This window comes from Haliotis rufescens, unplaced genomic scaffold, assembly GCF_023055435.1.
Source record: "Haliotis rufescens isolate VD_foot unplaced genomic scaffold, xgHalRufe1.0.p SCAF_3, whole genome shotgun sequence".
NCBI lineage: Eukaryota > Metazoa > Mollusca > Gastropoda > Lepetellida > Haliotidae > Haliotis > Haliotis rufescens.
In genome coordinates, this window is record NW_025964001.1 from 62,726,180 (window position 1) to 62,850,743 (window position 124,564).

Consider the following 124,564-nt stretch of genomic DNA (forward strand, 5'->3'; position numbering starts at 1 on the left):
CGACTGCTAATAAACATTTGTGACCTGACACTTTCTTCGGTATATATTCAGCCTGTACGTTGAGGGGTCTAACACTTGCACGTGCATTTTGCTCTACAGTTTTCCCCCATGACTTTTTTGGACAAATGTGAAAACTATGCAGTTTAAGACATTGCAAATCGACAATGGCTGCGTTTTGACGCACCGTTTGTCGAATATCAGGCCACCAAAATTTTCCAATAACATATATCCAATTTATATACCGGATATTTTGTGTTGTCGGGTTTAATGAACTACATACTACCTGTGCGTTACTTTTTTTTAAGAGCGTTCGTACGAGCCGACGAAGAGGTTCGGGTGGTGTGATCGATGCTCTTGCTTTCATTCAATGTTCCATTCTGGGTTATTCCTGAATATGACATCTTCCCTGGTCTAATGGATCGAGAGTCTGCCAGGAGAGCGGAAGGTCGGGGTTCGATCCCCGGCCACGTCATACCAAAAGACATAAAAAGACTGTACTTGTTGTTACCCTGCCTAGCGCTTGGCATTAAGAGGCTAAAAAAAGGACTGTTCGGCTCGGATGCATGCACCTCGCTATATTAGTGCAATAATCTTGAACGCAACGTTAACCCCATTTCACCTGACCTCAGCCGACCTCACCTGACCTCACAGGGAACGTCCAGCATATTGACTTTCTCAGAATGGAGCCCACGTGACCATGGACAGTTGTAGTGTGTAACCCTTGTCCAGGAACCTTGGTGGTCTAAGTATAACTTAGGACATAATTACATTACACTGAAGTCACCGTTACTATCAAATGTACTTCAAGGTTTTGAGAATGAATATTCAATCAAATACATTTTAGCAAAATTATCAGTATGTTTCTTTAAGTTTTCACAATGCCATAGGGGCCGATAGTGTAATGGTTAAAGCGTTTGCCCATCGCGCCGACGACCCGATTCACTACTTGGGTACAATGTGTGAAGCCCATTGCTGTGGCCCCGCCTGATATTGCTGGAATATTGTTAAATCCATACTCACTCAGTGCAAGTATCATTGAAAACATTTTCCATTTCTGTTTTATTTTGTTGACTTTCGTTTTGATTGGCCAAACTAGTATCAGTGATTAAAGAATGTTTAAATTTTTTCTTCCAGTCATTCTTTTGTCGACCGCCTCAGTGGTCTACGTGTAGAGCGTCCGCCCGGAGAGCGCCGCGTCATACCAAAAAAAGTTTAAAGATGGTACTTATTGTTACCCTGTCTGGCGCTCGCCATTAAGGGGCGAAAACAAGGACTGGTCGTCTCGGAGTCCATATACTGTGTGTGAGTGGGGTATTCATATTAAACTGCGGCATGGTATCTCAGTGAGCTAGCACTATAAATCGGCATCAGTCCGGACAAGTACACCAGCCACACACGCGCGCGCACGTGCGTGCATGCACGTCGCTATATAAGTGCAATAATCTTGGACCCGACGTTAAACCCAATTTTACCTCACCTCACCATGTTCTTTTGTTATACAGATATGCCAACGATGATAGTGTAGTACATAGTGATTTTACATGTGCTTCCATGTATCATGAATTCCATTTCGGGTTATCCAGGGTTGCATCCTCCACATCTCCAGGGCTCGCATTTCGGTAAACCTACGAAAACCCCAGGATCCATTCTCTTGGTTCTTGCGATTGCAGGTTAGTGTAGAGCTCTGGAGGTATAGCGGATGCATGTAGTTGTTGCTGAAAGCAAGCTTTGGTCCCTTGAAGAATTCGACCTATGAATGAGGATAAGGATCTGTATTTCTAACACAAGTGTGACTGGTATAAATATACACAAAGAAATAAGATAAGCACACCCCTATTTCTGAGCCATGGCAAAAATCATGGCATGGGATGACTGACCACAGGAGCTGGGCGATACCAATGTCATCTGATAGAACAAACATTTGACAACAAATAAAGAAGATATCGGTGAGTTGTGGTTGTAATTTACTGACTAAAACATCCTGGTAACACAGGTACTGTTGTTGACCTTAGACAACACCTCAAAAACGTCTGGGGCTGTAGGATTAGGTAAACGAGTTACGTTTCATGTGAAAATGTTCCTTTAAGTCTCCACTTGACATGACACGTGAAACAGATCATCAGTGGGTATAACCGCCACGTTCCCGGATGACGCATTCAGTCAGACGTTGGATCTGTTGATGGGTCAACAACAACCACTCCTGATGCAATGCTGCTTCTCGAACAGGAGGATCTCGTGCCTGTACGCCCCGCCCGAGAATATCCCAAACATGTTTAAGGGGGGTCAAATCTGAGCTCATTGCTGGCCAGGGTAGAGTCGTTTTTGCATTGGCCCACATGTAATCCACGACTGCATGAGAACGATGAGGCCTGGCATTGTCATCCATGTATTGAGGTCGAGTAGCAAGAGGGTGGTTGTCAAAATGACGAACGACGACTGGCCTCAAAACGTCCCGGATGTACTGAGCCCCTGTTAAGTTGCCCCTTATGGTGACCAAACCCAACCTGCAATCATGAGAGATACACCCCAAACCATTACCGAGCCCCCGCCGTATGCAACAGTCGGTTTAATGTTCCTGGGGGTGTAGGCCGTTTTACGGTGTCTCCAAACACTCGTTCTTCGATCAGTGACGTGGAGAAAGAAAGCGACTTTCGTCTGACCAATGAATCCGTCTTCAAGTTCTCAGATTTCAGTTCTGTCGCGCAATACACCATGCTAAACGAGCAGCTTTGTGGTGATCTCTCAACAAGGGACACTTTATGGCTCGTCTAGCCCTCAGTCCTGCTGCTTTCACCCGGTTCCCGACGGTTCTGATGCTGAAACGACGATTGGGCAACCACAGCTGTTTCAGACGAGTACTTGTTAAAAAGGGTTCTCGGCGTATGAGACGAAGAAGGTCCCTGTCTTCGCGATGTGTCTTCACAGAAGGTCTTTCGGATCTGAGATGGTCCTGTACATCACCCGTCTGAGCATGTTTCTTGACTAAATGACTTACGACAGTGTGATGATGCCCCAAATTCCGACCAATGGCATTACAAGACATTCCTGCGTTATGCATGCCGATTATTTGCCATTTTGTGGCGTTTGATAATCGCCTTGGTGCCATGGTCACACAATGTCATGGAAAAACTGTTTAAGAGCTTAAGAAAGCAATTTTAACGTTTGCATATACTTATTTAAAGGATACTCGAGGGTAGCCTGCTGCACGTGAGCTTTTGTCACGCATGACTGATTACATCATCTCGAGAAAACAATGCTTCCCGTAATTATATCTTACATGACTGTTACAAATATTGGGACCAAACAATAATGAAATTTATTAGGGTGAGCTTAACTTTTTTCTTTGTGTATATTTGCTTCTGAAACGATAATTCTGATACATAGGGAGTGTTCCGTGTGTGAATGTAAGTAGTTATGTGACTGGTTATATTTAAAGATGAAAAAGTACAACTCCCGAAGCAAATTACAAATTGTCATAAACCTGCGATTTTCATCTTCCCGTGTCAAGAGAGTTAACTGACTTTAAAAGCCCAGTTTCCACCCTTGCCGAACAAGGCTGGAATTCCTGGGCTCCGTCGTAGCGCCACCAGTGGCTATGACGAGATATGTCCTTTCTATGCCTCTCCTATGGACCAATCAGAGTCAACCTCTCGTATCATTTGCATTTGCTTCAAACAAAACGGTGGCGCCCAGTCAAAACGATCTGATCGACAATCAAGATCTATATTGTGTTGAAACGAGTCTTACATCACGAATATCATCAAATCACGTGAGCACCTTGATTTAAAACATGAAAAGATTTAGAAAATTTCTGTTGACAAGGAGTTGGCGGTGCACATGCTTTGCAAATCCTGCAGTCGACCGAAATCTGCACGACAGTTTATGAACCGGATTTCGATTTCGGTGCGCGATTTTGATTGGACTATGCATAGACTCGTTACTCCAGCCAAAATGTAACTCCATAATACCAGCCTAGTTCGGCAAGGGTGGAAACTGGACTTTTTAAGTCAGTTAACTCTCTTGCCTCGGGAAGATGGCGATTTTGGAAAGCACAATTGTCACCCTGACGTTTGATACTTCAAAGGAAGAGTCACAGTTGAATCTGATTGTAATACGTTTAGCACAATCGCATGTTATACTTCGATGCACATAGAAAACATGTATGATTTTGATGAATTACTATACTTATTCAAACTGGCATGTCGAATTTGTCGTAGTGCACACAGAACAGTTGTGAAATGTAACACTGAAAACAGTAATGAAAATTATTTTTGAGATATTTCAAACCATTGACAACAAAAAAAAAACCAAAGCCATAGATTACACAACTATACCTCCAGAACTCCTTACATAGCTCTGTCTTAAGATCCCATGTGGTCATGCATTTCCTGTCGTGGCATTGGCAAATCAGGCAGTCTTTGCCGGCCATCGTTGAATTTCACACAAGATGGCCACACATCCCTGGGTGTACAGGTAAATAGTAATGTGTCGTTTTGAAATTACTGATTGTAGGCACATCCATTTTACGGTTCATGACAGATGAAACCTACGTTACATGTGGTAACATGTTACCTGGTAATGTAGACACAACATAAAGACAGGTGTTCTGGCTGTTGTCACTGGGGCATATTTGACATTTGTGTTTGCTTCCTCTATAGTGAAATCATTTTTTTTCAAGAATCAGAACATGGCATGTGCATATTGTTCGTTTGTTGTTTAACTCCGCACTCCGCAGTATTCCAGCGGCGTTGACGAGCAAATGACGGCGGTTCTGTGAATAACAATTACAATTACATGCATCAACCCAGTCAGCGAGCCTGACCACCCGATCCCGTTAGTCGCCTCCTACGGCAAGCATGCATGGTTTGCTTAACACCTACTCTACCCCCGGATCTTCACGGGGTCTGTAATGGTGCTCCGCGAAGTATGACTCTTTACCAAGTTAAGCATTATTTTAACACCAAAAGTCACCAACGTGGCCTTCAATATCTGTGTGGTTTCTTCTATTTTCTGTGATTTTTAAAAAGAATATAACATACATGACAACATCTTGGACATGAAGAGTTTGTTACTAGCAACATTTAATCAACATTGCCATTTGCTCAACATTGCCATGTCAGAAGGGTTTAAAATCATTACATACCAAACCCTTACTGTGCACAGTGTATTTTAAGAAGATATTGTGTACATGCACAGTTTTGTGCGGTTATTAACAGTATTTAAGCTAGCCAACTCTCTCGCTTATACGAGGCGGTCGAGGAGCCAAGTGGCTAAAGCGTTCGCTCGTCATGCCGAGGATCCAGGTTCGATTCCCGACATGGGTACAATGTGTGAAGCCCATTTCTGGTGTTCCCCGCCGTGATATTGCTGGAAAATTGCTAAAAGGGGCGTAAAACCATACTCACTCACTCTCGGTTATGCCTAAATTGGGTTTAACGTCGCATCAAAGATGATTGCACTTATATAGCGACGTGCATGCACGTGTGTGTGGCTGCTTGTACTACAGTCTGTAGTCCGGACTGATGCCGATTTATAGTGCTAGTACACTTAGATACTCTGCCGCAGTTTAACATGAATACCCCACTCAGACACAGTATACTGACTCCGAGCTAACCCGTCCTTGTTTTAGCCCCTTAATGCCGAGCGCCAGACAGGGTAACAACAAGTACCATCTTTTAACGTCTTTTGGTATGACGCGGCCGGGGATCGAACCCCGGACCTTTCGCTCTCCGGGCGAACGCTCAACCACTAGACCACGGAGGCGATCTCAATGAGTAAGTGAGTGAGTATGGTTTTACGCCGCTTTTAGCAATATTCCAGCAATATCACGACGGGGGACACCAGAAATGGGCTTCACACATTGTACCCATGTCGGGAATCGAACCCGGGTCTTCGACGTGGCGACCGAACGCTTTAACCACTAGGCTACCCGACCGCCCCGCGATCTAAATGAAGATAACAATGTTGTTGTTTTTTCTGTTCAATTGTTCTCCAATTGTATTTCTGTTCAAGTAAACTTGAAATCGTTTTAAAATAGTGTTATGTGAAAGGTTTGATTTTCGAACTTAAAACGGATTTTATCAGACGGACGAACGGACACGCGCGCACGCATGCTCAAACACACGCACCCACAAACACGTGCGCGAGAACTTATCTTTCAAAGTTATTTCATAAATCACAGGAATTCGCACACAAAATGTCCGTGCAAGACAACCTCCACCATGCAAATTTCAAAGCAATATTTCAAAAAGTCTATAGACAGAAAATCGTTGCAGCGCGAAAATAGTAGAAACATCAATAAATGTCGGAGCCGATGTTCATCTTGATTATAAAAATACCCGTTTCCTATAAACTCGACATGGTGAAGTGGTTAATTCCACGTCTGCTTAAAATTCCTTTGATGGAATCGGGACTTTAAGTTCACGCGCATGAAAAACTCGTGCAGCGGAAGTGAGGCACGATTGTTTAACTCGTCACGTGACAATACTGGCGAACACCTGCATTCATGAAATATACAACGTTTCAAACCAGATTTGACATTTGTTATGTCGAAAGGCTGAAGCGACGAGACTAACTTAAAGAGGGACTACATAGGGCAGTGGGGTAGCCTAGTGTCTATAACGTTAGCAAGTCGAGCCGAAGGCCCGGGTTTGATTCCTCAGGGGGTGTGAAGCACATTCTTGGCGATCCCCGTGACTTGGCTGCGATAATGACATTAAGCGACAAGTCGACGGTAAAGCCCATGCTAGGTTTGGACTTGGTACTAATGCCATAATAATTATTATTACCCACGTGGTGAAGATACAGGTGGTAAGATACTAAATCCGTACGTCACACGTGTGTCGTACAAGGTTGACCTTGTTTTATTCGTTTTGATTGGATAACCGTGACCTCTGTCACACCGGGACTACTTTTTTAATTCATAAAAAATCGCGAGACGTCATTCATTTTGCGATTACAAGGCAGAACTGAAGAAATTCATGAGAACGAGAGATATTTACAAACACTTTATTAAACCAAACAAGATGGTCACACGCATCAAATTCGGTTTGCATTCTATATAAGTTATGCATAGAGGTCCTTCAAATATATAATCGAGCTAGATCTATAAATCGATTTACAATGTACGACTGCCGATCGAGCGCGTCCCTTGAGCTTGACGCACCCGACCATTTTCGCAACTTTCAATTTGATTTAACGTAAAAGGATAGGCGTGGTGAATGAAGTCTGTTTAAACTATCTGGACAGATATCTAGACTTACTTGGGATGATCCGGTTGTGCCATCGATGTCCCCCTTGGAGCGTATTTTGTGGCGCTGTTTCGGGAGGTGTTGTTCATGAATGAACGAACACGACAGCACGACCAGATCACTTAAAGTTCATAGTTCCGATACAAATCATTCGAAAACTCCGTGAAGGTGTGCTTGACTTCTGATTTTGTGGCCCCAGACATCCCAAATGTGAACAGTTAGCGTAAAACGCTGTGAGTGGATCGCGGTTGTCTTTTCTTATTCTGGTGGCGACCTTGCCCTTCGATCGTTCGAAGCTGTCACTGACATGCAAGCAGATTTGAGTTTGTTGATTTTCACGTCTTCAGTATATAGGGTGGTACAGTTAACGTGAATGTCTTTGGCGAACAGTCTGATTTACCTCTTCCAAAATGGTACGGACATGATATAAATTCAGCTGATAGATCAAGGAAACCGAACCATTTTGATTGCACAGACGGGACCCCGGCAGTGTGATGCGTGTGACTGTTGGTCCGATATTCAAAGCGCGTACTAACAACATGGCGCTTGAATTACCATAAGTTGAAGACTTTCTTCCAAAAGGATCTTGAGCGTCGGTGCTGGTTTGTTTGCAAACAGAATAGCAGGCGCATGTTGTTAATGCGTATGCATAAACATGTCAACAATGCCCATATTTGGTCATATATCAATATTCATGCGCAACCAGATTTTGCAACCGGTTTCAGTTTGGTCTGTGAACGAACGAAAGTTGTTATGTATTTACACTTAAATATATTTTTAACGAGGGTAATAAATAAAATACCACACTCATTCTCGTTAGATACCCTTTTTACGAAACTCGTGAACTTTCTATGGTATCTGACCTCGCTTTCGCTCGGTCAGATACCATAGAAAGTCCACTCGTTTCGTAAAAAGGGTATCTAACGAGAATGAGTGTAGTATTCTCTATTTATCAATCGTTACATTGAAATGATATGTCGGTATGATCATGTGTAATTCTATTTAGCAGACAGTGTATTTGAACAAGTAGAGATTGCTGCAGAGCATCAATAGCTCCCCGCCATATAATGTTATGTGCAGAGGAAGGAAGTGTAAGCTATGGGAGGATAGAATTGGTGTAAAGTACAAATTGGTTGTTATTAATGTACTTATCTTTGGAAAGCACAATAAAAGAGTCTTTAATTGGTCTGCACAAAGAAAACCCAGGCAAGAAAACTGGGCCTGTCAGGCAAAACTTGATTGGATCCCATTATTAGTACCAATAAAAAAAGTCCTATAAAGATAACACAACAAATGTCATTCTAAAGCATGCTTTTGCAGCAAACATCAATATTTCTGGTAAAAATGTTGGTTGGGTTAAATAAAGCAAACTTTTAAAATAGTAAACACAAAAAATGTAATGAATCCACTCTATATATACTTCAGTTCAATTGTAAAATTTCACACAATCATTAATGGATTCCCATTCATCTAGCAGCAAGTTAGGAACATACAGTTTGGTCACGTTATCTATAAATATTGAGAATTATCTTACATATTGTAAAAACAAAGGCCATAGGTCACTTTTCTCAAAACTTCGTTTAAGTAATCACAAGCTGAAAACTGAAAAAATTGTACATATACAAAAATACAACCCCATTTGAACAACGTCTCTGTGAAACATGTGATGTCTCAGAAGATGAACAACATTACGCACTGTCTTACATAATACAACCAAGACAGAGAATCACAAATAATCCCCAATCATGATAAAGAATTTGGTACACTCTATTAAAAGGAGCAGATTCTTAATACGTTTACCAACAGTTGTCCAGAAACAACTTCCAAGATCTGTTAACATATCAACAATTATAAACAAATTCCTTGTACACGTATGTACAACATTACCATAGTTTTGCTCAATTCTCATATTGTTTCCATATCATTATAATACACTTGTTTTAGAAATTAAATTGTTATAATGTACCTCTTTTGAATGTTGAATGTTCCTGTGTTTTTTAATTGTCGTTTATTTTGCATGTATTTTGTAGTTTGTGATTGTGCAATATTGCCACTGTTTCTTCATGGAATGTTCCGCAATACACATCTCATCTAAAACATATTTGTTGTATAACAGTTTCTTACAGTTGTTTACGGGGATATGGTTGGCCCAGTCGCCGAAGGCGCTGCAATTCGCTATGCAGAGCTGTGTCCCTTGGGCACGCCAGAAACCTATGACAGACTGTTTGAATCTCGGTTCGCTCGGTGCTCAACTATGCACAGCAAGCGCCATACATGTGATTATGAAGACAACCAATAAAACATTTCTCATATCAAACCCGTTGTTTTACATGTGTTGTTTATTGAACAAAGTCATACTTTATAGAAGCCTGTTATTTAATCGTGTTGAACAATATGTTGCAAAAGCAGTGTTAAAATTGAGTGCGCGTGACAGGCTTGGCCTAAATTCCTTCCTGGTACGTTTCTCGATGGCTGCCTGAATAACATACGATACATTGTAAAGGTAGTGCGCAATTGAGCTGTTTGGGTAAGGGAGATAATCACTCACTCTCAGTGATACAGCTTGAATAAGATACGATCTACAGCAATGCAAGGTCAGTGCGTGAATTAATCACTTCTATACTACGCCTATAGCTAAAGGAGATAATCGCTCAATGCGCAATAGTTTATTCTTACAAAATATAGACCGGTTAACTTTAGCGAAAAAGGATAATTTTTAGCTCTTTTAAAAACAAAATGAACAAATTTCATGGGTTATCAGCATTACGAAAAGTGTCAAAGCCTCAGAAAAGCAAGACGATTTTGAAGTATCTCTTATTGCTGGAAAAGATAAACATCAACATTTCACGCACATTTCACATGATTTGTATGTTTCGTTTCGGTGACTGTGTGGCTTGAAATTTCAAAGAAACCAACATGTCGACTTACATGCTACAAAATTAACGTCTCCCGTATACTTCCCCGCCTTAAGGGCGGGGAAGAATGAGTCAGTCACACTTGTTGGTTGACCGAAACCCTATAAACCGCAAATTTAATATTAAACATATTTTTTTCTTTATGCTTGTAAATAGTTACGTCCTATTAGAGAAACGGGTGGGATTTTTTTAAATTGTAAACCAATAGTTAGTGTAACCACTTTTTGTTTGTTTACGTTAAAGAATTAATGTAGAATCTACTTGCAAACTGACTGTCTGTTATGGCTTTAGTTGTTTGTTTGTTGTTTGCACACAGCAATATTCCAGCTATATGATGGCGGTCTGTAAATAATCAGTAAACAACCAGACAATCAGCAACTCATGCTTGTCACAAAAGGCGACTTCGCTTGTCGTAAGAGGCGGCTATGCTTGTCGTAAGAGGCGACGAACGGGATCGGGTGGTCAGGCTATCTGACTTGGTTGGTGCATATCATCGTATCCCAGTTGCGTAGATCGATGCTCATGATGTCAGTCACCTGATTGTCTAATCCATACTCGATTATTTACAGACCGCCGTCATATAGCTGGAATATTGCTGAGTGCGGCTTTAAACAACAAACAAACAGACAACGCAGCCTTTTTTTTTGTTTAGGTTGAAGAATTATTCTAGACTCTACTTGCAAACATTGGCTGTCTGTTATGACATGAAAATCGTTTAGAAAATACCCTTTAATGTGGGTTATCCTTTGTGTTGTTTCAAGGCTAAAGTCCATATCATGTTATACAAGAACACGATTCCCAGCTCCGCTGGAAGCACCCAAGACTAATACCTTGAAACGCCTTAGAGTTTATCCATAGAAGAGACGGAGTAAGGCTAGAACATTGAAAGCTCCCTGCAGCGATTGCTGTCATTAACGTGAATCACACTTCCGCAAAGGTTAAGTTTGAAGTTGATACGATGCATCAAACTATCAAAGCAGAACTGGGACAATCTGGCGATGAAAGAACCTCAGTCATGGATTTGTGGAAAGACAAATGAATGGCACTTCAGGCTACATGCATTCTGTTGCTTTGAGGAACTGTTATTCACGGAAGCACCAATTTCGATCAAGGTCGTTGAGCTGAGTCGTTGAGTGGACCGTGCGTGCTGATGCGATTGTGAAGCCAGCGGGTCAGAGAAGCTTATCGAGTTTGGATCAACATGACATTCGATAGTAGAAGGTATGTGTGTAGTCACACCTTCACTTACAACACCGTGTCTTAGTTTCAAGACCGCCTCCGTGGTCTAGTGGTTGAGCGTTCGCCCGGAGAGCGAAAGGTCCGGGGTTCGATCCCCGGCCGCGTCATACCAAAAGACGTTAAAAGATGGTACTTGTTGTTACGCTGTCTGGCGCTCGGCATTAAGGGGCTAAAACAAGGACTGGTAGGCTCGGAGTCAGTATACTGTGTCTGAGTGGGGTATTCATGTTAAACTGCGGCGTGGTATCTCAGTGAGCTAGCACTATAAATCGGCATCAGTCCAGACTAGAACAAGCAGCCACACAAACACATACTCGTACATGCACGTCGCTATATAAGTGCAATAATCTTGGACGCGACGTTAAACCCAATTTCACCTCACCTCACATCTTAGTTTCAATAGGGCCCGTAAGTCTCGCGAAGCGCTACTTCCGTTGCCAGCATTTCCGGTGACATGCCTATCCGCGTGAACTAGTGCTGCTTTCGAAATGCGCGGCCGCCAAAGCTAACTCTGTAGACGGTACCAAGTGAACTACCACGCTTGGTTGTCACCGCTGTTGACAGTCGTAAAAATTTACTTATTTCAGAATAATATGATCGGTTATTTGTCAATACTGTCAGATTTATCGGTTCCTGACTGACAACTGACAACCATGGGACAGTTCGTAAAGGTATGTGTTCTTTTCTTTACCTTTAAAATAATTTTGACAACCAGTGGTACTATCGTTCAGACGTGTATTTATAGTCTCAGTGGACAGTATTTTATGATTACGGAGGATGTGTCACATGTTTCTGTGATGTAATATTATTTATGAAGATGTAACTACTAATAGGTAGGCCACTTTCCCCAACTTACCACGTTATTCTGGTATCTGACGGCATGAGCAGTGTCATGGAAGCCGTGCCTTTGACAGTTTGAATAGGCATTAAATTAGGCAAGGTTTGGAGGATGAAATTTGGAAAATCTATGCTATGAATATATTTTTAAACGTGAAATTTATTTTAGTATATTGTATTTTTGTATTTTTTTAGTAATTATAGTACTTAATAACCCCGTTACATGTTTGGAACTTAAAATTTAATAGGCACTATATTTGGTCATAAATACCATGTTTACTCTGTCACACACCTTAAATTAAGTAAATAATATTCCATTAAGAAATTTGTTTGGAGAAGAAACTTACTTATAAATATTTTTTTATGAAGGAGACAAGAGGGTTTTTATGCAATGTAGAAAGCCTGTGCATAAATTGTTGTGTAATTATGAAAATTAGTTTGTATATTAAATGTGAATAGATATAATAATGCAGATGTACTATTTCTTGCACCTTGGTAGTTTGCACCATAAGTTTACTCTCACCTACATGTACTTAATGACTGTATGGAAGTGCGTATGTCAGAAATTAACAAGAAAGACTCAAAAGACCCCCACCCCACCCCATAAAAATTAAAATTAAAATAAATAAATAATAACAAAATAATGTTTTTGTGAAATAATTAAAAGTTTAGAGAAAATGAATAAGTTCCTCTACTTTGGATGAATGACAGTCATTACTGCATACCAAATAGATTTTCTTAGCCCTGCCTGTAAATATATTTATCCCAAAAATAATTATCCACATTGAATAAAATAAAGCTCTTCTCATCAACATGCACCTAAAAAGAATATATGGGAGAATAAACATAATAACTTCTAGTGTCACAAATCACTCAACAGTTAATCAAATAACCATGAAGGCAAGTCAATACATTATATTGATTACTATAATCTAGTATTTGAAAGAAATATATCAAACCTATCCTGTAAAACACACATACCCCTTTATTTCGAACTACATTTGAATATTATTATCATAGTTATATTAAAGTATGTAAGTCAAATTGTTTTATTTTACTCGCATATTTCAATGAAAGACCTCTTAGTCTCAGGTGGTTTCAGGTTTGTGCAACAAGTAACTGCTGTTAGTATTCCATATGAATATTCACAGTGATATACTTATTCATCAAATTGTGTAAACATTATTTGTTAAGTCCGGTGATGAATAAAACTGGTGTTGGACAATGGTAATTTTACACTGTGTATGTACTTGATGTCTAGTTCTATGTTGTTGCAGAACATGAATGGGTTTTTTCTTGGTCATACAGGAGTGAATTTCTGCTGTACAGCAACCAAAAGATGAAGTATCATCCAGCACGCAGCAACTTCAAGTCAGAAGTGGCCAAAATGCAAGACAAATACACTGAATTATGGAGGCGATCACCAATGACATGTCCTACATTAAGAAATATACTTTCTAATAAATGAAGTGTAATGTTATTCTGAGGGAAGAAATAAAAGTGTTAAACCTCGTAAGCAATATAATTGTTATAACACTGCAGACTGTGATTGATAGCAGGGGCAAGATTAAAAGAATAATTGTGATAAAGGTAGGGGTTTTTAAATTAATATTTCTGGTTGTGAGGCTCAATTGAACCAAGTAAAAAAATTGCCACAAGTCCAAAACATTAATAGATTCAACTTATCACTCAGTCAACACTGATGAACACAATGTGGTGCAACCATATTGACTTGATGAAGAGATAGAAACAATTGCACCTATTTTTCATATATTTGTGTATTTTAAATATTCTGCTAATAAATCCAAGTCAAACAAATAAGGTAACTGTCATTTCACATTTTCCGCTATCCATTTGGACCAATCTGTTTTAAGATTACTGGTCAAGAAATGTTAATGTTTATTGGCTATTGTTCTATGAATCCATGTAATTTGTATGCTGGACCCTAAAACAGCAATGCAAAAACAAGACATGTTGATATTTCAACAAAGAATTCATTTCACAAAGCAACAACTGCTATGCCATTGGTCATTGGTAAGCATCTGTTGTATTTTCTTGGAAAATTCTGACCCATAAACATGGAAATCTATTCCATGTGCATTGTTATGATATTATATTCAATATCAATTCAGTATCATGGCTGATACCAGAAATTAAGCATTATCCCAGACAAAAAACAATAAATAAGCTTCAGATCTATTCAGTAATTTTATTTCAAGGTATTGAGTATTAAACATTCATGGCAAATATTCCCAAATGCCAAGCCTGAACAAATAAATGTGCCAGCATGCACTGTTACTGGTGTCAGTATCTAGATTCACACTGGACTTTATGAGAGAGTAAATTGTTCATTTTCATTATGCAATATTATGTATAAATGTTGCCCTTTGTCTTTTTGGACAATAAAATATGTTTAATAATATTTCATCTTGTGATCTGACAAAGTTAATATAAAAGGTTTATAAAAAAGGTTATTGAAGTAGGAATATTATTACAATATAATAGAATTATTCATTTCAGGCCAGCGAGTCAACACAATGAAGTACTAGTATCCGGTGACGGATGTCTGGAGGAGCTTTCTGCTGACAGTAACACAATGGTTACAATGTGCGTCCTGTCAAAGGACGAGGAAGTGAAAAGCCTTATTCACTCACAAATCAACATGGCCAATATTTATCGGACACTGAAAAAGCACATTGTACCATTTGTTTACAAGCAAGAAAATTATTTTCTCCTGGAATTTAATTAGGTGCTTTTGACTGAAAAAGACACCCAGTCCATGCTAAGTTTTGAAAACTTATATTGTGAGAAATAAAGATATGAAAATTTTGGGTTGTTTTTCTTTGTCAAATATGAGAAATCCAGATTGTTCCATCAACATAATTTGTACCGATACATATATTTTATCTTGGCTTGATTACCAATTGAAGTTGATTCTTTTTATCTTTTGTTATTTTATCTGTACTCATATCTGAGCAAGACATTTTCAAACTATTCAGGATAAATGTATTAGTAGCTTCCTTTTGATAGACAATTACCTTTCATCATACAGGATTAGGTGAGGGTGTTCAAGAAGTTGGTAGTTGTATCAATTCTTATATTTCTTCAATTTCATGCATTATTTATATTTATCAATTTTTAGTTTCCTTTTAACTTATTTTAAACAGTTCACACATTATTACTTTTGTAGTGCACGGTGCAATCTCAATCGGCAATAATCAGTTAAGTAAGTGATGTTTGAATAACAAGTAAAGTATCATATGTCATTGTACACTTCTGAATATTTATTTTGACACACGAATTATTTTCATAATTAACATTTTAATATAGCAGAAAAAGTGTCTTTTGTCAACTGGACTCATGGCAAAACGATAGTGCGTTGTGCAGCAAACACCACTATGAAACGTGAAATAAACATGATCTCAATCTTGATCTAGAGTTCGCCAAGCCACGCATTGACTGAGCAATTTTGCAAAAGTACACTGACGTGTTTCATGTTATGTGGTTTATTTACGATAGAAAACTTCTGTCATTGAATGTACTGTCACATTGTACCTATATGCCGATGAGGTTATGATAAAACAATCTATTTCTGAAATACGTATCTCGAAATGCACCTTTCGATTCACTTCCGGGATCCTGACAGCAAAATGCTAATTCCAGTGTATAACAGGCATATTATAGTTGGACCTCATGATTTAATGTGAAATATCTTCTGTATTATATACAGAGGATACCATTTTTTGTTTGTTTCAAATGTCCATCAGTGAAATGCACAACATGCTGTCTATTCCCAATGAGCTGATGCGACTCTCACTGCATGGAGCTAGGCTCTCCAAGCCTCGTTTTCGATCCAAGATGGCGAAAGTGTGAAAAAGGTCAATATGCCGAAACAAGTAGAGATTGCTGCAGAGCATAAATAGCTCCCCGCCATATAATGTTATGTGCAGAGGAAGGAAGTGTAAGCTATGGGAGGAGAGAATTGGTGTAAAGTACAAATTGGTTGTTATTAATGTACTTATCTTTGGAAAGCACAATAAACGAAACAGTGTCTTTACAGTGGTCTGCACAAAGAAAACCCAGGCAAGAAAACTGGGCCTGTCAGGCAAAACTTGAAATATACCAATTATTAGTACCAATAAAAAAAGTCCTATAAAGATAACACAACAAATGTCATTCTAAAGCATGCTTTTGCAGCAAATATCAATATTTCTGGTCAAAATGTTGGTTGGGTTAAATAAAGCAAACTTTTAAAATAGTAAACACCAAAAAATGTAATGAATCCACTCTAAATATACTTCAGTTCAATTGTAAAATTTCACGCAATCATTAATGGATTCCCATTCATCTAGCAGCAAGTTAGGAACATACAGTTTGGTCACGTTATCTATAAATATTGAGAATTATCTTACATATTGTAAAAACAAAGGCCATAGGTCACTTTTCTCAAAACTTCGTTTAAGTAATCACAAACTAAAAACTGAAAAAATTGTACATATACAAAAATACAACCCCATTTGATCAACGTCTCTGTGAAACATGTGATGTCTCAGAAGATGAACAACATTACGCACTGTCTTACATAATACAACCAAGACAGAGAGTCACAAATTATCCCCAATCATGATAAAGAATTTGGTACACTCTGTTAAAAGGAGCAGATTCTTAATACGTTTACCAACAGTTGTCCAGAAACAACTTCCAAGATCTGTTAACATATCAACAATTATAAACAAATTCCTTGTACACGTATGTACAACATTACCATAGTTTTGCTCAATTCTCATATTGTTTCCATATCATTATAATACACTTGTTTTAGAAATTAAATTGTTATAATGTACGTCATTTGAATGTTGAATGTTCCTGGGGTTTTTTAATTGTCGTTTATTGTGCATGTATTTTGTAGTTTGTGATTGTGTAATATTGTCACTGTTTCTTCATGGAATGTTCCGCAATACACATCTCATCTAAAACATCTTTGTTGTATAACAGTTTCTTACAGTTGTTTACGGGGACATGGTTGGCCCAGTCGCCGAAGGCGCTGCAATTCGCTATGCAGAGCTGTGTCCCTTGGGCACGCCAGAAACCTATGACAGACTGTTTGAATCTCGGTTTGCTCGGTGCTCAACTATGCACAGCAAGCGCCATACATGTGATTATGAAGACAACCAATAAAACATTTCTCATATCAAACCCGTTGTTTTACATGTGTTGTTTATTGAACCAAGTCATACTTTATAGAAGCCTGTTATTTAATCGTGTTGAACAATATGTTGCAAAAGCAGTGTTAAAATTGAGTGCGCGTGACAGGCTTGGCCTAAATTCCTTCCTGGTACGTTTCTCGATGGCTGCCTGAATAACATACGATACATTGTAAAGGTAGTGCGCAATTGAGCTGTTTGGGTAAGGGAGATAATCACTCACTCTCAGTGATACAGCTTGAATAAGATACGATCTACAGCAATGCAAGGTCAGTGCGTGAATTAATCACTTCTATACTACGCCTATAGCTAAAGGAGATGATCGCTCAATGCGCAATAGTTTATTCTTACAAAATATAGACCGGTTAACTTTAGCGAAAAAGGATAATTTTTAGCTCTTTTAAAAACAAAATGAACAAATTTCATGGGTTATCAGCATTACGAAAAGTGTCAAAGTCTCAGAAAAGCAAGACGATTTTGAAGTATCTCTTATTGCTGGAAAAGATAAACATCAACATTTCACGCACATTTCACATGATTTGTATGTTTCGTTTCGGTAACTGTGTGGCTTGAAATTTCAAAGAAACCAACATGTCGACTTACATGCTACAAAATTAACGTCTCCCGTATACTTCCCCGCCTTAAGGGCGGGGAAGAATAACGGAATAATTACATCTAAATCTAGACTGGACATAGGCTCCATACCTCGTAGCTTTATGGCCTCTCAGACCAACACTTGTAAAGTTGTATTTTTTTACTTTCCAAAAGCCGCTGTCGATTTATGTATAGTGACTATATTGAACAAATATTAGGTTTTAATGAAAAATGCTGAATCTAAATTCCTTAGTGTATATTAACCATGCTTCCCATGCTACTATTGTAATCATTTAGTCCTAAAAGTGATGGTCCACTCAATAATTCAAATGGCAGGCATATGATATCATGTTCACAGAAAATAAATTTATTAACTTCTCTGTGTCTAACGTACGTTATGATGAATAATGTGAATAATATGAATCTACCAAAAAAATTCTAATAATTAATTATACTGTTTTATTTTAGATATGTAACATACCGTATGCAACGTAATAAGCACCCCGCTCTAATAAGCGCCAACGGCGATATTTGCTGATATATTGGCTAGTGAACAACCCCAATTAGCACCCCTTCCAATTGATCAATGCTCACAAGACTTATTTATTCGCGTAAAATACGCACTCGTGTGTTGTATGCACCCTTTATGATGGGCAATTAAATTCTAGAAAAATATTTCTGTCGTACATAAACATTTCAGGCTGTCAGCATAAACCACAAACTTTATCTTTCAACTCTAATTTTGAGAGCGCCCTTGGCGCTTATTACGTTGAAAACGGTATGTGTAAATGTACACTTTATTTTTTTTTAAAAAATCAAACACAGTTTTGTGATTGTTTATTGATGTTTCCAATCCGAGGGGATTGGAGAAGATGTGTAGAAACTCTGTGTTAAGATCTGTGACAGTTACCTGCTTGGACTACGTCAGTAAACGACCATCATCCTGATAGAAAACGTTCTGGTGAGGGGCTTAATACGACATGATATTAGGTCTGAGAAGATGTCGACGGATGTCTGTGAAACCTCTACCCTTGCCTGTGCCAATGTTCTGAATGACATGATTCAGGAATATGTTTACTTTATTTCCCTGACCATATTTGTGAAATCTCATCACTGCTTGCAAATGTGACGTTTCAGGGTTCAGTTCCTGAATAATGACGTAGTTTGGAGCTCTGATGATGACGATGATGATGAAGCACATGCAAATGACCTTGGAGACCTGGTATCGGATGGCATCAGAAGCAAGTCAGGGTCGAGAAGTTTATCCGAGTCAAAGACTACTGACTGGAGCACTGTAAGTCCGACAGTCGTATTATTCTTACCTTGCAGGGAGTGACCCTGCTTGATGGTCGAGCTGCCTAATATAATTGAATGATTTCAATATGTCTCATGGTGGATTGTATGTCATCGTGCATTAGTCATTCTTTTGCTGTTAGCCACTCGTTTGTCTGGTCAAGACTCAATTATATATAGATCGCTGTGATATACATTCAAACCAAATTGTCTTAGACTTGGTTGTGTGAGTGAGTGAGTCTGGATTTACGCCACTTTTAGCAATATTCCAGCAATATCACAGTGGGGGACACCAGAAATAGGCTTCACACATTGTACCCATGTCGGGAATCGAACCCAGGTTTTTGGTGGACGAGCGAACGCTTTAGCCACTAGGCTACCCGACAGCCCCTTGTCTTGGTTGTGTTGCCTCCCCGGGTTGTGTTGAATTCACAATCCAATCTCTTACTATATCTACCACTATTTTAACCTGGATGTGTCAAAGTCCTGCTTGTCTCAAACTCAATTGTCCCAATATTTGAAAATAAGTTAAAACTTACCCTGATATGTCGGATTACATTTTGTTTCAAACACAACCTAGAATTGTATTGAGCATGTGCATTAAAGAACCATTGTTTGGACCAGTGAAGATCCAGAATAGAGTACGTATTCAGCAAACCACGCTTGTCGTAAGAGGCGACTAATGGGATCGGGTGGTCAGGCTTGGTGACTTGGTTGATGCATGTCATTGTGTCCCAATTGAGTGGATCGATGCTCATGATGTCATTCACTGGATTGTCGGGTCCAGACTCGATTATTTACAGACCGCCATCATATAGCTGGAATATTGCCGAGTGCTGCGTTAAACAACAAACAAATAAACACACAACCCACTTGGACTCTTGAACACTGCACAGTGTATTAGTCAAGTCAAGCAGTATGTTGTGTTCGAGGACACTGACCCTTATATTTGAGTGCACCCATCAAGACCAGGGCCCTGTTCCTCAAAGCGATCTTAGCGCTAAGGTGATCGTAAGTCCCATACTTTAACATAGGCTTACGATCATCGTAGCGCTAAGATTGCTTTGAGGAACGGGGCCCTGGGCCCACTTGCGCAAAGCAATCTTAGCGCTACGACTATTGTAAGCCTATATTAAAGTATGGGAGTTACGATCATCTTAGCGCTAAGATTGCTTTGTGCAAGTAGGCCCTGTGTTAGAATTGGCCTTCAGCATACCATGCTTGTTGTAAGAGGTGCCTATACTTTTCATAAGAGGCTGACTTGGTTGATGCATGTCAACGTATCCCAATTGCATAGAATGATGCTCATGATGTCAATCATTGGATTGTCTGGTCCAGACTCAATTTTTCACAGACTGACGTCATACAGTGCGAATATTGCCTAGTGTGGCAAACCAACTAAGACAGGCACTTAATGGCAGACCTTGGTTTCTGAAAATGATAATAATTGGATAAATAGTGTTATAGTGATTATTTACAGTGTCCCTTTGCTTTAGTCATTTTGGATGGCATATTTTCCAGACCATAGCAGCAGGTTCCACGGACGAGGTTTGGCTGCAGCAGCTGGATAAGTGCGAGTGTGTCGGGTTTTCGGCAAGTCCAGATAACGACAGGTAAACCAAGTACTTTACAGATAATGTTTTTCAGATATTAATGATAAAGACTTCTCTTTTACCAGAATAAGGCTAAATTATGAGGCGATGTTCACTGTCCATTTGTTTATTAGAACCCACCAGGTCATTGGTTTATATTGAACATTAAAACTGGTCGATTATTTTAGGGTAGGTCGACAGATTGGTCTTGGGACTATATACATTTTTGCTGCCACACACACACATATTTTATGTAACATTTTTACGTGCATGATATGCAAATAAGTAAGAAAAGCCTCCAAACATGTAAACCGACCCCCCTGTACAAATGTGTACGAGACTTCAGATTCGATCCTAATTTATATACTGTATATCGCCATCTATAAAGTGACCCCCACTTACAAGGCGACGCCCCTGTACAAGACTTCAGATTCGATCCTAATTTATATACTGTATATCGCCATCTATAAAGTGACCCCCACTTACAAGGCGACGCCCCTGTAAAAGCCTTGTATCTTGTATACCCCATCTATAAAGTGAATCGGAATGAATCAAGTCACCAGTGCATACACAATCCCTACATTTGCAATAAAAACATGTTTGTCTTCCACAGAAAAGAATATGTCGCATCCCTTCAGCGAATTCAGGGAAACCAACAGATCATAACAATTAAACTTGGTCAATTCCTATTTGAAATTTTAGATAAAACATAGACATAATGACACTAGACATAATGATTTACAGATTAAATTGTATTTCCTGTCCTGGTAGGCATTGTTTTATATGAAGAGATTTAGATTACCGTGTGTATTGTCTCGTAAACTAAGCTAGAGGCAACATTCAGCAATAATATCACTTTAAGGAAGTTTAATTTATATACCCCGTCTATAAAGTGAATCGGACTGAAGCACATCACCAGCCCATACATAATCCCTACATTTGCAATAAAAACGTGTTTGTCTGCTGCAGGAAGAAAATACATGGTATAACTTAGCTGTACATTGGTAAGACAGTGTGTAAATGTCTCATTAACTGACTGCTTCAGCCTGTGCTGCATGGTATAACTTAGCTGTACATTGGTAAGACAGTGTGTAAATGTCCTAATAAACTGACTGCTTCAGCCTGTGCTACTGTGGTCTAGAAAAGAGGGATCATGCTGTGAGTCTTGATGAGAAAGACAGCAAACCTCAGTGGAACAGAAACACCAACATCAGGCGGTCGAAAACAGATGCTGTCGGCAGGATACAGTTCCAAGATGATGCTCTCGAGTCCTGGGTGAGATGGCATTTGAAGCTCCACGCAAAAAAGGCAGTTTCTTGTTCATTCCATTATGATTTAAGGTAGAAATGACTTATGCTTCTTCCCAGAGCATCTTCCTGCGTTAGGTTTTATACCACAAGTTGGAGGTGAGTGATATAAAATTTATCACCCCAAACTGGCTTTCACAGGAAATATCGCTTGGGTGAGATCAAGCGATATCTGCACTGTAGATATCGCTGCAATGAAATTGCATTACAATGCTTTGCAGACCATTGTGACGTCATTGGTTACCATGTCGTCACAATCAAATGACATCACTAATGGCTCTGCTACTGAAGCTGTTAGCAGTACTTTTTACACTGAAGACACTGCTTATTACTGCCTACAAACTGAAAAAGTTGGAAGCATGATGTGGGGTGATAAATATAATCTCAACCTTGTGTCTTTTGATATCAAATATATCAACACTCGTTGATAAAAGTGGAAAAATCCTTGGCAAGCCTTGGAGTTTTCCTACTTTTATCAACTCGTGTTGATAAATTTGATATCAAAAGACACAAGGTTGAGATTCTCTATCTAACTTGGGACACATAAAACCCAATGTACCCCGAGTGATCCTGCAACAACAAATTTATCTCACTGACATGTTTTAATGTGACCCTGCAAAAGAAGGAACACAAATTCAACATTGATCAAAAACAGCTGTTCGTTTGAGCTGAGCTTAGCTTGCGTAATGTCACATGACTTCCATTGACACGAAAAAATTGTGCTGGTTTTTTTAGCTTTGAAGCGGGGTGGGTATAAGGGATTTATTCTGTCTCTTAGAAATCGATGTGCAGTCTGGTAAAAGATGGTACTTGTTGTTACCCTGTCTGGCGCTCGGCATTAAGCGGCTAAAACAAGGACTGGTCGGATCGGAGTCGGTATACTGTGTCTGAGTGGGGTATTCATGTTAAACTGTGTCATGGTATCTCAGTTGGCTAGCACTATAAAATCAACATTACTCCAGACGAGTACAAGCAGCCACGTACCCACATGTGCATACCCGTCGCTATATAAGTGCAATAATCTTGACAGTGACGTTAAACCCCATTTCACCTCACCTTATTAAATTGAGTGCAAAGTTAAAATATGCTTGTCTTAAAAGGCGACTAACGGGATCGGGTGGTCAGGCTCACTGACTTGGTTGATGCGTGTCATCGATCCCAATTGTGTGGATCGATGCTCATGATATTATTCACTGGATTGTCTGGTCCAGACACGATTATTTACAGACCGCGGTCATATAGCTGGAATATTGCCGAGTGCGGCGTTAAACAACAAACCAACCAACCAACCAACCAATCATGGGCATATTGACCTAAAGTTTTAAGGTGAGCTACAGACTATGCTAATTTCTTTTTAAAGTTTTTCCGCCTAGACTTTGAAACGAAGGAGGAGAAGCTACATTACCTCCTTGACAACATCCTGCATCTCTCCCACTACAACCTCTACATCCACTTCCTTGACTTCCAACAAGGTCACGATGACCTGACAGACAGCCAGGAGACACAGCTGCAGGAGAGACTCAAGCGTGGACTCAAAACTCTCGCACTGAGTACCAGTAAGGGTCAAATAGTTTATGTTCTGGTGGTGGGATTGGGGTTAGGTTGGGGTTGAGGTGGGACTGGGATTAGGGTGGAGGTGGGGTAGGGGTTACGATGGGTTTGGGTTGGGGATGGGTTGAGGTTAGGGTAGGGGTGAGGTTACGATGGACTTGGGTTGGATAGTTGTTTTAGATGAAATATATTTTGGTCACTGTCTCAAGACGTTTCATATTTTGGAAAAACAGTGACCACTATTTTTTGGTTATAAAGTAACTTTAAGGATGCCCGACCTTGCAGAACAAGTCCAACAATGACTGTCAAGAAATGAGACATGATGGAGGCCTTGGGTACAGTGACCAGTTCTAAAAGAATTCCTTGAATGTGTAGGTGGTCAAATAATCAAATGAAAAAATGTAAAAAAAATGTAAAAGTCCAGTTTACACCCTTTGAATTTCCAGGCTCAATCATAGCACCACCAGTGGCTATTACAAGCTACGTCCTTTCTATGTCCCTCCTCCTGACCAATCACTTGCATTTACTTCATACAAAATGGTGGCGCCGAGTCAAAAGGATCTGATCAATAACAATGATCTTTATCGTAATGAAACATGTCTTACCTTGCAAAGTGCATCAAATCACTCGAGCACCTTTATTAAAAATATGAAAAGATTTGGAAAAAATCTGTCGACGCCCAGTTGCCATGCCAAGTTGCCCAGTGCACGCGCTCGGCAAATCCTGCAGTCGACCCAAATCTGCATTGAAGTTTACGAACCGGATGTTGATTTGGTTACGTGATTTTGATTGGACTATGCATAGACTCGTTAGTCCAGCCAAAATGTAACTCCATAATTCAAGCTGAGTTCGGCAAGGGTGGAAACTAGACTTTTATGATCAGTAACTCTCTTGCCTCGGGAAGATGAGAAGAACCAAGAAGATTTTCTGCATCTGAACATTTTGCAAAACTTGATTGATCTTCATGTTGGGTTTCAGAGTTGTTTATCAGTTCAACGGGCCTGAAGACGGGCGTGTCACGCCACGTCCACAATGTCCTGAAGAAACTGTGCAGCAACCCGGTGTTCCACGCTGAGGTGTTCCGTCTAGCGTGTGCACCTTGGGGACATCTGCCTGATTCAGAGAGGTCAAAGTTCATTGGACCAGCATCGGCAAGGCCATAATTCTTACATGACTTATTTTGTTTTCTCAAAGTGTAAAATATTTTATTAAAATTGGATGAAATGAATTTTCTCAAAATATTTAACTTGTAAGGTGAGATGGTTATGTGAATGCTGCACTTCCAAGGCATAGTGACAGGTAGGGTATATACTCCCCAGGGAGCTGAGATTGTAGATTTGCTACACATTGATCATATGACCCAGGTACTGGTGCCATGATTTGTTAACATTCCGTCATCTATTTGTGGTATGGAGTGTTGCACTTTATAAGAAAGACATTGTCATTATGAGACCTTACTAAAAGAGTGATGTTGGGGATAAGTTGAATATTTATTTCTTTAACTTAGGAGCAGGTTCAAGTGATAAAACCAGGTCCCAGGGATGATGATAACGTGATTGGTGAAGAGTTATCTCCCTTGTTCAGTCATTATCTGTTGTTTGACGATGGAGTCGTCAGTCAGACAGGAACTTCATCCAGCATAAAACATGCAAGCTCTTTCAGGAAGAGGATAAAAAACACTCTTGATCACCTGAGTAAGTCTTATTTAAAAAGTAGTATCAGAGATGATGTCACCAATTTATACCTAATAAGAGACGCATAAAACCTACATCTACCTGAAGTGATTTTTCTTACATTTCTCAATGTGTTCTCAATGCTGTGAAAGAATTTAAACAAAGTCAAAATTGACAGAAAACAGCTGTTCGATTGAGCTGAGGTTAACTTGTACTATGTCACATGACTTTCATTGACTCGGAAGTAGCGTGCAACTTTTGGTTTCGAAGCTGGGTATAAGGGATTTATTCTCCCGCTGAGAAATCCATGTGCAACCTGTTTTCTTCATGGCGGGGTATAAGGGATGTATTCTTCCTCTCAGAAATTTATTTACCTTGCAGGCGGGATACATTGTATTTTACCAAAATCACATAAACGCTGTTTAACGCTGCACTCAGCAATATTCCAGCTATATGACGGCGGTCTGTAAATGATCAAGTCTGGACCAGACAATCCAGTGATTAATATCATGAGCATCGGTCCACGCAATTGGAACCGATGACATGCATCAACCAAGTCAGCGAGCCTGACCACCCGATCCCGTTAGTCGCCTTTTACAACAAGCATTGGGCTTTTTGGAAATTATCCAACATCTTTAGGGATTATTTATGCAATGGTTCATGAATATATGTATGAAAAATGAACTTGTTTTGCATATGAAAGTAACGTAAAAAAACCTGAAATTCATTTGAACCCCAAACACGAAAACATAACGGTGAAACAAAGCAACGGTGATTGCACTGATGACTTATTGTTCAAATTTTTGAAAACCAGTAGAATAGGAAATGCGTGCAGTAAAAGAAAACTTTGCAACATTGTTTTGAAAGGAGACCTTTTTTGCGTGTGAGCTACAGACCCTATGTTCTGCTGCAGGTGAAGATGCAGTGAGCGTCTATGTCCTGATCAATGGAGGATCAGAAACACTGACCCATGTGTACAAGGCCATCAGGAAAGGACATCCCGTCATTATCATACAGGTTAGGTTTTATGTGTAGGATAAAGCAAGTCTGAGGTTTTGGTTGAAAATGTAAAACCACGAGACCACCAAGCTCAAGATTTTACATTTTCAACCAAAACCGAGGAGCAGCATGGACTAGCTGGAGTCATGACATGTAAAATTGAACAACTTCCTAACTCCTGCCCCGGTAGCTCAGTGGTAAAACAGTGGGTTACAAAATTTAACACCATATGTGAGGGTGCAGGTTGATTCACGATATGGAATTTTTATGTTAAGAAATGTGACTTTTAACCAATCATCAAACACGATTGCTAACTGTTAATTGTAAAACCTAGGTATTACAATTGAAATGTATTCATCAGGTCCCGGGCATTCCACCAGAACACCCCAGGCAATGTTGATGTTGCCTGCCTCGGACGTTTACCAAGATTCTGAAGAACCTTCTGTTACTGTAGTGTGACATCATCAGAGGTTTATAGTGTACGATAAAGCAGTTGTTGTATTAGTGCCATGACACAGTTGTTGTATTGGTGCCATGACAGTTGTTGTATTGGTGTGATGACACAGCTGCTGTATTGGTGCCATGACACAGTTGTTGTATTGGTGCCATGACAGTTGTTGTATTGGTGCCATGACAGTTGTTGTTTTGGTTCCATGACAGTTGTTGTATTGGTGCCATGACACAGTTGTTGTATTGGTGCCATGACATTTTTTGCAGTCTTGACTCCTTGACATTTTAGTAGTATTGATCATGTTGATGTCATGACACACCTGTAACCTCTTTAAGTGCCATTTAGAATTTGGCATGATGAACAAGAACAAGTGCCATCACCAGTTTGATAATGGTGTTTGTCTCTACACTGAATCGTCACATTCATCATGTTCATTGTAATAAAGAAGTTGTAGATCCATAGAACTATCTCCCTCTTGTTTGATACAGCTGAAATATTGACGCCATGACATTTTTGTGGGATTGATGTCAAGACCTTGTGCTTTGAACCATGAGGTAGACTCACTTGCCCAGTAATTTCCTTCTATTCACCAGCATCAGAATGTGCACAGCTTAGTTCCATGTTGTGTCCACCATGTCCACCATTTTGTATTTATATTTTATCTGTTTTCTAGAGAACTGGTGGCTATGCAGACAAACTTGCCAGGAACTATTTTTCAGCTCAATTATCTGTCCAGAAGTTTCTGGATGAGACCGGCAAGATAGCTGTAAGGTATGAATACACAATCTGTCACTGCTTACACTGAAACATCATGAGCGGATACAGAGGGGGGATGCGGGGGTGCGCACCCCCCCCCCCCCCCCCCCCCCTTTTTATTTAAAAAAAACCCTTTATTTCTGTATAAATTACCACCAAAGACAATAAATAGATCTTAATTGTGCACCCCCCCTTTTAAAAAAAAGCTGTATCCGCCCATGAACATCTTCTAGCCCAAATAGTGATGACACATCAGGACACCCCACGAGAGCCTCAAAGTAAGAGTTGACATTATTGAAACTGCACTCTGCCTAAACAGTGGAAGACCAGGGAGGACCAATTTCAACTTTCACAATTTCAAAGGGTCATGAAACATTAGATGTTTTTGTATTTTGTTGTTTGTATTGGGGGTGGGGGGGTGGGGGGTGGGGGTGGTCTTGATAACAAATGTACAAGGACATGGGGGGAAAGTGAGTGAGTGAGTATGGTTTTACGCTGCTTTTTACAATATTCCAGCAATATCACAGCGGGGGACACCAGAAATAGGCTTCACACATTGTTCACATGTCGGGAATCGAACCCTGGTCTTCGGCGTGACGAGTGAACGCTTTAACCACAAGGCTACCTGACCACCCCTAAACAACAGGAGAAAAGGAGATATAAAAAAAAATCTTAAAAGCATTAGAGGAGGGTAATTATTTTCAGTATGTTAATGCATAAAAAACTCTTTTCCCCCACCTTCATGGCCTTGTGGTGTGGCCTAGGTATGTGTTACAAGTGTCCCCCTGCCATGTGGGGGCCATGACTCCCTACAGTATACACTCAACTATTCCCAGGTCCAAGTTGAAGCCAGCCAAACAGTTGGAGGATATTGAGGAGGAAGATGAGGAGAAAGTTCGCCATATTCTGGAACACAACAATCTTCTGACTGTGTTCGATCCTGTCCATCAGACACAGGGCCTTGACATGGTCATCTGCCAGGCACTGTTGAAAGGTGGGTTGCCGAGCAGGTGTTGCACATTGCAGAGCAGGTCTTGGACATTGCAGAGCGGGTGTTGCACATTGCAAAGCAGTTGCTGCACATGTTGCACATAGCAGAGTAGTTGTTGCCCATGGCAGAGCAGTTGTTGCACATTGCAGAGCAGGTTGTGCACATTGCAGAGCAGGTGTTGCACATTGCAGAGCAGGTTGTTGTATATGGCAGAGCAGGTTGTGCAAATTGCAGAGCAGGTGTTGCACATTGCAGAGCAGGTTGTTGTATATGGCAGAGCGGGTGTTGCACATTGCAGAGCAGGTGTTGCGTATGGCAGAGCAGTTGTTGCACATTGCAGAGCAGGTGTTGCATATTGTACTTTTCAGACTTCTATGTTATATTGTGGCATTACTGAAGAAACACAAACCAATCACTCATTAACTCATGCTGCAATATGTGGTTTTAACACTCTTGTGTTCATGGCCAAAAATATTGAGTGCAGTGATCATTTAAGTTGACAATGTTTCATACTCCATTTTCTTGTGTATACCTTCAATAACTTTGACTGTCAACTCTCTGCCATTCAGATGTACAGTTTACTGTTACATTCTTCTCCTTATTTCAGGCAAACAAGAGACTCAGTTGAACAAGTTACTGGAATCATTTCAGAACAAATCGTCCACCAAGACTGCGGCCACCACTCAGATAAGCTCAGTGTCCAGCCAGCAGGAGTGTTTTCTGGGTGAGTCCCATGATGCACTTGTTGTTGTTCAGTCAGATGACAAAGTTTGGATGACCTTGTGGTTTGCTGTGCAGAGTTGCCATTCTTGGGCCACCCATCGTATTACTGTATTCGACGTAATAAGCACCCAGGGCGCTCTCAAAATTAGAAATAGGGGGGTATTATTAGAATGTAACTTCGGTAAAAAAAAAACAGATTTGAAAGATCGTAAATTTCGTGGTTTAACGCTGACAGTCTGAAATGATACGAAAGAAAAGTCTGTGCGTATTATACACGACAGATGTATTTTTCCAGAATTTAATTGCCCATAATACGGTATTTTAGCTTATTCAAAAGTTATTTACTTGTATTTTTCATTACCCATGCAAAAGTCAAATACAACCAATTCTTGTCGTAAGAGGTGACTAACGGTCAGGCTCGCTGACTTTGTTGATGCATGTCATCGTATCCCAAATGCAATGATCGATGCTCATGATGTCAATCACTGGATTAACTCGATTATTTACATACAGCCATCATATAACTGGTACATTGCTGAGTGCGGCGTTAAACAACAAACAAACATAATGTTTGTTGTTCCTTGGACATGGATCTTGACAGGACCATTTCTCACAACATCAACTGCAAAATAATGAAGTCTGTCCGACTATATTACCCGGAATGGCATCACTCTGGATTGTCTGGTCCAGTCTCGAATTGTTACTGACCGCCGTCATATAGCTGGAAAATTGCCAAGTGCGGGGTTAAACAACAGATAAACAAACAAACTAATGTCAAATATCCTCAATAAACACATAAGATTCCAACAATGACAGTAGTATTTAGTCTTGAAACGTTCACAAATGTTTCGTACATTTAAACAAGACCAATATATCCCAATTCATTCCCAGGTTCAGAGAGAATGCAGATGGACTTCCTGGTCGAGGCCATGTTGAATGACAGCTCAGATGTGGTGAATGTCATCTTGAAGGGCAATCTGTGTCTGGTGAAATACTTCACCCTGTGCAGGTTCTGTCAGCTGTACAATAGGGTAGGTACAGCGTGTAGTGGGAGGGCAATCTGTGTCTGGTGAAACACTTCACCCTGTGCAGGTTCTGTCAGCTGTACAACAGGGTAGGTACAGCGTGTAGTGGGAGGGCAATCTGTGTCTGGTGAAACACTTCACCCTGTGCAGGTTCTGTCAGCTGTACAATAGGGTAGGTGTCGTTTGTAGTGGGAGGGCAATCTGTGTCTGGTGAAACACTTCGCTCTGTGCAGATTCTGTCAGCTGTACAACAGGGTAGGTACAGTGTGTGTCAAACACTTCCCCCTGTGCAGGTTCTGTCAGCTGTACAACAGAGTAGGTACAGTGTGTAGTGGGAGGGCAATCTGTGTCAAACACTTCATCCTGTGCAGGTTCTGTCAGCTGTACAACAGGGTAGGTACAGCGTGTACATGGTGTAGTGGGAGGGCAATCTGTGTCTGGTGAAACACTTCACCCTGTGCAGGTTCTGTCAGCTGTACAACAGGGTAGGTACAGTGTGTAGTGGGAGGGCAATCTGTGTCTGGTGAAACACTTCACCCTGTGCAGGTTCTGTCAGCTGTATAACAGGGTAGGTACAGCGTGTAGTGAGAGGGCAATCTGTGTCTGGTGAAACACTTCACTCTGTGCAGGTTCTGTCAGCTGTACAACAGGGTAGGTACAGTGTGTAGTGGGAGGGCAATCTGTGTCTGGTGAAACACTTCACCCTGTGCAGGTTCTGTCAGCTGTACAACAGGGTAGGTACAGTGTGTAGTGGGAGGGCAATCTGTGTCTGGTGAAACACTTCACCCTGTGCAGGTTCTGTCAGCTGTACAACAGGGTAGGTACAGTGTGTAGTGGGAGGGCAATCTGTGTCTGGTGAATCACTTCACTCTGTGCAGGTTCTGTCAGCTGTACAACAGGGTAGGTACAGTGTGTAGTGGGAGGGCAATCTGTGTCAAACACTTCACCCTGTGCAGGTTCTGTCAGCTGTACAACAGGGTAGGTACAGCGTGTAGTGGGAGGGCAATCTGTGTCTGGTGAATCACTTCACTCTGTGCAGGTTCTGTCAGCTGTACAACAGGGTAGGTACAGTGTGTAGTGGGAGGGCAATCTGTGTCAAACACTTCACCCTGTGCAGGTTCTGTCAGCTTTACAACAGGGTAGGTACAGTGTGTAGTGTCAGCTGTGTCAGCTGTACAACAGGGTAGGTACAGCGTGTAGTGGGAGGGCAATCTGTGTCAAACACTTCACCCTGTGCAGGTTCTGTCAGCTTTACAACAGGGTAGGTACAGTGTGTAGTGTCAGCTGTGTCAGCTGTACAACAGGGTAGGTACAGCGTGTAGTGGGAGGGCAATCTGTGTCTGGTGAAACACTTCACTCTGTGCAGGTTCTGTCAGCTGTACAACAGGGTAGGTACAGCGTGTAGTGGGAGGGCAATCTGTGTCTGGTGAAACACTTCACCCTGTGCAGGTTCTGTCAGCTGTACAACAGGGTAGGTACAGTGTGTAGTGGGAGGGCAATCTGTGTCTGGTGAAACACTTCCCCCTGTGCAGGTTCTGTCAGCTGTACAACAGAGTAGGTACAGTGTGTAGTGGGAGGGCAATCTGTGTCAAACACTTCATCCTGTGCAGGTTCTGTCAGCTGTACAACAGGGTAGGTACAGCGTGTACATGGTGTAGTGGGAGGGCAATCTGTGTCTGGTGAAACACTTCACCCTGTGCAGGTTCTGTCAGCTGTACAACAGGGTAGGTACAGTGTGTAGTGGGAGGGCAATCTGTGTCTGGTGAAACACTTCACCCTGTGCAGGTTCTGTCAGCTGTATAACAGGGTAGGTACAGCGTGTAGTGAGAGGGCAATCTGTGTCTGGTGAAACACTTCACTCTGTGCAGGTTCTGTCAGCTGTACAACAGGGTAGGTACAGTGTGTAGTGGGAGGGCAATCTGTGTCTGGTGAAACACTTCACCCTGTGCAGGTTCTGTCAGCTGTACAACAGGGTAGGTACAGTGTGTAGTGGGAGGGCAATCTGTGTCTGGTGAAACACTTCACCCTGTGCAGGTTCTGTCAGCTGTACAACAGGGTAGGTACAGTGTGTAGTGGGAGGGCAATCTGTGTCTGGTGAAACACTTCACCCTGTGCAGGTTCTGTCAGCTGTATAACAGGGTAGGTACAGCGTGTAGTGAGAGGGCAATCTGTGTCTGGTGAAACACTTCACTCTGTGCAGGTTCTGTCAGCTGTACAACAGGGTAGGTACAGTGTGTAGTGGGAGGGCAATCTGTGTCTGGTGAAACACTTCACCCTGTGCAGGTTCTGTCAGCTGTACAACAGGGTAGGTACAGTGTGTAGTGGGAGGGCAATCTGTGTCTGGTGAAACACTTCACCCTGTGCAGGTTCTGTCAGCTGTACAACAGGGTAGGTACAGTGTGTAGTGGGAGGGCAATCTGTGTCTGGTGAATCACTTCACTCTGTGCAGGTTCTGTCAGCTGTACAACAGGGTAGGTGTCGTTTGTAGTGGGAGGGCAATCTGTGTCTGGTGAAACACTTCGCTCTGTGCAGATTCTGTCAGCTGTACAACAGGGTAGGTACAGTGTGTGTCAAACACTTCCCCCTGTGCAGGTTCTGTCAGCTGTACAACAGAGTAGGTACAGTGTGTAGTGGGAGGGCAATCTGTGTCAAACACTTCATCCTGTGCAGGTTCTGTCAGCTGTACAACAGGGTAGGTACAGCGTGTACATGGTGTAGTGGGAGGGCAATCTGTGTCTGGTGAAACACTTCACCCTGTGCAGGTTCTGTCAGCTGTACAACAGGGTAGGTACAGTGTGTAGTGGGAGGGCAATCTGTGTCTGGTGAAACACTTCACCCTGTGCAGGTTCTGTCAGCTGTATAACAGGGTAGGTACAGCGTGTAGTGAGAGGGCAATCTGTGTCTGGTGAAACACTTCACTCTGTGCAGGTTCTGTCAGCTGTACAACAGGGTAGGTACAGTGTGTAGTGGGAGGGCAATCTGTGTCTGGTGAAACACTTCACCCTGTGCAGGTTCTGTCAGCTGTACAACAGGGTAGGTACAGTGTGTAGTGGGAGGGCAATCTGTGTCTGGTGAAACACTTCACCCTGTGCAGGTTCTGTCAGCTGTACAACAGGGTAGGTACAGTGTGTAGTGGGAGGGCAATCTGTGTCTGGTGAATCACTTCACTCTGTGCAGGTTCTGTCAGCTGTACAACAGGGTAGGTACAGTGTGTAGTGGGAGGGCAATCTGTGTCAAACACTTCACCCTGTGCAGGTTCTGTCAGCTGTACAACAGGGTAGGTACAGCGTGTAGTGGGAGGGCAATCTGTGTCTGGTGAATCACTTCACTCTGTGCAGGTTCTGTCAGCTGTAAAACAGGGTAGGTACAGTGTGTAGTGGGAGGGCAATCTGTGTCAAACACTTCACCCTGTGCAGGTTCTGTCAGCTTTACAACAGGGTAGGTACAGTGTGTAGTGTCAGCTGTGTCAGCTGTACAACAGGGTAGGTACAGCGTGTAGTGGGAGGGCAATCTGTGTCAAACACTTCACCCTGTGCAGGTTCTGTCAGCTTTACAACAGGGTAGGTACAGTGTGTAGTGTCAGCTGTGTCAGCTGTACAACAGGGTAGGTACAGCGTGTAGTGGGAGGGCAATCTGTGTCTGGTGAAACACTTCACTCTGTGCAGGTTCTGTCAGCTGTACAACAGGGTAGGTACAGCGTGTAGTGGGAGGGCAATCTGTGTCTGGTGAAACACTTCACCCTGTGCAGGTTCTGTCAGCTGTACAACAGGGTAGGTACAGTGTGTAGTGGGAGGGCAATCTGTGTCTGGTGAAACACTTCCCCCTGTGCAGGTTCTGTCAGCTGTACAACAGAGTAGGTACAGTGTGTAGTGGGAGGGCAATCTGTGTCAAACACTTCATCCTGTGCAGGTTCTGTCAGCTGTACAACAGGGTAGGTACAGCGTGTACATGGTGTAGTGGGAGGGCAATCTGTGTCTGGTGAAACACTTCACCCTGTGCAGGTTCTGTCAGCTGTACAACAGGGTAGGTACAGTGTGTAGTGGGAGGGCAATCTGTGTCTGGTGAAACACTTCACCCTGTGCAGGTTCTGTCAGCTGTATAACAGGGTAGGTACAGCGTGTAGTGAGAGGGCAATCTGTGTCTGGTGAAACACTTCACTCTGTGCAGGTTCTGTCAGCTGTACAACAGGGTAGGTACAGTGTGTAGTGGGAGGGCAATCTGTGTCTGGTGAAACACTTCACCCTGTGCAGGTTCTGTCAGCTGTACAACAGGGTAGGTACAGTGTGTAGTGGGAGGGCAATCTGTGTCTGGTGAAACACTTCACCCTGTGCAGGTTCTGTCAGCTGTACAACAGGGTAGGTACAGTGTGTAGTGGGAGGGCAATCTGTGTCTGGTGAATCACTTCACTCTGTGCAGGTTCTGTCAGCTGTACAACAGGGTAGGTACAGTGTGTAGTGGGAGGGCAATCTGTGTCAAACACTTCACCCTGTGCAGGTTCTGTCAGCTGTACAACAGGGTAGGTACAGCGTGTAGTGGGAGGGCAATCTGTGTCTGGTGAATCACTTCACTCTGTGCAGGTTCTGTCAGCTGTACAACAGGGTAGGTACAGTGTGTAGTGGGAGGGCAATCTGTGTCAAACACTTCACCCTGTGCAGGTTCTGTCAGCTTTACAACAGGGTAGGTACAGTGTGTAGTGTCAGCTGTGTCAGCTGTACAACAGGGTAGGTACAGCGTGTAGTGGGAGGGCAATCTGTGTCAAACACTTCACCCTGTGCAGGTTCTGTCAGCTTTACAACAGGGTAGGTACAGTGTGTAGTGTCAGCTGTGTCAGCTGTACAACAGGGTAGGTACAGCGTGTAGTGGGAGGGCAATCTGTGTCTGGTGAAACACTTCACTCTGTGCAGGTTCTGTCAGCTGTACAACAGGGTAGGTACAGCGTGTAGTGGGAGGGCAATCTGTGTCTGGTGAAACACTTCACCCTGTGCAGGTTCTGTCAGCTGTACAACAGGGTAGGTACAGTGTGTAGTGGGAGGGCAATCTGTGTCTGGTGAAACACTTCCCCCTGTGCAGGTTCTGTCAGCTGTACAACAGGGTAGGTACAGTGTGTAGTGGGAGGGAAATCTGTGTCTGGTGAAATACTTCCCCCTGTGCAGGTTCTGTCAGCTGTACAACAGGGTAGGTACAGCGTGTAGTGGGAGGGCAATCTGTGTCTGGTGAAACACTTCCCCCTGTGCAGGTTCTGTCAGCTGTACAACAGGGTAGGTACAGCGTGTAGTGGGAGGGCAATCTGTGTCTGGTGAAACACTTCCCCCTGTGCAGGTTCTGTCAGCTGAACAACAGGGTAGGTACAGTGTGTAGTGGGAGGGCAATCTGTGTCTGGTGAAACACTTCCCCCTGTGCAGGTTCTGTCAGCTGTACAACAGGGTAGGTACAGTGTGTAGTGGGAGGGAAATCTGTGTCTGGTGAAATACTTCACCCTGTGCAGGTTCTGTCAGCTGTACAACAGGGTAGGTACAGTGTGTAGTGGGAGGGCAATCTGTGTCTGGTGAATCACTTCACTCTGTGCAGGTTCTGTCAGCTGTACAACAGGGTAGGTACAGTGTGTAGTGGGAGGGCAATCTGTGTCTGGTGAATCACTTCACTCTGTGCAGGTTCTGTCAGCTGTATAACAGGGTAGGTACAGTGTGTAGTGGGAGGGCAATCTGTGTCTGGTGAAACACTTCACTCTGTGCAGGTTCTGTCAGCTGTACAACAGGGTAGTTACAGTGTGTAGTGGGGGGGGCAATCTGTGTCTGGTCAAACACTTCCCCCTGTGCAGGTTCTGTCAGCTGTATAACAGGGTAGGTACAGTGTGTAGTTGGAGGGCAATCTGTGTCTGGTGAAACACTTCACCCTGTGCGGGTTCTGTCAGCTGTACAATAGGGTAGGTGTTGTGTGTAGACAATCTATGTCAAACACTTTACCTTGTTTTCATTTCAGGAAGAGTGTTTAGGATCCTGTCTTCCACTCCTCCTGTCTGCCAATGCAAGAAATGTTAAGGTCAGTTGACAATCATATAACCGCCATCTGTGCAAGCTGGATTGGGGCAAGAAACAGTGAAGAAACATGTAAAGATACAACACATGTAACAGACACGACTTCACCTCATTATTTCAAAAGTAATATTCTCATCTGGCATTTCTTGATAAAAACGTAATACAGGATTTGATGATTTAATTAAGATAAAAATTGGTAAAAATAAGTCCCAGCACTGTGACTTAGAGCTTGTTGCATTGTGAAGGGCTATGTGACTGTTTCAGACTCTGGGTGTGAAGACGGCAATGTTCGGCCCGTCTGACGTGCGGCTGGTGCTGCGTGACCTTCTGGGTGGGTCCTACCCTCTGACATGTAAAGGCAAGAACTGTCCTTGTGAGCTGCAGGAGGCGGATGTCCCCAGCATGAAGTACTACGGTAGATCGCTCGTCTCACATGCTGTCATGCCATTTCACAGTCACTGTCACATACTGCTACCCTCTCCCCACACTCTCTCACTCTCTGTCACATACTTTCAAACTCTTCTCACATGCTTTCACACACTCCGTCACACACTCTCTTACTCTGTCACACGCTTTCACACTCTTGTCACATGCTTTCACACACACTTTCACACTCTTGTCACATGCTTTCACACTCTTGTCACATGCTTTCACACTCTTGTCACATGGTTTCACACTCTTATCACATGCTTTCACACACACTTTCACACTCTTGTCACATGCTTTCACACTCTTGTCACATGGTTTCACACTCTTGTCACATGCTTTCACACTCTTGTCACATGGTTTCACACTCTTATCCCATGCTTTCAGACTCTTGTCACATGCTTTCACACTCTTGTCACATGCTTTCACACACTGTTGTCACACACTTACACACTCTGTCACATGCTTTCACACACTCCGTCACACACTCTCTTACTCTGTCACAAGCTTTCACACTCTTGTCACATGCTTTCACACACACTTTCACACTCTTGTCACATGCTTTCATGCTCTTGTCACATGCTTTCACACACTGTTGTCACACACTTACACACTCTTGTCACATGCTTTCACACACTCCGTCACACACTCTCTTACTCTGTCACACGCTTTCACACTCTTGTCACATGCTTTCACACACACTTTCACACTCTTGTCACATGCTTTCACACTCTTGTCACATGCTTTCACACACTGTTGTCACACACTTACACACTCTTGTCACATGCTTTCACACACTCCGTCACACACTCTCTTACTCTGTCACACGCTTTCACACTCTTGTCACATGCTTTCACACACACTTTCACACTCTTGTCACATGCTTTCATGCTCTTGTCACATGCTTTCACACTCTTGTCACATGCTATCACACTATTGTCACATGCTTTCACACTCTTGTCACATGCTTTCACCCTGGTCACATGCTTTCACACTCTTGTCACATGGTTTCACGCTCTTGTCACATGCTTTCACACTCCTGTCACATGCTTTCACACTCTTGTCACATGGAGTCACACTCTTGTCACATGCTTTCACACTCTTGTCACATAGTTTCACACTCTTGTCACGTGCTTCCACACACTCCGTCATACACTCTCTTACACTGTCACACCCTTACACACTCTCTTGTCACATGGTTTCACACACTCTGTCACATTGTTTCACGATCTTGTCACATGCTTTCACACTCTTGTCACATGGTTTCACACTCTTGCCACATGGTTTCAACCTCTTGCCACATGCTTTCACATTCTTGTCACATGCTTTCACACTCTTGTCACATGCTTTCACACTCTTGTCACATGGTTTCACACTCTTATCACATGCTTTCAGACTCTTGTCACATGCTTTCACACTCTTGTCACATGCTTTCACACACTGTTGTCACACACTTACACACTCTTGTCACATGCTTTCACACACTCTGTCACATGGTTTCACACTCTTATCACATGCTTTCACACACTCTGTCACACGCTTTAACACTCTTGTCACATGGTTTCACATTCTTGTCACATGCTTTCACACTCTTGTCACATGGTTTCACACACTGTCAATCACTCTCTTACTCTCTTGTCACATGGTTTCACACTTTTGTCACATGGTTTCAAACTCTTGTCACATGCTTTCACACACTGTCACACACTCTCTTACTCTCTTGTCACATGGTTTGACACTCTTGTCACATGCTTTCACACTCTTGTCACATGCTTTCACATTCTTGTCACATGCTTTCACTCTCTTGTCACATGGTTTCACACTCTTGTCACATGCTTTCACACACTCTGTACAAATTGTACCCTGCGAATTTAGTACCCGATTCAGTTTAGAGCAGTTAAATCTACAGTTAATCTGGACGTACATTGAAGATAGTGTATGTATCTCCTAGATGATATATTTCCCCTTCAGAACCCAAAATGTATCGGACCTGCCTTCCACCGATCCAGGAGTTGTTCCTGTGGGCCCTGCTGACGAACCATCAGAACCTGGCCAAGGTCTTCTGGAAACACAGTCAGGTGGGGGCAGTTTACCTTGAAAACCTTGTCTTAATCATAACTCAATATGTTATCATGTCAGGAGTCATTGAATTGGGTTCAACACTGCTTTGAACAGTATTTCAGTTATATCAGCATATATTGATTTGGGCGCTGTGACGTGGCATGCCTCCCAGGGTAGTCTCGTCTGACTAGATCAAGAGCTACAATCTGACACCAGTGTAGATCAAGATCTAGTCAGTCAGAGCTACAATGGTGTCAGATTGTAGCTCTTGATCTTGTCAGGCAGAGCTAACATTGTGTTACTGTGGCAGCACAAGCTGTTCTCTGTCTTATATAACATTGTGTTTCTGTTGCAGGACAAGCTGTTCTCTGTCCTATTATAACATTGTGTTACTGTGACAGGACAAGCTGTTCTCTGTCCTATATAACATTGTGTTTCTGTGGCAGGACAAGCTGTTCTCTGTCCTATATAACATTGTGTTACTGTGGCAGGACAAGCTGTTCTCTGTCCTATATAACATTATGTTTCTGTGGCAAGACAAGCTGTTCTCCGTCCTATATAACATTGTGTTACTGTGGCAGGACAAGCTGTTCTCTGTCCTATATAACATTATGTTTCTGTAACAGGACAAGCTGTTCTCTGCCCTATATAACATTATGTTTCTGTAACAGGACAAGCTGTTCTCTGTCCTATATAACATTATGTTTCTGTGACAGGACAAGCTGTTCTCTGCCCTATATAACATTATGTTTCTGTAACAGGACAAGCTGGCCTCTGTCCTATATAACATTGTGTTACTGTGGCAGGACAAGCTGTTCTCCGTCCTATATAACATTATGTTTCTGTGGCAGGACAAGCTGTTCTCTGTCCTATATAACATTATGTTTCTGTGGCAGGACAAGCCGTTCTCTGTCCTATATAACATTATATTTCTGTGGCAAGACAAGCTGGCCTCTGTCCTATATAACATTGTGTTTCTGTGGCAGGACAAGCTGTTCTCTGTCCTATATAACATTGTGTTTCTGTGGCAAGACAAGCTATTATCTATCCTATATAACATTGTGTTACTATGGCAGGACAAGCTGTTCTCTGTCCTATATAACATTGTCTTTCTGTGGCAAGACAATCTGGCCTCTGTCCTATATAACATTGTGTTACTGTGGCAGGACAAGATGTTCTCTGTCCTATGTAACATTGTGTTACTGTGGCAGGACAATCTGTTCTCTGTCCTACATAATATTGTGTTTCTGTGGAAGGACAAGCTGGCCTCTGTCCTATATAACATTGTGTTTCTGTGGAAGGACACGCTGTTCTCTGTCCTATATAACATTGTGTTACTGTTGCAGGACAAGCTGGTCTCTATCCTTTATAACATTATGTTTCTGTGGCAGGACAATCTGTTCTCTGTCCTACATAACATTGTGTTTCTGTCGCAGGACAAGCTGGCCTCTGTCCTATATAACATTGTGTTTCTGTGGAAGGACACGCTGTTCTCTGTCCTATATAACATTGTGTTACTGTTGCAGGACAAGCTGGTCTCTATCCTTTATAACATTATGTTTCTGTGGCAGGACAATCTGTTCTCTGTCCTACATAACATTGTGTTTCTGTGGCAGGACAATCTGTTCTCCGTCCTATATAACATTATGTTTCTGTAACAGGACAAGCTGGCATCTGTCCTATATAACATTATGTTTCTGTGGCAGGACAAGCTGGCCTCTGCCCTATATAACATTGTGTTACTGTGGCAGGACAAGCTGTTCTCTGTTCTACATAACATTGTATTTCTGTGGAAGGACAAGCTGTTCTCTGTCCTATATAACATTATGTTTCTGTAACAGGACAAGCTGTTCTCTGTCCTATATAACATTATGTTTCTGTGGCAGGACAAGCTGTTCTCTGTCCTATATAACATTGTGTTACTGTGGCAGGACAAGCTGTTCTCTGTCCTATATAACATTATGTTTCTGTGGCAGGACAAGCTGGCCTCTGTCCTATATAACATTGTGTTTCTGTGGAAGGACAGGCTGGTCTCTATCCTTTATAAAATTATGTTTCTGTGGCAGGACAAGCTGTTCTCTGTCCTATATAACATTGTGTTACTGTGGCAGGACAGGCTGGTCTCTATCCTTTATAACATTGTGTTACTGTGGCAGGACAAGCTGTTCTCTGTCCTACATAACATTGTGTTCTGTGGCAGGACAAGCTGGCCTCTGTCCTATATAACATTGTGTTTCTGTGGAAGGACACGCTGTTCTCTGTCCTATATAACATTGTGTTACTGTTGCAGGACAAGCTGGTCTCTATCCCTCATAACATTAAGTTTCTGTGGCAGGACAATCTGTTCTCTGTCCTATATAACATTGTGTTTCTGTGGCAGGACAAGCTGGCCTCTGTCCTATATAACATTGTGTTTCTGTGGAAGGACAAGCTGTTCTCTGTCCTATATAACATTGTGTTACTGTGGCAGGACAGGCTGGTCTCTATCCTTTATAACATTGTGTTACTGTGGCAGGACAAGCTGTTCTCTGTCCTACATAACATTGTGTTTCTGTGGCAGGACAAGCTGTTCTCTGTCCTATATAGCATTATGTTTCTGTAACAGGACAAGCTGGCCCCTGTCCTATATAACATTATGTTTCTGTGGCAGGACAAGCTGGCCTCTGTCCTATATAACATGGTGTTTCTGTGGCAGGACAAGCTGGCCTCTGTCCTATATAACATTGTGTTTCTGTGGAAGGACAAGATGTTCTCTGTCCTACATAACATTGTGTTTCTGTGGCAGGACAAGCTGGCCTCTGTCCTATATAACATTGTGTTTCTGTGGCAGGACAAGCCGTTCTCTGTCCTATATAACATTATATTTCTGTGGCAAGACAAGCTGGCCTCTGTCCTATATAACATTGTGTTTCTGTGGCAGGACAAGCTGTTCTCTGTCCTATATAACATTGTGTTTCTGTGGCAAGACAAGCTATTATCTATCCTATATAACATTATGTTACTATGGCAGGACAAGCTGTTCTCTGTCCTATATAACATTGTCTTTCTGTGGCAAGACAAGCTGGCCTCTGTCCTATATAACATTGTGTTACTGTGGCAGGACAAGATGTTCTCTGTCCTATGTAACATTGTGTTACTGTGGCAGGACAAGCTGTTCTCTGTCCTGCATAATATTGTGTTTCTGTGGAAGGACAAGCTGGCCTCTGTCCTATATAACATTGTGTTTCTGTGGAAGGACACGCTGTTCTCTGTCCTATATAACATTGTGTTACTGTTGCAGGACAAGCTGGTCTCTATCCTTTATAACATTATGTTTCTGTGGCAGGACAATCTGTTCTCTGTCCTACATAACATTGTGTTTCTGTGGCAGGACAAGCTGGCCTCTGTCCTATATAACATTGTGTTTCTGTGGAAGGACACGCTGTTCTCTGTCCTATATAACATTGTGTTACTGTTGCAGGACAAGCTGGTCTCTATCCTTTATAACATTATGTTTCTGTGGCAGGACAAGCTGGCCTCTGTCCTACATAACATTGTGTTTCTGTGGCAGGACAAGCTGGCCTCTGCCCTATATAACATTGTGTTTCTGTGGCAGGACAATCTGTTCTCCGTCCTATATAACATTATGTTTCTGTAACAGGACAAGCTAGCATCTGTCCTATATAACATTATGTTTCTGTGGCAGGACAAGCTGGCCTCTGCCCTATATAACATTGTGTTACTGTGGCAGGACAAGCTGTTCTCTGTTCTACATAACATTGTGTTTCTGTGGAAGGACAAGCTGTTCTCTGTCCTATATAACATTATGTTTCTGTAACAGGACAAGATGTTCTCTGTCCTACATAACATTGTGTTTCTGTGGCAGGACAAGCTGGCCTCTGTCCTATATAACATTGTGTTTCTGTGGCAGGACAAGCTGTTCTCTGTCCTATATAACATTGTGTTACTGTGGCAGGACAAGCTGTTCTCTGTCCTATATAACATTATGTTTCTGTGGCAGGACAAGCTGGCCTCTGTCCTATATAACATTGTGTTTCTGTGGAAGGACAAGATGTTCTCTGTCCTACATAACATTGTGTTTCTGTGGCAGGACAGGCTGGTCTCTATCCTTTATAAAATTATGTTTCTGTGGCAGGACAAGCTGTTCTCTGTCCTATATAACATTGTGTTACTGTGGCAGGACAGGCTGGTCTCTATCCTTTATAACATTGTGTTACTGTGGCAGGACAAGCTGTTCTCTGTCCTACATAACATTGTGTTCTGTGGCAGGACAAGCTGGCCTCTGTCCTATATAACATTGTGTTTCTGTGGAAGGACACGCTGTTCTCTGTCCTATATAACATTGTGTTACTGTTGCAGGACAAGCTGGTCTCTATCCCTCATAACATTAAGTTTCTGTGGCAGGACAATCTGTTCTCTGTCCTATATAACATTGTGTTTCTGTGGCAGGACAAGCTGGCCTCTGTCCTATATAACATTGTGTTTCTGTGGAAGGACAAGCTGTTCTCTGTCCTATATAACATTGTGTTACTGTGGCAGGACAGGCTGGTCTCTATCCTTTATAACATTGTGTTACTGTGGCAGGACAAGCTGTTCTCTGTCCTACATAACATTGTGTTTCTGTGGCAGGACAAGCTGTTCTCTGTCCTATATAGCATTATGTTTCTGTAACAGGACAAGCTGGCCCCTGTCCTATATAACATTATGTTTCTGTGGCAGGACAAGCTGGCCTCTGTCCTATATAACATGGTGTTTCTGTGGCAGGACAAGCTGGCCTCTGTCCTATATAACATTGTGTTTCTGTGGAAGGACAAGATGTTCTCTGTCCTACATAACATTGTGTTTCTGTGGCAGGACAAGCTGGCCTCTGTCCTATATAACATTGTGTTTCTGTGGCAGGACAAGCCGTTCTCTGTCCTATATAACATTATATTTCTGTGGCAAGACAAGCTGGCCTCTGTCCTATATAACATTGTGTTTCTGTGGCAGGACAAGCTGTTCTCTGTCCTATATAACATTGTGTTTCTGTGGCAAGACAAGCTATTATCTATCCTATATAACATTGTGTTACTATGGCAGGACAAGCTGTTCTCTGTCCTATATAACATTGTCTTTCTGTGGCAAGACAAGCTGGCCTCTGTCCTATATAACATTGTGTTACTGTGGCAGGACAAGATGTTCTCTGTCCTATGTAACATTGTGTTACTGTGGCAGGACAAGCTGTTCTCTGTCCTGCATAATATTGTGTTTCTGTGGAAGGACAAGCTGGCCTCTGTCCTATATAACATTGTGTTTCTGTGGAAGGACACGCTGTTCTCTGTCCTATATAACATTGTGTTACTGTTGCAGGACAAGCTGGTCTCTATCCTTTATAACATTATGTTTCTGTGGCAGGACAATCTGTTCTCTGTCCTACATAACATTGTGTGTCTGTGGTAGGACAAGCTGGCCTCTGCCTTATATAACATTGTGTTTCTGTGGCAGGACAAGCTGTTCTCTGTCCTACATAACATTGTGTTTCTGTGGCAGGACAAGCTGGCCTCTGCCCTATATAACATTGTGTTTCTCTGGCAAGACAAGCTGGCCTCTGCCCTATATAACATTGTGTTTCTGTGGCAGGACAAGCTGGCCTCTGCCCTATATAACATTGTGTTTCTGTGGCAAGACAAGCTGGCCTCTGCCCTATATAACATTGTGTTTCTGTGGCAGGACAAGCTGGATTCCGCCCTATATAACATTGTGTTTCTGTGGCAGGACAATCTGTTCTCCGTCCTATATAACATTATGTTTCTGTAACAGGACAAGCTGGCATCTGTCCTATATAACATTATGTTTCTGTGGCAGGACAAGCTGGCCTCTGCCCTATATAACATTGTGTTACTGTGGCAGGACAAGCTGTTCTCTGTTCTACATAACATTGTGTTTCTGTGGCAGGACAAGCTGTTCTCTGTCCTATATAACATTATGTTTCTGTAACAGGACAAGCTGTTCTCTGTCCTATATAACATTGTGTTTCTGTGGAAGGACAAGCTGTTCTCTGTCCTATATCACATTGTGTTACTGTTGCAGGACAAGCTGGTCTCTATCCTTTATAACATTATGTTTCTGTGGCAGGACAATCTCTTCTCTGTCCTACATAACATTGTGTTTCTGTGGCAGGGCAAGCTGGCCTCTGCCCTATATAACATTGTGTTTCTGTTGCAGGACAAGCTGGCCTCTGTCCTACATAACATTGTGTTTCTGTGGCAGGACAAGCTGTTCTCCGTCCTATATAACATTATGTTTCTGTGGCAGGACAAGCTGTTCTCTGTCCTATATAACATTATGTTTCTGTGGCAGGACAAGCCGTTCTCTGTCCTATATAACATTATATTTCTGTGGCAAGACAAGCTGGCCTCTGTCCTATATAACATTGTGTTTCTGTGGCAGGACAAGCTGTTCTCTGTCCTATATAACATTGTGTTTCTGTGGCAAGACAAGCTATTATCTATCCTATATAACATTGTGTTACTATCGCAGGACAAGCTGTTCTCTGTCCTATATAACATTGTGTTTCTGTGGCAGGACAAGCTGCCCTCTGTCCTATATAACATTGTGTTTCTGTGGAAGGACACGCTGTTCTCTGTCCTATATAACATTGTGTTACTGTTGCAGGACAAGCTGGTCTCTATCCTTTATAACATTATGTTTCTGTGGCAGGACAATCTGTTCTCTGTCCTACATAACATTGTGTTTCTGTGGCAGGACAAGCTGGCCTCTGTCCTATATAACATTGTGTTTCTGTGGAAGGACACGCTGTTCTCTGTCCTATATAACATTGTGTTACTGTTGCAGGACAAGCTGGTCTCTATCCTTTATAACATTATGTTTCTGTGGCAGGACAATCTGTTCTCTGTCCTACATAACATTGTGTGTCTGTGGCAGGACAAGCTGGCCTCTGCCTTATATAACATTGTGTTTCTGTGGCAGGACAAGCTGTTCTCTGTCCTACATAACATTGTGTTTCTGTGGCAGGACAAGCTGGCCTCTGCCCTATATAACATTGTGTTTCTGTGGCAAGACAAGCTGGCCTCTGCCCTATATAACATTGTGTTTCTGTGGCAGGACAAGCTGGCCTCTGCCCTATATAACATTGTGTTTCTGTGGCAAGACAAGCTGGCCTCTGCCCTATATAACATTGTGTTTCTGTGGCAGGACAAGCTGGATTCCGCCCTATATAACATTGTGTTTCTGTGGCAGGACAATCTGTTCTCCGTCCTATATAACATTATGTTTCTGTAACAGGACAAGCTGGCATCTGTCCTATATAACATTATGTTTCTGTGGAAGGACAAGCTGGCCTCTGCCCTATATAACATTGTGTTACTGTGGCAGGACAAGCTGTTCTCTGTTCTACATAACATTGTGTTTCTGTGGCAGGACAAGCTGTTCTCTGTCCTATATAACATTATGTTTCTGTAACAGGACAAGCTGTTCTCTGTCCTATATAACATTGTGTTTCTGTGGAAGGACACGCTGTTCTCTGTCCTATATCACATTGTGTTACTGTTGCAGGACAAGCTGGTCTCTATCCTTTATAACATTATGTTTCTGTGGCAGGACAATCTCTTCTCTGTCCTACATAACATTGTGTTTCTGTGGCAGGGCAAGCTGGCCTCTGCCCTATATAACATTGTGTTTCTGTTGCAGGACAAGCTGGCCTCTGTCCTACATAACATTGTGTTTCTGTGGCAGGACAAGCTGTTCTCCGTCCTATATAACATTATGTTTCTGTGGCAGGACAAGCTGTTCTCTGTCCTATATAACATTATGTTTCTGTGGCAGGACAAGCCGTTCTCTGTCCTATATAACATTATATTTCTGTGGCAAGACAAGCTGGCCTCTGTCCTATATAACATTGTGTTTCTGTGGCAGGACAAGCTGTTCTCTGTCCTATATAACATTGTGTTTCTGTGGCAAGACAAGCTATTATCTATCCTATATAACATTGTGTTACTATCGCAGGACAAGCTGTTCTCTGTCCTATATAACATTGTCTTTCTGTGGCAAGACAAGCTGCCCTCTGTCCTATATAACATTGTGTTACTGTGGCAGGACAAGATGTTCTCTGTCCTAAGTAACATTGTGTTACTGTGGCAGGACAAGCTGTTCTCTGTCCTACATAATATTGTGTTTCTGTGGAAGGAAAAGCTGGCCTCTGTCCTATATAACATTGTGTTTCTGTGGAAGGACACGCTGTTCTCTGTCCTATATAACATTGTGTTACTGTTGCAGGACAAGCTGGTCTCTATCCTTTATAACATTATGTTTCTGTGGCAGGACAATCTGTTCTCTGTCCTACATAACATTGTGTTTCTGTGGCAGGACAAGCTGGCCTCTGTCCTATATAACATTGTGTTTCTGTGGAAGGACACGCTGTTCTCTGTCCTATATAACATTGTGTTACTGTTGCAGGACAAGCTGGTCTCTATCCTTTATAACATTATGTTTCTGTGGCAGGACAATCTGTTCTCTGTCCTACATAACATTGTGTTTCTGTGGCAGGACAAGCTGGCCTCTGCCCTATATAACATTGTGTTTCTGTGAAAGGACACGCTGTTCTCTGTCCTACATAACATTGTGTTTCTGTGGCAGGACAAGCTGGCCTCTGCCCTATATAACATTGTGTTTCTGTGGCAGGACAAGCTGGCCTCTGTCCTACATAACATTGTGTTTCTGTGGCAGGACAAGCTGGCCTCTGCCCTATATAACATTGTGTTTCTGTGGCAGGACAATCTGTTCTCCGTCCTATATAACATTATGTTTCTGTAACAGGACAAGCTGGCATCTGTCCTATATAACATTATGTTTCTGTGGCAGGACAAGCTGGCCTCTGCCCTATAAAACATTGTGTTACTGTGGCAGGACAAGCTGTTCTCTGTTCTACATAACATTGTGTTTCTGTGGAAGGAGAAGCTGTTCTCTGTCCTATATAACATTATGTTTCTGTAACAGGACAAGCTGTTCTCTGTCCTATATAACATTATGTTTCTGTGGCAGGACAAGCTGTTCTCTGTCCTATATAACATTGTGTTACTGTGGCAGGACAATCTGTTCTCTGTCCTACATAACATTGTGTTTCTGTGGCAGGACAAGCTGGCCTCTGTCCTATATAACATTGTGTTTCTGTGGAAGGACACGCTGTTCTCTGTCCTATATAACATTGTGTTACTGTTGCAGGACAAGCTGGTCTCTATCCTTTATAACATTATGTTTCTGTGGCAGGACAATCTGTTCTCTGTCCTACATAACATTGTGTGTCTGTGGCAGGACAAGCTGGCCTCTGCCTTATATAACATTGTGTTTCTGTGGCAGGACAAGCTGGCCTCTGTCCTACATAACATTGTGTTTCTGTGCCAGGACAAGCTGGATTCTGCCCTCTTTAACATTGTGTTTCTGTGGCAGGACAATCTGTTCTCCGTCCTATATAACATTATGTTTCTGTAACAGGACAAGCTGGCATCTGTCCTATATAACATTATGTTTCTGTGGCAGGACAAGCTGGCCTCTGCCCTATATAACATTGTGTTACTGTGGCAGGACAAGCTGTTCTCTGTACTATATAACATTGTGTTACTGTGGCAGGACAAGCTGTTCTCTGTCCTATATAACATTATGTTTCTGTGGCAGGACAAGCTGGCCTCTGCCCTATATAACATTGTGTTACTGTGGCAGGACAAGCTGTTCTCTGTTCTACATAACATTGTGTTTCTGTGGAAGGACAAGCTGTTCTCTGTCCTATATAACATTATCTTTCTGTAACAGGACAAGCTGTTCCCTGTCCTATATAACATTATGTTTCTGTGGCAGGACAAGCTGTTCTCTGTACTATATAACATTGTGTTACTGTGGCAGGACAAGCTGTTCTCTGTCCTATATAACATTATGTTTCTGTAACAGGACAAGCTGTTCTCTGTCCTATATAACATTGTGTTTCTGTGGAAGGACACGCTGTTCTCTGTCCTATATCACATTATGTTTCTGTGGCAGGACAATCTCTTCTCTGTCCTACATAACATTGTGTTTCTGTGGCAGGACAAGCTGGCCTCTGTCCTACATAACATTGTGTTTCTGTGGCAGGACAAACTGTTCTCTGTCCTATATAACATTGTGTTACTGTTGCAGGACAAGCTGTTCTCTGTCCTACATAACATTGTGTTTCTGTGGCAGGACAAGCTGTTCTCTGTCCTATATAACATTGTGTTTCTGTGGCAGGACAAGCCGTTCTCTGTCCTGTATAACATTATATTTCTGTGGCAAGACAAGCTGGCCTCTGTCCTGTATAACATTGTGTTTCTGTGGCAGGACAAGCTGTTCTCTGTCCTATATAACATTGTGTTTCTGTGGCAAGACAAGCTATTATCTATCCTATATAACATTGTGTTACTATGGCAGGACAAGCTGTTCTCTGTCCTATATAACATTGTCTTTCAGTGGCAAGACAAGCTGGCCTCTGTCCTATATAACATTGTGTTACTGTGGCAGGACAAGATGTTCTCTGTCCTATATAACATTGTGTTACTGTGGCAGGACAAGCTGTTCTCTGTCCTATATAATATTGTGTTTCTGTGGAAGGACAAGCTGGCCTCTGTCCTATATAACATTGTGTTTCTGTGGAAGGACACGCTGTTCTCTGTCCTATATAACATTGTGTTACTGTTGCAGGACAAGCTGGTCTCTATCCTTTATAACATTATGTTTCTGTGGCAGGACAATCTGTTCTCTGTCCTACATAACATTGTGTTTCTGTGGCAGGACAAGCTGGCCTCTGTCCTATATAACATTGTGTTTCTGTGGAAGGACACGCTGTTCTCTGTCCTATATAACATTGTGTTACTGTTGCAGGACAAGCTGGTCTCTATCCTTTATAACATTATGTTTCTGTGGCAGGACAATCTGTTCTCTGTCCTACATAACATTGTGTTTCTGTGGCAGGACAAGCTGGCCTCTGCCCTATATAACATTGTGTTTCTGTGGCAGGACAAGCTGGCCTCTGCCCTATATAACATTGTGTTTCTGTGGGAGGACAATCTGTTCTCCGTCCTATATAACATTATGTTTCTGTAACAGGACAAGCTGGCATCTGTCCTATATAACATTATGTTTCTGTGGCAGGACAAGCTGGCCTCTGCCCTATATAACATTGTGTTCCTGTGGCAAGACAAGCTGGCCTCTGCCCTATATAACATTGTGTTTCTGTGGCAGGACAATCTGTTCTCCGTCCTATATAACATTATGTTTCTGTAACAGGACAAGCTGGCATCTGTCCTATATAACATTATGTTTCTGTGGCAGGACAAGCTGGCCTCTGCCCTATATAACATTGTGTTACTGTGGCAGGACAAGCTGTTCTCTGTTCTACATAACATTGTGTTTCTGTGGAAGGACAAGCTGTTCTCTGTCCTATATAACATTATGTTTCTGTAACAGGACAAGCTGTTCCCTGTCCTATATAACATTATGTTTCTGTGGCAGGACAAGCTGTTCTCTGTACTATATAACATTGTGTTACTGTGGCAGGACAAGCTGTTCTCTGTCCTATATAACATTATGTTTCTGTGGCAGGACAAGCTGGCCTCTGTCCTATATAACATTGTGTTTCTATGGAAGGACAAGATGTTCTCTGTCCTACATAACATTGTGTTTCTGTTGCAGGACAGGCTGGTCTCTATCCTTTATAAAATTATGTTTCTGTGGCAGGACAAGCTGTTCTCTGTCCTATATAACATTGTGTTACTGTGGCAGGACAGGCTGGTCTCTATCCTTTATAACATTGTGTTACTGTGGCAGGACAAGCTGTTCTCTGTCCTACATAACATTGTGTTTCTGTGGCAGGACAAGCTGGCCTCTGTCCTATATAACATTGTGTTTCTGTGGAAGGACACGCTGTTCTCTGTCCTATATAACATTGTGTTACTGTTGCAGGACAAGCTGGTCTCTATCCCTCATAACATTATGTTTCTGTGGCAGGACAATCTGTTCTCTGTCCTATATAACATTGTGTATCTGTGGCAGGACAAGCTGGCCTCTGTCCTATATAACATTGTGTTTCTGTGGAAGGACAAGCTGTTCTCTGTCCTATATAACATTGTGTTACTGTTGCAGGACAGGCTGGTCTCTATCCTTTATAACATTGTGTTACTGTGGCAGGACAAGCTGTTCTCTGTCCTACATAACATTGTATTACTGTGGCAGGACAAGCTGTTCTCTGTCCTACATAACATTGTGTTTCTGTGGCAGGACAAGCTGTTCTCTGTCCTATATAGCATTATGTTTCTGTAACAGGACAAGCTGGCCCCTGTCCTATATAACATTATGTTTCTGTGGCAGGACAAGCTGGCCTCTGTCCTATATAACATGGTGTTTCTGTGGCAGGACAAGCTGGCCTATGTCCTATATAACATTGTGTTACTGTGGCAGGACAAGCTGTTCTCTGTCCTATATAACATTATATTTCTGTGGCAGGACAAGCTGGCCTCTGCCCTATATAACATTGTGTTTCTGTGGCAGGACAAGCTGTTCTCTGTCCTATATAACATTGTGTTACTGTGGCAGGACAAGCTGTTCTCTGTCCTATATAACATTATGTTTCTGTGGCAGGACAAGCTGGCCTCTGTCCTATATAACATTGTGTTTCTGTGGAAGGACAAGATGTTCTCTGTCCTACATAACATTGTGTTTCTGTGGCAGGACAGGCTGGTCTCTATCCTTTATAACATTATGTTTCTGTGGCAGGACAAGCTGTTCTCTGTCCTATATAACATTGTGTTTCTGTGGCAGGACAAGCTGGCCTCTGTCCTATATAACATTGTGTTTCTGTGGAAGGACAAGCTGTTCTCTGTCCTATATAACATTGTGTTACTGTGGCAGGACAGGCTGGTCTTTATCCTTTATAACATTATGTTTCTGTGGCAGGACAAGCTGTTCTCTGTCCTATATAACATTATGTTTCTGTGGCAGGACAAGCTGGCCTCTGTCCTATATAACATTGTGTTTCTGTGGAAGGACAAGATGTTCTCTGTCCTACATAACATTGTGTTTCTGTGGCAGGACAAGCTGGCCTCTGTCCTATATAACATTGTGTTTCTGTGGCAGGACAAGCTGTTCTCTGTCCTATATAACATTGTGTTACTGTGGCAGGACAAGCTGGCCTCTGTCCTATATAACATTGTGTTACTGTGGCAGGACAAGCTGTTCTCTGTCCTATATAACATTATGTTTCTGTGGCAGGACAAGCTGGCCTCTGCCCTATATAACATTGTGTTTCTGTGGCAGGACAAGCTGTTCTCTGTCCTATATAACATTGTGTTACTGTGGCAGGACAAGCTGTTCTCTGTCCTATATAACATTATGTTTCTGTGGCAGGACAAGCTGGCCTCTGTCCTATATAACATTGTGTTTCTGTGGAAGGACAAGATGTTCTCTGTCCTACATAACATTGTGTTTCTGTGGCAGGACAGGCTGGTCTCTATCCTTTATAACATTATGTTTCTGTGGCAGGACAAGCTGTTCTCTGTCTTATAAAACATTGTCTACCTGTGGCAGGACAAGCTGGTCTCTATCCTTTATAACATTGTGTTACTGTGGCAGGACAAGCTGTTCTCTGTCCTATATAACATTGTGTTTCTGTGGCAGGACAAGCTGTTCTCTGTCCTATATGACATTGTGTTTCTGTGGCAGGACAAGCTGGCCTCTGTCCTATATAACATTGTGTTTCTGTGGCAGGACAAGCTGGCCTCTGTCCTATATAACATTGTGTTTATGTGGCAGGACAAGCTGGCCTCTGTCCTATATAACATTATGTTTCTGTGGCAGGACAAGCTGTTCTCTGTCCTATATAACATTGTGTTTCTGTGGCAGGACAACCTGTCCTTTGTCCTATATAACATTGTGTTACTGTGGCAGGACAACCTGTTATCTGTCCTATATAACATTATGTTTCTGTGGCAGGACAAGCTGTTCTCTGTCCTATATAACATTATGTTTCTGTGGCAGGACAAGCTGTTCTCTGTCCTATATAACATTGTGTTACTGTGGCAGGACAAGCTGGCCTCTGTCCTATATAACATTGTGTTTCTGTGGCAGGACAAGCTGTTCTCTGTCCTATATAACATTATGTTTCTGTGGCAGGACAAGCTGGCCTCTGTCCCATATAACATGGTGTTTCTGTGGCAGGACAAGCTGGCCTCTGTCCTATATAACATTGTGTTTCTGTGGAAGGACAAGATGTTCTCTGTCCTACATAACATTGTGTTTCTGTGGCAGGACAAGCTGGCCTCTGTCCTATATAACATTGTGTTTCTGTGGCAGGACAAGCTGTTCTCTGTCCTATATAACATTGTGTTACTGTGGAAGGAAAAGCTGTTCTCTGTCCTATATAACATTATGTTTCTGTGGCAGGACAAGCTGGCCTCTGTCCTATATAACATTGTGTTTCTTTGGAAGGACAAGATGTTCTCTGTCCTACATAACATTGTGTTTCTGTGGCAGGACAGGCTGGTCTCTATCCTTTATAACATTATGTTTCTGTGGCAGGACAAGCTGTTCTCTGTCCTATTTAACATTATGTTTCTGTGGCAGGACAAGCTGGCCTCTGTCCTATATAACATTGTGTTTCTGTGGCAGGACAAGCTGGCCTCTGCCCTATATAACATTATATTACTGTGGCAGGACAAGCTGGCCTCTGTCCTATATAACATTGTGTTTCTGTGGCAGGACAAGCTGGCCTCTGCCCTATATAACATTGTGTTTCTGTGGCAGGACAATCTATTCTCTGTCCTATATAACATTATGTTTCTGTGGCAGGACAAGCTGGCCTCTGTCCCATATAACATTGTGTTTCTGTGGCAGGACAAGCTGTTCTCTGTCCTATATAACATTGTGTTTCTGTGGCAGGACAATCTGGCCTCTGTCCTATATAACATTGTGTTTCTGTGGCAGGACAAGCTGGCCTCTGTCCTATATAACATTGTGTTTCTGTGGCAGGACAAGCTGGCCTCTGTCCTATATAACATTGTGTTTCTGTGGCACCACAATCTGTTCTCTGTCCTATATAACATTATGTTTCTGTGGCAGGACAAGCTGTTCTCTGTCCTTTATAACATTGTGTTTCTGTGGCACGACAATCTGTTCTCTGTCCTATATAACATTATGTTTCTGTGGCAGGACAAGCTGTTCTCTGTCCTATATAACATTGTGTTTCTGTGGCAGGACAAGCTGTTCTCTGTCCTATATAACATTGTGTTTCTGTGGCAGGACAAGCTGGCCTCTGTCCTACATAACATTGTGTTTCTGTGGCAGGACAAGCTGTTCTCTGTCCTATATAACATTGTGTTTCTGTGGCAGGACAAGCTGTCCTTTGTCCTATATAACATTGTGTTACTGTGGCAGGACAACCTGTTCTCTGTCCTATATAACATTGTGTTTCTGTGGCAGGACAAGCTAGTCTCTGTCCTATATAACATTATGTTTCTGTGGCAGGACAAGCTGTTCTCTGTCCTATATAACATTGTGTTTCTGTGGCAGGACAAGCTGGCATCTGTCCTATATAACATTGTGTTTCTGTGGAAGGACAGGCTGTTCTCTGTCCTATATAACATTGTGTTACTGTTGCAGGACAAGCTGGTCTCTATCCTTTATAACATTATGTTTCTGTGGCAGGACAATCTGTTCTCTGTCCTATATAACATTGTGTTTCTGTGGCAGGACAAGCTGGCCTCTGTCCTATATAACATTGTGTTTCTGTGGAAGGACACGCTGTTCTCTGTCCTATATAACATTGTGTTACTGTTGCAGGACAAGCTGGTCTCTATCCTTTATAACATTATGTTTCTGTGGCAGGACAATCTGTTCTCTGTCCTACATAACATTGTGTTTCTGTTGCAGGACAAGCTGTTCTCTGTACTATATAACATTGTGTTACTGTGGCAGGACAAGCTGGCCTCTGTCCTACATAACATTGTGTTACTGTGGCAGGACAAGCTGGCCTCTGCCCTATATAACATTGTGTTTCTGTGGCAGGACAATCTGTTCTCCGTCTTATATAACATTATATTTCTGTAACAGGACAAGCTGGCCCCTGTCCTATATAACATTATGTTTATGTGGCAGGACAAGCTGGCCTCTGCCCTATATAACATTGTGTTACTGTGGCAGGACAAGCTGTTCTCTGTCCTACATAACATTGTGTTTCTGTGGCAGGACAAGCTGTTCTCTGTCCTATATAACATTATGTTTCTGTAACAGGACAAGCTGTTCTCTGTCCTATATAACATTATGTTTCTGTGGCAGGACAAGCTGGCCTCTGTCCTATATAACATGGTGTTTCTGTGGAAGGACAAGATGTTCTCTGTCCTACATAACATTGTGTTTCTGTGGCAGGACAGGCTGGTCTCTATCCTTTATAACATTATGTTTCTGTGGCAGGACAAGCTGTTCTCTGTCCTATATAACATTGTGTTACTGTGGCAGGACAGGCTGGTCTCTATCCTTTATAACATTATGTTTCTGTGGCAGGACAAGCTGTTCTCTGTCCTATATAACATTATGTTTCTGTGGCAGGACAAGCTGTTCTCTGTCCTATATAACATTGTCTTTCTGTGGCAGGACAAGCTGTTCTCTGTCCTATATAACATTGTGTTTCTGTGGCAGGACAAGCTGGCCTCTGTCCTATATAACATTGTGTTTCTGTGGCAGGACAAGCTGGCCTCTGTCCTATATAACATTGTGTTTCTGTGGCAGGACAAGCTGGCCTCTGTCCTATATAACATTATGTTTCTGTGGCAGGACAAGCTGTTCTCTGTCCTATATAACATTGTGTTTCTGTGGCAGGACAAGCTGTCCTTTGTCCTATATAACATTGTGTTACTGTGGCAGGACAACCTGTTCTCTGTGCTATATAACATTGTGTTTCTGTGGCAGGACAAGCTAGTCTCTGTCCTATATAACATTATGTTTCTGTGGCAGGACAAGCTGTTCTCTGTCCTATATAACATTGTGTTACTGTGGCAGGACAAGCTGGCCTCTGTCCTATATAACATTGTTTTTCTGTGGCAGGACAAGCTGTTCTCTGTCCTATATAACATTATGTTTCTGTGGCAGGACAAGCTGGCCTCTGTCCTATATAACATGGTGTTTCTGTGGCAGGACAAGCTGGCCTCTGTCCTATATAACATTGTGTTTCTGTGGAAGGACAAGATGTTCTCTGTCCTACATAACATTGTGTTTCTGTGGCAGGACAAGCTGGCCTCTGTCCTATATAACATTGTGTTTCTGTGGCAGGACAAGCTGTTCTCTGTCCTATATAACATTGTGTTACTGTGGCAGGACAAGCTGTTCTCTGTCCTATATAACATTATGTTTCTGTGGCAGGACAAGCTGGCCTCTGTCCTATATAACATTGTGTTTCTGTGGAAGGACAAGATGTTCTCTGTCCTACATAACATTGTGTTTCTGTGGCAGGACAGGCTGGTCTCTATCCTTTATAACATTATGTTTCTGTGGCAGGACAAGCTGTTCTCTGTCCTATTTAACATTATGTTTCTGTGGCAGGACAAGCTGGCCTCTGTCCTATATAACATTGTGTTTCTGTGGCAGGACAAGCTGGCCTCTGCCCTATATAACATTATATTACTGTGGCAGGACAAGCTGGCCTCTGTCCTATATAACATTGTGTTTCTGTGGCAGGACAAGCTGGCCTCTGCCCTATATAACATTGTGTTTCTGTGGCAGGACAATCTGTTCTCTGTCCTATATAACATTATGTTTCTGTGGCAGGACAAGCTGTTCTCTGTCCTATATAACATTGTGTTTCTGTGGCAGGACAAGCTGTTCTCTGTCCTATATAACATTGTGTTTCTGTGGCAGGACAAGCTGGCCTCTGTCCTATATAACATTGTGTTTCTGTGGCAGGACAAGCTGGCCTCTGTCCTATATAACATTGTGTTTCTGTGGCACGACAATCTGTTCTCTGTCCTATATAACATTATGTTTCTGTGGCAGGACAAGCTGTTCTCTGTCCTATATAACATTGTGTTTCTGTGGCACGACAATCTGTTCTCTGTCCTATATAACATTATGTTTCTGTGGCAGGACAAGCTGTTCTCTGTCCTATATAACATTGTGTTTCTTTGGCAGGACAAGCTGTTCTCTGTCCTATATAACATTGTGTTTATGTGGCAGGACAAGCTGGCCTCTGTCCTATATAACATTGTGTTTCTGTGGCAGGACAAGCTGTTCTCTGTCCTATATAACATTGTGTTTCTGTGGCAGGACAAGCTGTCCTTTGTCCTATATAACATTGTGTTACTGTGGCAGGACAACCTGTTCTCTGTCCTATATAACATTGTGTTTCTGTGGCAGGACAAGCTAGTCTCTGTCCTATATAACATTATGTTTCTGTGGCAGGACAAGCTGTTCTCTGTCCTATATAACATTGTGTTACTGTGGCAGGACAAGCTGTTCTCTGTCCTATATAACATTGTGTTTCTGTGGCAGGACAAGCTGTTCTCTGTCCTATATAACATTGTGTTTCTGTGGCAGGACAAGCTGTTCTCTGTCCTATATAACATTGTGTTTCTGTTGCAGGACAAGCTGGCCTCTGTCCTATATAACATTGTGTTACTGTGGCAGGACAAGCTGTTCTCTGTCCTATATAACATTGTGTTACTGTGGCAGGACAAGCTGTTCTCTGTCCTATATAACATTGTGTTACTGTGGCAGGACAAGCTGGCCTCTGTCCTATATAACATTATGTTTCTGTGGCAGGACAAGCTGGCCTCTGTCCTATATAACATTATGTTTCTGTGGCAGGACAAGCTGGCCTCTGTCCTATATAACATTATGTTTCTGTGGCAGGACAAGCTGTTCTCTGTCCTATATAACATTGTGTTACTGTGGCAGGACAAGCTGGCCTCTGTCCTATATAACATTGTGTTTCTGTGGCAGGACAAGCTGGCCTCTGTCCTATATAACATTGTGTTTCTGTGGCAGGACAAGCTGTTCTCTGTCCTATATAACATTGTGTTACTGTGGCAGGACAAGCTGGTCTTTGTCCTATATAACATTATGTTTCTGTGGCAGGACAAGCTGACCTCTGTCCTATATAACATTATGTTTCTGTGGCAGGACAAGCTGGCCTCTGTCCTATATAACATTGTGTTACTGTGGCAGGACAAGCTGTTCTCTGTCCTATATAACATTGTGTTTCTGTGGCAGGACAAGCTGGCCTCTGTCCTATATAACATTATGTTTCTGTGGCAGGACAAGCTGGCCTCTGGCCTATATAACATTGTGTTACTGTGGCAGGACAAGCTGTTCTCTGTCCTATATAACATTGTGTTTCTGTGGCAGGACAAGCTGGCCTCTGTCCTATATAACATTGTGTTTCTGTGGCAGGACAAGCTGGCCTCTGCCCTATATAACATTGTGTTTCTGTGGCAGGACAAGCTGTTCTCTGTCCTATATAACATTGTGTTTCTGTGGCAGGACAAGCTGGCCTCTGCAGTGGTGGCTGAGTTGCTGCTGACAAGACTCGCTGGCCAGGAGAGCAACACAGACAGAGCATTCAAACTCAGGGAGAATGCAAAGTAAGTGCTCTGAAACATGTTCAGGATGAACGCTGGAGAGATTTTACCCAGCCTGCACTATTGTTCAGGTCAGAATAGGTTCCCATAAGGATGGGGGATGAGGTGATACAGTTGTTAAACATGTTAAACTCTAGGAACATCCTATACTGAAATGATATTTGCAAACTTTCATCTCGCAGAGGAAAGAGTTCACTTCCCATGAAGAAACATTTCCTGCCGTACACAATCACAGGGGATGTTTTCATAATTTAAAAAACAAAAGAAACGTCATGATGTGTAAGTCATGTATTTTGTCTCATCATATCAAACATTGAAACATTTGACACATCAAACATTGAAGAATACGAAAGGAATCAGATAGAATCTTCTTCAGCCTCATACAAAAGACATTTTGACCAATATATTATAGTTTCACCAAAAATCTACATTTCATCTCGTAGTTCTAAGCATGTTTGACAAAGGAATCTGTACAGTTATTATGAAATATCTTTTCTATTTTGTGAATATTTACAAGGGAATTTGGCGATCTGGCAGAGGAGGTTCTATGGGTTTGCTATGAGCTGGACGAAGGATTGACTCAAAAGCTACTGACCCAGAAGTCGACCTGGTGGGGAGACAAGTCTGTCATTGAACTTGTGTACAGCTTCCGGAGTCGAAGCTTCGTCAGCAAACCTGCGTGCAAGTCGCTGTTGGATAAAGTGTGGAAGGGGAACCTGCAGTCCGACAGGTTCCTGCTGGTGGTAGGTTTCTGCATATATTCACCTCCCTTCATATCCCCTGTTGGTACATGATACATATATTCACTTCCCTTCATATCCCCTGTTGGTACATGATACATACATTCACCTCCCTTCATATCCCCTGTTGGTACATGATACATATATTCACTTCCCTTCATATCCCCTGTTGGTACATGATACATACATTCACCTCCCTCCCTATCCCATGTTGGTACATGATACATACATTCACTTTCCTCCCTATCCCATGTTGGTACATGATACATACATTCACTTTCCTCCCTATCCCATGTTGGTACATGATACATATATTCGCTTTCCACCATATCCCATGTTGGTACATGATACATACATTCACTTTCCTCCCTATCCCATTTTGGTACATGATACATACATTCGCTTTCCTCCCTATCCCATGTTGGTACATGATACATACATTCACTTCTGTTGGTACAGTCAAACACCATTGGGTCAAACTTTCAGCTGTCCCGAAGTAGAAGCTTTGTCCCTGCATATTCCTACTTAATTCATCATTAGTTAACCTCTGATGTGACGAATTGGACATGTCGAAGTTACGGTTGTCTCAAACATGTACTTCCAACACGAATTTACTCAGTCTCGACAATCTCGGCACAACTCATTGTCATCATGGTTCAATAATAAGGCTTGACAAACCGGAAATCTCAACACCAAGCACAGAAGTGAATGGGAGTGAGTGAGTGAATATGGTTTTAAGCCGCTTTTTGGCAATATTCCAGGAATATCACGGCGGGGGACACCAGAAATGGGCTTCACACACTGTATCAATGTCGGGAATCAAACCCGGGTCTTCAGCGTGACGAGCGAACGCTTTAAACACTGGGCTACCCGACCGCCCCAGAAGTGAATGGAGTCATGTGATTGTCACATGTTTATCTTGTGATTACAAATTGTGGAATGGATCAAGGAATAGGATTTGCATTGATAGTCTTTTTGTTCCACTGGTGTGATCAAATAACGGATAGATACCGAAATGAATGAGTACGGTAAGCAACATAACTGAGCAATTTAGTGCAGGGCGTGGTATTACCGGGAAGATAACTGGATCAGCTGTTCCTACATCTGAAAAAAAGATAAATCGATTGATTTGTAAGAATCAGTGACGGCTGTCACTGTTTCGGAGGCATTCCTTCAATCTTCATTTTCTCCAGCTCGTAAGACAATGCGTACTGCTAAATTAGATGATGTGGACGAGGCAGTTCTAAATGGTTCAAGATGGTTTAGGAACAGCAGAGTCAATATCTCTGAGTGTATGATCAGGGCCAAAGTAGAAGCGTTAGCCAAAATGTTAGGCAGGTCAGAATTAACTTGTACCACTGACTGGTTAGTTCGGTTTAAGACTAGATTCAATTATTATGCCATTATTGCCAATTATTGCTAATAGTGATCAATAATAAAAGTAATTTTGGTCTTCTTTTTTTTCTTGTTGTTTGTTTTTTGTCGCATGTGCGTTGTGTTATTCATTCTTTGTGTCAATCAGTTATTTTCGTTTGTGTAGAGCCTTGGATGGTACACTATGTTATCTTGGTAGTTATTTTATAATGGATCGTAGTGGCGCACTCTTACTAACCTATTAAATATGTCATACGCAAAATGTTTCTAATTCTTTGTTCAACTTTGATGACACATCAATTAGGATTGATCGATGCTTTCTTTACCGCGTTCGATAAACAAAGTACCTGTCATTAGCGACTCAAGGGTGGGCAACTCTATTATCGCGGTATCACTATTTTGTGGTGTGATACGTGTGGAGTATGTGGCTTACATCACATCCTGTTTTGGATTATGCATAATCAGTATGCATACGACCCAGGTTGGGTCAAGGACATCGTCCAAACAAATGGATTCTTTTCTAATCAATTTTGAATGGTGGTAGGCGTAATTCCACTTTAAAAACATTCCAGAAACTATCATTAAAACATTAATGTGTATACTTACGAGTAGCCGTGACATACCGCAACGAGTCCTGTATTCGATCAAGCGAGAGGGCATGGGTATCCCAGTTGCTGAAGGCGCCACGATTTGCTATGCAGAGTTGCGTCCCTTTGGCATGCCAGAAACCTATGATGATGGGTTCGAATCCCAGTTTAACCCAATTATAGTTCTTGGTTTGTCAGTTCAATACCCGTGCTCATGGGTTTCACCGAAGTGGTAAATGCCTGAGACATGCATCACTTCGGGCTTCCTACCACATTAAGCTGACACGCCGCGATATAACACGAATACTGTTAAAAGCGGCGTTAAACCCAACTCACTCACTTGATCAACCGATGAAATATCGTGCTTAGATTTGCTTAAGTAAAATGCCAAGGTGTGGATTATGAGATTTATTGATACCGCAATAATATAGAGCCCACGATAATATACACTCTTATTATACATGATACATATTTCCTCTTCCCCAGGTTCCTGTGATTCTCAGCATGGTTCCAGCTATTTTCCTGGTGCCGTTTCTCCGTGTCAACTCCCTGGAACCGAGGGGGTATGTATATGGTGAGGTGAGGTGAAATGGGGTTTAACGTCGTATCCAAGATTATTGCACTTATATAGCGACGTGCATGTACGTGTGTGTGTGTGGCTGCTTGTACTAGTCCGGACTGATGCCGATTTATAGTGCTAGCCCACTGAGATACCATGCCGCAGTTTAACATGAATACCCCACTCAGACACGGTATACTGACTCCGAACCGACCAGTCCTTGTTTTAGCCCCTTAATGCCGAGCGCCAGACAGGGTAACAACAAGTACCATTCTTTTAATGTCTTTTGGTATGACGCGGCCGGGGATCGAATCCCGGACCTTCTGCTCTCCGGGCGGACACTCTACCACTAGACCACGGAGGCGGTCGGTATGTATATGGAAGCAGATAATGGGTGGGAGTTGTTTCCTTGTTTGTTGTTAAAGCCACACTCAGCAATATTCCAGCTATATGGCAGCAGTCTTTAAACAATCAAATTTGGACAGACAATCAAGTGATTGACATCATGAGCATCAGTCTACGCAATTGGGATACGATGACATGCATCAACCAAATCAGCGAACCTGACCACGCCATCCCGTCAACTGCCTCTTATGACAAGCATGGGTTGCTGAAGATGGTGGGTTAACCCAAATACTGGGGAGGATGCAGCTCAAGCCTTAGGATCATGAATCATTTTGATGGTTTATGTTATTTCTGATTTTCATAACAACTTTGCATTTTGCATCCTTAGATGAGGGTCAAGAAAATATTATTTATAGGTACATCTTTATGCAATCAAACACCTCTGACAGCGATATACAACAATTTACATATGCTATACTTGGCATCCATCATCTTTAAGTAACTGACCAGTGCCCCATTATAACCATCGCCGGTCAATATTTTCTCAGGATGATCCCCGTAGTTTCCTTCTTTTATTTTATACTTCAGTGTGAAAGACTCAGTTTTCCGAAGCTGAGAAAAGTGATATTTTCATTGCAGTGAAGATAACACTTGATATTTCACTGCTGTGAAAATAACACTTTGACGGAACGATTGTCATACAAGAGTGACCTCCCCTCAAAATGTCTCCCTTTATCATGTGTCTGGCCTGTACACAGACTGTTGACTTCCTATTAACGTTAGATCCACATTGACAAGGCAAAATAATGACAGATAGTCATTTATGGAGTTAATATCGCTTCAGGCTGTTTGTTATTCTCTTGAAAATGTCTCACTGTAAATTTCTCACTTAACTCGTCAATCGTGACTGTTTGTTCTGCAAAGCATCATTTTTGTTACTTGACCAGCTTATATTCTTTCGATTCGAACATCTTCCAACAGTGGTTTGGTAGTTTTCAAGAATATTTATTTTTAAGGTGGAATTTGTATATAAGCATATCTATATGTATGATACAGAATTTTCGTGCCCCGAAATACTTGATATTTTTTAAAGATTTTGCAAACACGAAGCTACTTTTTTAGTTGCAAATACAAGGGGTGGTGAACCGTCCCTGTGGGTTAGGTAGGAAGAATTTACGTTTCAAGGTTTTAAAATAATTAAATTCCCGTTAGACAACTACACACAAAGTATAATAGATAGGATACTCATACGCTACTCATGAAAATATCTCCTTTCCCCCGTCACTCGATAACAGAAACATGATATTTCACGAGACACATCGAATATCCTCTATATGATGGCTGGAACTGGAACCTGTCTGCCTGGAGTGAAGACGACAGTATCAGGTTCAGCTGATGTATGTTCCAGGATTTCGGTTCCGGACAACAGACAAGGCAAGTGCTGTCAGGGCATCAGGGACTTCTACTCAGCCCCCGTGGTCAAGTACCAGATGAACGTGGTAGGTACATTAATCTGTCGTAGAGAGTTATATTGGAATGAATTAATGAAATAATGTCCAACGTATCTCCTGCATCCCATGTAGACCAGGTGTGTGTCTATCCTGTATATCCCTTCGTCCCAGGTATTTCTTGTTTTCCCGCTATCCCTTGTTTTCCCACTATCCCTTGTTTTCCCACTATCCCTTGTTTTCCCATTATCTCCTAATTTCCCACTATCCCTTATTTTCCCACTGTACCTTATTTTCCCACTGTACCTTGTTTTCCCATTATCTCTTATTTTCCCACTATCCCTTGTATTCCCACTATCCCTTGTTTTCCCATTATCCCTTATTTTCCCACTATCCCTTATTTTTCCACTGTACCTTGTTTTCCCACTGTACCTTATTTTCCCACTTTCCCTTGTTTTCCCACTGTACCTTGTTTTCCCACTATCCCTTGTATTCCCACTATCACTTGTTTTCCCACTATCCCTTGTATCCCAAATATCCAATGTGTGCCATATGTATATAGAATACTGCACTCATTCTCGTTAGATACCATTTTTACAAGAAATGTGTGTGGTATTTTGTTTATTACCGGTGTTAAATATGTAAATAAAGTTAAATATGGTGCAAATACATATATATGTTTTTAAAGAATTTCTTCAACTTATGGTTATTAAAGCACATTGTTGTTAGTACGCAGGACGACTGTAAGAAAACTTTAAATGTTAATTAGCGCTGTGTTCACTTTGACTGATCTGGTCGTGCAGTCGTGTATATTCATTCATGAACAAAAATCTTCAATGTCACAAAATACGCTTCGAAGGGGAAACTAAAGGCACAACGGGAGCATCTAACGTGAGTCACTGTCCAGACAGTTTAAACGGACTTCATTTCACCACACCTAACCTTTTACGTTAAACCAAATTGAGAGTTGCGAAAGTGGTAGGGTGCATCACGCTCATTGGGTCCCTCGATCTATCGGTAGTCGTATTGCAAATGGATATAGCTTGATTATATAATGTCTGTAGCAGCTCTACGCATAACTTATATCGAATGCAAAGCGAATTTGAGGCGTGTGACTATCTTGTTTGGTTTATTAAAGTGTTTGTAAATGTCTCTCGCTTTCATGAGATCCTTTAGTTCTGTCTTGTATTTGCGAAAGTGATTTATGTCTCGTGATTTTTTTATGAGTGCAAAAAGTAGTTCCAGTGTAACAGAGGTCATCCAATCAAAAGGAATAAAATTAGGTCAAACTTGTGCGACACACATGTGGCGTACAGAGTTAGTATCTCACCACCTGTATCTTCACTACATGGGTAATAAATCCCTGTATCTCATTCTCAGGAAACATGCCATTAAGTAAATTTTGTAAAGTTAGATTCCCATCCACAACATCTGGCTGACACTCTGTCATAACTCACTCACTCACTCACTCACTCACTTCAGGTGGCGTTCCTGATGCTCCTGCTTCTGTTCAGCTATGTGTTGCTGGTCGACCTGCGTCCAGAGTTCACTGTGTGTCAGGGTGTGCTGTGTGGCTGGGTGTTCCTCTACACAGTGGAGGAAGTTAGACAGGTACGTGTTGCTGGTCGACCTGCGTCCAGAGTTCACCGTGTGTCAGGGCGTGCTGTGTGGCTGGGTGTTCCTCTATGCTGTAGAGGAAGTAAGACAGGTATGTGTTGCTGGTCGACCTCCGTCCGGAGTTCACCGTGTGTCAGGGCGTCCTGTGTGGCTTGGTGTTCCTCTACACAGTGGAGGAAGTCAGACAGGTACGTGTTGCTGGTCGACCTCCGTCCGGAGTTCACCGTGTGTCAGGGCGTGCTGTGTGGCTTGGTGTTCCTCTATGCTGTGGAGGAAGTCAGACAGGTACGTGTTGCTGGTCGACCTCCGTCCGGAGTTCACCGTGTGTCAGGGCGTGCTGTGTGGCTTGGTGTTCCTCTATGCTGTGGAGGAAGTCAGACAGGTACGTACACGTTTTGCTGGTCGACCTGCGTCCGGAGTTCACCGTGTGTCATGGCGTCCTGTGTGGCTGGGTGTTCCTCTATGCTGTAGAGGAAGTCAGACAGGTATGTGTTGCTGGTCGATCTGGGTCCAGAGTTCACCATGTTTCAGGGCGTCCTGTGTGGCTGGGTGTTCCTCTACACAGTGGAGGAAGTTAGACAGGTACGTGTTGCTGGTCGACCTGCGTCCAGAGTTCACCGTGTGTCAGGGCGTGCTGTGTGGCTGGGTGTTCCTCTATGCTGTAGAGGAAGTAAGACAGGTATGTGTTGCTGGTCGACCTCCGTCCGGAGTTCACCGTGTGTCAGGGCGTGCTGTGTGGCTTGGTGTTCCTCTATGCTGTGGAGGAAGTCAGACAGGTACGTACACGTTTTGCTGGTCGACCTGCGTCCGGAGTTCACCGTGTGTCATGGCGTCCTGTGTGGCTGGGTGTTCCTCTATGCTGTAGAGGAAGTCAGACAGGTATGTGTTGCTGGTCGATCTGGGTCCAGAGTTCACCATGTTTCAGGGCGTCCTGTGTGGCTGGGTGTTCCTCTACACAGTGGAGGAAGTTAGACAGGTACGTGTTGCTGGTCGACCTGCGTCCAGAGTTCACCGTGTGTCAGGGCGTGCTGTGTGGCTGGGTGTTCCTCTATGCTGTAGAGGAAGTAAGACAGGTATGTGTTGCTGGTCGACCTCCGTCCGGAGTTCACCGTGTGTCAGGGCGTCCTGTGTGGCTTGGTGTTCCTCTACACAGTGGAGGAAGTCAGACAGGTACGTGTTGCTGGTCGACCTCCGTCCGGAGTTCACCGTGTGTCAGGGCGTGCTGTGTGGCTTGGTGTTCCTCTATGCTGTGGAGGAAGTCAGACAGGTACGTGTTGCTGGTCGACCTCCGTCCGGAGTTCACCGTGTGTCAGGGCGTGCTGTGTGGCTTGGTGTTCCTCTATGCTGTGGAGGAAGTCAGACAGGTACGTACACGTTTTGCTGGTCGACCTGCGTCCGGAGTTCACCGTGTGTCATGGCGTCCTGTGTGGCTGGGTGTTCCTCTATGCTGTAGAGGAAGTCAGACAGGTATGTGTTGCTGGTCGATCTGGGTCCAGAGTTCACCATGTTTCAGGGCGTCCTGTGTGGCTGGGTGTTCCTCTACACAGTGGAGGAAGTCAGACAGGTACGTGTTGCTGGTCGACCTCCGTCCGGAGTTCACCGTGTGTCAGGGCGTCCTGTGTGGCTTGGTGGTCCTCTACACTGTGGAGGAAGTCAGACAGGTATGTGTTGCTGGTCGACCTTGGCACAGAGTTCACCAAGTGTCAGGGCGTCCTGTGTGGCTGGGTGTTCCTCTACACTGTGGAGGAAGTCAGACAGGTACGTGTTGCTGGTCGACCTGCGTCCGGAGTTCACCGTGTGTCAGGGCGTGCTGTGTGCCTGGGTGTTCCTCTATGCTGTAGAGGAAGTCAGACAGGTATGTGTTGCTGGTCGATCTGGGTCCAGAGTTCACCATGTTTCAGGGCGTCCTGTGTGGCTGGGTGTTCCTCTACGCTGTGGAGGAAGTCAGACAGGTGCCTGTCAGCCAACATATTCAGGCCAACCATAGAAAATGCACATTTGGATCAAATTTGAGCTATATATCTGTAATAAATGACAATTTTAATACTTAAGTGGACTTTGTTTGTAGACTTTGCACATATATTCTATTATTTACAGTCAACAGAGATTGGTGGATGTGTTCCATTTTTTGAAAATTAGGTACTTTGGAAAGGATGAAGTTTTCTGACTGTGATGTTTCTCCACACATGCCTGTCCCATTTCAGATCCTGACTGGCAGGGAACAGGACCTCAAGGGTCGGTGGCATCTCTACTGGAAGGAGGGATGGAACCGCCTGGATGTCTGCACCATCCTCATCTTCATCCTGGGGATGGTGCTGGTGGTCATCCCATACCCCGACTCCCACCGAGGCGGGCGTATCATACTCAGCATAGACTTTGTCCTGTTCTGTATGCGGCTACTTCAGGCTTTTGCCGTTGGTGCTGACATCGGACCCATGTTCACAATGATACTCAAAATGGTAAGAAAATGTAAATTGGGTATAATGAAACAGTAACCACCTTCGATCTTCATTTGATGGACCATATATCTTTAAAAGGACTCTAAGGGACTCAAGGCCTCCAATAGCCACTAGGCCTGTAATAGACACTGGACTTGTAATAGACAGAGCCTCCAGTAGACACTGGTTCTGTAATAGACCCTGGACCTCCAATAGACACAAGTAGACAGGGCCTCCAGTAGACACTGGTTCTGTAATAGACGCTGGACCTCCAATAGACACGAGTAGACAGGGCCTCCAGTAGAAAGTGGTTCTGTAATAGACCCTGGACCTCCAATAGACACTAGTAGACAGGGCCTCCAGTAGACACTGGTTCTGTAATAGACGCTGGACCTCCAATAGACACAAGTAGACAGGGCCTCCAGTAGACACTGGTTCTGTAATAGACCCTGGACCTCCAATAGACACAAGTAGACAGGGCCTCCAGTAGACACTGGTTCTGTAATAGACGCTGGACCTCCAATAGACTTGAGTAGACAGGGCCTCCAGTAGAAAGTGGTTCTGTAATAGACCCTGGACCTCCAATAGACACAAGTAGACAGGGGCTCCAGTAGACACTGGTTCTGTAATAGACCCTGGACCTCAAATAGACACAAGTAGACTGGCCCTTGTATAGACATACACCTACAGACCCTACAATGACGCCAGTATTAATGTCATGCACTGTAATACTGGATACTGTCTCAGTGATCAAGTCAATCTGCCTTCAGATCAGGGACACGGTGACCTTCGTCATCATCCTCATGGTGTTCATCCTGTCCTATGCTGTGGCCTCTGAGGCCATCCTCTTCCCCCGGTCCCGGCCGGATATCCGCATGCTGTACTACGTGCCACGGAAGGCCTACTGGCAGATCTATGGGGATTTCTTTCTGGATGAAATAGAGGGATCGGACTCGGGTAAGTTTTCATGACATCCTGGAGGACAACGGTGGCCATCTTCCTGAGGCAAGGGATTTAACTGACTCTAAACGTCCAGTTTCCACCCTTCCCGAACGAGGCTGAAATTTCTGGGCTCGATCATAGCGCCACCAGTGGCTATTACGACTTATGTCCCTTTAATGCCCTTCCTATTGACCAATCAGATTCCACCTCTCATATCACTTGCATTTGCTTCAAAGAAAATGGTGGCACCCAGTCAAGACGATCTGATCGATGATCTAGATATATATTGTAATATAACAGGTCTTTCCTCGCGAAGTGTATCAATTAATGTGAGCACCTTGATTATAAACATGAAAAGATTTCGAAGTATCCTTCGACGCCTAGTTGATGGTACGCATCATTTAAATGGACTAACTCCATAACTGCAGTCTAGTTCGGCAAGGGTGGAAACTGGACTTTTACAGTCAGTTAACTCCCTTGCCTCGGTCAAGAAGATGAATGGTGGTATATTTCTTAAATTCTTCATCTTGAAAATTTGAATACTGTTAGTTCAACTGTGCTGTCTTCAAATAGTCATGTGGCCTCATCCTGTATGTTTGATGCAACACTGTTGCATATGTTCCCTTGCTCTCGAGAACATGTGCCATTGTCCAAGAGACTGGTATTTTGCTTGTGTGTTTCACACAAAGCAGTCTTAGTGCTACTACTATTGTAAGTATAGCACTTAGTATAGACTTACAGCTAAAGCCACTTTGTGCAGGAGGGACGGTAGTCTTTTAAGGTATGTCAGTTAAAATAGTCTTACTGCTAAAACTGCTTTGTGCAAGCAGGTCGATGTCCTTTGGTGCTTTTCGCCTTGACCTCAAGAACATGGGACATTGTTCATGAGACCAGGGCCCATTTGCAAAAAGCGATCTTACTGCTAAATCGATCGTAACTCTCATACTTTAACATAGGCTTACAATAATCTTAGCGCTAAGATGGCTTTGTGCAAGTGGGCCCTGTAAATAATTTGTATGTTCACTACATATTTGTCTTCAGCGTCCTGCACCAATGATGTGCGTCTGTACGGTAACCGTACCATGGACCGCTGCCCCAGTAAGGAGGGGCAGTACATCGTGCCGATACTACTGGGGGTCTACTCCATCATCACCAATGTCCTGCTGCTCAATCTCCTCATCGCAAAGTTCAAGTGAGTTGTGAGATGAATACCACCGCTTCCGTGGTCCTGCGTAGAGTGCCTGCCTCCGTGGTCTACTGGTAGAGTGCCTGCCTCCATGGTCTCGTTGTAGAGTGCCTGCCTCTGTGGTCTACTGGTAGAGTGCCTGCCTCCATGGTCTAGTGGTAGAGTGCCTGCCTCCGTGGTCTAGTGGTAGAGCGCCTGCCTCCATGGTCTCGTTGTAGAGTGCCTGCCTCTGTGGTCTACTGGTAGAGTGCCTGCCTCCATGGTCTAGTGGTAGAGTGCCTGCCTCCATGGTCTAGTGGTAGAGTGCCTGCCTCGGTGGTCTAGTGGTAGAGTGCCTGCCTCCATGGTCTAGTGGTAGAGTGCCTGTTTCCGTGGTTTAGTGGTAGAGTGCCTTTCTTCGTGGTCTAGTGGTAGAGTGCCTGCCTCCGTGGTCTAGTGGTAGAGTGCCTGCCTCCGTGGTCTAGTGGTAGAGTGCCTGCCTCCGTGGTCTATTGGTAGAGCGCCTGCCTCCGTGGTCTTGTGGTAGAGCGCCTGCCTCCATGGTCTAGTGGTAGAGTGCCTGCCTCCATGGTCTAGTGGTAGAGTGCCTGCCTCGGTGGTCTAGTGGTAGAGTGCCTGCATTTCAGCATTAGTCTGGACTAGTACAAGCAGACACACACACGCACATACACACACACACCTACATGCATGTAACTATGTAAGTGTAGTAACCTTGAACGGGACGTTAAACCCCGTTTCACATCACCACCTGATGAAAACATTGAGGCCTTGGCCAGAAGACTATCATATTGCAGTTTGCTGTGCAGAGTTGCATCCCTTACTGCTAGGATCTATTGTTTATGATTTATTTTTTTTAAGCCTGAATTGTCTTCAGTTAACATCTTTGGGTTGTCAACTAGGGGAGAAAGATACAGTAAGGTCACGATATGATATGTGTCGCAATACATATGACGATACGATACCCATCGCAATACCCATATTTGTGTCAAATCGCGTGGAAACTTTTGACTTTTAATAAATGTAGATCAGAGCAGGTTCAAAAGGAAAAGATAGCTGTAGACAGGTGTCTGCAGCTGTTTTTTGTATTAGTAAACTTGAAACTCTAATTACAACACATTTTGCAAAATTTGCCTGACAAACATGCTGAGGTGGGGGTCATTAACTAACAGTAAGTAAGTTGTTTTAGCAAGTGTATCATCTTGTATCGATACAGAAAAATTATGTTTTTTGCATCGTATTGTCGCATGAAAAGTCACAATGCACCGATGTATCGTTGCATCCCCATTGTCAACACAGTTCCATAAATCCGACATGCTTCAACTGCTCTATTCACAGCGACACATACGCCAATGTCCAAGGTGAGGCGAAGATCCACTGGGCGTGGTACAGGTACCAGATTATCTACGAGTACGCCCAGCGACCTTGTCTCCCTCCGCCCCTGAATGCAATAGAGTGTGTGCTGTTCCTCCTCCGACACCTGTTCAAGATGGTGAGGAGAGTTGTGTGCTGTTACTGCTGTCCACGGTGTAAGACAAGCACAGGCGGAATACTCACCCAGCCAGGTGAGTCATACCTTCATTTAGCTGTGACCCATGAAGATCCCCCCGTGAAGATTCCGGGGTAGAATAGGTCCGGGGTAGGTGGATCGATGCTCAAGATGCTCAAGATGTCACTCACTGGATTGTCTAGTCCAGACTCGATTATTTTCAGACCGTATCATACAGCTGGAATATTGCTGAGTCTGGTGTTAAACAACAAACAAACAAATAATTAAGCTGCTGTTTCTTTATTGTAGCTAACAAATCTATGAAAGTAAACTTAATTCCACATGCCCTATGGCTCAAAGTATGAATTAATATCCCCGGGCCATAGAAACCATGACGATAGGTTCACCAGGGAATCAATCTCATTAAAATCAGATCTTAGTTTTCGCTACCACTAACCAAAGATCTGAGGACATCCCATAATGGGTCATGTCGGAACGACCTTTCGCAAACACTGACCGACCAATGAAATGACTGACAAGAAATGGACATTTGCCAATCAGAAGGCAGCTATCTCGAGCTTTATGGCACTAGTTTCAAACTGGCGACTACGCTTCGAAACATATTTTGACGTATTCTCGATTAAAAACAATTAAAACTGACAAAAACAACATTCTGGAATGGCTTATAGATGGCCTCGATTGTATGGATATAATCATAAAACCCATAACTGTCGTTCGGAATACCCTCTGTTAAATATTTCGAGGATGCATGATTAGAAAACACATTTTGACTGTCACTTTCAGGATCTGGTAAGCGACGCTCTGATTGGTTGGATGAAAGGTCGTGCTGACGTGACCCGTAATGGGATGTCCTCAGATCTTTGTTTAGCGGTAGAGAGAACTAAGATCTGTTTTTAATGAGATTTCCAGGGAATCAGAACCACTATGAATAACATGAAAACAAACTTTGAGTTGGAAAAGTGGTTTCTTAAAAAGATAGTGGGTGCAAGGGCAGTTTAAGAGGCTGCCAGTTCATGAGACACAAGAAATTTGTATTAAAAAGCCTCTGTCATGAGATTATAATTATTTGCAAATTCAAATGATGTAAAAGTAAAAAATAAAAACTTCACTCTCCTGCTGTTAACTTGATGTCTTGGTCTGAAGGGTGGGCTCTACTTCAAGTAGTTTGTTTCAAATTTTCTTTGGCAAACATCAGGAAAAACATCAAATGGCAGAAACATTTAAGGTGTTTGGCATATGACCTTTGGAATATATGGTGTTTTCAACATTTTCTTATTAGAATGATGTCAATATGTTGATAATGTTGACAGGATTTGCAATGCCCAGACATGCAATGCATTTGATCAATTATTTAAAAAAATTAGTTTTTGTCAGATTGTTGTTGCTTTATCTGGGGTTTGTGGGGGGGCTCTTCAGGAAGCATTTTTATTTTCTGTTTTTAACTTTTGAGTCCAGTTGGCCAAATCTGTAAACCGAAATTTAAGAAAAGTGTGCGCAACTATTCACTGGTCTAATATTGGAATTGCAATTAAATACTGTGTTTTTTTTGGTGTTTGGTTGTTTTTACAGTACAAGCTGAAAAAATTGGTCCTACAAGTATTCAGATCCATTGGCGGCGCCATGAAGACAAAGTTGCTACTCGGTACAGGATACGGTGCTATAGAATAGTCGACACTGTACAAGGTATGAACTTCTTATGATGAGGGGCGGTCGGATAGCCTAGTGGTTAGAGCGTTCGCTCGTCACGCCGAAGACCCAGGTTCGATTCCCGACATGGGTACAATGTGTGAAGCCCATTTCTGGTGTCCCCCGCCTTGATATTGCTGGAATATTGCTAAAAGCGGCGTAAAACCATACTCACTCACTCTTATGATGATGATGATGAAGGACTCCACTCTACTCCTGAATGGCATTGATACCCTTGTCAGCGGATGTAAGAGACAACCAAGTTTGATGAGGTGGTCCAACTCGCTGACTTGTTTGTCTCTTACCCCAGTTGTGTAGATCGATGCTCCTGATGTCAATCACTTGATTGTATGGTCTACTCTATTATTTACAGCCCGCCCTCACATAGCTAGAATATTACTCTGTGCAACGTTAAACAAACAAGGATGTGTTATCATGGTATTGCACATACTTGATTAGCTGAGTTATTACATTGCCATTCTGTTTTGAGAAATACCCTGGACTGATTCACTTCAGTGGCTTCACTTTAAACTAAAAATAACTGACCAATCAAATTACACCCATGAGTTACAGCAATTCTGGTGCTACATTAGTAATAAGTGACATTGACATGGTGTCGTCTCTTTCGATTCAATCACTTCTGACACACGAGTGCAGAGTATTTTTAATAATCTACTCATCGCCAAAAGAAACACAATCTGTAGAAACATATCGAGAAGTATGTACGTTAAGAAGAGATGTTTCCAATGTATACCACTTAATAACAATACTAACAATCAGTCAAGTGTTACCACAGTGTCTTCATTCTTATCGCGATATGCTGCATGTGATTTTCAAACTTTACACGCTCTAATCCTGCACGAGACAAATGGTGCATCACGAGTCATGGATCTATGACGTCACATGTGATGCGTTCATGAGAGTCGGTTCCCACAACATACCAGTATGTTGGTTGGTGCATCGAACCAATCTGATATCTCGTCAATATGAGTAATTCTTCATATATTAACCAACATGTATAGTATTCACGTTTATCATATAATGGGTAGGTTTCTCGGATGGATAAAGCAAACGGATAAAAACGATATCCGTTGGGGTCACATGCTGATAGAGATGCAATTATCAAAGGTCAAGTAGGGACTTTCACTGTTTATAAACAAACATGGCGTCGCCTTTTCATTCGGCGATCGAGTCAGAATTAACCATCAGGAATCTGGATAAACTACAGGGATAATTGCTATCATTATCAAAAGAACAGTCTAATATACTGAAAATCAGTGTCTATCTGTGACGTAGCTAAGGCATTTTATAAGTTTTGGCAACTTTGGAGATATAAATTTCGAAACAATTTTGTGAGGGCACGAGGCCTAGCCAAGCGGGATCAGTAGCCATATCTGTGCTTGTAGACCTCTGCGGCTTGAAACCTTCTCCACAAATTAAAATAGTTGGATTTGGCTGAAGTATGTTTGAATTGTTACCTTGTTTCGTTTTGTCGCTGTGTGTACATCTGACTACACTTAACGTTATGACAGGACAGACCGACTGTCAACAACGTCTGACCGTGGCCGTGACGTCTCATAGACTAGGGTTAGAGTAGTTTCCCTTTGACAAATAGGGCAGTTATTCTAGCGGACAGACTGATGGATTGCCGCGAAAGGCAAGTAAAAACAATTGTTGTTTTGCGTATATGTTGCTTCGCCACTGTATAAGAAACCGATTTCAGTTGGAACTATATTAGCTACTGTCACTGTCCGACTGACACATCACTTACCCTGTGACGTAATAAATATTAATGCAGGCATTCCAGGAAAACTCGCAATGTTTCGGTAATGTTAGTGAGAGAGGGAAAGCAATTTTGAAGCACAGAATTAAAGAATGACATAAAATGATAAAGAGGTTATCACGCTTGTGTATTTGGGGATGGTAAATATCCTGTATTGGGAATAAACACTATGTACATATTCCTAATGCAGTATATATTCCTAATGCAGGATATTTACCATCCCCAAACACACTCACATGATAACCTCTATTTCTTTTGGTTGTGAGTATAGAAAGAAAATATGATACTCTGGATAATTGAAGATATGTTTCGTGTAGCTATTTCCCCAGATGGTACCGTTTCCCTGATCCCCAGGTATCCCGAACATCGACCAGCCTGACCTGGCGCTGACTCTATACTCGGATGTTTGCACTGTGAGGAACCTACAGCCACAAACCACCTACAGGTTCAAGGTCAGCTACAGGACGACATCTGCGTGGATTGACTGGGCGAAGGCTGACTTCAGAACAGAGCCTAAAGGTGAGATCTGGGGTAGGAATCAACCTGGGTTTCGTTGCACAAAGCCATCGTAGCGCTGCGGTAAGTCTATGTTAGTGTATGGAGTTACGATCGTCTTGCACAACGATCATTTTGTGGAACAAGGCCCAGGTCCCCCGTCCTCAAAGCGATCTTTGCGCTATGATGATCGTAAGTCTATGTCAAAGTGTGGGACTTATGATCACTTTAGTGCTAAGATCGCTTTGAGGAACGGCGCCCTGGACCTTTTGAGCTTTAACATAAATATTTTTTGCGTTTATTGAGTCAAATCAAGTCAAATCGGTGTGGGCATAGCGAGATATAAGAATATGTAGTTTTTGTGTTTGAGATTGTTGGTATATTGGCTGACTTGACTGAGTGTAATACACAGCTTATCAAGTTGGATTATAATGGTAAAACATTTTTAAGGAGCAATGTTTGTATTGATTGATGTATTTGAACAACTATTTATTATAGAGAGTAAATGAAGATACCTAACCTTTGCCCTCTTTCTACTATTTTCGAGCATCTTATCATCCAAAGCATGGTTTAAAGCAACACCTGTATTCTTGATTTATTAAGTACTCTATTTTAACCTGCACCTCTCTAATCCATAACCCTGTCTAATCAGTCATTTTTGTACTCCCCCAAAAATCATTGAACGAGCATCTCCATATCTGTATAATCCAGCACATTGTCTTAACCAGCATCTGTATAATCCAACATATTGCCTTAACCAGCATCTGTATAATCCAGCACATTGTCTTAACCAGCATCTGTATAATCCAACATATTGTCTTAACCAGCACCTGTATAATCCAGCATATTTTCTTAACCAGCACCTGTATAATCCAGCACATTGTCTTAACCAGCACCTGTATAATCCTGCACATTGTCTTAACCAGCATCTGTATAATCCAGCACATTGTCTTAACCAGCATCTGTATGATCCAACATATTGTCTTAACCAGCACCTGTATAATCCAGCAAATTGTCTTAACCAGCACCTGTATTATCCAGCACATTGTCTTAACCAGCATCTGAAAATCCAACACATTGTCTTAACCGGCATCTGTATTATCCAGCACATTGTCTTAACTAACATCGTCTCTGAAGCACTCCCTTTAAACTAGCATCATGAATTGACACTACTCTTTCAAGTCCATTGTCTCACAATATGAAACATTTTTCCTCCTTCATCATGTGACATAACTGAAATTCATTCATAGGGCTGTTAAACCTCATGTGAGTGTCTGTTGTATTCATGCAGAGAGTGACATGGCAAGTTGCCATGAGAAGGACTGCGTTGAGCAGCTGGAGGGTCGGCAGCTGAAGGACGACGTGACAACACAGTGAGTACACCTCTCGAGGCCTTCATCTGGATAGTTGGTGAAAAAGCTTGGGTATGATGTTATGTGGAATTAATTATCTCCCACCACAAAGTGGAAGGGGGATATAGGAATGGGCGCTGTCTGTCTGTCTGTCATGTTTCGTTTCCGGAGATGAACTCAAAAACCATGAGAGTTATCTTAACCAAACTTGGCACATAGATAGGCCTAGTGCTGAACTGGTGCCTTTTGATAGTTTGGGATTTTAAAAAAAATAATTAATTTTCTAGTTTCCATTTGACTTTGACTTTGACTGAAAATGGAGGTAGTGCTCCTTTCCGTAGCTGATCTTAAAAACCTTAAATATTTCTTCAATAAATTTGGCTAATAGATAGGTCTAGTGGTAAACTGGTGCCTTTTGATAGTTTGGTGTTTTTTTTTTATTTGGTTTTTTTGTGTTTCAAAAGCTATGACTTTGCATTGACTGGATCTTGAAAACCGTACAATATTTCTTGCCTGGTACTCAACTGGACATGTCATATTGGTGGGGGAAATGAGTATTTCATGCTTGTCTTAGTGGTGATAGAACTGTTGTAAATATAGCTGTAGTAGTTGGCTGTGGCAGCATTTGATTTAGCGACGAGTGAAAAATATGAAGTGCTGTCATGGCTGAGTACGAACAGCGGTCAACAACAGCGAGTGGTGCTTTCCAGCATGTCATTGTGATGGAATTACGAGTTGTTTGCCCTTGTTTCGTACTTTCCGCACTGTTCTGGTCATGTTTTTGTAAGTTATGCTCTGTTCTGGATGTTTCTGTGAGTTATGCTCTGTTCTGGAAGTTTCTGTAAGTTATGCTCTGTTCTGGATGTTTCTGTGAATTATGCTCTGTTCTGGATGTTTCTGTGAATTATGCTCTGTTCTGGATGTTTCTGTGAATTATGCTCTGTGCTGGATGTTTTTGTGAACTATGCTCTGTTCTGGATGTTTCTGTAAAGTATGCTCTGTTCTGGATGTTTTTGTGAACTATGCTCTGTTCTGGATGTTTCTGTGAACTATGCTTTGTTCTGGAAGTTTCTGTAAGTTATGCTCTGTTCTGGACGTTTCTGTGAATTATGCTCTGTTCTGGATGTTTCTGTAAAGTATGCTCTGTTCTGGATGTTTCTGTGAATTATGCTCTGTTCTGGATGTTTCTGTGAATTATGCTTTGTTCTGGAAGTTTCTGGAAGTTAGGCTCTGTTCTGGATGTTTCTGTGAATTATGCTCTGTTCTGGATGTTTCTGTGAATTATGCTCTGTTCTGGATGTTTCTGTGAATTATGCTTTGTTCTGGATGCTTCTGTGAATTATGCTCTGTTCTGGATGTTTCTGTGAGTTATGCTCTGTTCTGGAAGTTTCTGGAAGGTATGCTCTGTTCTTGATGTTTCTGTGAATTATGCTCTGTTGTGGATGTTTCTGTTAGTTATGCTCTGTTGTGGATGTTTCTGTGAATTATGCTCTGTTCGGATGTTTCTGTGAATTATGCTCTGTTCTGGATGTTTCTGTGAATTATGCTCTGTTCTGGATGTTTCTGTAAAGTATGCTCTGTTCTGAATGTTTCTGTGAATTATGCTCTGTTCCGGATGTTTCTGTGAGATATGCTTTGTTCTTGATGTTTCTGTAAAGTATGGTATGTTCTGGATGTTTCTGTAAAGTATGGTATGTTCTGGATGTTTCTGTAAAGTATGCTCTGTTCTGGATGTTTCTGTGAATTATGCTCTGTTATGGATGTTTCTGTGAATTATACTCTGTTCTGGATGTTTCTGTGAGTAATGCTCTGTTCTGGATGTTTCTGTAAAGTATGGCATGTTCTGGATGTTTCTGTAAAGTATGCTCTGTTATGGATGTTTCTGTGAATTATACTCTGTTCTGGATGTTTCTGTAAAGTATGGTATGTTCTGGATGTTTCTGTAAAGTATGGCATGTTCTGGATGTTTCTGTGAATTATGCTCTGTTCTGGATGTTTCTGTGAATTATACTCTGTTCTGGATGTTTCTGTGAGTAATGCTTTGTTCTGGATGTTTCTGTAAAGAATGCTCTGTTCTGGATTGTTCTTTGAATTATGCTCTGTTCTGGATGTTTCTGTGAGTTATGCTCTGTTCTGGATGTTTCTATAAAGTATTGTATGTTCTGGATGTTTCTGTAAAGAATGCTCTGTTCTGGATTGTTCTTTGAATTATGCTCTGTTCTGGATGTTTCTGTGAGTTATGCTCTGTTCTGGATGTTTCTGTAAAGTATGGCATGTTCTGGATGTTTCTGTGATTTATGCTCTGTTCTGGATCCAGAACAGAGCATAGTTTACAGAAACATCCAGAACAGAGCATAACTCACAGAAACATCCAGAACAGAGCATACTTTACAGAAACATCCAGAACAGAGCATAACTGTTCATAAATGCTCTGTTCTGGATGTTCCTGTGAGTTATGCTCTGTTCTGGATGTTTCTGTGAGTTATGCTCTGTTCTGGATGTTTCTGTGAATTATGCTCTGTTCTTGATGTTTCTGTAAAGTATGCTCTGTTCAGGATGTTTCTGTGAGTTATGCTTTGTTCTTGGTGTTTCTGTAAAATATGGTATGTTCTGGATGTTTCTGTAAAGAATGCTCTGTTCTGGATGTTTCTGTGAGTTATGCTCTGTTCTGGATGTTTCTGTAAAGAATGCTCTGTTCTGGCATTTTTTTGTAAGTTATGCTTTGTTCTGCATGTTTCTGTAAAGTATGGTATGTTCTGGATGTTTCTGTAAAGAATGCTCTGTTCTCGATGTTTCTGTAAAGTATTTTATGTTCTGGATGTTTCTGTAAGTTATGCTTTGTTCTGGATGTTTCTGTGAGTTATGCTCTGTTCTGGATATTTCTGTGAGTTATGCTCTGTTCTGGAAGTTTCTATAAGTTGTGCTCTGTTCTGGATGTTTCTGTAAGTTATGCTTTGTTCTGGATGTTTCTGTAAAGAATGCTCTGTTCTGGATGTTTCTGTAAAGAATGCTCTGTTATGGATGTTTCTGTAAAGTATGGTATGTTCTGGATGTTTCTGTAAGTTATGCTTTGTTCTGGATGTTTCTGTAAAGTATGGTATGTTCTGGATGTTTCTGTAAAGAATGCTCTGTTCTGGATGTTTCTGTAAAGAATGCTCTGTTCTGGATGTTTCTGTAAATTATGCTCTGTTCTGGATGTTTCTGTAAGTTATGCTCTGTTCTGGATGTTTCCGTAAACTATGGTATGTTCTGGATGTTTCTGTAAAGAATGCTCTGTTCTGGATGTTTCTGTAAATTATGCTCTGTACTGGATGTTTCGGTGAATTACGCTCTGTTCTGGATGTTTCTGTGAGTTATGCTCTGTACTGGATGTTTCGGTGAATTACGCTCTGTTCTGGATGTTTCTGTGAGTTATGCTCTGTTCTGGATGTTTCTGTGAGTTATGCTCTGTTCTGGATGTTTCTGTGAATTATGCTCCGTTCTGGATGTTTCTGTAGGTTATGCTCTGTTCTGGATGTTTCTGTTAAGTATGCTCTGTTCTGTTCTAGACTTGAAGATATATCTAAGTCAGTGAATACCAACAAGCAACAGGTCTCCCAGTCTCTACAACAGGTCACAGGTCACATAACTCAGTAAGTAGAGCAACATGGGATTTTTTAAAGGTGAAGGTCAGTCACATGGTTATACAAACTAAAAGTTGGCTTTTTCATCTTTTTGATACTATAATAAAGCATTATAATATAACAAATGCTTATCCCAACATTACACACAGAGTCACATCCACACTATTAAGAAATTGGAGTTAGTTTCTTGGTTTTTTTCCCCAGGCTGAAAGACAAGGTGAAGGAACTGCACGAATCTACCACATGTATAATGACAGCTGAGACTGAGAATATTGCCCAGCTAGCCAGGCACCAAGGAGACTCCAAAGTCACCATGGAAACAGAGATGGCCAGCTTGAAGCAGTCAGAGGCGGCCATGTTGGCAGAGATCAGGTCACTGAAGACAGAACTGTCAGAGATGAAAGAGAGGTCAGCAATGAGGTCGGAGGACCTGCACGCCCTGATGACCCAGCAGACCTCAATGATGCAGCAGGTCCTGCAGGCAGTGGGCAGTTCAAGGCAGCCTGTGACATGAAGACTTGTTAGTTTTTCAGAACCCTCAGAAATGAGGCATTGTAAATTCTGTGAAATTAACATGATGAAGATGAATTTGTTATTTGAGAATAGGATGTCTTGAAGATCTGCTGTAATGAATAGATTGTTTTGATCATTTTGAAGGTCACGATTATATCCAGAACAATTATTGAATCTATGTACAGTGAAACCTCATTAGTCCAGACTCTGTGAGAAGCATCACTTAGGTCAATATATACCCGAAGCAATATTGCTCCAAACCATGATGTTTTAATCTGGATTTCACTGGGTCTTTGGGGAGTTGGGCCAGCCTTGTGGTTAAAGCGGTTGCTCGTCACCCCGAAGACCCGGGTTCAATTCCTGACATGTGTACAATGTGTGAAGCCCATTTCTGGTGTCCCCCACGTGATATTGCTGGAATATTGCTTAAAGCGGCGTAAAATCATGCTCACTCACTGGGTCTGGATTATCAGGGTTCCACATTAGAGGGGTTCTATATATGTATGTATTATACTAATTTTTATGTTTTCAAGACGTTATTTTTAATCAAAATTAGTACACATATGATGTATATAGTTGTATATATCACATTGTGTTTTTCATCACAAGGTGGGTACTGGACCTTCAAACTCAATCTGGCAGTCATGTTTTTCATGTCTCCAATACAAAAGATGTTACAACTGTTAGTTTTACACATCTAACACCAACTCAGGAGCCTATCGGCTTGGTCCTGTTTCAGGAAATAATGATGTATTCCAAGTTTCTAACATGTAGCCATCTTCTTAAAATCACATTCCCTTATTATTCTGTTTCATGCCAGACTATTTTCTTTCCTGGATGAACACACCCTAATTAAAGTATTAGTTACGAGATATATGAAAAAAGCATAAATTACATTGTGTTTGATAGAAAATATGTTTTATTTACATCAATCTCATTAAAATCAGATCTTAGTTCTCGCTACCGCTAAACAAAGTTCTGAGGTCATCCCATTATGGGTCACGTCAGAACAACCTTTCATCCAACCAATCAGAGCGTAGCTTAACAGATCGTGAAAGTGACAGTCAGAATGTGTTTTCTAATCATGCAACCACACTATATTTAACACGGGGTATTCCGAACGACAGTTACGGGTTTTATGATTATATCCCTACAATCTAGGCCATCTATAAGCCACTCCAGAATGTTCTTCTTATCAGTTTTAATTTTTTTAATCGAGAATACGCCAAAATATGTTTCGAAGCGTAGTCGCCAGTTTGAAACAAGTGTCGTAAAGCTCGAGAAAGCTGCCTTTTGATTGGCTAATGTCGATTTCTTGTCAGTCATTTCATTGGTCGGTTAAAATTCACGAAAGGTCGATCTGAAGTGACCCTTAATGGGATGTCCTCAGATCTTTGTTTAGCGGTAGCAAAAACTAAGATCTGATTTTAATGAGATTGTATTTACATATCTTTGTTATATTAAGACTTTTGTATTCCAAGAGTACTTTTGGTCACTCCTGATAATGTTATTGGTGCCTGTTGGTCTACCTCCTCCAGATCTCGACATTGCACAAGAATATGAATAACTCTGGCCTTACCGGTCTATACCGAATATCAACAGATTGTCAGGGAAATATATGCTGTTGACTCAATATCAAGACACATTTATTACTCACTGGATTTGTACAAAATGCCAGTTATTGTTGAAATATGCCTTATCTTCCCTGGTAGCATTGTGTGTAGATATTTTGTCATAATATGGAATGGACATGTATTTCCTTATATTTTGATTTGAATATTTTCTTGAAGTATGTTTTACTTCCAGACAGGAGTATACCTGTTTCATAATATTTACCCTGTTCAATGGCAACTACCTGGTAATGATTTATGTTCCATAATATACTGATGAAAATAATTAAAGGAACAGGTATGAAGGTAGGGACTTGTTTGACAGACACGCTGTATGTGCTGTGAACGGATAGGAAGAGAGGTGTTTGTTTGACAGACACACAGTATGTGCAGTGAACGGATATGAAGAGAGGTGTTTGTTTGACAGACACAGTGTATGTGGTGCAAACGGATATGAAGAGAGGTGTTTGTTTGACAGACATGCAGTATGTGCTGTGAACGGATATGTAGGGAGGAACTTCTTTGACAGACACGCTGTATGTGCTGTGAACATATATGAAGAGAGGTGTTTGTTTGACAGACATGCTGTATGTGCTGTGAATACGAACAATTTCTGTTGGCAGTGTATTGACATACCAGATATTTCACATATTTTGTTTGATTGAAGCATCGCTATTGAATGCAACATTTTCACCTTCTGTATATTGGTGATATTTACCAAGGCATCTTATTGTTTTTGGCACAGTTCCCGTCGGCGTCGGCGTTGGCGTCGGTGTTCCCACCGTTTCCGGACCATAACTCAGAAACCGTTTAATATTTCTTCGCGAAACTTTGTATACACATTAACCCAGCACTGGAGTGGTGCCTTTTGCTATTTAGAGATTTTTGACATTTTTATTTTTTCTCGTTTCCATGGAGATAAGTTGAACATAGACTCTGAATGGGGGTAAGCTTGGTTTCCTGACCATAACTCGGAAACCGTTTAATATTTCTTCGCGAAACTTTGTATACACATTAACCCAGCACTGAAGTGGTGCCTTTTGCTATTTAGAGATTTTTGACATTTTCATTTTTTCTCGTTTCCATGGAGATAACTTGAACATAGACTCTGAATGGGGGTAAGCTTGGTTTCCTGACCATAACTCGGAAACCGTTTAATATTTTTTCGCGAAACTTTGTATACACATTAACCCAGCACTAAAGTGGTGCCTTTTGCTATTTAGAGATATTTTACATTTTTATTTTTTCTCGTTTCCATGGAGATAACTTGAACATAGACTCTGAATGGGGGTAAGCTTGGTTTCCTGACCATAACTCGGAAACCGTTTAATATTTTTTCGCGAAACTTTGTATACACATTAACCCAGCACTGAAGTGGTGCCTTTTGCTATTTAGAGATTTTTGACATTTTTATTTTTTCTCGTTTCCATGGAGATAACTTGAACATAGACTCTAAATGGGGGTAAGCTTGGTTTCCGGACCATAACTCGGAAACCGTTTAATATTTTTTCGCGAAACTTTGTATACACATTAACCCAGCACTGAAGTGGTGCCTTTTGCTATTTAGAGATTTTTGACATTTTTATTTTTTCTCGTTTCCATGGAGATAACTTGAACATAGACTCTGAATGGGGGTAAGCTTGGGTTCCTGACCATAACTCGGAAACCGTTTAATATTTTTTCGCGAAACTTTGTATATACATTAACCCAGCACTGAAGTGGTGCCCATTAGTTGTTTGAAATTTCTAGGAGTTCTATTTTTGTCTCTGTTATTTAGTAATGGAGGGGGGGAATGAAGAGATGGGGTTTAACGTGAAGTAAACGAATGAATGGGGTTTAGGGGAGTGGGGGGAGACATATGTTTTTACGAGTAAAAACACTTTCTATTTTCCTCTGTAGATGTAAATAAAGCTGACTTAACTGGGGACAATTGGTCACAAAGGAGGCTGAAAAGTTGAAACATACAAACACCATCTCTAAGCTCCACTCCACTCCACTTGTAATTCCTTGCATTGCTAACATCATCTTTCAGAAACCACCTGACCCATGAAACTGAAATTTCTTGTACTTGTTCCAACTAATGATGATTTCAAGAGGTTTTAATCTATTTTTCAGTAAGGCTATGCATACGTTTCATTATCCTTGCCGTTCTCATACAAACTGGTATTATTAAAAAACTGCAATATTTTAGAAAGTATAGAAGTTTGACAGTTTTTTAATGTAGACTTTTGTGTTCAGTTTTACAAACATGTTATGATTGGTACACACACAAGCTCAACATCATATAGCTCATTGATCCTATTTTTACTTGTTTATCTTTAAACATTTACACTGATTTGTATACATGTACTGTTTCAAAGAATAAAATGGCTGGCATGTGCAAACATTAGTTTTCATGTGATTTTTTTCCATAATGAAGAATATCTGCTCATTTTCTCAGGACTATATGGAGGACACATATCTTGTTGTCATCTGTCTTTGTGAAATCACAAGCTGGGACAGAAGTGCCTTTACTTCTGTTGGCGGCATATTCCATCTTGCATTCTCCTCAAAAGTATCCTCCCGTTTCTGTACATCTTCACTCCTTCCCGGCCACTGCTGCTTGTCTTGATACACTCCAGCATCCAAGTTATCCCTGTGTGACTGGCAGTTGTCGTAAGTTTATTGTAATGATTGTCAGTGGCGGCAAATGATTGAAGTGCTACTAAAATGTTAAACGCTGTCACCAGTAGCAAATGATTAGAATTTAGAGTTACCTCCCCTGCTTGTGAACAAACATGACAGACTTGATCATTTGAAAAGTTTTTTGTTTTGTTTCTTTGTTGTTCAATGGTGCACTCAGCAATATTCCAACTATATGACATTGGACCAGACAATCCAGTGATTGACATCATGAGCATCGATCCACGCAACTGGGATACGATGACATGCATCAACCAAGTCAGCGAGCCTGACCACCCGATCCCGTTAGTTGCTTCTTACGACAGGCATAGTCGCCTCCGTGGTCTAGTGGTAGAGTGTCCGCCCAGAGAGCGGAAGGCCCGCGTCATACCAAAAGACGTTAAAAGATGGTACTTGTTATTACCCTGTCTGTCGTTCGGCATCAAGGGGCTAAAACAAGGACTGGTCGGCTCGGAGTCAGTATACTAGCTGTATTATTTGTCTGAGTAGTGTATTCATGTTAAACTGCGGCATGGTATCTCAGTGTGCTAGCACTATAAACTAGTACAATAAACCACACACACACGTACGTGCACATCGCTATATAAGTGCAATAATCTTGGACCCGAAGTTAAACCCAATTTCATCTCACCTCACTTTTACCTGCGGTGACAAACACAAGTTGCTATAGATATTTAGGGATATGGCTCAACGAACGCCTTAATATGAAGACGTCAGTGAGAGAACTGTGTAGATCGGCTAGTAGAGTCCCATCAGCGTTATACATCAAGTACTGTCGCACTGGAGGCATGTCGCATGATGTCAGTACCAAGTTGTATAGATCTCTTGTCAGCTTCTCGAGGCAAGGGAGATAACTGATTGTAAAAGTCCAGTTTCCACTTTTATAGTCAGTTAACTCCCTTGCCTCGGGAAGATTATCTCTCGTGGATTTTCCTAAACTTTTAGAACAATGCAATGCAACTTGACTGACGGTGATATGTGGACTCGGGAATTATTGAATGATTGTGACAAACCTAACGGTAATAGTGAGTGAGTTTGGTTTTACGCCGCTTTAAGCAATATTCCAGCAATATCACGGCGGGGGACACCAGAAATGGGCTTCACACATTGTACCTATGTCGGGATTCGAACCCGGGTCTTCGGCGTGACGAGCGAACGCTTAAACCACTAGGCTACCCGACCGCCCCCTTAACGGTAATAAGCTACGTACATATAGATTATAAAACCGTGAAAATACGTGAAAATCCGGGGGAGAATAGGTCTTCAGCAACCCATGCTTGCCGTAAAAGGCGACTATGCTTGTCATAAGAGGCGACTAACGGGATCAGGTGGTCAGGCTCGCAGACATGGCTGATGCATTGTCTGGTCCAGACTCGATTATTTACAGAGCGCCGTCATATAGCTGGAATATTGCTGAGTGCGGCGTTAAACAACAAACAAACAAAAGTTGCCGCTGTAGTTGCCTTTTATGGGTTGCTGAAGACCTATTCTACCCCAGATCTTCACGGGTCACAGCGGCAAATGTGAGTGTGAGGACATTAAGTTGTATTTAAGGTTCCAATTAACGTTTATGTACAAGTCCACGCAGTATTAAATCCTGGTTTTAGAAAATCCACAGACCTAAATGTTATTTTGGTCCAAGTAAATCCAGGATCGCTACAATACTGAATTCTGATCTACTTGTCGGCGCAAGGCCTTACATCGTATATGTTGAGTTGTGCATGACACATTAGACCCACTTTGTGATTAATAGCAACATGCATGTGTAACGTACACCCAGGTTACTGTTTTACCTACGGACTAAAACACTTAGACCCGATTCCTCGTCGTAAGAGGCGATAAAATTGGATCGTTGTTTCTGTTTTCAGACACGACGTCGTGGTGTAGTGAGGGTGTTCCTGACTGTGACGATTATTTACAGGCCGTGGTGATATGGTGGGGGTATTGCTGACTGTGACGATTATTTACAGGTCGTGGTGATATGGTGGGGGTATTGCTGACTGTGACGATTATTTACAGGTCGTGGTGATATGGTGGGGGTATTGCTGACTGTGACGATTATTAACAGGTCGTGGTGATATGGTGAGGGTGTTCCTGACTGTGACGATTATTTACAGATCGTGGTGATATGGTGGGGGTATTGCTGACTGTGACGATTATTTTCAGGCTGTGGTGATATTTTCGGGGTGTTGCTGACTGTGACGATTATATACAGATCGTGGTGATATGGTGGGGGTATTGCTGACTGTGACGATTATTTACAGGTCGTGGTGATATGGTAGGGGTATTGCTGACTGTGGCGATTATTTACAGGCCGTGGTGATATAGTGGGGGTATTGCTGACTGTGACGATTACTTACAGGCCGTGGTGATATAGTAGGGGTATTGCTGACTGTGGCGATTATTTACAGGCCGTGGTGATATAGTAGGGGTATTGCTGACTGTGACGATTACTTACAGGCCGTGGTGATATAGTAGGGGTATTGCTGACTGTGACGATTATTTACAGGCCGTGGTGATATGCTGGGGGTATTGTTGACTGTGACGATTAATTACAGGTCGTGGTGATATAGTGGGTGTATTGCTGACTGTGACGATTATTTACAGGCCGTGGTGATATGGTGGGGGTATTGCTGTCTGTGACGATTATTTACAGGCCGTGGTGATATGGTTCGGGTATTGCTGACTGTGACGATTATTTACAGATCGTGGTGATATGGTGGGGGTATTGCTGACTGTGACGATTATTTACAGGTCGTGGTGATATGGTGGGGGTATTGCTGACTGTGACGATTATTTACAGGCCGTGGTGATATGGTGGGGGTTTTGCTGACTGTGACGATTATTTTCAGGCTGTGGTGATATGGTGGGGGTATTGCTGACTGTGACGATTATTTTCAGGCTGTGGTGATATGGTGGGGGTATTGCTGACTGTGACGATTATTTACAGGCCGTGGTGATATGGTGGGGGTATTGCTGACTGTGACGATTATTTTCAGGCTGTGGTGATATTTTCGGGGTATTGATGACTGGGACGACTATTTTACAGGTCGTGGTGATATGGTGGGGGTATTGCTGACTGGGACGATTATTGTCTGTGCTATTATCCAGCTGGCTTCCAGTTGTCCATAGGTATTCCTTTTGTTATAACCTAGCAGTGCAGCTGCCTCCCGTTTGCCCATTGTCCATTACCAATCAGGGATAATTTAAGTCCTTGTTTCCAGCTGTCCGTTGCTATCACCTATCAGCGCCAATTAACTGTTGGCTTCCCTTGTTAGGTTTCCACCTTTGTTATCTGATTACTTTTGTTGTTCTTACATATATATGTTCTCTGCTTCATAGCATTTATTCACCAGATGGAGTGAGTATGGTTTCACGCCGCTTTTAGCAATATTCCAGCAATATCACGGCGGGGGACACCAGAAATGGGCTTCACACATTGTACCCATGTCGGGAATCGAACCCACGTCTTCGGCGTGACGAGCGAACGCTTTAACCACTTGGCTACCCGACCGCCCCCTCACCAGATGGAGTACGTAAATACAGAGTACAAATTGAGTTCGCTATATTCGTTATTTCGTTATAAGCGTGTTCGTTATATCCATCAATATTATATAAAATATACAGCAATTGACCGGAACCAAACGAACAGTTCGTAATATCCGTCAGTTCTTTATAAGGGTGTTCGTTATAAGCGTAGTTTACTGTGCTCCGAAACATGCTACTCAGAATAAAGAAGCTGACTTCCATAAACTCTGTTCCTTATGCGTATCACTTCTAAAGTACTGTCGGAAATGCGAGAAAACTGCTTTTCTGGCTTCATTTTATAAATACAAGTCATAGGACTATAAAAAGAGCATATGTCAAGATAACGCAAATTCCCCCATTCTAGCCTGTCCTAACTGACACTGTGATTACCATTAAAATGTACTTTTACAGGTAAAATGATGATAAACTTAGAAAATATTCGTCTGTTGTCATGCATGTATGAAAAGGCCTTTTACCTGAGGTAATTACCTAACACCTGTCCCGAGGTGATGACCTCGCACCGTCCCGTGCATTCTCACAGGTGCAAATGTCACCGAGTTGGGGGTGGTCTCAAAATATTGACATGCGCGATGTTGGGGTAGCAATTAAGGATATGTACTGCATTATATTTGTCAGGGAACATGATGGAATAGTTATGAGCTATGAAGCAGGATAAGTATTAGAAGGTTGCGGTTTTGAAATCCAGAAGTATTTGTTGTTCTACAGATAGTTTCTTGAGGTAGCAGTTATCTGTACTTTTGAATGTGGGTGAGTGAATATGGTTTTACGCCGCTTTTAGCAATATTCCAGCAATATCACGACGGGGGACACCAAAAATTGGAATCAAACCCGGGTTTTCGGCGTGACGAGCGAACGCTTTAACCACTAGGCTACCCGACCGCCCTTTTGATTGTTGTGTTATGTCTTGCCACGAACCCTTTACCAAGATGGGCACAACAGGGTTGAGCTCACAATGTCTGACTGGCGTACGTAGGACAACGTGACCGTGTTGTGCCGCGAGCACGTATGTCCTGTACTTTACAGGGTTCTTATTCAGCCGAATTCTCTCCATGAGTTGAACTTTCGTCTCATATGGTCTGAAGTCGACAATGTCATATAATCCTGTATGGTCGCTTCAGACTAATCATGTTTTGGGCGACAGTATCTGATTCCCGGACGTTATATTAACTGGCGTTATCTATGACAATGACACTGACGTTGTTTAAAATGGGCAACAGCTGAAGTTCCAACCAGTCTATGAACACATCACCTCCTATAATATCCTTATGAAAATCACCAGGGTTTTTTTCCGCCTCGAATACTGCACACATCCATCAATAAGCCCCATATTAAGGGTTGCAGCGTGCAAAACAATGACACGATTACCTTTACCTGATGGTCTATGGGTGCTTTGTGTCCATCTGCCGATAGCCACATGTAGTCAGTGGAATGATTCATCAAGGTAAATTATCTGGACGCCCTGAATCTGATAGTTATGAATGGTTCGGAGATAATGTCACCTCATAGACAGGATAGAATATTTTCCCCTAAAAAGTGCTATGTCATCGCCACGCGCAGTGTATCGAAATCCCATCTCATGGAGAGCAATAGTTACTGCAGTTAACATTAATTGTATATTTAATTCCTCCCAAATTCTACTACAAGTCAGAGTTACCTTCTGCTCATAAAGCTTGTACACTGTACGCCTTATCACCCTGTATCAAAGCTGTCTAATATCCTTTTACGTCCAAGTTTTGTTTTTGAGACCACCCCTATACCCGTTTTGTTTTATTTATCATACCGTAGACTTTATGGTATGAATTGAAAACCCAATAGCTTGGGCACTTCGGTAATTCATCCTATCTAAAAAAATCATAAATGGTTTCCCTCTATCTCTCTAAAGTGTGAAGAACTTGTATACATTTCCCAGTACAGACTCCATATCGTGTACCGTGGTTATGCCTATGCAAGTGTAATGTAACATGCATCATGGGAGCAATGTTAACAAAACAAACGCAGCGTCATTTTGTCATTTTAGAAGATGCACATCTAGAATTTTCTCAAAATGATATTTGTGTGTGGATTAGATGTTTTATGAAGACTACATTATTATCATTATAACGGAGTCACGTGCGCATATTTCTATAGTCCGTTTCAGACTGCTATCATTGGAATAAATGTAAACTTCCTTTTTTCGTTCGAATTTGTCTCCTGTAAGCTTGTCGATAGGATTCCTTGTGACTGAAATACTTCAAACCACAGGTAGGTCGATGGGTAGTTACTCGATATTTCAATAACAACAGTCTGTGAAACATTATATCCTTTTTTAACAGGCAAAAAGCAATTCAAAGACTTGATGCTAAAGTTGGCTCCGCATGAAGTGTGTATTTGTCTGGCGACAAGCATTTTATAACCAAAGTCACCAAACAATGAAATGCACGTGCGAACGGCGCAGGCAACATATTTCACGTGCATCACGGAGGGGAAACTCACAGTTAAGCAGGGAGTTCTTGTATTGCCTTTTAAAATACGGTTATCGGAAAAGGTTGGTGAATGAGGTTCAATGAAGATTCTCCATCGTTTACATAGGTTTGTTACCTCGTGCTCAATACCAATACATACTTTCCTCGAGTCTTTCTTGGAGGTTCATTTTCAGAACGTAGTTGGGTCAAATTCGACAGTGATTTAAAGCGAACAGTGCACTCATCATATACATGTGCGCTTATATCATGAGAAAACAAATCTACACTTTAAAACTGTCATGCGAGAGACCGTTCCCGTGTTACGGCAAGTAGTGTCGCCGGCGACAATATATGCCGAGGTTCACTGCACATATTGTCAGCATTCATCAGAGCAAAAAAAAAAGAACAAAAACTTGAAGATGACGATGTTGTTGATGATCATCATCATTACCTTATAGAAAACATGTTTGACTTGATATTTATCCCCCAACTACGGTGGCCCATAAGGGACACGGAATCTGTTTTTCAATATTATGATATTTCACTTACTGTTATCGTAACCTTTTGCAAACTAACACGATTTGTCATACAAATATGTGATAAATCATGTATAAAGAAGATATTGAATCGCTGAAAAGTGAAGCGAAAATGTCAAAAACTAAAATGAAAATGTCAAAAACAAAAATGAAAAGGTCAAAAACTAAAATGAAAATGTCAAAAACAAAAACGAAAAGGCCGAAAACAAAAGCGAAAATGTCAAAACCTCAAATGAAAATACAGAAAACTATTTCCACCGCGGTGATAATAATTCCACCTTTTCGTTTTTGTTTTTGACATTTTCGTTTTAGCAAAATTTTGAAAAACAGACTCCATGTCCCTTATGGGCCACCGTACCCAACGACGGGGGGTTATATAGTTGTCAGTATGTCAGACTGTCTGTCCGTCCGTAATCTTTAATTTCCCCGAGCGTATCTCGAACACTATACAATCTAGCTTCGCGAACATCCATGAACTTATTCATCCCATTGATCACTATGATGATTGTTGTTATTTAGAGGTTTTCCAAAGTTGTATGTTGGACAGCGATAATATATTTCCGTAATATATATGCCGTAACAACCCGTCCCTAACCTTAAGCCTTTGTAATAGCGTTAAAGAGTGGGTGAAGTATCAAAGAAAATCGCCATGCGTTGCGTTGCGTCAAAAAAACGCAATGTAGTGCTTTCTTTATGCGTGCACACGTGCGTGCTTTAGGTTAAGTTTAACACCGTTTTGAAAATTTCAGTTATACCACGGAGTGGCAGCTTTACGTAGGAGGAAAGCTCGAATTTAGGGACGGGGGGATTGGGAGAGAAAGAAGGGTGACAGGGGTGTTTCTGCATGATAGCTGCTGTCACTGAGTCTATATTTTATATATTATCATCGAACATTAAATGAAAACATGGCTACAATGTTCAAACTGATTTATTGATATCACTGAATATATATGAATTTGTGATTTCCAAAATATCATTTGGTTATATTTATAAATCATTTATAAGACAGCCAAAAAAAAACATTCTGAGATTTAACTATGTCGAATTCTTGAGATCAATACATCATTGTTGATTTATGAAAACGTATTACCGTATTAGACGTAATAAGCACCCAGCGCGCTCTCACAATTAGAAATAGGGGGCTCTTATTAGAATATAATTTTGGTGAGATAAAAAACAGAGTTGAAAGATTGTAAATTTTGTGGTTTATGCCGACAGGCTGAAATGATATAAAAGAAGAATATGTGCGTATTTATACACTATTGATATATTTTCGAGAATTTGATTGCCCATAATTACACGAATAAATAAGTCTTCTGTACATTGATCAATCAGAAAGGGTGAAAATTGTGATTGTTCACAAGTCAATATATATGCAAATATCGTCGTGGGTGCTTATTATGTCAAATACGGTAACCACTTCCAGACAATAAAGTGAAAGAAGCGGCCCATAAATAACCTTTAACCAAACTTCTATAGATTCGTTCGGCTCTTCCAGTGGCCCCCATACGTGTAACATATATGGTAGTTCTCCTATACTGCTGCAACCTTCAGGTAATCCATCGCAGCTTTAAAGAATTGGAGGTAACTCTATATAACGTAAAGGGAAAATGCCCGCGTCGGTATACACACCTCATTGCGTGTTATCGGAATACTGCTTATCTTACCTTCAGTGACAACTGTACGTACATCGCATTTCCCAACTGTGTCAAAGTGTTAACCCCACAGTACTAGATAACTGAATAGGTCACTACAACGACACATGTGAGCATTCTATAAGCGTTAATTGGAGTATACACTAGTATTGTTGGTGGCAATGTATTATGGGAATTTAAGTCTACGGTATCAGCGCAGACATTGATGACACTCGGTGTATGGAACTAATTCCCGTGTGTGGAAACGTGCTAAAATCTAGGAAACCGGAGTGTCTTAGGGGCTCAGCAACGAGGTACGTAAACAATTCTGTACTCTACTGCGTATGGTGATCTATAAAAGGTCATAAAGGATATTGATAAGATCAGTTCCAATATCACTGAATAAAGTCCTAAATGGCGAGCTGCCCATTGCGACATGCTTGTCAGTGATATGAAGTTTTATACCCATATGTTAAACAACACCAACATTCCTGCATCATATAATAATTAGGATAATTCGTCAGCCAATAATATGCCAAATAGTAGAATAGACTAGTAGCCCTTCGATAGGCTTTTCTGGCAGAAAATATATCCATGATAACAGTTATTGCCCTGTTCTGCACGGTCCAGCTACTAGTATTTAGGCTGTCAGGGTAGCCTCACTTTTTACATTGTAGGATAGCCCAGCTATTTGTAATGCCAGATAGCCCAGCTATTTATAATGTCGGGTAGCCCAGCTATTTGTGTTGTCGGATAGCCCAGCTATTTATAATGTCGGGTAGCCCAGCTATTTGTGTTGTCGGATAGCCCAGCTATTTATAATGTCGGGTAGCCCAGCTCTTTGTGTTGTCGGATAGCCGTGCTATTTATAATGTCGGATAGCCCAGCTATTTAGGGCGGGAGCATGCTGCGGTTTCGTCGTGCTGCAATACGTTACATTAATTGGACACCTGAAACGTGGTTTTCTTGTAACCAAATGCACTGAACATACATATGGATGTCTACTTACCATGTAGGAACATGACCAAGAACAGAAAACGTAAGAAGCAGTCCTCCTCGTCGGTGAGACAGCCGAGTCTGATACGAATATATGTGACACCCCAGAACGTACAGTCCCACAAGTCACGATGAGCGCTGGTACAACAAGTAGCATTGTACAGCAGTCACTTAAAACATTGAATGACTCTTCACTTGAATATTCCCTACCTCAACCAGAACAAACTAACGATAATCAAGTACCCCCAACTGACTTTAATTCTCTGATCCTGGCAACGCTGAACACAATGAACAGCAAGCTCCCAAAACTAGATTCCATTGAAGTTTCAACTGCAAACATGAACACCAAACTCCTCCATCTTGAGCTAAAAGTACAAGAAATTGATTGATCAACTAAAGAAAAAGTAAACAGCCAAGAAGAAGGCTTAAACTATGTGAGCTCCAGTTTTGATGAATGGAGAGAATGTAAAGTTCACATGGAAAAAGACATCGTCAATAAAAGATTCAGTTTCGGCTCACACCCCACTTATACAGAAACTGCAGCAAGAAAAGACACACCTCAAGGAAGCTCTCATCGACTTGAAATGTCGTTATATGCGAGACAACCTGATCTTCAACAACATACCAGAGTCAGAAACCCAATCAGACTTCGAAGAATGTGAAAAGCTCCTCAGGAACTTTATATCGATAGAATTAAAAATGAGGATGTCACAGATGTACTGAACTATCCCACCTGTACCCAAGTTACTTTTAACAGAGTTCATGAAGAAAGTATGTCATGTAAACCAACGGCAAACACAGATGTACCTAATAACATTGATGTCACAGATGTACTGAACTATCCCACCTGTATCCAAGTTACTTTTAACAGAGTTCATGAAGAAAGTATGTCATGTACACCAATGGCAAACACATTTGTTCCTAATAACATTGATGCCACAGATGTACTGAACTATCCCACCTGTATCCAAGTTACTTTTAACACAGTTCATGAAGAAAGTATGTCATGTAAACCAACGGCAAACACAGATGTACCTAATAACATTGATGTCACAGATGTACTGAACTATCCCACCTGTATCCAAGTTACTTTTAACAGAGTTCATGAAGAAAGTATGTCATGTACACCAATGGCAAACACAGATGTACCTAATAACATTGATGTCACAGATGTACTGAACTATCCCACCTGTATCCAAGTTACTTTTAACAGAGTTCATGAAGAAAGTATGTCATGCAAACCAATGGCAAACACAGATGTACCTAATAACATTGATGTCACAGATGTGCTGAACTATCCCATCTGTATCCAAGTTACTTTTAACAGAGTTCATGAAGAAAGTATGTCATGCAAACCAATGGCAAACACATTTGTTCCTAATAACATTGATGTCACAGATGTACTGAACTATCCCACCTGTATCCAAGTTACTTTTAACAGAGTTCATGAAGAAAGTATGTCATGTACACCAATGGCAAACACATTTGTTCCTAATAACATTGATGTCACAGATGTACTGAACTATCCCACCTGTATCCAAGTTACTTTTAACAGAGTTCATGAAGAAAGTATGTCATGTAAACCAATGGCAAACACAGATGTACCTAATAACATTGATGTCACAGATGTACCTAACTATCCCACCTGTATCCAAGTTACTTTTAACAGAGTTCATGAAGAAAGTATGTCATGTAAACCAATGGCAAACACAGATGTACCTAATAACATTGATGTCACAGATGTACTGAACTATCCCACCTGTATCCAAGTTACTTTTAACAGAGTTCATGAAGAAAGTATGTCATGTAAACCAACGGCAAACACAGATGTACCTAATAACATTGATGTCACAGATGTACTGAACTATCCCACCTGTATCGAAGTTACTTTTAACAGAGTTCATGAAGAAAGTATGTCATGTAAACCAATGGCAAACACAGATGTTCCTAATAACATTGATGTCACAGATGTACTGAACTATCCCACCTGTATCCAAGTTACTTTTAACAGAGTTCATGAAGAAAGTATGTCATGTAAACCAATGGCAAACACAGATGTACCTAATAACATTGATGTCACAGATGTACTGAACTATCCCACCTGTATCGAAGTTACTTTTAACAGAGTTCATGAAGAAAGTATGTCATGTAAACCAATGGCAAACACAGATGTTCCTAATAACATTGATGTCACAGATGTACTGAACTATCCCACCTGTATCCAAGTTACTTTTAACAGAGTTCATGAAGAAAGTATGTCATGTAAACCAATGGCAAACACAGATGTACCTAATAACATTGATGTCACAGATGTGCTGAACTATCCCACCTGTATCCAAGTTACTTTTAACAGAGTTCATGAAGAAAGTATGTCATGTACACCAATGGCAAACACATTTGTTCCTAATAACATTGATGTCACAGATGTACTGAACTATCCCACCTGTATCCAAGTTACTTTTAACAGAGTTCATGAAGAAAGTATGTCATGTAAACCAATGGCAAACACAGATGTACCTAATAACATTGATGTCACAGATGTGCTGAACTATCCCATCTGTATCCAAGTTACTTTTAACAGAGTTCATGAAGAAAGTATGTCATGTACACCAATGGCAAACACATTTGTTCCTAATAACATTGATGTCACAGATGTACTGAACTATCCCACCTGTATCCAAGTTACTTTTAACAGATTTCATGATGAAAGTATGTCATGCAAACCAATGGTAAACACAGATGTACCTAATAACATTGATGTCACAGATGTACTGAACTATCCCATCTGTATCCAAGTTACTTTTAACACAGTTCATGAAGAAAGTATGTCATGTAAACCAATGGCAAACACATTTGTTCCTAATAACATTGATGTCACAGATGTACGGAACTATCCCACCTGTATCCAAGTTACTTTTAACACAGTTCATGAAGAAAGTATGTCATGTAAACCAATGGCAAACACAGATGTACCCAATAACATTGATGTCACAGATGTACGGAACTATCCCACCTGTATCCAAGTTACTTTTAACACAGTTCATGAAGAAAGTATGTCATGTAAACCAATGGCAAACACAGATGTACCTAATAACATTGATGTCACAGATGTACTGAACTATCCCACCTGTATCCAAGTTACTTTTAACAGAGTTCATGAAGAAAGTATGTCATGTAAACCAATGGCAAACACAGATGTACCTAATAACATTGATGTCACAGATGTACTGAACTATCCCACCTGTATCCAAGTTACTTTTAACACAGTTCATGAAGAAAGTATGTCATGTACACCAATGGCAAACACATTTGTTCCTAATAACATTGATGTCACAGATGTACGGAACTATCCCACCTGTATCCAAGTTACTTTTAACACAGTTCATGAAGAAAGTATGTCATGTACACCAATGGCAAACAAAGATGTACCTAATAACGTTGATGTCACAGATGTACTGAACTATCCCACCTGTATCCAAGTTACTTTTAACACAGTTCATGAAGAAAGTATGTCATGTACACCAATGGCAAACACAGATGTACCTAATAACATTGATGTCACAGATGTACTGAACTATCCCACCTGTATCCAAGTTACTTTTAACACAGTTCATGAAGAAAGTATGTCATGTACACCAATGGCAAACAAAGATGTACCTAATAACGTTGATGTCACAGATGTACTGAACTATCCCACCTGTATCCAAGTTACTTTTAACAGAGTTCATGAAGAAAGTATCTCATGTAAACCAATGGCAAACACAGATGTTTAATAATGTAACAGCTGTAGGTCATGACTCAGAGTTTACTGATAATTGTGACATTGACGTCAAAGCTGTTGAAAATAATGTTGTTGATTATGATAATATTCCAAAAGGCCAGGTAAATACCTCAACTCAATTAAATGCAAACAGATATGATGACAATATATGTGATGATATGCCTGTTGCAGAGGCTTTGGATAATCACACTTGTATCACAGGTAATAAAATAACAGATGTCGAAGTAAGTGCTCAAATTACAACATTTATCAATAAAGAGGTACATGCAGAGGGGAGTGAGAATGATGTTTCTACCATATACATGCTAAATAAAAACTCTGAGAACATATTCAATATAAACTTAATGTAAATCCAAATGTTACTGACAGAGAAGTTATGTGTAATAACCCTAAGTTTGTCCCAAATAACCACACACACTCTTGGGTAAATATCTCAAGTCAAACAACTGTAAACACTAATGTTATCAAGTACTTGATAACGTGAACTCTTCAAATGCACTGATTAACTGTGCCCCTACTGTATGTAATCTTGACAATTGTTCTGATGTAAATGTAATAGTTAATTCAACAGAAAACACAAATCATGCTCACAATCTATCCGATATTCTGAAAACCATAGACCACACACAAATTACACATGAGTCCAGGGAATCCTTAAAGATAAATGTACCAAGCAAATCAAATGGTGTTTACAGTATGTATGATACAATGGACTCTGTAAATATTCTGAATAACCAAGTTTCCTTAAATAAGGAAACCAATTTAACTGATGTTAATATTTTCACCAAAACATATACAAACACAGATGTACCTATTACCAATGATGTCACAGATGTCCTGAATTATGCCTGTAGCCCATGAAGCAAAGATTTCATGTAAATTATTGAAAATCAAATCTGTACTTAATAATATAAATGCTGTAAATCATGGTTCTGAGTTTGCCAGTAATTGTGATAATGATGCCAATGTTGTTGCACATGTTGTTGTTGATAAGATGGCAATGATGATGATGATGATGATGATGATGATGATGTTTGTTTGTTGTTTGTTGTTTAACGACACTCTCAGCAATATTCCAGCTATATGACGACAATTTATTTAAGGAATTTATTGACCTGATAGCTAAAAGGGACATAATTGGATTTCATGAAACGAAAACAAACAGTTTGGATGAGTTAAATATCCCCGGATATACTCTTTTTCTTCAGAATAGGGCCTAGGTGTAGCATATAAAAGTAAATATAGAGATTATATATCCGTTACTGAAGAAAAATGCGATTACATTCTTTGGACTAATTTTTGTAAAAAAAACTATTTAGTTTGATCAGGATCTGTACTTGGGGACTGTTTATATCCCACCCAAGGGATCAAAGTATATTACAAACGATACGTTTTATGAAACTGAGCAATCAATAATTAATATTATGTGAGTATGTCGGTTTAATTGGGTACTTTAATGCCCGGACAAATAATCTATGCGAGTACGAAATTCTTGATGAATACATAATCGAAGAATTTAATTTGGATATTGATGAAATTAGATCAGAACTTAACCCTGAATCTGTGCTCGGTGAACTTGGGTTGCCACGCGTGAGAGCAACACAGAACAAACAAGAATAAATAACTTTGGCTTTAAACTTATTGAAATCTGTAAATATTTAAATCTGTTTATTGGTAATGGCAGGCTAGGAAATAATAAAATGATAGGTAAAACAACATGTAAAGATAAAAGTGTTATCGGCTATGTTTTCGTATCGCAAATGTGCCTTCCGCTCTTTTCTGATTTTAATATAATTGACCACTCACCCCTCTACTCAGACATGCACTTCTCACCTTTACACTTAGCGCCGTCAAACCTCCTGTAAGTAATCCATGTAAAGGCCTACCTTGCATCTATTCAAATGCCGCTAACAAACCTAAACATTACAAACAAATGTAAATGTTGAACAGATAAATAAACTGATGAAGACTGTGCACGAAGCACGGGCAGGTCACGGCGACCCGCCGAGTGTAAACAGACTCGCGAATGAAATCGCGCACGTGCTTGTTAACGCTCCACGCGCAACATTCGGAGTCAGAGAAAACAGTGTTAGATACAGACAACGCGAAAAAGATAAACCTTGGTTCGGAATAGAATGCAGACGATCCCGTAAGAAATTTAATAAAGCAAAAAGGCGTCTTAAAAATCGAAAACAGTATTTAATAAATTGGCATATCACCAAGAAGCAAAGGCTTACAAGAAATGTATAGATAAAATTATACGTAAATATAAAGACAATTTAAATTAGACTTTTCGCCAAAACCTTCACCACTCGCCTAAAGAATTTTGGCAGATCCTAACAGGATGTAAGAAAGAAAGAAATCCGAAAGCTCCTGATATAAATTCCTTCTATAATTTTTATAAAAACTTAAATGAAAACAAAATTGATGACTCTGAATTAGAAAGATGTGCAACTGCAACACCGGTGTATGATTGTATAATCTTAAACGATGACATAACGACTGAAGAAATTATACAGGCTGCAAAGAAACTTAAAAGAAATAAGGCTTCTGGGCTAGATTTTGTCGTGAATGATCATATAATAGATAGCATTGGAGTACTTGCCAAACTATATTCGGAATTTTTCAATCGTGTACTCTCATGTGGTGTAATCCCTGAAACGTGGCTCTCGGGAATTATAAAACCTATCTTCAAAAATAAAGGCGATCCATCTGATCCAAACTCGTATAGACCCATGACGATATTAAGCTGTTTCGAAAAACTATTCACCAGTATCCTAAACGAACGACTGACAAAATTTCTAGATGCCAATAATATCCTAACTCCAGCACAGTCGGGACTTAGGAAACAATTTCAAACTGCTGATAATATATTCATTATCCATTCGTTGATGCATATTTTGAAACTGTAAAAAAATACTTTATTGTGCGTGCATAGATTTTACAAAAGCATTTGATACTGTCTGGAGAGTAGGATTGTGGTCTAAAATGCAAAACAGTGGAATTGAGGGCCGATTTCTTATTTTAGTTAAAAATATGTACAGTAATATTAAATCAATGTTACAATCAAATAATGCAGAATCAGAGTACTTTTGTACTTCCAATCAGGTCTTAGACAGGGCGAAAATCTATCACCACTACTGTTTTCAATATTTTTAAATGATCTTGAATCGTATCTTACAAAACAAGGATGCCAATGGATCTCATTTGATTGTATATCAGGGAATGACATCACAGTTTGGTTACATATTTTTGCATTACTCTACGCAGACGATACAGACATATTTAGCTATACCCAATCTGGATTACAAAAATCATTAGATTCCTTTAATCAATATTGTTTACAATGGAAGCTAAACGTAAATATCTCAAAAACAAAAATAAAAATCTTTAGAGGGGGTCCAGCCAAATCAACCAAATCAATATTTTTTTGGGGGGGAAAGATACTGGAGATTGTTGATAATTATACATATTTAGGTATAAATCTTCACAGAAATAGACAACTTGTGTTTTGTATGAAATCACTAAGAGCAAACGCGACAAAAGCAATGTACTGCTTAATAAAAAGAGCACGAAATGTTAATTAACCTACCATTAGATTGTTTATTGAAGACGTTTGATGTGATGGTAGTGCCATTACTTCTCTACTGCTCCGAAATATGGGGTTTTGAAAATTTAGAAATAATAGAGAAAATGCAATTGAAATTTTTAAAAATAGTAACTGGTCTGAGGAATTCAACACCCAATTTATGGTTTATGGGGAACTTGGCAGGGAACCCCTCAAAATTAAAGTATTTAAACGGATGATTATTTTCCTTCTGGCATAAACTAACGAATTGTAACGGACCCACAAAGTTATCTAATATTTTATATAATTTTTTGATAAAAGACTATGATGCAAACGCAAAATCGTTTAAGTGGATAGCTACAGTAAAAAAAATATTAAACGATGTCGGACTGTCAGAAGTATTCATAAACCCGTCTATTTGCTCTACTTCATGGCTGGTTTCAAAGGTCGAAAACCAATTTATTCAACAGTGGCGAGAATGTATATTATCAAGTTCAAAAATTTTATACTACCAACATTTAAAAGAATTACCAAATTCGAAAAATGTCTATTACTTCCCACAACTATCTTCTTGCCCTATTTTACAATTTCGCCGACCAATCATCATTTGCCCATTGAAACCGGCCGATGGAGAGGGTTACTGAGAGAAGACCGTGTCTGCACACTATGCAACTCATCTGCTGTTGGAGACGAATTTCTCTATCTTTTTAGGTGTGAAGCACTTCTCCAACAACGCCATCTTTACACCCCAAAGAATTGTTATATCTGGCCAGATTCATCGTACATTTGAACACATTATTACGTTACGGTATCTAATTTTCTTTTTTTTCTTCTTCTTTTCTTCTTTTTTTTAAAGTTTTTTTTTAATTTGTTTTTTTAGGCTTGTTACCATATTTATCTGCATTGTATATTATATGTTGTGTATATATATATATATATATATATATATATATATATATATATATATATATATATATATATATATATATGTATACTCTTGTACCACCATTGGTGTTTTTTCAGAGATATAAAACTGAAACTGTATAATGTCGGGTAGCCCAGCTGTTCGTATTTCCCATCTATTTGTATTGTTGGATAGCATACTTATTTGTATTGTCGGATAGCATACTTATTTGTATTGTCGGATAGCATACTTATTTGTTTTGTCAGATAGCCCAGCTATTTATATTGTCGGCTAGCCCAGCTATTTGCACTGAAGGGAGTATGCCCATACAGCATTTTTTTCTTTGTTTTTTTGTTGTTGGTTTTTAACGCCGAACTCAGCAATATTCCAGCTTTATGACGGCGGTCTGTAATTAATCTGGACCAGAAAATCCAGTGATTGACATCATGCGCAAAACACATAACAAGCCATGATGGGAAGGCCAAACGTGGGTCATAATACGTACAGGCGCCGGAATAGCATATGGCCAAGGAGAAAAGGATGGTTGATTTTTTCTCGTCTGTACTTCCAGAGTTATGTCCCTTATGTCTGGTAGGATCCGCTGATCGCGCGTTAGAATCCCATATTCGCCATGATTGTGATGGGCCTTCGGTTGTCAACATCAACATCCGCCGTCGTTGGTTTCACCGTCCACATCCCTCACACATTAATCTGTGCTGTATTTGAGATAGCCCTAACTTGTTAAATCTAACTCAATCATTTGTAAAATCACGGGGGCCAAGGGTGGCCCAGTATTCTCAGGCGCCGCGATTCGCTGTGCAGAGTTGCGTCCCTTAAGCACGCCAGAAACCTATGATTGTGGGTTCGAATCCCGGTTCGCCCCGATTATGTTTCTAGGTTTGTCAGCACCATACCCGTGCTCGTGGGTCTCACCGAACTGGTAAACGTCTGAGACCTGCAATACTTCGGGCTTTCCTCCCACATTAAGCTGACAGGCCGCGATATAACTTAACATTTTGTTGACCATGCATCACGTCAGCATGTACTGCTTTCAGACCATCCCCTGGAGATGCCACGTGCTCACGTCACGCGGGCTCTGTTTAGCAGAGGATGTGGGCTTCACAAACTTGTGACGTCAGGTCGCTGGGCGAACGGTCCCTTGAAGCAAGGCGTATCACTATTTTCGTCAGCTGGTCACATCGAGGACCAGTTGAACAAGAACGGAGTGGTGGTTCCCAAAGACTTGTCCATAGCAGACTACCTACTCCAGGATGCTGGCAAGCACGCCAAGAACACGGCTTTGGTAAGGCTGCAATTATAAATGCACTATGGAATAAAGTCCCAAAACCATATCATATTCCCCTCCGTCCAGCCCTTATTGTAACGATATAGCCCTAAATGAAGCAAGTCTAGATTTTCCACAGGCTCAGCTCCCATCTTACTGGGGCTCCTTTTCAAATTAAATGGAGTTGTTTGTTTCAGTCACAATTAGTCTTCTTCTAATCAGGATTAGTTTAATATATCGAAGGGCGGTGGGGTAGCCTAGTAGTTAAAACGTTCTCTTGCCACGCTGTGTACAGGGTTCGATTCCCCGCATTGGTACAATGTGTGAAGCCCAAATCGGGTGTCTCCCTGCCGTGATATTGCTGGAATATTGCTAAAAGCGTACGTAAAAGGCAACTCAACTCACTCTTTTCACGATACTGACGCTTCTGAGACTGTTGATCATCCCCGTCAGTGTTTCAGGATCCGCTGTTTGTAGGTTTTACAAAGACGGAACATATCTACGACCTGCCTCATTTCGGGCCTTTCTCCAGCATCAAGCTTACACGCTGACATAACTGAAATACTGTTCAAAACAGCGTTACACCTAACTAACTCATTCAGTGTGTTCGTGCGTTCGAATCCAAGGTTCGACCCGATTATGACCATCGATCCGTCAGAACCATACCCCGTGCTTATTGGTCTCGTCAGAATGGCGGCAAACGTCCATGGCGTGCATGATTGTAGTCGTGAACCGTCACACTTTAGATTTTAAGATGTTTAAAAGTATAAACTAAAATTATATATTCCTTGTTGAGCTTTTGCTGCGTGGGGCGGTGGGGTATCCTAGTGGTTAAAGCGTTCGCTCGTCACGCCGAAGGCCCGGGTTCGATTCCCCATGCAAATGGGTACAATGTCTGAAGCCCATTTCTGATGTCCTCCGCTGGAATTTCTGGAATATTGCAAAACGCGGCGTAAAAACATATTCACTCACTCACTTTTGCTGCGTGCATGAACTAAGTGAATACGGTAGTGCTTTCCCTACGACTGTTATAATGGGCAAAGTGTGTTTTACTCCTCAGATAGATGGGAAGACAGATAGAAGGATAAGCTTCGACCGTCTCCAGGACGACATCCACACGCTGACATCAGCGTTCTACCATCTTGGGCTACGTCACCGAGATATTGTGACCATGTATGCCACCAACGTCCCAGAAATCGCCCACGTGTTTTGCAGTGTTACCGACAACGGCGCAGCGTTGTCTTTAGCTAACTCTCAGCTAACTGCCGGTATTTGACCCTAGTTTGTTGCAAATATTGTGTACTTGTACTCTGTGAGTAACGAATCCAAGGTTGTAACTGTTTTAATTAATATATGGTTGTGTCGCGAACACCTAGAGTCATCACAAATTATACGGTAATTCGTGAACACAGGATCTCACATTTAACCATTTTCCATCTTGTTTATAACAGAAATACGATTGTGAAGTTCTAAGGATCTGACTTTCATAAGCGAAAAATTAATATTTACAATAGAAAGCAATAGCTGACAGTTTTATAATCACTTAACACAACCAGCTTCTAGTTTCAAATCACGCATTGAAAGTTTGTTTCCTTTTAAGATGACCTGGCGTCCCAGCTGCGACAGACACGATCCCGACTCCTGATCACAACCCCCGACTGCGCCGACACGGCACTAGCAGCGTCCTGCCTCTCGCCGTATACACAGGTGCGTGAGTGAATGTGTGAGTGAGTTGGTTTGACGCCCCCTTCAACAGTGTTATACGAACCGTGAAGATCCGGGTTAGAATAGGTCTTCAGCAACCCATGCTTGCCGTAAAAGGCGACTATGCTTGTCGTAAGAGGCGACTAACGGGATCGGGTGGTCAGGCTCGCTGACCTGGTTAATGCATGTCATCGTATCCCAATTGCGTGGATCGATGCTCATGATGTCAATCACTGGATTGAATGGTTCAGATTCGATTATTTACAGAGCGCCGTCATACAGCTGAAATATTGCTGAGTGCGGCGTTAAACAACAAACAAACCAGCAAACTTGAACAGTGTCATACAACGTGTCTGCTTCATGTGGGAGGAAAACCCGAAGTGATGCAGGTCGTACACATTTCCCACGTCGGTGAAAACCAAGAGCACGAGTATGTTGACTGAACCAAGAATCATAACTGCGACAAATCTTGGATTCTAATCCACGATCATAGGAACCTGGCTCGCTGGAGTAGGTGGGCGGTTCAATAGGGTTTAACGTCGCGTTCAAGATTATTGCACTTATATAGCGAAGTCTTTGTTTGTTGTTTAACGCCACACTCAGGAATATTCCAGCTGTATGACGGCGGTCTGTAAATAATCGAGTCTAGGATACGATGAAATGCATCAACTAAGTCAAGAAGCCTGACCACCCGATCCCGTTATCGCCAATAACAAGCATTGTCAGCTCTTTAGAGTGAGTGAGTGAGTTGGTTTTAACGCCGTATTTTAACATTATTTCAGTTATATCAGGCGTGTCAGCTTAATGTGGGAGGAAAGCCCGAAGTGATGCATGTCTCAGACGTTTACCACTTGAAACCCACGAGCACGGGTATGGTGCTGACAAACCTAGAAACATAATCGGGGCGAACCGTGATTCGAACCCACAATCATAGGTTTCTGGCGTGCCCTAGGGACGCAGCTCTGCCCACTGAATTGCGGCGCCTTTGACGACTGGGCCATCCGTGCCCCCTCACCTCTTTAGACAATAATGCGTTGCTGAAGACCAATTCTACCCCTGATCTTCACGGGTCAAATAGCGAAATTCATGCGTGCGCATGTGCGTGCATGTTCCGACCAATCCTTGTTTTATCCCCTTAATGCCGGTTGCCATGCGAGATGAAAAGAAGTACCATTTCTTAGCGTCTTTTGGTATGTGAGTGAGCGTTGACCACATATGTGATGACCACGAGCGCGGGTATTGTGCTGACGAACCCAGAATCTGGGATTCCAGCCTACGATCATCGGTGTCTTGCACGTTATATAAATCATGGAATAGAAACAGCATGCCATGTGTTTTCTTCCACAGCATATAACTGAAACAGTGAAATAACTAGGTAAATTCACTGGCATTATTTAACAATGCAGGTAACAGTATCATGAACACTTCTTTTCGTATCCTCCCATTGGCTAACTTTCACCAGGACTCCGACAGCCGACGGTGGTGATCTGAACAGCCGAGGCGCCCAGATGTAGACCTCTGTCTAGACTGACCATGTTCTCTGATACTCCCAGGAGGTTATCTGCATAGCCGAGGCGCCCGGATGTAGACCTCTGTCAAGACTGACCATGTTCTCTGATACTCCCAGGAGGTTATCTGCATAGCCGAGGCGCCCGGATGTAGACCTCTGTCTAGACTGACCATGTTCTCTGATACTCCCAGGAGGTTATCTGCATAGCCGAGGCGCCCGGATGTAGACCTCTGACAAGACTGACCATGTTCTCTGATACTCCCAGGAGGTGATCTGAACAGCCGAGGCGCCCGGATGTAGACCTCTGTCTAGACTGACCATGTTCTCTGATACTCATTGGAGGTGATCTGAACAGCCGAGGCGCCCGGATGTAGACCTCTGTCTAGACTGACCATGTTCTCTGATACTCACAGGAGGTGATCTGCATAGCCGAGGCGCCCGGATGTAGACCTCTGTCAAGACTGACCATGTTCTCCGATACTCCCAGGAGGTGATCTGAACAGCCGAGGCGCCCGGATGTAGACCTCTGTCTAGACTGACCATGTTCTCTGATACTCACAGGAGGTGATCTGCATAGGCGAGGCGCCCGGATGTAGACCTCTGTCCAACCTGCTGCAGAACAAGCACCTGCCATCTCACCCTCGAATCCACATCAACCCGGACTCCACCACGGCACTGATTCCCTTCTCCAGCGGGACCACAGGCCTCCCAAAGGGCGTCATGCTCAGCCATACCAACATCATATCCGACCTCAGCCAACTCAGGTAATACCATTTGTGATCCGTGAAGATCCCACGTAGTATAGGTCTTCAGCAACCCATGCTTGCCTTAAAAGGCGACTTTGCTTATCGTCAGAGGCGACTAACGTAATCGGGTGGTCAGGCTCGCTGATTTGGTTAATGCGTTGGTTGGTTGTATCCAAATTGCTTTGTATCGATGCTCATGATGTCAATCACTGTATTGTCTGGTCCAGATTCGATTATTTACAGACCCCCGTCATATAGCTGGAATATTGCTGAGTGCGGCGTTAAATAACAAACAAACTAACAGTCCCATTTTTAATAAGTAGCAAAAGCAACACAGTAGATCTTTGTAGGATAAGGTATTAATATTTCTATTAAAAAAAACACCAAATTAGGTTCTTGTAACTTAAGGTATTAAAATGTGTATAAATCGCAAACCATCATAGATCTCTGCATGCTTTGGTAGTAAGAATTGAATTAATTAAGAATCACCATAGTAGGTCACTTAAGGTTCAGGTAGTAAGATGTATATTAAGTCCCAAAAAACATAACTTAAGACCCGTGTAGACTCCTGCACTGCCAAATTAATAGACTAGCAGACCTCTGTCATCTCAGTTACAGAGATATGTTTATTTGTTCAATGACATCGTCACTATAGTAGATCTTTGTCAGCTCAGGCACTGGAACACTCCAAAAAAAACATTATATTGCACAAATGACCGCTACATGCTGAAGTAAGGTTGTATATTTGCAGGCATCCCGCATTCCTCCGTCTGTCGAGTGAGCAGGACATGACTCTGTGTGCGCTACCCACAATGCACATAGCTGGGATTGTCCTCGGGGTGTGTTTGCCTCTGGTCCAAGGAGTGCCGACGGTCGTGCTGCCCAAATACAACCCCGTGGACTTTCTTCAGGCGGCGCAGCACTACCGGGTACGCCTTCAGCACCCGGGTGCCGTTGTACAAAGCGATTTTAGCGCTAAGGTGATCGTAACACCCGTACCTTAACATTGACTTACGACAGTCGTTGTTGTGTACAACGGCACCTAGGCCATCAACACACAATGCCATTTTAAAAAGTGGTCAAATGTAATGTTATTTTTGGGATAACACTTTCTTAGTAAAGTACAGATTCCAACCAACACTGCCAGAGTGAGGCACCTAATTGCCAGCACACAACGTTAAATCTAACTCACTCAGCCACCGGGGTTTCCACAAAAATCCGACAACTGGTAGTCTAGATCACGTACTTTGTGTACCCCTCTGACAAGTGTAAATTGTCACGGCACGGCAATTGTCACGGCACCCATGGCCGAAAGCTATCAACACACAATGCTATTTTAGAAAGTGGTCAAATGTGTTGTATTTGGGAACAAATGTGACTTTCTGGTTGGCGATTATTTGCCTCACTCTGGCAGTGTGGGTTCGAAGCCCGATCTCAACCCAAAAAGTAACCAGAATCTGAACTTGACTAAGAAAGTGTTATCCCAAATATAACATTTGTTTCCTGGACATCAATCCTGGTGTATCCTGGGTTATTTCTTTTCTTTCTGGACAAACGAGTTTCCTGCGCGGTACCCAGTGAGCATATATGCAAGTGACACTGTTTGTTCTTCCTGTCTCAGGTAACGTTTTCCCAAGTCGCACCAACAGTCATAAGCTTCCTGGCCAAGCACCCAATGGTGGACAAATTCGACCTGAGCAGTTTCAACACAGTACTGTCGGGCGCGGCGGCTCTCAGCAAAGAACTCACAACAATCTTCATAGATAGGCTCAAGCTGAACGGACTCAGACAGGGTATGTAGAGTCACACCTTCAGACAGGTATGTAGGATGACATTCATCAACCAAGTCAGCGAGGCTGACCACCCGATCCCGTTAGTCGCCTCTGACGACGAGCATAGTCGCCTTTCACGGCAAACATGGGTTGCTGAAGACCTATTCTACCCCGGATCTTCACGGGTCCTGTGTACAAGAAAAACTGTGAAAACTATGACACATGAAACGACATATGTTTTGATGTAGGTAATTATTTTCCATTTTGTAAAATGTGAATAGCAGCTCTTCTATGCTATACATGTTCCTCGTCGTATTTAAACCTGGTTTGTCTATCATGCAGGCTATGGCATGACTGAGGCAAGCCCAGCCACCCACGTGTCTCCAGCTGGCTTCTTCAAGCACGGATCAGTTGGAATACCACTGCCTCTTACACATAGCAAGGTATGGCCATGGATGGTGGGTGGGTGGGTGAGTGAGTGAGTGAGTGGGTGGTAGGATTGGTGGGTGGGTGGATGTGTGAGTGAGTTGGGTTCCACTCTGCCCTGAAATGTATTTCAATAATAAGAAAATGTGAGGAAAATCGGAATTGACGCATTTCTGAGTATATCACCCCAGTGAAACCAACATGGTCTTGTTCCAAGAAGCGATCTTAGCGCTAAGGCGATCGTAACTCCCATACATTGACGCAGACAAACGACAGCCACAGCGGAACGAGGCCTAGGGTGCCGTTGTACATAGCGATCTTAGCGATAAGGCGATCACTGCTCCCATACACTGACAGACAAACGACAGACGCAGCGGAACGAGGCCAAGGGTGCCGTTGTACAAAGCGATCTTAGCGCTAAGGCGATCGTAACTCCCATACACTGACAGACATACGACAGTCCTAGCGCTGTCAATATTCCAGCTATATGGCAGCGGTCTGTAAATAATCGAATCCAGACAATCCAGTGATTTACATCATGAGCATCGATCCACGTAATTGGTATGGTTTGTTTGTTGTTTAACGCCGCATTCAGCAATACTCCAGCTATATCACGGCGGTTTGTAAATAATCGAGTCTGGACATCATGAGCATCGATCCACACAATTGGGAGACAATGACATGATTCAATCAAGTCAGCAGGCCTGACCACCCGATCCTGTTAGTCTCAGCTTACGACAAGCTCAGTCGCCGTTTACGGCAAGTATGGGTTGCTGAAGACCTATTCTACCCCGGATCTTCACGGGTCTGTGACTATGTGACTCTGTTGATGAAGATGTGTCGTGTTTTCAGGTTGTCGACCCTGTGACTGGGGCTGATCTCGGCCCGGGGGAGGAGGGGGAGGTTTGTGTGAAGGGCCCGCAAGTAATGATGGGATACCTCAACAACAGAACATCAACCCAGGCGGCCTTCACTTCAGACGCTTGGCTCCGAACAGGTGCGTGATCATACATGGTTCAATGTTAGGTGGTGAGTCGAAGTTTAACAAGAATACCCCACTCAGATACAGTATACTGACTCCGAGCCGACCATTCCTTGTTTTAGCCCTTTAATGCCGAGCGCCAGGCAGGGTAGCAACAAGTTTCTTTGTTTGGTTGTATAGAGGTTGACTAAAAACATAATGATATGTGCAGAACTTCCACTGCACACTTACCGTTTGTATCATGGGCCTATGGCCTACAATACACTTGAATAAAGACTACTACTACATGTGCAGTCTATACAACTGCATTTAATGGCAAAGGGCAGATTATACCCGTACCCAAGATTGTTTGTTTGTTTGCTGTTTAACGCTGCACTCAGCAGCATTCCAGTTATATGACGGCGGTCTGTAAGTAATCGAGTCTAAGCAATTGGGATACGATGACATGCATCAACCAAGCCACCGGGCCTGACCAACCGATCCCGTTTGACGCCTCTTACGACAAGAGCAGTCGCCTTTTACGACAAGCATGGGTTGCTGAAGACCTATTCTCTACCCGGATCTTTTGAAATGACGCGGCCAGAGATCGAACCCACGACCTTCCGCTCTCCGGGCAGATGTTCTATCCACTACAGACAACGGAGGCGGTCTTGATTCAATACGAAGCTCAGGCGGAACTTCTGAGAGTGATCAAATGTAGGTTTACACCGTTGTTTCAAGCGCGAACACAGCTTTTTTAATAGAGTTGGGTAGGGAGGAACGGCTTGTTAAAGGGTCACTACCGGATCTTTTAAAATGACGCGGCCAGAGATCGAACCCACGACCTTCCGCTCTCCTGGCAGATGTTCTATCCACTACAGACCACGGAGGCGGTCTTGATTCATTACGAAGCTCAGACGGAACTTCTGAGAGTGATCAAATGTAGGTTTACACCGTTGTTTCAAGCGCGAACACAGCTTTTTTAATAGAGTTGGGTAGGGAGGAACGGCTTGTTAAAGGGTCACTACCGGATCTTTTAAAATGACGCGGCCAGAGATCGAACCCACGACCTTCCGCTCTCCTGGCAGATGTTCTATCCACTACAGACCACGGAGGCGGTCTTGATTCATTACGAAGCTCAGACGGAACTTCTGAGAGTGATCAAATGTAGGTTTACACCGTTGTTTCAAGCGCGGACACAGCTTTTTTAATAGAGTTGGGTAGGGAGGAACGGCTTGTTAAAGGGTCACTACCGGATCTTTTAAAATGACGCGGCCAGAGATCGAACCCACGACCTTCCGCTCTCCTGGCAGATGTTCTATCCACTACAGACCACGGAGGCGGTCTTGATTCATTACGAAGCTCAGACGGAACTTCTGAGAGTGATCAAATGTAGGTTTACACCGTTGTTTCAAGCGCGGACACAGCTTTTTTAATAGAGTTGGGTAGGGAGGAACGGCTTGTTAAAGGGTCACTACCGGATCTTTTAAAATGACGCGGCCAGAGATCGAACCCACGACCTTCCGCTCTCCTGGCAGATGTTCTATCCACTACAGACCACGGAGGCGGTCTTGATTCATTACGAAGCTCAGACGGAACTTCTGAGAGTGATCAAATGTAGGTTTACACCGTTGTTTCAAGCGCGGACACAGCTTTTTTAATAGAGTTGGGTAGGGAGGAACGGCTTGTTAAAGGGTCACTTATCGAGGCCGGGCTTGGGACAAGCAATGCTGCCTGGACAGATTTGGTCAGGTGATGCTAGCACTGGCACTAGATTTTGGTCGGATGAAAGGTCGTTCTGACATGACCCGTAATGGGATGTCCTCAGATCTTTGTTTAGCGGCAGCGAGAACTTAGATCTGATTTTAATGAGATTGTGCCGAACTGCGCTGGAATTTCCAGGCTCGATCGTAGCGCCACCAGTGGCTATTACGAGTTATGTCCCTTCTATATCCCACCTTTTGACCAATCAGATTCCACCTCTCATATCACTTGCATTTGCTTCAAATAAAATGGCGGCGCCCGGTCAAGACGATCTGATCGATAATCAAGGTCTATATTGTAATAAAACGGGTCTGTGCGAAGTGCATCAAACCACTTGAGCACCTTGATTAAACATGAAAAGATTAATGTCTGTCGACGCCCAGTTGACGGTACACATGCTTTGCAAATAGCCTAGTCGACTGAAATCTGCACGTTGCTATCCACGTTTTTTACGAACCGGTTGTCTAGTTTGTTACGCGATTCTGATTGGGCTGTGCATAGACTCGTTAGTCCAGCCAAGATGTAACTTCGGAATTCCAGCCTAGTCCGGCAAGGGTGGAAACTGGAATTTTAGAGTAAGTGAACTCCCTTGTCTCGGGAAGATGTACTACCCTGTGACATCTTTGATTTTCTTATGCAGGAGACCTTGGTTTCTATGACGACGATGGTCACTATTACATTGTTGACCGACTGAAGGATATTATCAAGTTCAAAGGCTATCAGGTAGGTCATGTTTGTTTCATTGGGGTGTCCGCTTCGGTGGTCTAGTGGTAGTGCGTCCGCCCGGAAGCGGAAGGTCCGGGGTTCGATCCCCGGCTGCGTCATACCAAAAGATGGTACTTGTTGTTACCCTGTCTGGCGCTCGGCATTAAGGGGCTAAAAAAAGGACTGGTCGGCTTGGAGTCAGTATACTTCGTCTGATAGGGGTATTCATGTTAAACTGCGGCACCCCTATCTCGGTGACCTTGCACTATAACTCTGCATCAGTCCGGACTAGTACAAGCAGTCAAAAACACACACGTGCATGCACGTCGCTATATAAGTGCAATAATCTTGGACGCGACGTTAAACCCCATTTCACCTCACCTTGTTTCATTGGGCCGAAGTGTAGGACGTGGTCAGATTTAGGGGCTGGGTCGGTTGACTGCGTTTGGGATCTGGAGTTGTTCTGGTTTTTAGGTGTTGGATATTTAAACAAAAATCAAATTTATAATGAGTCATTAATTTACCAAACTTCATAGTAAAATACTATAATACGAAATGTGAAATGTGTTGCAGATTTCGCCATGCCATCTTGAGAACATCATTTTAAGCCACCCGGACGTTGAAGACGCAGCAGTGGTGGGAATACCAACAGCCGACGTCGGAGAAGTGCCGCGAGCGTTCGTAGTTGCCAAGCCGAGCGTCACTGAAAAGGAGCTCACTGACCTCGTGGCAGGTGAGTGTGTTGTTCCTTGCATTCTGGGCCAGGGTCTCATCTTGTGCTGGTGAACCAGAATGTATTGCGCCAGTTATATGTTCTGTGCGTGATTGTTGTTTATGCATGTATGTTACGTCTGTTCTAGATCACGTGGCACCGTACAGGCAGATACGGGGGGGTGTTGAGTTCATCGACAACATCCCCCGGAACCCCAGCGGCAAGATACTCAGGAGGCTCCTCCGAGAAAGAAACATGTCCAGACAGGAGCGGGAGAAAGTGTGGGGAAACTAACTGGGGGAAAGTGGGCTGGGGGTGGGAGAGAACCTAGCTGTGGAAGGTGGTGGGGCCTCGCTGGAGAGTTTTTGTTTATTTGTTTGATTGTTTGTTTGTTGTTTGACGCCGCACTCAGCAATATTCCAGGTATATGACGGTGGTCTGTAAATAATAGAGTCTACCCGGGATTTTCACGGGTCAGGTGGGCAAGTGAGGTGTGTGTGTGTGTGTGGGGGGGGGGGGGGGGGGGGGGGGGGTAGTTGTGGGCTTGGGAAGGTGGTAACTCCACCCTCCCAAGCTATACCAAATACTGACTTACACTGTTGACAATTTAACTGTGACATGGGTACCACATTACTAGGATACGTACGTGTTGATCCTGTCCATCTCATTCCTGACAGTTACTTATACTGCCTCTATTTATTCCCCATCACAGTCCTTGTAGTTGCTGCCAAATAAAGTTACTATATATATACAGTAAACTACGTTTATAACACGAACACGCTTAAAACGAACTAACGGATATAACGAAATATTTTAATACTGTTCATTAGGTGTATATATTCCGTACATTTGCTTATAACGAACAACGGTTATAACGAATTAAAATGAGTGGTCCCTTTGAGTTCGTTATAACCGAAGTTTACCGTACATTGTGAAGGGGACCAAGATGGTGATAGTATAATTACGGTCCAGTTGTATCATTGTACGTGTACATAACATGGTATTCTTGTCCTCGTCACTAATAAAACAACTACAGCTATCTTTATTGTGCTTCCTCACTTAGATATCAATAGCAACAAGTCATTTTGTCAAATCTCAACAAATTTGAGACAGCCGGGCATGGTATTTGTAACATCTGTGAGGTGAGGTGAAATGGGGTTTAACGTCGCGTCCAAGATTATTGCACTTATTTAGCGACGTGTGTGTGTGTGTGGCTGCTTGTACTAGTCCGGACTGATGCCGATTTATAGTCCTAGCTCACTGAGATGCCACCATGCCGCAGTTTAACATGAATACCCCACTCAGACACAGTATACTGAGACAACTCAACATTACATTTTCGACTGATGTTGACAATTACAAAGAACAACAATTTGCATGATATGACATTAAACAAATACAAATAGGTATCGCAGGAGGAGTGTAACTCGTCATATTTGCTACATGGCGGTTGTAACAATTGATTATACATCCATCAAGCAACGTTGCATACACTACTGGTAAATGACAAAACAAGATAAAAAAAAGGCACATTATATTAGTCCGGCTTGTCAAGGTGAAGAGAGGTTAAATTAGTGTCGTGAGAACGTGTCCCCGCTGTTGACGCATAAACGCTTGCAATACTTCACAGTACAGTTTCCACGAGAGCTGTTGCTTTTACCGTATAACCTTATATAAATAGCTTCAAACTGTGGTGTCATAATTTGCCTCTACCATGTTACAATTGTCGCCATCATGTGATTGTCATACTGGGTAAATGTAGAACTATTAAACCCACAAGCAAAGTAAGAGATCCACTAAGAGAAATAGCACACGAAAGCATACTTAGTACATTTTACCATTTATTGAAAATCCACCGCTGCCATCTCATTTTACTAACGATTCGAATATTCCTCATTTTTATCCATATTACGTAAATTGGTTATGGGCTTTGATACCAGCGTTTACAATACTTCGTGTGGATTGAGAGGCGAATGTATAGGCTCACTTCCGAATACAAATTTCAAAAAAATAAACGCACATGTAAATTTTTAGTAAATGTATTATGCCGAAAAAAGTCGATATATTTAATTTAATATCATAGATACAAATATGAAATTTTGGAGCTCGATAGTCACATTTTGTCGTTGTACATTGAAAACTCTTCATTGTCATGTCACATGAGGCCACAAGGTTACGCTGAAGTCAGTATCTCGTGTGACCGCCCCGGGCAGCAATCACGGCTCTGCATCTCCTCGGCATTGACTGGAAAAGTACGGATTCTGTCCTGCGGAATTCTGCGCCATTCTTCTTTTAACGCATTGGCCAGTTGAGGGAGTGTACACGGCGTGTTCTGACGTTGACGTACACATCGATCGAGTTCATCCCAGAGGTGTTCGATTGGGTTGAGATCTGGAGATCTCGACGGCCAGGGCAAAACGTTGATGTTGGCATTGTTCCGAGCATCTTCCTGAGGCAAGAGAGTTAACTGACTACAAAAGTCCAGTTTCCACCCTTGCCGAACTAGGCTGGAATTCTTGGGCTCGATCGTAGCGCCACCAGTGGCTATTACGAGTTATGTCCCTTCTATGCCTCTCCTCTGGACCAATCAGATTCACCTCTCATATCACTTATATTTGCTTCAAACAAAATGGCGGCGCCCAGTCAAGACGATCTGCACGATAATCAAGACCTATGTTGTGATAAAACGGGTCTTACACCGTAAAGTGCATTAAATTACAGCGAGCACCTTGATTAAAAACATGAAAAGATTTGAAAAATTATCCTTTGACAACGAGCTGGCGGTGAACATGCTTTGTAAATCCTGCAATCGACCGAAATCTGCACGACGGTTTACGAACCGGATTTCGATTTCGGTGCGCGATGTTGATTGGACTATGCATGAACTCGTTAGGCCAGCCAAAATCTAACTCCATAATACCAGCCTAGTTCGGCAAGGGTGGAAACTGGACTTTTATAGTCAGTAAACTCACTTGCCTCGGGAAGATGTTACACGAGCTGTGTGCGGTGGAGCGTTGTCCTGTTGAAACAGCTCCCTCTAGTGGTGAGTGATTGGAAAAAGGTGAGGTTGAAAATTTTGATTCATGTAGCGATTTGCTGTCAAATTTCCCTGAACCACAACCAAGTCAGATCTCGTGGTGTAGGATATGGCCCCCCACACCATGACACTACCGCCACCGAATTTGTCGAATTCACGTACACAATGTGGGGCAAAACTCTCATTTCGACGACGATAAACACGTTGTCTTCCATCTCGCCGGTGAAGAAGAAATCGTGATTCATCGCTTAACCACACTCGTCTCCGGTTTCCCAAATTCCAAGGCTGTAAGGTATAGCACCAACGCAAGCGTCGCTGTCGATGGATCTGTTGCAAAACAGTGACGATAACTGGTCTTCTGGGTCGGATGCCAGCCTCGCGAAGATGGTTCCTGGCAGCCTGGTCCGATATCCTCCTCAAACCAGGGATGCGTCCTGCAGTCTCCGTTGCTGTGGCATTGCGATGACGAAGGTGGAACAGTCGAATGTAGTGATCATGTGCAGGGTCGGTAGCTCTTGGTCGGCCGGTTCTCGGACGGTCTGCAGTGGAATTGAACTGTGTGTATCGCTCCCAAAGGCGGCAAATGGTGCTGTGGTGGACGTTGAAGTGGCGTGCAACAGAAAACTGCAATTCCCCTCTTTGGATACGTCCTTTAGCGATCCGATCGGCAGCGCTGAGTCTCGGCATTTTCGAACTTGAAAAATGTTGACAATTAAATGACAAATTATTGGCTTATGCTTGCCTTTTTATAGCCACTACCACGAGTTACGAATGCCATAACTTGTGTAAGATTGTGGTAAAAGGTGCGTATTTGCGATTTACGGTCTAAGGGAAGCAACTCTATTATTATGATTATGCTCGCACTAAACCACGCTTGCAGGAATAGGCCAATCAGATTGCAGCGCGCACTCTTGTCTTTATGCCGACTGCTTATAAACGTTTGTTACCTGCCAATATCTTCTGTATATTTTCAGGTATGTAAACAATATTATGGTCGAAATAAGGCCAACATGTATATTATTTTGCTTGTACCAATGTATAGATTAATGTAGCATAATGACTGAACAGGCAAATTTTCTAGTTTTTGTATTAGGATCGATTATGTAGGAACGCTGAGTTGAAACACCCGCGTTCAGTAACTTTCCATGCTCTCGTTTTGTCAAACGAGCCAAATACATGTATTTCCTTCATGTTGTGCATATATATTGATAGGATGTGGTTGTTAAGCAGTGTTTCTAGACATTTTGGAATATTTGGATTAAAATTGTGTATTTTCATAGACTTTTCCAACATCGTTAAAAGTATCGATGTCACCTATTTTCGTGGCAACATGTGGGTTCAAGCTACTCACAGCGATATCTCTACACTATCGAGAGTGTAACGAAGGTGTTACGCACTGGGAAGGAGCTTGATGTGGGTTTGGCCAAAGGGACGTAACTCGTCTAGGCAGTAGTTTTAGCGTTTTCAATGTGGTGAAGCGAGTTCAAAACAATGTTCGAACCTCAATATTTGTCAACTTTGTAAGTTTTTATTTATTTTTGTTTTACTATTTTGAATTGATTTTTGGAAGTTTAAAATTACTTTTGCATATGTTTGTATAAAATAAATTACTGAAAATTATAGAATAGCAATATAATTTTCCCTTATATTTTAATAATCTGTTATAATATTTGTCAACAAGATATGTTGCTATAATGCATAGTACTGTATACTATGAGTAGTATTGAGATGTCAGATGTTATCTGTTGCGCATCTATGGTAAAGGTTATATACTTTTATAACTACATGTATTGTGTATTATCATACACTCTTGTCTGTGTGTCGACTGCTTATAAACATTTGTGACCTGACATTTTCTTCGGTATATTTTCAGCCTGTACATTGAGGGGTCTAACACTTGCACGTGCATTTTGCTCTACTGTTTTCCTCCATGACATTTTTGGACAAATGTGAAAACTATGCAGTTTAAGACATTGCAAATCGACAATGGCTGCGTTTTGACGCACCGTTTGTCGAATATCAGGCCACCAACATTTTCCAATAACATATATCCAATTTATATACCGGATATTTTGTGTTGTCGGGTTTAATGAACTACATACTACCTGTGCGTTACTTTTTTTTAAGAGCGTTCGTACGAGCCGACGAAGAGGTTCGGGTGGTGTGATCGATGCTCTTGCTTTCATTCACTGTTCCATTCTGGGTTATTCCTGAATATGACATCTTCCCTGGTCTAATGGATCGAGAGTCTGCCAGGAGAGCGGAAGGTCGGGGTTCGATCCCCGGTCACGTCATACCAAAAGACATAAAAAGACTGTACTTGTTGTTACCCTGCCTAGCGCTTGGCATTAAGAGGCTAAAAAAAAGGACTGTTCGGCTCGGATGCATGCACCTCGCTATATTAGTGCAATAATCTTGAACGCAACGTTAAACCCCATTTCGCCCAACCTCAGCCGACCTCACCTGACCTCACCTGACCTCACAGGGAACGTCGAGCATATTGGCTTTCTCAGAATGGAGCCCACGTGACCATGGACAGTTGTAGTGTGTAACCCTTGTCCAGGAACCTTGGTAGTCTAAGTATAACTTAGGACATATTTACATTACACTGAAGTCACCGTTACTATCAAATGTACTTCAAGGTTTTGAGAATGAATATTCAATCAAATACATTTTAGCAAAATTATCAGTATGTTTCTTTAAGTTTTCACAATGCCATAGGGGCCGATAGTGTAATGGTTAAAGCATTTGCCCATCGCGCCGACGACCCGATTCTCTACTTGGGTACAATGTGTGAAGCCCATTGCTGTGGCCCCGCCTGATATTGCTGGAATATTGTTAAATCCATACTCACTCAGTGCAAGTATCATTGAAAACATTTTCCATTTCTGTTTTATTTTGTTGACTTTCGTTTTGATTGGCCAAACTAGTATCAGTGATTAAAGAATGTTTAAATTCTTGCTTCCATTCGTTCTTTTGTCGACCGCCTCCGTGGTCTAGTGGTAGAGCGTCCGCCCGGAGAGCGGAAGGTCCGGGGTCCGATCCCCCGCCGCGTCATACCAAAAGACGTTAGAAGATGGTACTTATTGTTACCTTGTCTGGCGCTCGCCATTAAGGGGCTAAAACAAGGACTGGTCGTCTCGGAGTCCATATACTGTGTGTGAGTGGGGTATTCATATTAAACTGCGGCATGGTATCTCAGTGAGCTAGCACTATAAATCGGCATTAGTCCGGACAAGTACACCAGCCACACACGCGCGCGCACGTGCGTGCATGCACGTCGCTATATAAGTGCAATAATCTTGGACCCGACGTTAAACCCAATTTTACCTCACCTCACCTCGTTCTTTTGTTATACAGATATGCCAACGATGATAGTGTAGTACATAGTGATTTTACATGTGCTTCCATGTATCATGAATTCCATTTCGGGTTATCCAGGGTTGCATCCTCCACATCTCCAGGGCTCGCATTTCGGTAAACCTACGAAAACCCCTGGATCCATTCTCTTGGTTCTTGCGATTGCAGGTTAGTGTAGAGCTCTGGAGGTATAGCGGATGCATGTAGTTGTTGCTGAAAGCAAGCTTTGATCCCTTGAAGAATTCGACCTATGAATGAGGATAAGGATCTGTATTTCTAACACAAGTGTGACTGGTATAAATATACACAAAGAACTAAGATAAGCACACCCCTATTTCTGAACCATGGCAAAAACCATGGCATGGGATGACTGACCACAGGAGCTGGGCGATACCAATGTCATCTGATAGAACAAACATTTGACAACAAATAAAGAAGATATCGGTGAGTTGTGGTTGAAATTTACTGACAAAAACATCATGGTAACGCAGGTACTGTTTGTGACCTTAGACAATACCTAAAAAAGTATGGAGCTGCAGGATAAAGTAGACGAGTTACGTTTGATGTTTCATGTGAAAATGTTCCTTTAAGTCTCCACTTGACATGACACGTGAAACAGATCATCAGTGGGTATAACCGCCACGTTCCCGGATGACGCATTCAGTCAGACGTTGGATCTGTTGATGGGTCAACAACAACCACTCCTGATGCAATGCTGCTTCTCGAACAGGAGGATCTCGTGCCTGTATGCCCCGCCCCAGAATATCCCAAACATGTATAAGGGGGGTCAAATCTGGGCTCATTGCCGGCCTAGGGTAGAGTCGTTTTTGCATTGGCCCTCATGTAATCCACGACTGCATGAGAACGATGAGGCCTGGCATTGTCATCCATGTATTGAGGTCGAGTAGCAAGAGGGTGGTTGTCAAAATGAGGAACGACGACTGGCCTCAAAACGTCCCGGGTGTACTGAGCCCCTGTTGAGTTGTCCCTTATGGTGACTAAATCCAACCTGCAATCATGAGAGATACACCCCCAAACCATTACCGAGCCCCCGCCGTATGCAACAGTCGGTTTAATGTTCCTGGGGGTGTAGGCCGTTTTACGGTGCCTCCAAACACTCGTTCTTCCATCAGTGACGTGGAGAAAGAAAGCGACTTTCGTCTGACCAATGGATCCGTCTTCAAGTTCTCAGATTCCAGTTCTGTCGCGCAATACACCATGCTAAACGAGCAGCTTTGTGGTGATCTCTCAACAAGGGACACTTTATGGCTCGTCTAGCCCTCAGTTCCTGCTGAATTCAGTCGGTTCCTGGCGGTTCTGGTGCTGAAACGACGATTGGGCAACAACAGCTGTTTCAGACGAGTACTTGTTAAAAAGGGTTCTCGGCGTATGAGACGAAGGTCCCTGTCTTCGCGATGTGTCTTCACAGAAGGTCTTTCGGTTCTGGGACGGTCCTGTACATCACCCGTCTGAGCATGTTTCTTGACTAAACGGCTTACGACAGTGTGATGGTGCTCCAAATTCCGACCAATGGCATTACAAGACATTCCTGCGTTATGCATGCCGATTATTTGCCATTTTGTGGCGTTTGATAATCGCCATGGTCACACAATGTCATGGAATAACTGTATAAAACCGAGCTTAAGAAAGCAATTTTAACGTTTTGATATACTGCTTTTAAGGATACTCGAGGGAAGCCTGCTGCACGTGAGCTTTCGTCACGCATGACTGATTACATCTCCAAAAAACATAATGCTTCCCGTAATTATATCTTACATGACTGTTACAAATATTGGGACCAAACATTTATTAGGGTGAACTTAACTTTTTTCTTTGTGTATATTTGCTTCTGAAACGATAATTCTGATACATAGGGAGTGTTCCGTGTGTGAATGTAAGTAGTTATGTGACTGATTATATTTAAAGATGAAAAAATACAACTCCCGAAGCAAATTACAAATTGTCATAAACCTGCGATTTTGGAAAGCACAATTGTCACCCTGACGTTTGATACTTCAAAGGAAGAGTCACAGTTGAATCTGATTCTATTACGTTTAGCACAATCGCATGTTATACTTCGATGCACATACAAAACCTGAATTATTATACTTATTCAAACTGGCATGTCGAATTTGTCGTAGTACACACAGAACAGTTGTGAAATGTAACACTGAAAACAGTCATGAAAATTAGTTTTGAGATATTTCCAGAAATTTTTACACAGCTCTGTCTTATGATTCCATGTGGTCATACATTTTCTGTCGTGGCATTGGCAAATCAGACAGTCTTTGACGGTCATCGTTGAGTTTCACACAAGATGGCCACACATCCCTGGGTGTACAGGTAAATAGTAATGTGTCGTTTTGAAATTACACATTGTAGGTTTATGCTCTGAAATAATTAGCACATCCACTTTACGGTTTATTACAGATGAAACCTACGTTACATGACTTGTGGTAACATGTTACCTGGTAAAGTAGACACAATTTATGGATTACAACTTCTTTAATATTGTAAAGGTGACGTTTCGGTATAGATCCTTATGTCGCTGTCAAGCAAGACTGATCTATACCGAAACGTCGCCTTTACAGTATTAAAGAAGTTGTTATCCATAAATTGTATCTACTTTGTCATCGGTCAACTTCTAAGTAATGCCTATCTAACAAGTCGTGTTACCTGGTACTTCTTTGAAGACAAAAAAAGAAACTATAAATATTGGAACAAGAAGAAATGTTTCTTATAAGTTTCTTCATTATACTATCCACAAAATGTGCACCCGTCTTCATAATATTGAAGTAACAAACAGAAAAATAATTTAGACATTTCTTGTAAACTGCAGGTTCTTGTTTCATGGCATTTCATTTTGTCAGTTTGCATTAATAAAAAAAATCATTAGGAATGTTCTGTTAACCTTAATCTAAATAGGCATTATCTTGTAATATAATTATATTAATTAGCTTCTTTCCTGTTTTAGACTATAAATAACGTATGCATGCTACTGTGCAACATGAAGACAGGTGTTCTGTCTGTTGTCATTGGGGCATGTTTGACATTTGTGTTTGCTTCCTCTATTGTTATTTTTTTGGGGTGAGGTGAAATTGGGTTTAACGTCGCGTCCAAGATTATTGCGACCGAACAAATGATCATACATCTTTATCTTACTTTTTGGTTGACTCAAGTTGGTGAATTACGTAACCCCTAAAAATTTAAGGTGAAGCATTAGAAATGGCTGTGATTGTGACAAGAACTAGTTACAGTTGATGTAACTCCTCCTAATGATCATAAAAGGTTACTATGCATGGACATTTTAGAAGCAGATAGCGGCAGGGTAATTCCAATGTTGTTTGGGTATGCCAAATGGGGGATTGGGCCAAATGGAAGAGTCAGACAGGTAAAAGCTGTACCAACTGAGAAACATCCGCACAGAAAGCCAGTGTCTAAAGCCATTTGTTCACAGTAGATTTCTGGTGTTCCCCGCCGCGAAATTGCTGGAAAATTGCTAAAAGGGGCGTAAAACCATACTCACTCACTCTCGGTTATGCCTAAATTGGGTTTAACGTCGCCTCCAAGATGACTGCACTGATATAGCGACGTGCATGCACGTGTGTGTGGCTGCTTGTACTACAGTCTGTAGTCCGGACTGATGCCGATTTATAGTGCTAGTACACTGAGATACTCTGCCGCAGTTTAACATGAATACCCCACTCAGACACAGTATACTGACTCCGAGCCGACCAGTCCTTGTTTTAGCCCCTTAATGCCGAGCGCCAGACAGGGTAACAACAAGTACCATCTTTTAACGTCTTTTGGTATGACGCGGCCGGGGATCGAACCCCGGACCTTCCGCTCTCCGGGCGAACCCTCTACCACTAGGCCCCGGAGGCGATCTCAATGAGTAAGTGAGTGAGTGTGGTTTTACGCCTCTTTTAGCAATATTCCAGCAATATCACGGCGGGTGACACCAGAAATGGGCTTCACACATTGTACCCATGTCGGGAATCGAACCCGGGTCTTCGACGTGGCGACCGAACGCTTTAACAACTAGGCAACCGCCCCGCGATCTCAATGAAGATAACAATGTTGTTGTTTTTCTGTTCAATTGTTCTCCAATTGTATTTCTGTTCAAGTAAACTTGAAATCGT

General features: G+C 42.0%; 2 protein-coding genes across 2 annotated transcripts; both read left to right on the plus strand.

The window, feature by feature from the left end:
* The first annotated feature begins 11,093 nt into the window (after window positions 1–11,093).
* LOC125384312 (transient receptor potential cation channel subfamily M member 4-like) lies at window positions 11,094–81,768 on the plus strand. The gene is made up of 29 exons (XM_048403244.1): window positions 11,094–11,386; window positions 19,177–19,333; window positions 20,854–20,945; window positions 22,046–22,199; window positions 23,592–23,787; window positions 24,761–24,933; window positions 25,290–25,476; window positions 26,369–26,472; window positions 27,579–27,676; window positions 28,498–28,655; window positions 29,260–29,376; window positions 30,267–30,406; window positions 36,380–36,439; window positions 36,700–36,850; window positions 38,833–38,939; window positions 58,447–58,547; window positions 59,062–59,287; window positions 61,732–61,808; window positions 63,558–63,648; window positions 65,080–65,208; window positions 67,419–67,673; window positions 68,423–68,609; window positions 69,636–69,786; window positions 71,116–71,342; window positions 72,857–72,970; window positions 75,111–75,275; window positions 76,543–76,624; window positions 80,152–80,235; window positions 80,431–81,768. The coding sequence occupies exons 1-29, from the start codon at window positions 11,367–11,369 to the stop codon at window positions 80,738–80,740; spliced, it is 4,113 nt and encodes a 1,370-aa protein (XP_048259201.1). The 5' UTR covers window positions 11,094–11,366; the 3' UTR covers window positions 80,741–81,768.
* Window positions 81,769–93,433: 11,665 nt separating this feature from the next.
* Window positions 93,434–114,367, plus strand: LOC125384443 (probable 4-coumarate--CoA ligase 1). The gene is made up of 12 exons (XM_048403678.1): window positions 93,434–93,505; window positions 103,496–103,743; window positions 104,786–104,993; window positions 105,326–105,432; window positions 107,501–107,703; window positions 108,437–108,614; window positions 109,307–109,478; window positions 109,800–109,900; window positions 110,736–110,880; window positions 113,249–113,331; window positions 113,887–114,046; window positions 114,174–114,367. Exons 2-12 carry the CDS (start codon window positions 103,510–103,512, stop codon window positions 114,317–114,319), a joined length of 1,737 nt encoding a protein of 578 aa, XP_048259635.1. The 5' UTR covers window positions 93,434–93,505; window positions 103,496–103,509; the 3' UTR covers window positions 114,320–114,367.
* Window positions 114,368–124,564: the final 10,197 nt, after the last annotated feature.

What these genes read in the sequence shown, in the direction of transcription:
- LOC125384312 (XM_048403244.1), top strand. Translation starts at nt 11,367, where the DNA reads ATGACATTCGATAGTAGAAG. An exon ending in TCTGTCAGCTGTACAATAGG is followed by an intron (nt 30,407 to 36,379) that starts GTAGGTACAGCG and finishes TTTTCATTTCAG; the next exon opens with GAAGAGTGTTTAGGATCCTG. An exon ending in AATAGTCGACACTGTACAAG is followed by an intron (nt 72,971 to 75,110) that starts GTATGAACTTCT and finishes CCTGATCCCCAG; the next exon opens with GTATCCCGAACATCGACCAG.
- LOC125384443 (XM_048403678.1), top strand. Translation starts at nt 103,510, where the DNA reads ATGCCACGTGCTCACGTCACGCGGGCTCTGTTTAGCAGAGGATGTGGG. An exon ending in TCCGACCTCAGCCAACTCAG is followed by an intron (nt 107,704 to 108,436) that starts GTAATACCATTT and finishes GTATATTTGCAG; the next exon opens with GCATCCCGCATTCCTCCGTC. An exon ending in TGCCTCTTACACATAGCAAG is followed by an intron (nt 109,901 to 110,735) that starts GTATGGCCATGG and finishes TCGTGTTTTCAG; the next exon opens with GTTGTCGACCCTGTGACTGG.